Genomic DNA, 144,179 nt, shown 5'->3' on the forward strand with positions numbered 1-144,179 from the left:
AAAGTAAATAAATAAATTGTGGGCTTTCTGTATAGAAGTGAACACTTAGTACCTGGAACCCAGCACCTGTGGGTGTTTGTGAGAGTGCACTTGTGTATATGAAATTTATCCAGAAGAAAAATGCTCAATAGTGGTTGTGAAGAACTAAAGGGCCTCCGCACCAAGCGGAGGCTTGAGATGTTCTTCGGAGATGGAGCGGTTCGGACCTAAACCTGGCAAAAAATAAGTAAACAAGTCTCATTCACACCTTCCCACCCTAGTGTCCCACTCACCACACACAGACAAAAAAAGGACGACGCCATACACACATTTCTACATAACACTCACATCCAACAATGCCAGTGGGGGGGCACCACAATCCAACGATCCGACTTCTCGTTCCTGACCCCCCATCCCGCACCCGGACCAGACGCCCCCTGGCCCAGACCAGAACCCCCCCCCCCCCCAAACACCATATAAGCCCACTTCCTCCCCCTCCTTACCCTAACCACCCCTCCCCCCCACCCATTTTGGGTAGAGCAGAGCCGTCAGCCCTAGTCCCAGCAAGCCACCCGGGCCCCACAGCAACCCTCCGCCAAGACCCCGGTGGCCCGCTCCTCCTCCAGGCCCCAGTGCGGGAAAGACCCCGATCCTCCCTACGCCCACTCAGATGCTGTGTTGTTGCATGTTGTTCTCAAGTGTGTTTAAAACTGGGAGCACCGAAGAGGGTGCCCGGCACAGTCCATCCCCCTCCAGAAGGTAGCTGGTGCCAGCGCACCCCTTCCAAGCAACTGCCCAGAACCCTCAATGTCTAAATGCGAGAGGGGGTGGAGGGAGCCATCAGAGGCGAGGCTAACACAACATAAGCCCCCCCCAGATGTCTTCACCTCACCCCCTGTACAATGGCCTACATGTATGTGTGTTGTGAAAATGTTTTGAGTGAAAGTGTCGAAAATGCATAATAAAATTGGGGTGAGGGACATCATCAGAAAGTGGCAACCTCCGGTAACGCCCCCCTCCCCAAGATCCTACAGGTGTGGCAGAGTGATGGAGCAGGCAGAGGGAGGAGTCCGGGGATGGGGAGAAAAGGACTGGGGAGCCTACTGCAGTCCCAGGGAGCCAGCTCCCCTACTGACTCCAATAGGCACCCCGCTCCCCGAAAGCCCACCCGGAGAAGGGGGCCCCGCTAGCGGCACCACCATAGCCACCAGGGATAGGCGGTAGGGCCCGTGAGCCAACCACCCACCAGGACAAATGCCTGCACCCCCCCCCCAACCCACCCACCAAACCTCCTGGCTTTCCTGAAAAAAAATTAAATAAATAAATAAATGAAATAGAATAAAAGGGGGGACCCTGGCTAGCCAGCCCGCACAAGCCATCCAGAACCCCTCCCCCCGGGCGAAACCCTCACCGGGAGACGGCATGGACCAGGACCGAGACAGGGGGGCCAGACACGGAGCCCTCCGAAACGTCCGTCCCCCCCCCCCACACACACACACCTGTAGATGTAATCCCTCCCCAACACTAACATTCAAACAACTCACCATACATACAACTATAGACATCCAGGCTGGGTTAGTCCACACTCCCCCTCACTCCCCTCCCCCCACTAGCAGAGTGCCAACCCAAAAAAGTGGGAGAGCATCTGCCATGAGATGTAAATGTCCATGCCCCCCTACCAGCTCAACAGGCCCCGAGGCCCCCCAGTAGACCAGAGGCCCCATGCAGGGACAGAAGTCATATCTGTTTAAGAAGCTTCTAGAATGATCTGTTCACTCCTTTGCATAGACAATGTGAGAGGAGAACCCCCGCCCCACAGCTGCAGAACATTTAATTATTAATTGATCATAGCTGCAGCTCGCTAGAAAATGCCCATGTCGCACTGTGCGCACAGCAGCAGCGAGGGAGAGCTTTTTTTTTGTCAGCTCCATTGCGTACGATGATTGCAAAACTAACACAGCTGGGAGAGAGACATGCTGGAGGGAGAGGCCATGCAGAGTTCATCCATAAATTTCACCGAAAGCGATAACTTGTGTTATGGAAATATATAATCATTTTTGTGGTAATCATGTATTTTTTCTCAAAGCAGTTAAAGTTAGCTAAATTCTAATCACTAAACTGTGGCTTGGATCTGACATGGGATGGGGGTTTGCAGACTCACTCAAAGCAATAAATTCATTCAAGCTCTTGTAGATACCAGGTACCAAGTGTCACCGGTGGTTTTATGGGGGACCTTTCAAAATTGTATATGGTTTGAAAGCTTTTTTTATTCTTCTTAACGTTTTTCCTGGTATAATCTTAAAACCACCCGGACTATTAATCAAAAGTTAGTTCCTGAAGTTGACACGAGAGTATGGATCTGCCTTGCCTGTGAGTAGATAAGTGCCTGGAGACTGAGTGTGTTCGTTGGACTTCACCCTTCCCTGGAAACTCCTAGAGGGACCGGTCAGGTTATCAAAAGAGATGCCCCTGGGCAGTTTCGGGCAGCCAATCGCTTCAGGTTACAATACGAGGTGTATGATAACGTTGTGTTTGTCTCCCTTTGGAATTAATGTTGCAATAAACACATGTATATTTTAAGTGTTTTGTCTCTGATAATTGTTTTCTTCCTTTGCTTCCAAATCACCGAGCCGGGAGAGATGGGCTATAGTGAATGAAACAGGAAGAACTAGAGCCATTATCATTTCTGGAGAAATAAAAAAAATAGGAGACGTTGAAATGGTGTGGAATAATGTTTTATTCATAAAGTAATGTCATTGAATTATATTTGTGATTACAACCGAGGTAAGGTATGTAGTCTTTGTAGCTGAACTTGTGAACTATAATTATGTGTGGTGTTTGAGAATGCTTAGGGAAGGGAGCATCATTCTCCTTTAAAATGATTGCTTTGTACTGTAGGAGATCTGCGTTCAAAAACAACCTCTTGTCAGGCAACAGATAAGAGCCAAGGATAATGGGAATGTAGGGTGCATCTGGAAGTTATCTGCAGCTGACGTAATATGTTTAGGCATAAAAGCAGACAGCACAACCCCCAGTAAAGGCAGAAGCAACCCTGAAGGCAGGGACGTGCAGAGACGGTTGGAGGGGCAGGTGCTCAAAGTTGAAAGAGGGCACATGGGGCACAGATTTAAAACATGATACAGAAACATACCTTGCTATACAACCGGTTGAAATGTACCAACCCATACTATAAAGAATGTAACATGGAATCAAGGGCGTAGGTTTGATTTGAACTTTAACCCTAGGGACACTATTGACCCAAAGCTTCATTGGTCCAACGCAATATGCATGCTCCTATTTCTTTATGCTTGACTTGAGCGTCAGGGCGCGTTTCTTCTGTCTAAAGAGAAAAGCAGTATTTCTTGCTACATTTATACAAATTTTATAAGCACGATACACACTAGATGCTTTTTGTTAATCTGGTAGCCTAGTGGTTAGAGCATTGAGCTTGGGTCCCAGAGGTTCTGAGTTCAACTCCCACAGACTACCAATCTGGGTCCCTGAGCAAGACCCTTAACCCCCAATTGCTCCCCAGGCGCCGCACAGTGGCAGCCCACTGGGTAAAGATGCAGAAGTGAATTTCTCCATTGTGAGATCAATAAAGTTCAATTATTATTATAAATTATAAAGCAGCGCCCGATCTGATGAACGTTGAATTGGGACCGTTTTTCCACTTTGAAAAAGTTTGCATTTGAACTTACCAGCAACAGTGACAGATGGTAAAAACGTGCCAATTAAACCAAATATATTGAAAATATGTCTGTTGTCTAAATATATCCTCTATTTTCTTTAGAAGATATAGAAATGTGCAGAGATAAACCCCACCCTTATTTTTTATCTAAGATACTCTGTCTGCATCATAAAACACAGCAAAATTGTACATTCAAGGGACTGCAAATAAATTTCTTGTATTTACTTTGTACTGGAAGTAGAAGTGTCACTGACACTGACAGCATTTCAAATATTAAATTCAAACTTCAACAAAAGTACAACTGGGCTGTAGTTACTCTCTGTAGCCAATTTCATGTACTTTATCTTAGCATTCCAAACACATTTCTTACATCATACATCTGAAGTGTAGAGCAGTGTAGAGTGTAGAACAGCTTCTCCTTACCTACATCCTCTCAGACAACTAATTATTTCCCTAACAATAGTGAGTTGTCAATGTTTAAATGTGCAGTAAACCTTTATACATAAGGAGCATGGAGGACCCAATACTGTACTTTGAGTAAGATTGGTGACACCAAAACTGAATTGTTTCATGAGTTGTTGTCCATTTCATCATTCAAATGAGAACATATTAATATACTATTGGTATATACTAGTATGACTATTAAAGAACAGCAGATAACACTTTAAGATATGTGAAGGCCTATATTAAATAAATTTTACGACCACATCAACAGATTAAATAATTTTTACTTTTTTGGTGTACCAAATTACCCTCATATTGATGTAATATTTTATGGGCTAAGCCCCTGGTGATGAAAATGTCTAGCTCCACCCCTGGTTTGCACTAATTTACTAATGGACAGTGTGAAAACCTTTGTACAATAAAAACAATGTAAATGGTATTCCTTGGTTGTATTTGTCGCAATTCTAATTCTAAAAGTAGAAATAGTGAAATAAATAGCACTAATATTATGTGGAATCCTAATTAGCTATTATAAATAAGCAAAAGTCTAAACAAAATATAGCAATTGTTTATGCGGCATCTAGTGTTGTTGTGCTGTATATCATGTAAAACAGGGGTGTCAAACTAATGTCTATATGGGGCCACTTTGGCATCATGAAGTCATTAAAGGGGCCGGTTGCATGTGTAGAGACGATACTTTTCATGTCATAATTTCATTCCAGTTCACATAGTACTATACAAAATGCACAGTAACATAAAAGTAGCACCCTTAGGCCCAGTTTATACAGTTTATCTGCAAACAAAAGGTTGATATTGGGGTGATTTACACTTACAGGAGGCACAGTTTTAGCCACTTTTTACACTTTAAAAATATATATATGCCTTTTTTTCTGGCTCTCGAGGGCCGGATAATTTACCTTGAGGGGCCGGATTTGGCCCGCGGGCCTTGAGTTTGACACCTGTGATGTAAAAGAAATAACACCTGCTATTTATACCTGAACTGCATCAAAGGGTCAACAAAAAATTAAAGCAATAATAGCAACGAAATATTGGTAAAAGGGAAACCCTTACCTTTTCTTCTTCAGGCAGCTGTGGCTAAGAATCTGAATTTTTAATATCCTACAGTTATTGTTTTTCCATCTTTCTAGCAGTATTCAGAACTCCTGCCTGGCACAGAATATTTAGTTTTATAAAACAGATTAGGTTTCTATTGATAAATGTGTTATACTTCAGAATAGGGCTTGGAATCCGCGTTGCATTGTGGGACGTGGCGGCCATGTTGATGGCAACGCAACGTTAAAATACCTCTGACATAACGTTGTTGAACGAAGAGACGTAGAAGTAGAGTTGAGAACGAATAGATAGAAAAAAGATGTTAAAATCCCGAAAAGGATCTGAAATTTACCGGGACACACTAAATAGAGAAGCCAGGGACCGGTATGTTGACAAAATCAGCATTATTATGGAGCGCCGACGACGACTTGTTGCCACTGTTTTGCATATCAGACGTCTTCGGCTACCTTGTTTGTGGTGTGAGCGCCTATACTTCAGAACAGTTCCAAAGCTACAAGTCCTTGGAGTCTCATGTGGAGTTTACGAATGGATGAGCTCAGGAGCTGCAGATCATAAAGCCAGCAAACAGTGGGAACACAGTAATTCGCACAAAGGTAAGCTGTGCTCAGATGGGCTCTGGCACCTGCTAACCATTAGTGCTAACAACCACTCACGCATGTAATGTACTTTTAACTAGCTGCTATGTGTTTCAAAGGTGTAGTTAGTAACGTTAACTGCCAACCCTCCCTAAACCCTCCTGGTTTCTCACGTATTTGAGCCTTTTCCCGCTGCCGTTTTAGTATTTATTTGCATGTATGTGGTGTCGCGGTTGAAGGAAAGAAACAATGTAGGCTATAAAATAAAACCGTGCATCTTTAACTTACCAGAATGAAAATGCAGGGAACACACTCTCATTGACATCGGGATACTGTGGAAAGTTATGTCCGGTCGTCTTAAAGCCGCGATCCAAGTGAGCCGACGAAGTTATCTCTGACACTTGTTCTCCGTGGTTGCGCCTCCAGGCAGGAAAGCGGTGGAAAGTTAACCCATTTTTTATGTTTTTCCCATGGCGATCATGTGTTGCGCTGTTACAGCCCACAATACAGCAACGGTTTACCATGGTTGAAATCAAGTTAAGGTGAAATTAATCAAATTAAAACACGGCTGAGAGAGGGAGTACAGTACGCGGTAGTCATGGGCAGTAGTCTGAGTAGCGGTGGCGGAGGCATTCAACATGGCGGCCACGGAAAGTAATACGTTATGACGCCCAAGCCCTATTAGATGCTATTTTGAGATGCTAACGTTGGTTACTTACATTTCTCAAGTTCCACAAATCAAAACAGTCTCTCCTGCTTCTTTAAAGAACTGCACTCAGCGGCTTTCACTTATTTTAGTGGAGATAATATTTAGTTTCTTAACTGGGACAAGTTTCGTAGTCTAGTATTAATTGTGGTAAGCGGTATGAATCGAAACTGAAACCTCCGCTCCAAGCAATAACGCACACGCACGCACTAGAAAACAGCCAATCAGAAAGAGGGGAGGCGGGATTTAAAGCAGTATAACCAATGACAGTGGAGTTAAACAGGACAGAGCACAGTCACGTGTGCTGCAGATTTAAAGTAGCCGCGAGGCAGCGGAGCTGCGAGCTGCTAGAGGAAAAGTGAGGGCACGTTATGTGGATCATGTAACCGGCCACGGTTACTGTGGCACGGTAGATCTAAATTATTATTGCTTTTGGACTTTGTTTGTGTGTGTGTGCATGTCCAAACACGCACACATAAAAAAAAAAAAAACTGACAAAAGGGCACTTTGGGCATCAAGGGGCAAAGGGGCAGGTGCTCAAGCCCCCACCGCCCCCCCTCTGCACGTCCCTGCCTGAAGGGTCATTGGGAAAAGGGAAGTGGTAAATATCAAATGGCTCATGAGGAACAGAAGCTAAATTGTCCCCTTGTGTGGACTACTGAAGCTGAAGAATCCTTCACTTCTGGCCTCTTCCGTTGAATTGGTGTTATCTCGACTACACTCTGCCATATTATCTTGATGTTTCTTCAACAGACACCAGAGTACATACCGTTGTTTCAGGAAAAAAGGGGGAGACAGCAATATCCTTATGTACGTAGGTGTTTTTAGAACCAGGACCTCCAACAGGTGGAGGTAATGTTAGGATTGAAGCATACATTTGGTACAGTTTACCATCCTCAGTCCCAAGGGAAACTGGAGCAAATAAATTAAATGTTAAAAACAAAATTGGCAAAAGTCTTTGCACAGACAAAAATTAATTAGTTGGATGTTTTCTGATGTCTATCAGGCGCTATGTTAACTAGACCACATGTTTTACCCCACACAACCTCCAGACAGTCAAAGCAGCAGGCGGCTCGGCTGGTCACTAAGGCAAAAACTCAGGCGTGGGAAGATTTCAGAGAGGCCATTGAAAAAGACTTCCGTACAGCTTGGAGGCAATTCTGATCCACAATCTGGCGTCTCGGGAGGGGGAAGTAGTGCAGTACCAACACTGTTTATTGCATAGACATCGGGGGCAGTTCCCCTGGATTGGCAGACTGGGGTGGTGGTCCCCCTATTCAAAAAGGGAGACCGAAGGGTGGGTTCCAATTACAGAAGAATCACACTCTCAAGCCTCCCTGGTAAGGTCTATTTCGGGGTTCTGGAAAGGAGGGTCCGGCGGATATTCGAATCTCGGCTTCAGGAAGAGCAGTGTGGTTTTCGTCCTGGCCGTGGAACACTGGATCAGCTCTATACCCTCAACATGATCCTGGAGGGGGCGTGGGAGTTTGCCAACCAATCTAGATGCGTTTTGTGGATCTGGAAAAGGCATTCTATTGTGTCCCTCGGGGGGTGCTCTGGGGGGGGGGGGGGGGGGGGGGTACTCTGGGAGTATGGCGTACAGGGCCCTCTAATAAGGGCTGTTAGGTCTCTGTATGACCGGTATCAGAGCTTGGTCCACATTGCCAGCAGTCAATCGGACTCGTTTCCAGTGAGAGCTGGACTCCGCCAAGGTTGCTCTTTATCACCGATTCTGTTCATAACGTTAATGGACAGAATTTCTAGGCGTAGCCAAGGGGTTAAGAGGATCCGTTTTGGTGGCCTTAGAATCGTGTTTCTGCTATTCGCGGATGACGTGGCTGTACTAGGCCAGCTCCTCCAGGGCCATGATGTACAGTTCTCAGTGGAGCAGCTCGCAGCAGAGTGTGAAGCAGCCGGGATGAAGATCAGTGCCTCCAAATCCGAGACCATGGTCTTGAGCTGGAAAAGGGTAGAGTTCATTCTCCGGGTTGGGGAGGATGTACTGCCTCTAGTGGAGGAGTTTAAGTATCTTGTTTACGAATGAGGGGAGGATGGAGCGGGAGATTGACATGCGGATTGGTGTTGCGTCTGCTGTGAAGCGGGCGCTGTAGTGGTCCGTTGTGGTGAAGATTTACCAGTTCAATTTACCGGTCAATCTACGTTCCTACCCTCATCTATGGTCATGAGCTTAGGATCATGACCATAGATGATCCTAAGCTTTCATTCCTAAGCTTTTCGTTCTGCTCACCGAAAGAACGAGATCCCCGATACAAGCGGCTGAAATTAGTTTTCTCCATAGTGTGTCTGGGCTCTCCCTTAGAGATAGAGTGAGGAGCTCAGTCACCCGGGGAGGACTCAGAGTAGAGCCGTTGCTCCTCCATGTCGAGAGGAGCCAGTTGAGGTGGCTCAGGCATCTGGTTAGGATGCCTCCTGGACGCCTCCCTGGTGAGGTGTTCCGGGCATGTTCTACCCGGAAGGAGACCAGGACATGCTGGAGGGACTATGTTTCTAGGCTGGCCTGGGAACGCCTTGGGATTACCCCGAAGGAGCTGGCCCAATGGCTGGGGAAAAGGAAGTCTGGGCCTCCCTACTGAAGCTGCTACCCCTGCAACCCAACTCCGGATAAGGGGAAGAGGATGGATGGATGGAACCTCCAGACGGGTTGACCCATTCAAGGACCATTGACTAAGTTGCCAGGACTGACACATTTAGACACACAAAACTTAACACACAAAACATGTTTTGTTAAGCTGCAGACTGTGGTGGAGGCTTTTCCAAAGGTGGTCAGAGAAAAGGCACCAGGAGCAGACGACAGGAATGGTCATCAAAAGGAAGTGGTCGGAGCCAAGGTTTATAGGGCCCTACCAGGTGGTGGAAAGGACCTCACATGCGGTGAGGTTGAAGGGAAAAGGTGACACGTGGTTTCATTGGAGTCAGTGTGCGGTTGCACCTGAACCCTAGCTGTCTCTGAAAGATGTCCAGGAGGACCTGAAGGGCCAGTCACATCAGCAATCAGGACCAGATTCCGGGGCAGAATAATCCCCCCCTGACCAGGCACTCAGGTAGTCCACCCTGTGCGCTGAAGGTTTGTTTTTCTTCCTTTCTTCTTGTTATTTTTACACAGAACCAGAACACAGGGGCATAATAATCTCCTCTGGTTTCTCTATTGACTCACAGGCACTCTACCCTGTGAGTTGAAGTGGACAACTGCCAGCTTTTGTGGGAGCAACAAGTGGGCTGTATAAGCCACCATGTTTAATCCACCAGCTGGTAGAAGGACGATATAAGGGCATTCTTTAAATAATCTTATATTCACCTTTGAAGCATCTTAGTTTATTTTTTACTTAAGAATTATCTTATGTTAAATTCTCTCATTTAATGCAGAGTTTAAGTTACAAGTTTCTCCTCTAAGGGGTTTTGAAATAGTTATGTCAGGATGTCGGTTGTGTAACACTGTGGTCTTTCATTTGTTTAGCATTTATTCTGGCTCTCTTCAAATTACTGGTAACAGGTCACACCCATTTGTAAGGGACATCATTCTTTTTCTGGTTTAAGTCTTACAGCCCCATGGTTTATGTTTATTGAACTGATAATCACATTGTTGATCATACCTTTAGAGGAAAATCCTTCAGGTTTGGGACCTGAGTGAATCCCTCCTCAGGTAAGGAGGTTAAAAGTCTCCCAGGCACTGCAAAGGTGCTGCTGACAACAGATCACTGGTACAAGGTGTGAAACATGGAGGCCAAATTATTTGGAAATTGGAAACCAACTGTTGAGTCTGGACTGTTGACAGTAATTGTTGTTACGTTGTTTTTGTGTGATGTAGGGCGAAGATGATCAGGTGTAAGGTTGATCTCTTAAGAGATCAAAGGGGGGAAAGTGGAATCATGTTTTAGAGAATATAGGGTGCTTCTGGAAGTTGTCTGCAGCTGACGTACGGTGTTTAGGCATAAAAACAGAGGTTTGATGGTAAGGAGATCAGATCGCACTGGTGGGGATTTCCGCAGTATTGCTGTGTCGATCTCCAAAGCTATATTTGTATTAGGTTCCCAATATTAAATGTTTGGTTGAATTGCATTCACTCACTCTGTTTGCCTTTGTTCACTCTCAACGAACGCGGGGACGATCACCGGCATCAAGGGGTGATTTTTTTAACAGTACTGCACTTTAAACTTCTCGTCATTTATGAATTTCAATTCATAAATGACGAGAAGTTTAAATATATGTCTGTGTCTGAACATATTTAAACATTAAAGCTGCACAACCTGATTCATTGAAACTGACAAAAACAATTCAATAGTAAGCAAACCACAGCTGTCTCACAAAGAGTAATAGAGCGTACCCTGCCTTGTAAAGACAAAAAAGTTATTTTAACTGAAATTTAAAAAGTAAGCAAGCTGTGAATTGCTAAGGGATGGGTGAAGAGCGCAGGGTTGAGGACACACCCGTGTGGTGCTCCAGTGTGATGACCTGGTAGTAAGGAAGTCACTGATCCTATAACAGAGTGGTGGAGATGATCCCAAGTTGTGGAGCTTCATGTGGAAAAGACTACTTTCTCTGCTCTGCCTTCCGTAACCCCGTCGGTCGTGGCAGATGGACGTTCACATTGAGCATGGTTCTGCTGGAGGTTTCTTCCTGTTAAAAGGGGAGTTTTCCTCTTCACTGTCAGGACATGCAAGAGCCATTGATGCAGTCTGACACGATGCGACAATTCTTGCTTCCTTTTTGTGTCTGTATCCTGTAAGGACTAATACCTTAGTGGTTAGCAATCAACCTGCAATCACACTATGAATATAACCTGAATATCTTAAGACTAAATACTCAATTGTTATTACTGTAAGTCAATTGAATTTCTGAGCAGATATAATAAATGAACAACTTGAAATAACTGGAGGTGTAAACAGTTCAGTAAAAACATTTTTTATTTGTGCACAGTTCCTGCTGGAAGCAACACAAACAGCACATTTTCCTTTCCTTTCTCCACTCTACATAACAGAACAGTTAAAACATTTCTATGGGGAAATAACCCGGAACTACTCCATGACAAAATGGAAATCTGGACCCTAAGCATGAAATGAGAAACAATGAAATGAAACTACAGATTTCAGAGCCCCGTTCAGCTGGAGTCTGTTGTTACAGCCGCACTTGAGGATTCTGCGCTTTGCAGAAATTTCTGAAAAAGAACAAAGATGTTGAAATTAGAGATAAAGATTGCCAGTCTCTGTTATAACTTATAATTCAAAATGCCAGACTTTATCATTATGGGCATTTGAAGACAACAACAACCTTTTTAACCCGAACCTGCTTGAACAGTGGTCAGGTCTCATTATCTGCAAGATTCACAATCAAAAGACACAATGCTAAATTTGGTTTTAGCCATTTAAATTTAGATGAACTCCTATTTAAAATACAGACCTCCTGGATTTTGTCAATTATGTAATAGAATATCCAAGACCTAATGGGGAATCTTTAAAGCACAATCTGTGATTTTGGTATCTCCACTCCAGTTCATAAAGAGTGCTACAAATAAAACTTTTATTACTTTGGTATTTTAGAGTCAGTTCAAGAGACGTGGGTCCAATTCAATCTGGATTTAAAGTTGTCTAGAGACCAAAAAGATACTGAAATGGTCCTGTTTGATGTGTGAATCAGTGTACAATAAGAAAGTGAGTTAAAATTAAAATCTTATTCTTAAGGGAATGGAAAGAGGAAAACTTATGGAAACATTTTCTTTAATCACACTTAATCAGCCCCAGGCACCCCAGGAGACTTCTCGACACTGTGCAGAAACCCTGTATTAAGTCTGCTCAATGTCCCCAGAACCAGAAATGGGAAAGCAGCATTCAGTTCCACTTTTCTGAAAGAAACTCCCAGAAGACTGTAAACATGCTGAAACCATGAGTTCCTTTAAAGCCATACAAAGTAATTTTTGAGTGGTGCTCCTCCTGCAGGGAGACCGGCTGTGAGCCCAGTATAAGGCAGTGCGGCCGAGTCTATTTTTCCCTCGTTCATTAAGGAGAGGGAGAGAAATGTGTGTGTGCAGGTGGATAGTGGCTGGAGTCTGCTGTCCGCAACGCAGCAGGTCTATTAAACTAAGTTTCTTAGTTTGTTGCCCAAAGAAGAGAATTCACCATTAAAAATAAGCCCAGTAAACTGTAACCTGTGACTCACAAAATTTACAAGGGATAAAAAAAAACAACAAAAAAAACAAGCCAAACATCGCTTATAATAAACAGACTTGGTAACACTGTTGTTGATGCAAATGGCCTTACATTGGGCTGCTATATGGCTTTAAATTAGGTTAAAAACCCATTTGTTTAGAGTTGCCTTTAAAGTCTAACTCTTGGACTGAAAAAAAAAATCCTGAAAACCGTTGAATAACTTCCAGAACAAGGTAAACTTTGAATATTCATGTATCAAAAGTGTTCAAATTAAGTTTAAATATGGAATATTGCGCATTTTTTACACCGATTATGGTATTCCGCGTTTGAGTGCTGCCTCCATTTACGATCGGCCATTTCCGACGTGTGACGTCAGTTCAAGAACACCGAGAATGCGCGAAGCGAACTTGCATAGACACACACATTGTTTACATTGTACAACCGGTACGGCGAACAAGGATATATATGGATGTTTTCCAGTATCTTCTTTCACACACTAAATCTGCTGATCCACGTCTACTTTGAGCAAGCGCTTTAAAAAAAAAAAAAAAAAAAAAAAAAAAAAAAAAAAAAAAAAATCGCCGAACTAAGTCCACAATAAAATGCCTTCTACGTGCGCAGTTGGTGGCTGTAGTGTCACTTATGGGCCGAGTGCAGACCGCGGTGAAGTTGGTTTGCTATTGGTAATTCAAGCTCCGGGGAGTCAGCGGGATCTAGCTCACGGTTGATCCGGTTGAAGGACTCCGATTTTTCGGCCAGCGTCTCTCAGCTGCTCCCTTCTCCCATACGCGGTGGGACCGTCAACAAATCTGACTTGATTTTTGTTTCTCAAGAGTGCTCCGCTGACTCCGCGGAGCTTGAATGTCCAATATCAAACCAACTTCACCGCGGTATAGTGCAGGTCAGAAAGTAGCGCTACATACTTGGCCGAAGGATCAAAAGGTCCGAAGGAAATGGGATAAATTTGTAAAACAAACGCGAAAGGACTGGATTGCCGGCAGTGACAAAAGTGTTTTATGCAATTCACACTTCACGAGCGAGGATTTTGAGGGGTACTTACAATGGAGCATGGGCTCTATGTCTTGGGCAGCGTTAGATATAGTCTCCTCTGGTTCACCTTGTTCAAACTCCGTTTCTTCGTATATATACATTCGATATCGGAGTCGCCAATGCTTGAGATGGAGTTTGTAGATGTATCAGACATTTTTTTATAAATTTTTTGTACGTAGAGTAAGAGTTATTAATTAAATTTAATAAATCGGTAGCAAAAGTCGTAGCGTTAGCAGCCGGATGCACGGTACTAGTTCTGTTTGTGATGTCACATTCCGGAGCAGCCTGATTGAGAAATGTTCGGCCTCTTTCGCTTATACAGCAAGTTTTATCAAAATTACTTCCAAACAGCGCACATAATTCACATATAATATACATTTCTTTACTCTGGTGACTATTTGAATGCATCTGCGTTAAAATACATTCAGTCCAAGAGTTAGACTTTAAATGTTAATGTTTACTTTTCTGTCCAACTTGTCTTATAAATTAACCTGCTGCTTAAAACTGAAATGTTCTCTTTGCTATAAGAGTGCTGTAAAATTAAACTTGCCTTGCCTGTATTTAAATATAAATCTATATAAAAAGATTTTTAATGGAAATTCCATTTTAAACTTTTACTTAATGCAATGAGAAAAAATGTCTAGAAAAACTTTTCACAGAACCTTCTTATTCCCTAATATATCCAACACATTTAGGCAGAGCTAAGCAGTCAGGTTTGTTTTATATAGGAGTCATATTTGTACATCTTTAGGACATTAACATGACTGATGAATTACCAGATGTCCCAAGATGTTACCATGGGGATGGAAACCGAGCAGTCTGGCCTTCAATGCTGTGTGTTTGTAACTAACTGATCACCTTCTGGGTGTTACCACCTTCACTGATCCAGCACTAACTGGACACAAGAGCTTTTAGCTCACCCGCAGGTTCTCATAGTGCTTCAGAGTCTTGCAGTGGCTGATCTCTGCAACCTTGGCTCCAGTGAAGAATCGACTGCACACCTTACAGAAAAAGCCCGTCTTTGGAACCAAATACTCCATACCTATAGAAAGACAAGGTTGGAGTGTAAATGCTCTGCTTCACTCTCCACAGAAGGAGCAGTGACGTGATGGAGGTATCTCACCAACAGCTTTACTCGGGTCATAAGGAGGCAGGGGCTTCTTCACACAATCCTCTCCAGTGCTGTCTTCTGCTTTTACGGGCTTTTCTGGGAGACACACAAATGGCTTCAAAATGTGGAACAAAGATGGATGATGAAAGAACTGCAGCAAGACGCACATCTGTGTTTTATATACTTGCAGAGGATCTCACATTGACTTCCATTCATTTTCAACCCTTTCAAGGAGTTAACCCTGAACCTCACCCCCTTACACACCTAACTGACACCTTAGACCTAAACCAGGGGTTAAAGCAAAAACAATCATTTTGACTGACATTTTTTTCAAGTCAGCCCATATATTCTCGGGGCCGTGGACGTCATGCCACATTACGTACCACACTTGCTTATTGTGCAAAGTCAACTTCAACTAAATCTGGCAGGTTCAAAATATCCATTGACAATTCCTGTATCTCTTCCTGTATCTCTTCATATTCATATGCACTTTCAAAACATGGATCTGGTAAGCTGGTCTCTTAATGCTGTTAGAAAAATTTAAATGTAATCATTTTATTTCTATCAAGTTACAGGTATTTGGTTTGTTTTAAGAGTTTGCTTTCAGGAAGGTTCTGTTGTATTTGACCTTAGACAGGAATAACAAATAATTCTCTCAGATAAGGAATGCCTTGCTCCCTTCTTTGCTTTCCACCCCCATGTTGTAAATTCCTGAAGCCTCCTGACCCTTTTTCAACCCTCATGTTGTAACCTCCTGACCCAACCCCCTGACCATTTTCTCCTGATGTGTGAAAATAAAAGCAAGAGGACAGAAATGACCCAGCGCAGATGATCTCAAACTGTCAGGGAGTGAAATTCTCCGTTTGGGTATCCTCTGTCCTTTTCTATAGAAATGTTTAAAACTTGTGTTGTGTGGTTTTCATTCTAGGATAAAAGGGGTTATCTTTAATAACCCTATCAAATGCTATTGATAAAAAATTTTCGATGGGTAGGCAATGAAAGGGGGACCCGTCTGGTCCTGATTTGACTCAATTTGTGGGATACACCCTATATTCTTGGATGGAAAACGGTGTGTCTTTCGACTTTGTCATTCCTGAACGTTTGAAATGTTTGCATGTTTGGATTCAGGATACTTGGATTTCTACTTATTGGATCTGGTGGATTTTTGATGTATCAACAAATACAGTGGATTTCAGTAGCCATTTGGCCTTGATCAGGCTGACGGCTGCATATGACACGCTCACTAAGGGGGTGAACCGACAGTTCTTGAAGGTGGAGGAGCGACGCCGAAAAGCTGGATGTGCTGGTACGCAGACTGGCTTCGGTGGTTGGACTCAAGGGGAGTTGAGGATAAAATCTGGATGTGAAGTGCAGAAAAGCCCAACAATTCGGAAAATTGGATTTCACCATTTGGAGCCAGCAAAAGACTTAAAGCTGACAGGAAAGTCAGTGCAGCTTGTCTCATAACAAATAACTTATTTGGATTATGCCTTCCCCATCTAATCACTCCTGGTTTGTTATGTCGACAGAGCTCAGAACTCTCCCTGCTCCCTCCTTTCCCGCTGACACCTGCGGATGCTTTCTGAACTGTTGATAACATCAAGGACAATGGCCTCTGGAGAGCGTTCACGGAAATATAAACACTTTCACCCAAACAGACACACATAATTGATGCTCATATAAACTGATGAACGTACACGGGACTAGTCTCAAATGTTTACCTTCTGCTATATGTGTCTCGTCTTATTTGTGCTTTTTGTGCAAGAGGTTTTTGATACCTCAAACTGCATCCTGTTATAGGATAAAATACGAGTTGTTTTTTTCCCCCTCTCACCTTACTTTTTATTGTGGCTTCTATTTTTCCACAGAGTAATGGCAGCGCCCTGTGGGAACCATGTAAGGCGGTTGTCCTTGGCAGCAAGGCCTCAGTAAATTGTCTCCCCCTGTAAATGTTTGTGATGTTTGTTTGCTTGTTATGGCGGTTGTACTGAAACAGCAATTTTCCTCTGGGGTTATCAACGTATATCTGATTCTGATCTCTGCCACCTTTCAGCTTCACAGCCTTGGTGTCATCCTGGACAGCCTCTCCATCCTCTCCTTCACTTTCCACATCCAGGACATCACCTGGATAACTTTAATTTCTGTAGCACCAAGTTCTTCCTCCACACTTTTGCCAAACTGGTCCACAGTCCATTCACCTCTCGACTTTACAGTTTGAGCTCCCTTCCCTCCATGTCTCCTAGAAAACCCTCCATAAACTCCAACTAGTACAAAGACAGCAGATTCATCATTACATCATCTATACCTGTACATTAACTCCACTGGCTCCCTGTCACATTCAATATAAATCAATCCTATGAACATACAAGGCCAAGCACAACCTGTCCTTTAGTAAATTTCTGACATATCTATCCATGTGAATGCAAGTTCAAATTATTTGCCATGTTATTTATCTTTTTATTATTTCATTTAGTACCATATTTATCCATAGAGTGATCTTCAGGGCCTTATAAATACAATGGTATATTACAATAAAAGAGGGACCACACTACTGAAATACTGAAGACAACAGGGAAGTGATTTAAAACCAACTAAAACTGGGACTTTGTGGTTCCACACATGGTCGGCCATGAATACAGGCGCCTCTGTTCTGTAGCCGTTTCACATAGGGTGAGCAGGTCTCAGATGACCAAGTGTGGGACAATAGGATGCGGAGATGTGTCCCCCCCGCCTCTCGCCTATTTACTGCTGGAGAGTCACCAAGCCCCCCAAACACCCTGTGTTTAGTTGGCCGCGTTTCCCCATCAGATACCTTTAAGTAACACCTGCACAGATGTTAAACTTTAAAAATAAAAAAAAATAAAAAAGTGTAGTAACATTATTCAAAGTTTATCAGAAAAAACTTAACATGCTTTTAAAGACGGAGACTTTTTAATTGGAAAAATGTTCTTAAACTTTTGTGTAAAGTTAGAAATTGTTGACGTTAATCCTGGCTGCAGTAACTTGTCTGTCTTACAGATTACTGTTTGTCACCGCATGTTATTATGGGCAAATTTATTTTTGGCCTGTCCGCTTCAGAATACACAGAATGAAGGCAGACAAACAAACAATAAACAAGGGTTTCGTTTTTTTTTTCTCCATTGTAGCATTGAAAAGAGATAAATAAATAAATAAAAGGACGATTCAAAAGTTTGTATGAACTAGTTGCCTTTCATGAGTCACAGATAACAGATAATGAGGTAATAAGGTGCTTATTGTGCAATGGTTTGAGGCTTTATTTACAGCAATGTGCATTTAGATATTCTGAGATGATAGTTTACAAGTAGGCAGTAACATTAAGGTGATTGTAACATATGACAGGCTGGTAGCAGTGGGGGTGATTTTAAAGTGTTGGACTGCAGTCTCCCATCAGGAGGTGAATGCCCTCACAGTTCTTGGGAAGAAACTGTTTCTAAGCTTATTTGTTTTGGCTTTGTGTCTGGACCTTCTTTGGACTAGTTATATTTAGTCTAGATCCTGCAGACGGTATCCCACAATCCCCTGCGCTGTCCTCAACACCATAGACATAATATAAGAGCAGACGCGTCATTGGGCGGGTTCTGCCTATGCTGTGATGCGTCAGAGCATCCGCCATCTTAAATGTGGCAAATCTGCAGTTACTCAGTCACTTAAACAGTATCAGAGGGACTTTAATCTCTGAATATACTTTGTATTCAGCCAGAATACATTTCCATGCAGCACAGGAATGAGGCATCTTCTCTGATTCACGTTCACAATAACAGAACTCAACTTTTTTCTGCCACATACAATATGGCGGTGATGTTGACGTGCAAACCTGCGCCCTATGACGCGTCTACGTATATGATGTCTGTGCTCACCACCAGTGCTAGTTCTTCCTCTCCTGGACAGTGCAGATCCCATACCATACAGTTACATTGACACATACAACACTATGATAGCGCTGTAGAAGTCATTTAGCAGTTTAGTGGAAGGTCCAGACCTTTTCAGTTTCCCGAGGAAGAAGAGCGGTTGTTGGGCCTTCTTCACCAGGTGGGAGGTGTTCACAGTCCAGGAGAGGCCGGTTGTTTCTCTATAGCCCCATTTACACTACCCTTGTTAAACCGATCTGAGCCGAGACCAGTCCGAGCTTGGATCAGTTAACCAAGCCGAGACTTGTTCTGACAACCGTTTACACACCACCTATCTCGGTTCCTTGGTTGCTTTTCGCCTCCTAGTGACGATCTGCGGTACTGCTGAGCTCTGGGATTGAAGGCGGGACCAAGCAAGCACACTCAGGATGTTATGCTTGAGTATTATTGTGATATTTCGGTGTTTGAGGAGAGTCAGGGGAAGAAGGCAACCATTGGTGAATTTACTTGAGAGAGTCGGCTTTTGGGAAGTGGATGAGACAAACGAACGTCTACTCCGGGTTTACAGACGCCGGAAACAACGACAGACGCTGAGGTTCATCACCCTGCTAAGCAGAATCATCTCTGGAAATCGTGTGGCGCGGTAAGGAAGCTAGTACTATTATGAATGTCTGAAATTTGTCTGAATGGAGTGTGAATCGGGACGTGCAGCCAGACACGCCGGAAAAAACGCGCAGTCAGCTGACTGTAAGGGGATGACGCGGTCTGCTCATGCGCTCTTTCTTATCAGATAACCGGGACAGAAAAAAACAGGCCGAGACCCCACCTGGAACTGGTCAGCATTTAGCGCGGTCCGGTTATGTCTAGCTCGGTTCAGTTCAGTCTGCTTACCATTTACACTCCAGAGTTATCTCGGTTACCAGCCTGTGACGGTAGTTTTGCCACATCGTCACCCTGCATGACACGAGAGCTACTGATTTAACAGGAAACCATGAAACAAGCTACTAAACTGAGAGCCAGCTCCCCCCCACCCACCCGGTATATGGCAGATACATGTATTAGGTCGATTAACAAAAATCCCAACAAGGATTTTAAAACAGTGCTACAGTTGGACTTAGGATGTTTTTAATTAAAACATAAAACATGAACAGAAATTTAGTTTCACAACAAACGAATGGTTCCAACCACCATTTAACTTCTAAATGAGACCTTGTTTGTGCTTCATTTTATTACCTGGAGCTTCCTCCGTCTTCTCTACGTTCTGTGGGGGCTCCTCCACCGGCTCCTCTGTCGGAGTCTCACCGTGGGGAACAGGACCGCTCTTCCTCTCTTCACTCTCTGCAGTCACTGCGCCAGCGGGACTGTTTGACGTGGACTGAGCTGGGACTGCAGCAGCACAGGTGGAAGTGGGCTCCACGTCTGGGCTTGAAGCCAGGGCGGTGTCTGAGGAGCAACACCAGAGCTCAGGGAACCATAGGGTTGCATACTGACAGCGTTTAAAGGTGGGTTCTTTAGCTTCACCTGGCTTAGTGCTCACGTTATCCTTGGCTGGCTCCGGTGGTCCCCCTGTTTCAATCGGAGCCATCTGAATGTGTGAAGCTGCTGGAGGCAGTTCTGCAGCATTCGGGTCCTGATCAGACTCCGGACTGTTTAAAGGACGGGGTGTTGGGTTGCTCACATGTTCTGATTCTGAGACTTGCTCACCGGATTCTGCCTCCTGGGTCACTGTGGTCCCCACGGATGTGTCCTGGAGGTGGAGAGTTGTGTTATTAAGAGGAATCCGAGGCCTTGCACTTTTCCCAGAACCACTGTGGCTCATAATCTGAGTTCAGATTTTTTTTGTTTAAGCTAGTGAAAACAAAATTAAGTATCTGAAAACAATCTTCTTAGTAAAGGAATGAATCGAGGTTTCCAACAGAAACATCTAAAAGCTAAACGGCACCTTGTGATCCTCCTGCTGTTCAGCTGGAAAAGCCATGCTCTCTTTTTCTGAGGTTTCCATGGGAACGGCAGCATCAGGGAGGTCCGTCACATCTCCTAGCTCATCCACTGTGACAAAGTCGCTCATGTTGAACGGGAAGTCATCAGACTGGTCCTCCTCCAGCTGGTCCTGATGGGACACAGAGCAGAGAGGTGTTCAAAACGAGGAAGAGGCGTTTCTGCAGCAGCTGCTCTGCAACAGTTCTCACCTTTCTTCTTTCAGCTTCTCCTCTGTGCCGTTCATCCCTCCAGCTCTGCCTGTGTCCCTCTGGCCGGTAAGACGACTTGGACCTAGACGTCCTCTCATAGCAACCTCTCCTCCTCTCCCAATCCCTCCTTTCCTCCTCCCTCCTCTCTACGTCCTTCCTAGCTTTCTCGCCTCTCTCCCTCCCCTTCCTCTCCCTCTCCTTCCGCTCTCTTTCCTTCCTAGCCTCTTTCTTTGCCTCCCTCTCTTTCCTCTCCCTGTCCTGTTTTTTCGCCTCGTCTTTTTCTTCCGCGGTGTTCTCGGTGGAGTCTTTTGCGCCGACTGCAGGTTTTCCGTGATCTTCCTTCTCTTGTTTTACTTGAACCTGCTCTCCACTGGGGGGCGCTGCTGTCTTGTTGAGATTGTTAGCGGTTCTTGTTCTGCACTCCACCAGCAGAGCGTTGACCATAGCTTGAGTCATCTGTGCGAAAAACAAGCGCCAGAAGAGGACGTTAAACTTTATTAAAGGAAAAGTCCGGTCAAAATCAGAATTCAAACTGCTGAAAGTACTTTAAATGTAAAACTATTACATACTGTTCAATCAATGGTACATTTTTTTTAATTAAGAGTAATTTTCATTTAATTATGTTTATGTGGAGGCGTCCATCTTGGTCAAGAATAGTACTGTCACCTCCCAGTTTGTGACGTCACATCGCGGGACTGGCTGTTGAGCAAGTCCCAAGGCTCTATTTGTTGTGTGTCACTATGCGCTATTTTCCAAGATGGCGACGACCAGTGCTCTATACGAAGCAGAGAGTGATGGATTAATTAGCGACAGCGATGGGAGTCATCATCATCTGATAGCGATATGGATTTTTTAGAAGAGTTTCTTGACAGCAACAGGACTTTTGACGGAATCCAGCCATACCAGTTTGAGCCAAGGAGACCAAAAAGGGACGATGTGAGTTGAATCTGTCTGCTGCACCACAGCCGTCTCCTTATTTTTGTGTTATTCTTCTCAGTTTGTTCTTCTTGCCGATGAAATATCTCAGTGTCAATATCAATTAAAATTAGTGCTGTCAGTTTTAGCGCGTTATTGTTTGACCATAATGTCGCCTTTTTTAACGTGCGTTAACAGCATTATTGTTTTTCCCCCACCACGCCCTCCGGACTGTTTTTTTTTTCCCCTCGGCTTACGTTGTTCCAAAATTGCTAGAGACTTGCATAACAGATCTGTGCGAAGCCCACTTATTTTATGCGACTTTGGTCTTCTTTTTTCTAAAGTCACTTGTTAATTTCATGAGATGCGGGTTGCATTTTTGGGCTTGTTTGAGAAAGTGAAGTGGATTGTTTCGGCTCTAAACTAAGTGACACTGCCGCACTACAGACACCCATGGAAATATCCCTCTGCCTCATAACGCACTGAAGCTCATCCTGCCATAGGAGCAGAGTTGTAATAAGTAATGTTTTTTCCACTTTTACCTGATGTATTGGAACATCCAGCTGCCATGCACGTGGGCATTGTTGCTTCAACAATAGCTCTCGTGAATTTCAATGGAGAAGTCCTCTGGACATCTGAAACAATTGTTGTTGATCGCAGCTGTGTAGAACGGTTCCCATTGAATTAGCTTGTAAAGCGTGGAGAACTACCCTTGGCTCACCGCAATGTTACGTCACAGGATGTGATGTCAGGCGGCCATTATTGCCCATATTTGGGCAATAATGGCCGCCCCCAGTATCAGTGATCGCGACGATAATTTGTATTTATTTCTTTACTGAATAAAGTTAAATTCATTAAATCACCACGAACGTATTAGTTTTAGTTATAGCTAATGATTCACTGATTTTTCCTTGTTGACTGGACTTCTCCTTTAACATGGCAGAGCAGCTGCAGCTTAAGAGGTGTTACCTTGGGCAGCTCAGACATGGCCGTCTCTCCGGCAGCTGGTTTAGCACTGGAGCTGGAAGCTTCCGTCTCCTCAGCACTCCTTAATCCTGATGCACGGACGTCTTTGTTTACTTCAACGTTTTCAGCGTCATCTTTGTCAGGTTTAGAGTCTGACACGGTGGAAGACACAGAAACGCTGAGCTTCTCCTCCTGCACACTGTCATCTTTGCTCTTCTTTTCCAGATGCTCTTCCTCTGTTTGCTCTTCGGCATTTGTCTTTTCATCGCCGCTTTTCTCTGGCGGAACTTCACGTTGATCCTCGTCTTGTTTTAAAGGTTCTGCTGCCGCCTGGCTGTAATCTGCAGGTTTATCCTGTGGCAAACACAGAAAAAATGACATCAAGCAGGCATTTCATCCAGAGGGATTCTTCCAACTCTAACCAGTTACTGACCTCAGAGGTCTCGCTGTAGGCAGGAATGACTTTGTCCTGGGGGTGAGCTTTGGGGTCTGCTTTGCGGTAGAAGACCAGAGGATTGTTTTGGATGATGCACGGGAACGCCAGGAAGCGTTTGTATACAGACAAGGCCATGGCTGTGGTGGCCATCTCGCAAATGATCTAATCACAACAACAGAGCATGACATGCAGTCATCAATCCAAAATATGTTACAGAGCTGAATTTTAGAAATATAGAGTCCGAGCTGAGGACTGGGTGCTCTAGGCCTCAGCTGTCCTCACCATGTTGTTGACCACAAGAGACTTTATGACTGTCCCAAAGCGGCGCATCAGTTTCAGGACCTCAGTGGAGCCAGCAGGTGTGTCTGGAACATTTCTGATCACCACCAAACTGTTCCACCCAACCAGAGCTGGACTCTCCTGTGAGACGGACAGCAGGTTTAGAAAAAGCTGCTTTTCCAGTGGAATTACAAATTGAGCCAGCCAGACAGTCCCCAATGAGCCTCTATGAACCAATTATGGAACCACAGCCCAACGATACTCACCAAAGGGTCCAGTGATCCCATGAAAAGATTATAAAGGGCCACCTACACAGGAGAGCATTCCGTTAGTTTTGGTTTGTTGCTAGACACAAATATCTCCATGAAATGAACACTAAATTTAACAGAAAGGAACAGATCTACTACCGGTGTGCTGAGTCCAATCTGCTGTTTGACCAGGCTCATCTTCACCTGGGTGTCCTGAAACATGGCGGGCTTGAAGCTGTGGACCTTCACAATCTCCTCAGCAACATCCAGGTCAGGAAAAGACACAAGAGCCTGACACGCAGACACAGCAAGGTAAACATTCCTGTTTAAACAGTAGAGCGAGGAGAGGGAGTAAGGATCCCTTTCCCCTGCTAACATGGAGCATTCTGAACCGCTCAGGAAACATCAAAGCTTCACTTTATTCACGTTACTGATATCTTCATTATGAGCTCATTATGAGTGTGTACGTGCGCCATCCAGACAGCTTATAGTGAGCACACAAACAGTCAAAAGGATATGGCAGGGCAAGGAATTCAACCTGCAACCTTTGTACAACAGGAAAAGGCCAAGAGCCACGGCGTTAACATGCTGTGTAAAACTTAACTGACATCCAACCACTGAGCACTATATATTTACTGGATTGAGCATTGGCCGTATTTAATACATGTTGCTGTGAAGCCCCCAGCCGCCATATTGGTACTCCCCATTTGCCCCCAGTAACTAGGGAATATGTGCGCTACAGCATCGAATAACGAGGATTTTCTCATGTACAGGGGGGCTTAAAACTTTTACACATTACACACACACACACACACATATATATATATAAATAAATAAAACACATGTAAAATATTTCAGCACATAATTTCCTAGTAGTTGATAGTGTTAGTACATCCACTGACTGTAGAATTACCTGTGAAACGTTTTCACACAGCCAGAAAACTGCTTGTTGTTGCAACCAAATCCTATGGGATTCTGTGAGAGTGTTTTTCGGGCAAATCAGCAATCCAGTGAATAAATAGAGATCAGTGCATCCAACCAACAAAGCGAGCTATATGACCCAGACATAAACAGCTGATTGTCCCCACATCCATAAACCTAAGGACCACGAAGCGAGCAAAGTCAAAGTTAACAACCAGCTCAGAGAAGGTGAAGTGAACATCCACTGGGAGACAGTGACGTTTCCGTCACAATGACCTGCAGACTCCAAATCAAGGTCACAGCCTGGATTTCTCTAAATATCTGCCACAAACTGGCTGCTGGACAGGATTTATTAGCAGCGGTTTCACGTTCAACTCTGTCCACACTTTTAGACATGCCATTTCAGTGGGATGAGCAGGTAGCATCCAATTCTTGGCACATGCGCATCAGTTCTTAAGAGAAAATGAAACACAAATGCTGCATTCATTTCATGTCAGATTGAAGCATCAGACAAAACTACCTTTGTGCTTCAATTAAGAATGTCGTTTCTGAGATGTGTAAAGAAAATGTACAGGACGCTCATGATTTTAGAATCAAAACAAAAATTATTTAAAAGATGTTCTATGCTGTTGAGGAAACACATTCAAGAAGTTTTTCGGTGCATCTCTAGGAGTTAATAGACAGCAAAATATTAAGCAAAACAATATTAAAGACATAACTTTCATCTTTTAAGATGCAAAGGAGTGCAGTGTGGCAACCTTTCCGATGTGCATTGCCAGGATGATGTCGGTGGGCGTCCCAAAGGACTGAACAAACTGAATGATGTCACGCTCAGACCAGCCGCTGTCAGGAAGTCCTGAGATCAACACCTTCCACTGCTGCTGGGGACAGCATTAAGAGATAGCAGAGGTCAAACATGCTCAGTCATGTAAGTTTAGGATGTTTGCTTTATTATAGCTATTTCTACTCTGTTAAATTCCACATATATCAGCTCATATGTTAACAGGCTCCTGCTGCACGGTTACATTACAGCTCAAGATAACAACCATCACAGTCCACTGTAGTGGAACACTTTTACAGAAATGATCCCGATAAAGCAAATTAGAAGCACCAAACTGGGCTTCTGTCCAGTCTAGGCACAGTATTGGGGTAGTTCACCTGATCAGAAGTATTCTGGTCAGTTTCACCTCCTGCAGAAATGAGTCAAGAGGAAAAAGAGTCACAGATTGTTCTCAAACGCACAAACAAATAGAACCCAGAACTAATTGATCAAAGCAGTCTGCTCCGGCGAAAGAAGTGGCAAATGACCAAATTATTGTTGTGATGTTTATATGCGCATGTGACAGAGTGTTTGGGAACAACTGATCCGTGTAAACACTGACACCAGCTAACACCTTAACTCAAACTAAGCTTTAGAGCCATGGCTCTGGCCACAAGCTTCTCCATCACTACTGCTATTCCCTGATGGTCTTAGCTTCTTCTGTGCCAGGACTGGCTGCTCCACCTGGAGACCAGCCACACATGTCCCACCTGAGTTTTTCCCAGCTGACTCTTTGTCCTTTTCTGCATCAGCTTTGCTGTGAGGAGGAGAAACGGTTTAGTGAATGCTGCCTGTTCGGTTGGCAAAGTTAAACACAAACCATACCCAACCTGTTAGCATGAAGAAGCAGTCCATCTTCAGGCTTCTGTAAGGAGAAAATTCTAGTGTAAGTAAAAAAAAACAAAAAAAAACATTCAATGTGAAATTACAAACACTATTTTAGAACATTGTGACTGGGCTTGAGGCTTCGTGGACGTAGCTCAACCAAAAAACAGCTTTAAACTTAGAACGTATTTACCCAATCGCACTCACAATGCACACACACACACACACACAAAATCATGTGGGACAAAGACGTTTGGAGAGGAGGATGTAAGGATGTAGAAGCCAAAAAAAACTAAATATTCTTGTCCCTCAGGTAGTAAAGTAAAAGCAACAGTTAAACATTATTTCTCCTGCTAAGACTGCATTATGTCAGCGTTATTGCTTCTTTTGGTGCAACATGTTGACCTTGCCGACTGAAGCGGTGATTGCCTGGTCTCGTATACAGAGTTTTGAAGCAGAGGCCAGAGCCTTCGCATCCTCTGTCCTCATCATACACACAGACGCCTGCAACAAACCACAGTATTAGTCGCGATGCATCAGCCACACAAAGTTGGGCGTGTCTGTTGCTTTTCTTCTTACACTAAACCCGGCCTTTTGTCCTTGGTCCTTTTCACTCTCTCCCTCGGAGCACGGCAAAAGAATCACGTTATTGATCTTTCCAAAGGAACTAACCAGGTCAGTCACTTCCTGTTCGGTTGCATCAACTGGAATGCCGGTCAGATAAACCAGGCGATCTGCAAAAGATAGGCCCTGAGAGGGTGGAGCAGCCGCCTTCTTCTTCTTCTTGACTGGAAGACTTTTACAAGCCTAGAAATAAAAGGAAACCTGTCAGTCCTGTTTCAACCTTGCTAGCTAACTGATAGCTATAGTCCTGACGATTTCAGTAATCCAGGTACAAAATAGAGAAAAAGAGCCAAATTAGGTAAGTCCTCTAGACAGGTTCTCCTCTTTTGAAATGTTTCCTCTCATCTCCAAGAGATTTCTTCAGTCTGTAGAGTTGGAGGTAAACTCAGCCTCTTATGTTCCCCCTCCTATACAGGGAGGAGGAAGGAAAGAGAGCTTTAGCGTCCTCTTCTGGGACATCACAAAGCCATGGGTTCAGATGTGTTGATGACACTTGGGTTAAAATTTTATTTAAGGAAGTGCAACGTTTCACTGATCACATCTAACCCAACTGTCGTCAAGTGGATGTAGCGCCGCAGAGCTCCACACGGCTCCACACACCTATCTGGACTCGCTGCCATTGGGAGGGATTTTAATACCATATAAAATGGACGAGCCAATCAGAATCACCTGGTGGGATTTTCGTAGATGTGACATATCAGAGAAGCGACTGTTTGGATTCAGACAACAATGGCGGCTTGCTGTGAGGAAGCAAGCAGTGACTAGACGCCCCCCGAGTCCCAGTGTTGGATGCCCTGTCCCTGATTTCAGTGTATCATGATGGAGTAAAAACGTTTAACGCAGCAAGAGGTATTTACCCGGTCCTGACACTGTCCCGATGTAGTGGAAGAGCTGAGTAGAAGCACCTTTCCTGACCGTCAGCGTTGCAAAGCGGGCAAAACAGACACTCGCCACCTGCCCGCCCACCCAAATCAGAGACGTCCCTGGAGAAATCTGGTCACCCGGTAACAGTGATGCTGCCGCTTAGAAGGCTTAGTTTATCTTTAACTCTTCAGACTTCTCTTGGAGAAGAGACGTTTCAACAAAGGACATTGGATTGGTCCAGAGGACCAATCCAATGTCCCCCCCCCCCCCCCCGTTCTTTTTTTTGATAGCTAGTCATTTAAAAATGTTTTTTTTCTTAAAGTACAGAACATTTAGGTTTTAGTCATTTCTGTGCTAAGCTCTCTTTGCACATGTGAAGAAAAAAGCTTACCGTCTTTGTTGTTTTAACTGCAGGTTTTGGGGCAGCCTTGGTGCCTTTAGCGAGGCCCTTTGGGGGCCCATGTTTGGTTCCATGTCCCGCTGCAGAGGAAGAAGGATTCCGGCTGGTGTCAGCAGTGTCTTTGGTGACAGCATCACCAGGACGCTTCACACCACGGTGAGAGTAACCACCTGTACAAAGCAGCAAAAAACAGGAGGGGGCTATATGATTAAATGCAACACTGCTAAGCTTTAATGGTGAAATTTAAACGTGAGGAGGGAAAATAGCAAAGTATAGATTTAAACCAACCTGCTAATTTCCCAAGTGAAAAGAATAAAAAAATTAAATTCCACAAAAGATAAAAAAAAGACCCCAGATATTCACAAGTCAACCTTCCCAAGTCAAGTCTTTTGATTGCATCTGCAAGCTCCAACTGATCCCTAAGATCCCCCACTTGGATCCATCTGTTCTTCACTGTTCAGCCCACTCGTGGCTTTTATGTCATCCCAAAGATCCATGTTTGTGAAGTTCCAAGAAATGATATTATATTATAACAAAATCTAACATCTGAAAATGAAAACTAAATGTTGGTATAGGCTAGTGTAAGTGGCTTTTGTTTTCACGCATAAGTACATTTTATAATAATCCGGATTGTAATACGTATGCTTTGAACATTACCTAATGTTAGCAGTGATGCTGTTAACATCACTTTCCCACTCACAAACTGCACCCATCCTGTCCCCACTGACTACAGACATTGCGCCTTGAGCAAGTGGCTCAAACTGATAACACTCAACCTGCGATGACAAGACGAGGGGGATGAAAAATCTTCCACCTCGAAGGCCCGATCCATGGCGAAACTACCACACTGGTCATCATGTTTCAACAGATAACTTTCCCTTGTCCTGACCACAGCCCCCACTACACAGCTCTGCCCCACACTGAGCCCTGTGACCCTTGGAACCAGCCGCTTTGGTGGCATTCTTCGAAGTTATGCCTTTACACTAGGGTAAGTTACACGTTCAACTATATACAAGAACTGCCTTCTTTGAATTTCCAGCGTGTAATCTGAAATTTCAAAGTTGACACAAATGTATAACTTAAAATATTCTGAAGCCAAAATGACTCAAAAAGCATTTCTATGGTGTTACATGCACCAACGCAACAAGAGAAAGCTTATTCTGAAGAATGAATGATGAAACATACAGGCTGGAGCATGACAAAAGTAAACTGTAGAGACTAACCTGATGCCCCTCCCTGGGCTGCCACCTTATGGTGATGGAGGGGTTTGAGTGTCCCAATGATCCTAGGAGCTATGCTGTCAGGGGCTTTAAGCCCCTAGTAGGGTCACCCAAGGCAGACAGGTCCTAGGTGAGGGACCAGACAAAGAGCAGCCCAAACCCCCCCCCTTATGATGAGTAACATTAATGGATCTCGTGTTCCCTTGCCCGGATGCGGGTCACCGGGGCCCCACTCTGGAGCCAGGTCTGGAGGTGGGGCACGTTGGCGAGCGTCTGGTGGCCATGCTTTTACCCATGGCCACCAGACTGACACGCAGACACAGCAAGGTCTGCGTCTTTGCCGAAGACAAAGACATTCGGCCCGAAGAGGCGACATGGGTCCCACTTCCGATGAGCCCAACACCTGTCGGAGGCCAAAGGGGTCGAGTGCATTGTGCAACAGGTGGCAGTAGAGGGCGGGGAACTTGGCGTTCCGATCCTCTGCTGCAGAAGCTGGCTCTTGGGACGTGGAATGTCACCTCTCTGGTGGAGAAGGAGCCTGAGCTTGTGCGCGAGGTTCCGACTAGAAATAGTCGGACTCACCTCGACGCACCGCTCTGGCTGTGGAACCAGTCTCCTTGAGAGTGGCTGGACATTCTTCCACTCTGGAGTTGCCCCTGGTGAGAGGCGCCGAGCTGGGGTGGGCATACTTGTTGCCCCTCATCTCAGTGCCTGCACGTTGGGGTTTTTCCCGGTGAACGAGAGGGTGGCCTCCCTCCGCATTCGTGTGGGGGGACTCCCCCCGCATTCGTGTGGGGGGACTCCCCCCACATTCGTGTGGGGGGACTGTTTGCGCTTATGCACCAAACGGCAGTTCAGATTACCCACCCTTTTTGGAGTCCTTAGAAGGGGTACTGGAGAGTGCCCCTCTTGGGGACTCCCTCGTTTTGCTGGGGGGCTCCAACACTCACGTGGGCAATGACAGTGGGACCTGGAGGGGCGTGGTTGGGAGGAATGGCCCACCTGATCTGAACTTGAGCAGTGTTCTGTTGTTGGACTTCTGTGCTCGTCATGGATTGTCCATCACAAACACCACGTTCAAGCATAAATGTGTCCACATGTGCTCTTGGCACCAGGACACCCTAGGCCGCAGTTCAATCATCGACTTTGTTGTCGTTTCATCTGATCTGTGGCCGCATGTCTTGGACACTCGGGTGAAGAGAGAGGCGGAGCTCTCCACTGACCACTACCTGGTGGTGAGTTGGCTCCAATGGTGGGGGAGGAAGCCGGTCAGACCTGGCAGGCCCAAACGTATTGTGAGGGTTTGCTGGGAACGTCTGGAAGAGTCCTCTGTGAGACTGGGCTGAACTTGTCCTGGGGGAGGCGGGGGACATCGAGTCTGAATGGACCATGTTCCGTGCCTCTATTGTTGAGGCGGCTAGTCGGAGCTGTGGCCGCAAGGTTGTCGGTGCATGTCGCGGCGGCAACCCTCAAACACGCTGGTGGACACCAGCGGTGAGGGAAGCCGTCAAACTAAAGAAGGAGTCCTATCTGGCTTTATTGGCCTGTGGGACTCCGGAAGCAGCTGATGTGTACCGGCAGTACAAGCGGCAGGTGGCTCCGCTGGTCGCTGAGACAAAAGCTCGGGTGTGGGAAGAGTTCGGAGAGGCCATGGAGAAAGACTTCCGTACGGCTTTGAAGCGATTCTGGTCCACTATCCGGCGTCTCAGGAGGGGGAAGCAGTGCAGTACCAACACAGTTTATAGTGGGGGTGGTGTGCTGCTGACCTCGACTCGGGACGTCGTGCGTCGGTGGGCAGAATACTTCGAAGACCTCCTTAATCCCACCAACACGTCTTCCATTGCGGAAGCAGAACTTGAGGAATCTAGGTCGGGTTCTCCCATCTCTGGTGCTGAGGTTGCCGAGGTTGTTAAAAAGCTCCTCGGTGGAAAGGCTCCGGGGGTGGATGAGATTCGCCCTTAAGGCTCTGGATGTTGTGGAGCTGTGTTGGTTAACGCGGCTCTGCAACATTGCGTGGACATTAGGGGCAGTTACCCTGGATTGGCAGGCTGGGGTGGTGGTCCCCCTATTTAAAAAGGGGGACCAGAGGGTGTGTTCTAACTATAGAGGAATCACACTCTTAAGACTCCATGGTAAGGTCTATTCAGGGGTTGTGGAAAGGAGGGTCCGTCGGATAGTCGAATCTCGGATTCAGGAAGAGCAGTGTGGTTTTCGTCCTGGCCGTGGAACACTGGACCAGCTCTACACCCTCAGCAGGACTCTGGAGGGGGCATGGGAGTTTGCCCAACCAGTATACATCTGGAGAAGGCATTCCACCGTGTCCCCAGAGGGATCCTGTGGGGGGGTACTCCGGGAGTATGGAGCAACGGACCCTTTAATAAGGGCTGTCAGGTCTCTGTACGACCGGTGTCACAGTCTGGTCCGCATTGCCGGCAGTAAGTCTGACTCGTTTCCGGTGAGAGTTGGACTCAGCCAAGGCTGCCCTTTGTCACCGATTCTGTTCATAACTTTTATGGACAGAATTTCTAGGCGCAGCCAAGGTGTTGAGGGGATCTGTTTTGGTGGGCTTAGAATTGCGTCTCTGCTATTTGCGGATGACGTGGTCCTATTGGCTTCATCAGGGTGTGATCTACAGCTCTCACTAGAGCGGTTCGCAGCCGAGTGCGAAGCGGCCGGGATGAAAATCAGTGCCTCCAAATCCGAGACCATGGTCTTGAACCGGAAATGGTTAGAGTGGCTTCTCTGGGTTGGGGAGGATGTGCTGACCCTAGTGGAGGAGTTAAAGTATCTTGGGGTCTTGTTCACGAATGAGGGGAAGATGGAGCGGGAGATCGACAGGCGGATTTGTGCGGCGTCTGCTGTGAAGCGGGCGCTGTACCGATCTGTTGTGGTGAAGAGAGAGCTGAGGCTAAAGGCGAAGCTCTCGATTTACCGGTCGATCTACGTTCCTACCCTCATCTATGGTCACGAACTCTGGGTCGTGACCGAAAGAACGAGATCCCGAATACAAGCGGCTGAAATTAGTTTTCTCCGTAGTGTGTCTGGGCTCTCCCTTAAGCCGGGCGTACACTGTACGAGTTTTTCAGTCGTGGTACTTATATACATCTCAAACTGTGCGACGGAACCGCGGGGTTTAAAAAGTTCACCGCTCACGATCTGTGCGGCGCGACGCTCGGACAAGACCAGACTGCTCACACTGTACGTCGTGTCCCCTCTGGGACCGCTCGCTGTGGTGGCAGAGGCAGGCGAGCGACGGTAGGTGACAGGGACCCAGAGCAGGGGTTCGAGCCCAGCTCTGGCGAGGCCCGCAGGAGGCACCGGGCGTCGGGGGAACGGAGGGGAGAGAGAGAAGAGACGAGACGCATCGGCGGCCGCGCGGCACGGCAGGTCGCCTGGCCCGCAACCACCCCCCCCCCCCCCAGCAAGCGGAGGAGTGCCGAAACAGGCGGCCAGCGCGTTTTTTCGCGGACCGCGGAGGAGTGCCGAAACGCGCGGACCGCGGAGGAGTGCCGAAACAGGCGGCCAGCGCGTTGCGCGGACCTGACGGCTCGCCCTCCCCAACACCGGCCGGAGGTTGCTTCAGGGACGCCCGCTTCCCTCCCTCCGCTGGCGGGGACAGAGAGGAGGGGAGGGCGCCCCCTCGTAGCTCTGCTTGAACAGCAGGATGCGCTCACGAAAACCTCACGACAGCCGACTGAATTTCAAACATGTTTGATTTTCACGATCGTCCGATTCCTGATCGGGAGGTAGTCGTGAGAAGCCAGTCCCCCCTCCTCCCCCCCTCTACGATCAAGCTGAAATTCGGCCCGATTCAAAAAATGCTCGCACGACTGAAGAATCGGCCCGAAAAGGGGAAAAACTCGTACTGTGTACGCCCGGCTTTAGAGATAGGGTGAGGAGCTCAGTCATCCGGGGAGGACTCAGAGTAGAGCCGCTGCTCCTTAATGTCGAGAGGAGCCAGTTGAGGTGGCTCAGGCATCTGGTTAGGATGTCTCCTGGACGCCTCCCTGGTGAGGTGTTCCGGGCACGTCCCACCGGGAGGAGGCCCGGGGGAAGACCCAGGACACGCTGGAGGGACTATGTCTCCCAGCTGGCCTGGGAACGCCTTGGGATTCCCCCGGGGGAGCTGGCCCAAGTAGCCGGGGAGAGGACGTCTGAGCCTCCCTACTGAAGCTGCTACCCCCGCAACCCAACCCCGGATAAGCGGAAGAAAATGGACGGACTAACCTGATGATTCCCTGTTTCTCTCTTCAGGCCAAGATTCTCTGGAAGGTAACGGTGCCCGGTGGTGGTGATGTTCAAACCGATGATTGCGCTCTTAGAAAAAAAGACAGTTGAGATAAGCAGCACACAAACAGCAGTAAACATAAATTCAGTGTCACTAAGATGAGCATCTTATCTTAGTGATATAGCATACAATAAAAGGTAATATAACGTAATGCATAGCATTGCAGATCGCTATAGTCACTTACACACATCAGTTTACATCTTAATAAATTAATGTTTCACCTTCAGGTTTTTAAATCACATGTTGCATACCCAGTTAGTAATCATGTGCTACACTGACCTGTATGGTAGCTGGGCCGTGAATGCCGGTGGGGAGAGTAAGCCCTCCCATGTGGCTGGTGGATGTAGGGCTCTCTTCGATATTTGTCTTGAGAACTTGGACAAGAAACGGCGGCTCGAGATAAGGACTCTACTGAACAGCCATCTTTAGGATCCCACAGAGCACGGTTGCCATATCGTCCACTACGACTGGAAAAACACCACCAGAAACTTCAGAATTAACCTGTTTTTAAAGAACTTGCTGCAAACTTAAAAGCACCAAGGCCATTCTTATTGTGGATCAGATACAGAACATAAAAAAACGAATCACAGATATTTGAATAATTATAACTTGACTAAACTTTCTGTGAGACTATTTAGAATTTTTTTATTTTTATTTATTTTCTACATAAAGGTTCAAGACTGACAGTCATTGCAAAAAAACAGGAATACACCTCGACTTCAACTGTACGCTTTTATGGTTACCTATTCAAAGGGGAAGTCCGGTCAACAAGGAAAAATCAGGGGACCATTAGCTATAACTAAAACTAATACGTTTGTGGTTATTTAATGAACTTATCTTTAATCAATAAGAAAATAAAAACATAAATTGTCATCTGGATCACTGTGTATGGGGGCGGCCATTACTGCCCATATTTGGGCAGTAAGGGCCGTCTGACATCACATCCTGCGACGTGGAAAAGCGGAGCGGCGACAGCATTTCTCCGCTCTTTCCAACCAAAGTCAATAGGAGCCGTTCTTCAGAGCTGCGATCATCAACAATTATTTCGGATTTCCAGAGGACTTCACCACTGACATTCGCAAGAGCTATTGTTACAGCAACAATGCCCACGTGCATGGCCATTGGATGTTCCAACACAACTGGTAAAAGTGGAAAAAACATTGCTTATTTCAACTTTCTGATTCATGAGCCACCGGGCTCGTCGCTGGATTGCCAACTTGAAGAGAGCGGATTTGCCATCTAACTTCTGGCGAGAGAGAAAACACGTCAGCAACCATTTCGAAGAAGAATGTTTTGAACATGACATGAGAGCGAGGATTTTCGGTAAGTTATTTTTAAATTTTGAATTTGCGGGGATGGTTACCGACCAGAGGGGCGGAGGGATACCACATGTGATGTGGTATCCCTCCGCATTCTCACAAAACTCCGCCACAGCATGTGCTGGAATGCTTTTATATTTTAATATTTATACAACAATGACCAACTGCCCTATTTACTAGGGGGCAAATATAACTCAAGTCACTCCAGCGCGATCTGTCCTCCGCTGCAGCGCCGGCAAAGCCGTGCTGCGGCGGAACTCGCGCGCGCACACACACACACGCGAGTATATATATATGCTGTAGGACCCGACTTAGTTTGCACTGGAAATAGGTACGGTTGGATTCCGTCAAAAGTCCGGTTTCTGTCAAGAAACTCTTCTAAAAAATCCATACCGCTATCAGATGATGATAGCTCCACGGAACTCCCATCACTGTCACTAAGTACTTCATCACTCTGTACTTCGTACAGAGCACCAGTCGTCACCATGTTGGAAAATAGTGTGTCGTGACAAACAACAGAGCGTTGGGACTTGCACTCGTATTGCTATAATCCTGCTAAACTGAGGATCCAGCTACAATATCATAATTATACTTATTATAATAGTTGTGTGTGGAACGAAATAAGAGCAGGCTGCATGAGCGATGGCTCACTCATATTTTTCATGCAAGAACATGATTCATCTTAAAAGATTTCAAGTACTTCATATTGTGGACACAATGATTTGGTGTGCATTACAATGATTAGCATTAAGCTACAATCGAGCTCAACGCAGCAGCCAGACAGCGCCTTGTGAATTTAATAAATATTGTAAAACAAAATGGGTACGATCAGACAAACTTTAGATTTTCAGCCAGTTTCTTTAATGAGTCACTGATGTCACTCAAGAAGCTGTTGGTTTTCTGTCGTTTACTACAAATATCCCTCGAGGTGTCTCTGTGACCATGCGACAGCTCTGTTGCCATGGTTATTTGGACGCGTAGCGGGTGACTTCTAGGTATTTTTACTAATTTGCATTTGTAATTATGGGCAAGGACAGGACGGCCCTTTGTACAAATGCAGGTGGGTTCAACCCCACGCAATATGGTATTTATCAAGGCACGGTATGCGGGGACCTGTCTACGCACGTTTCCTTTAACTGAATTTAATTCTGCAACGCCAGTTTCAGGATTTTTCCCTACCGCCAACGTTTAGTATGAGAGCTGTGCACTTTTGAGAAGTTTTCTTCCTACCAGGCTGCCTTTTTCATCACTGTTCAGAAGTAGGGTGGATCAGAGCGGAACAGAGCCGGAATGTGATGTGAACAGATTGCTGCTCACTGATTGGCCATGGGTGATGAGAAACGAGAAGGTTTTGCAATGAACGACCACCATGAATGGGGTGGGTAAAACCGAAGTATAGTTTTAATGTTTACAAACCATGAACAAGGCTGGAGGAAACAAAAGGGACACTTGAGATTTCTATATGCAGATTTAGCAAGGCTTTTTCCCATTGTACATATACTGAAAGGTATTAAGTTGTATCTCTATAATGTGCGGCTCAAAACGTTCACGGCCGCTGATCGGACCACTGTGTGCAGGAGTGGGAAGGCAGAGCACAGGCAGCTCCTCTGTTGATCAAATCCAAGGAACACTTTACTGAATCAGTATAGCGCGAATATCAAAATATCCCATCTATAAAAATAATCTCACTGCAGTTCAAAGTCTACGGTTTTGCACTTTAAAGTTCTTATCGTCGTTCTCACCATGGCTGAGGCATAAACTTTATCATAAAGCCCTACATTTTTATTCTGAGGCAAATCAGGCAGTCTTGTCTCCCATTGAAGGAGAAGTCCGGTCACCAAGGAAAAATCAGTGGATCGTTAGCTATACCTAAAACTAATAAGTTTGTGGTGATTTAATGAATTTAGCGTTAACCAATAAGAAAATAAAAGCATAAATTGTCTCAATCACTGTGTTTGGGGGCGGCCATTATTGCTCATATTTGGGCAAAATGGCCGCCTGACATCACATCCTGTGATGTAATGTTGCGGTAAGGCACTGCGCTCTACAAGCTAATTCAATAGCCTGTAGAGCTGTTGTACACGGCTGCGATCAGCAACAATTATTTTGGATTTCCAGAGGACTTCACCATTGAAATTCGCGAGAGCTATTGTTGAAGCAACAATTCCCTACGTGCTTGGCAGCTGGATGTTCCAATACATCGGGTAAAAGTGGAAAAAAAAAATTTGTTTTTTCACCTTTCCAATTCATGATCCACCACGGGCTCTTTTGTTGGATTGCCAACTTGCCATTGAACTTCTGGCCAGAGAGAAACCAACATAGCCAACATTTTTTTTTTTTTTTTTTTTTTTTCGGGATTTTTTGCGGCTCTAGTGGCTCGCTTTTTACGAAAGTAGGCTGACAGGAAGGGGGGTAGAAGAGGGGGAGAGACATTCGGCAAAGGACCGCGGGTCGGATTCAAACCCGGGTCGACCGCGTCGAGTACTAAGGCCTCTGTATATGGGTCGCGCTACCCGCTGCGCCACATGCGCGCCCTGTAGCCAACATTTTGAAGAAGAATGTATTCAAGATGAAATGAGAGGGAGGATTTTCGGTAGGTTTTTCTTTTTTATAATGTAGAATTTGCCAGAACATTTGTTTACCCGACCAGAGGGGCGGAGTGATACGACACACTTAGAAAGAATGCTCACTGCTGTGAAGCCCACTTATTTTATGCGACTTTGGTCTTCTTTTTTCTAAAGTCGCTTGTTAATTTCACGAGTTGCGGGTTGAAGTTTTTTTTTGGGGCATTGGGATTTGCTCTACAGCCGATCCTGCGATAAAACCTCACAAACTGGGAGGTGGCAGTACTGTTCTTTACCAAGATGGCTGCCCCCAAAAAAGCATATCCAAATGGAAATTACTCTTAATTAAAAAAGCTTATCATTTATTGAACCGTATGTAATAATTTTATATTTAAAGTACTTTCAGCAGCTTGAATTCTGAGTTTGATCGGACTTCTCCTTTAAAACCAATTTTTTTAATATATATATATATATATATATATATATATATATATATATATATATATATATATATATATATATATATATATATAATGATTTAGTTACGTTTATATTCTTTATGTTTCTAGCAGATTTCTGTAAAGTGTTAATGTCACTCAGTAATGCTTAATAGCAACAGAGTACACAACACCGACGACTGGAAGTGGTGCTAAAGCCCCCCCCCCCCCCCGGGGGGCTTAAGTGACAAGAGTGACCCCAACAAGCACCATGTGCTGTGGATGTTTAACTGACCTTGGGTGATTTGGTTTCCAGTCAGGGTACCTTTGAACAAAAACAGGATCTGTTAAGGATGCTGTCAAATTGATGTGAATGACAGCAGATTGAGAAGGAATAAACAATACAATGCTATAAGCTCTAAAACTACTTAATCAACCACTGTTAAAAGTGATGTAATGTTTGCTCCTACAGTGTGCTGATACTGAAGATGGTACCAAAGCTTTGGCAGCATAATTAAATGTCCTCACTTGTTGCGCAGGTCTCTGCAGGCGACTGTGTGATCAACAGTGTTAATATGGGCAACCCAGTCCTGGAGTCAAAAACAAGGGAGATAAGAACATGATCGTCACAGACGGCCCACAGAGTCGCATGCAAACAAATGTTAAATCAACTTTCCAGAACCTGGCATAAATCAGCACAACTGTCAGGTTCTAATAGATCATATCCAGATAGACAACCATCATGGTTTTGCTTGAGTCACATGTCCAATATTGTCTCTACTTTCTGTAGTAATGTATAACATTCAGTCTACCTTCCATGTCCAACTGATCACCAAGAAGAAAAATAAATATTTGTATGCAACATTACTTGCCTATAACTGACAACGACCACCCAAATCCAATGTTTTGTATTTCCTTTTCTCTTTCCAAGCAGCTAAGCCAAACAAAGGTCAGTGTGGTCAGGGTAAACATATATACTACTCACAAAAAGTTAGGGATGTTCAAATTTCTCATCAAATATCAAAATGCACCTAAAATGCACTCCAGCTTTACAGTTGAACTTAATTCAATGGTCATTCGAAGGACATATCCACCAGCTCAGTGTTATTGTGTAACAATTACAAAGAGATAAACCACACAAAAAAAAAATCACAACAATCCTGATCCTTAAATTAGCAACTGAACCCTCTGGTTGAGTTACCATTTGTAGGTAAATAGTCTTGCTCTTCATGCTGTAGACAATTCATCAACAGTACCAGGGCTTAGGGAGGTTTTAACACTCGGCTCCAAGCACATTTAAGGAAGGTGAGAGGTACTTGAGTGTCCCACCAGACCTTTCCAGATCACCTACATCAGCATATGATGCCTCAACCCTCTGCATTTTCTCCAGATCTGTATCCCAGAGAAAACATGTGGGATCATCAACTGGTCATGTAGAAGATATAACCCAGCACCTCGGTGTAATTGTCAGACAGTGACTGATACTCAAGGACACATTTGGCCATTTTATGTTCCAGTTTACTCACAGATGTTGGTAACATTTGTTTCAATACACAATCTAACAGAAATTACCATTACATAAATCTAAATGAAAGTTTTATTTCCATGACATAACATTACAGTAACATGGACCTTTGTACAATTTGCATAAACCTTGCCCAAAAAGTTCAATAATCCTAACTTTTTGTGAGTAGTGTATGTTACAGGATAGTGCTGGCAAACATTTAGCCAACATAGGCTGCTCTACACTCTATGGCCAATGTTCATGATGTAGCGTTATAAATCAGGAACCAAACCAAAACATATTCCGTAAGTTTAAAAAGCTTAGTTAAGGACCGTTTACACTACACTTTTTTAACCGAGCCGAGACCAGTCCGAGCTCTGTAACCGAGATAACTTTTGTGTGTAAACGGTCAGCAGACTGAACCGGACCGCGCTAAACATAACCGGACCGCGCTAACTGCGGACCAGTTCCCTAGTAGGTCTCGGACTGTTTTTTTTTTTTATCCCAGTTACCTGGTAACGAAGAGCGCATGAGCAGACCGCGTCATCCCCTTACAGACAGCTGACTGTCCGCGGGTTTTCTGGCGTGTCTGGCTGCACGTCCCGATTCACACTCCATTCAGACAAATTTCTGACATTCATAATAATACTAGCTTCCTTACCGTGCCACACGGTTTCCAGAGATGATTCTGCTTAGCAGCGTGATGAACCTCAGTGTCTGTTGTTGTTTCCTGCGTCTGTAAATCCTTATTAAATGTTTGTTTGTCTTATCCACGTCCCAAAAGTCGCCTCTATGTTTAACCATAACATCCTGAATGTTACGGGTGCCGCCATTTTGATTTGCTCGGTACCGCCTTCAATTCCAGAGAGCAGCAGTACCGCAGATCGCCACTAGGCGAGGAGCAACCAAGGAACCGAGATAACCGAGATAACTCTTGTGTGTAAACGCCCGTCTTATCTCGGTTAACTGATCCAAGCTCGGACTGGTCTCGGCATGGCTCGGTTTTTAGGTGTAGTGTAAACGGGCCTTTAGTTTCAGAGCTGGGGTTGTGTTGAGCATTAATGGGCAGCCATTTAATCTGTAACAGACAACCGTCACTGGGACCTCCTGTTTGGTAATCAGGACAAATATAAGCTGCTCAGAGAAAGACCTGTTCACTCTTTTTATCCGTCAAAAAAATAAATAAATTGAAACAATCCCATATTGCACTTTTTCTTTTACATATTACGAATTTTGGATTGTGCAATTTCTTTCAACCAAATACCATTCATCTCGCTGCATTAAAGGATGAAACATAAAGAATGACACTTGGTGTTTAAAATTGGAACAACACACAAAACAGATTCCTCCCAGCCTTAAATGTAATTGCCATCTAATTTAGGAAAATAAAAAATTAAAACTCTGCAACAGACCGGTGAGATTGAGCCAATTTAGCTACCTCAAATTCGTCTACTAACCTAATAAATAAAACAATTCTATGAAATCAGGAAGAATTTTCCATGTCTATAAAAATCATGAAATGCAAATATATTAATACCTTGCTGTAATTCATTAAAAAGACAACCAAACAAGATTAAAATAATCATACGTGCAAAAAAAAATTGTTCTAAAGTCACACAAAGCTATGCAGTTATACACTACCTGACTGTAACAATGCACACAGTTAATCAATGAAAATCCCTCAGTGGTCACTGAAATAACTTGAAACTGACAGAAGTGATAATAAATAAAAATTTGCTGAAAATTAACCAATGAAAATCAGACATTGCCTTGGAATTGTGGCTCAAGAGAATCATTAAAACTAAAAAACTAAAAAGAAAACTAATGAGACATACCTGGAGAAATTAATGGTACCTTAATATTTTGTTGTTTGAGCGCTTGAGCCAATCACTGCCCTCAAACATTTCTGTTACTGTCAATGAGACCTCTGTACCTGTCAGCAGGTATTCTGGCCCAGTCCTTGTGAACAAACTGCTCCAGTTGTCTCGGATTTGAAGGGTTCTTTCTCCATATGATGCATTTCAGCTCCATCTATAGATGTTCAACAGATCTAAATCAGGGCTCATATGCCATTATTGGGTGGTTCTACCTGTGTGTTTTGAATCATTAGGCGGTTGAGAGTAACCTGACTCTAGCCATATGGATTTCGCTCCGCCTAGCTCCACTCACGTCCACCTGGGACCTCTCCCATAGAGAGTGATTTCTCCAACCAATTTTATTGTCTAGCCAATCAGGACGCAGGGCTGGAGTTTCATAGATGTGACGTAGTGGAGAAGCGACCGTAACGTGAGACTGTTTTGATTCAGATAGCAGTGGTGGCTCGCATCGAGGAAGCAAGCGTTAACATTGATGCTGCTATTTCTTCCGTGTTGTCCAATCTACCTAATATTGTTTCATTAAAAGAACATCAGAGAATGGCTCTGAAGGCTTTTGTAGGTGGAAACGATGTTTTCGCCCTTCTCCCGACCGGATTTGGCAAGCTTTGTTTTCCGGTACGCGACCGCGGCGGAGCGGTTAGCGTGAACCATATTAGGAGGCCTTTAGTCCACGACGCGGTCGGCCCGGGATCGACTCCGACCCGTGGCACTGTCTTCCCCCCACTTCCTGTCAACTCACTGTCAATAAAACGCATGCCACTAGAGCCACAAACACATAAAAAAAAAAGGTTTTGTTTTTTCCTGCCTCGCTCTCACAGCGTCACGGGTTAGCTTCGGTGTGAGTGGTTGAAATAGCACGTCGATAAAGATGACAGACAAGTGGCTTATTCAATCATATGCAAGGATTTTTGATAAGGCCCAGCCTTCAAAAAAGGCAATTCCTATGGAGAGGTCCCAGATGGATGTGATTAGAGCTAGGCGGAGCGAAATCCATATGGCTAGAGTCAGGTTAGGTTGAGAGACCCATGACCTACGACCGAGACCAAGTGTTCTGACATTAGCCAGCACAAAGAATGTCTCGATAGTCTTGCCATTTCATTGAAGCCTTCAAAGATCTGAGACACCCAGCGCCAGATGCAGCAAAGCAGGACCAGAACTTAACCGAGCGTCCTCCATGTTTTACAGTAGGGACAGAGTTCTTATTTAGGTGTGCTATTTTTGTATCCGTGAACATGGAGCTAATTAATCTTGCCCAAAAGCTCCAGTTCTATCTCATTTGTCTAAAGGAAATCCTCCCAGAAGCTTTGTGGCTTTACAGGATGCATTGTAGAAAATTCCAGCCCTGCTTTTAATGATTTGCTTTCAACAATTGTGTCTCCCATGAAGTCCACTTTGGCTAAAACAGTGACGGGTTGTGTGATCTGACACTGATGTACCTCGACCTTGGAGGTCACCTTGAAAAAAAACCTTGAGTTTTTTCTGGGCTCTGTGGTTACCTTTCTCTTTAACTTATCCGTTTTCCTGCAGCCACGTACAGTGAGGTCGGCTACAGTCATGTGGACCTTAAACTTCTGAATATGTGCAGCTGCTGTAGTCACAGGACCATGAAGGTGCTTGGAGACGCTTTTATAGCCTTTACCTTTAACATGCTTGTCTATAAAATTCCTTCCAGTCTGAGACAACGCTCTCCTTCGTTTCCTGTGATCAATGTTCAGTGTGGTCCACACCATTGTCACCCAACAGCTCAGTGACGACTATTAACCCTTTACATAGACAGACTGACTGGCTACAAGCTTGAAGATGTCTCTAATGCTAGTTAGAGGACACACCTCAGTTTAACAGGTCCCTGGGGTCAAAAAATGTCAATCTTTTCTAGGGGTACCATCATTTTTGTCCAGGTCTGTTTCATTGTTTTTTTTTTTTTTTTAATGATTCTGTTGAACCACAATTGAAAGCCAATGTCTGATTTTCATTGGTTAATTTTCAGTACAATATTATTTTTGTCAGTTTGAAGTTATTTCAGTGACCACTGTGGGATTTTCTTTGATTAATAGAGGGGTGCCAATAATTTTGTCCATGTCTCTATTATCTGAACACAAGGAATAATTTTTTTTTTTTCGTTTTTTAACTAACATCTGTCCAAGCCACTCTTACATGATCAGTTAGTAATTATAATGACTACTGTAATAATGACTACTGACTAATAATAACTAAATAAAATAACATTTCTTTTTCTTTGGTAAATAAAATTTACCAAAGAAAGCACGTATTTCTAAAATGCAGTGCCCTTAAAATAACACAAATAAAACACTAGTTTAATTTACAAGAACTGAATAACCAGCTTAAAAATAGTAACAAGTAGAAAACAGAAACACACCAGACTGTCAAACCTTGTAATATGTAGCTTTTTTACCTTGGCCTTACCTTTTCTGTACACATTAGGTCAACAGATACTTTTCATGCTCTAAAAACATTCATCACTGGGTGTCTGAGGAGAACATCAGGCAGCTACATCATATCCGTCATACTGACCAGGCTAGGCAAACTTGATTTGTTTCATTCATAACAGAAACCAGTCAAGGCAGCCCTGGGACAACAGAGCACATTTCACAGTAGAAAGGACTAGTTCTCTGCCTCGTTTTGTCTGACGGACATGAGAGACTGTATCCTTACTTTAGTTCTTAAATAAAAGGCAATTAGATGAGTTCACTTGTTTCTTGAAGATGTTTCACCTCTCAACCAAAATATTTCTTCAGTATTTCAGATGTTGGGAATAGCCGGCTTATAAACTGCAGTAAGGACAACCTCAGAAATGGTGCTGTTAAGGTCATTTAATGAGTGGTTAAGGTCACTAACTGGCCCTTCAAGGTCATATGTGTCCTCATTTGCATTGTTTATGGGACATTTTGACTTAATGAGTCAAACTCTTCGCTAATGAGATGTTTTGGTCACGTCGCTCAAGGTGTGAATAGCTGTTATTTAATCCCCAATCTAGCTATATATTAAATAAGAAAAACTATTGAGAAACATTACAAATCAGATCTTGCCAAATGTCTTCTGAAGAAGTTGTAAAAAAAACATAAATGAAATAAAACATCTTTAAAATAATTTTCTGGGCATTAGTGTGACAACATGTTAACACTCACCTTTTCCTGGTCACACTGAATGTGACACAGGGAGCAGGTATGGGGATACACCTTTGGAGACATCGCAGCGAAATCACTTATCATGGTAGGGGTGGGTAACTTCTTGCTACTGCCATGTTGTCTCGAAGCAGAGAGAGAACGCCTTGAGGAAGAATCACTCCTGGTTTCAGATGACGACCGTGGTCTAGATTCCACTTGCCGATAGTCTCTATCTAAATTACGAGATTTAGGCAACGGAGCAAACTGTCTTGCTGGTGATCGGCTATTCTTGCGTTTCTCACAGCTTGTCCTGCGGTAGTCCCTGTCTCCGTGTTTGCTCGCCTCCTTGTGCTCCAAGTGCACTTGACGTCTTTCTGTTTTGTCCACCTTTGATACTGAGGACGCTGTAGTCGAGAACACTTTAACAGTGCTTCCACTAGAAAGCGGCTCCCTTTTGAATGTCTCTCTGGTACCACTTTCTTCTGTTCCACGACTGGCATGGCCATAGTCAATGACTTTCCCTGCTGTCTGTGTAACAGTAAGAAGGCTGGGTACTTCCGGTGAGTGTGAAGATCGAGGAGCTACGTTGTGAGAATATGAAGAGGAGGAAGTTCCAGCTGTCTTCTTGCCTGACTTGTTGAGTTGAATGTCACGGAGTATGAACGGTAGAGTATCTGGGGTTAACTGATCATCTGGATAATGACTCAGCACCTCCAAGTCATCATTTGAAAGTCCAAAGCTAGCCAAGATGCTTCCCGCACTCTCTGGTGTGTACAAACCCTGACCTTCCACCCTACTGCCGTCGCCAAGCGACTGTCGAGTTTGAGGAGATGGTGAGTCATTTATGGGACGATTCCAGTTTGGTATTCTGGCAACCTCTTGGCTTCTCTGAGGCTGCTGCTGCTGGGTTTGTGCAAAGAGTTTAGCTGGAGGTTGGTAGCTCGACCAGTCCACTCCTTGCTGGTGTCCAGGCTGATTCTCAGCAGAAAGCAATCCTGGGTTGGAACCATAGCTTCCATGTTGACCAATCCCTGTAACAGAGCCTTGGTTCTGATGTTGGTTCGGCTGATTCCTGTGATCAATCTGCCGGTGATCCATATCCCTGCTGCCCCTGATAGCCAGGGCTGACTCCAGCTCATCAGGGAGTTGATTGGGACGAGGAAATTGGAACCCCATTACTTGCATGTTATGGTGATTTGGATGCTGACTTGCAGCCGGCTGATGATGAGGCCTAGGTGCGTTTGGAAAAGGCTGAGAGCCCTGCTGCTGGCGATACATTGCAGCAGACTGCCTTAGCTGTGTGGTAGCAGAAACCCGTCTGCTTGTGGTGACTTCTAGCCCCAACGTTGACGCCTGCTGCCGAGTGAAAAGACTCAGCAGGGCAAGGTGAGGAGGTAACACCGCTGTGAGGTCGCACTGACAGCCAGAAAGGAGGGACGCCAACACAGCAATGTGCCGGAGAGCAATCTGTGTTTGAGTCTCTATCTGTGCAAGTCGTAGAGCAGCAATCGCAGGTCCAAAAATGAAATGGCTCCCTCTGGTGGGGCGGGTAATGGAGAGTGCAGCACTGTGCTCCGAGCACAAGGTGGGAGCAAGGAGTAAAGCGTTACTGTCTTTGTGCACAGCGAGGCTGAGGTGGAAAGCAGAAATATACTATTATAATTATTCAGATAAAGAACAGCCATCATGCAAAGTCTTCTTTTATCCCCATTAAAACCTTTTAAAAGTTTAAAATGTTGCTTTCAGTGTCGCTATCAAAAACAATGATGGTCCTCCTACTCTCGTTTAGTGACATATAGCATCAAACACTAAAGTTCTGAGAACCCCCTGGCCATATGTGCACATTAATGAGCTAATCCATGACTTGCCTCAAATGTTTGGTTTTACTAATGATTCCAAAACTTCTAATGCTCAGATTATAAGACAATAGGTAAAAACAGACAAAGCAACAATAGTGAATTCATACAAAACTAGATAGAAAATAATGATTAGCTAACCAAACATAGCTGCTAGAAATATATACATTTTAGGACCAAGAGAACAAATTTTACTCCACTCATAAAACCAATGAGCTAAAATAATGCAGCAGTACTAAGTAGCAAAACCAAAACTGTTTTATATGTGGGTTTGCTTGGTATTAACACAGAAGCAACAGAAAGCTGTCAGTCCACTGAAAGCTTTAGATTGAAGAGTGCGCTCAGACTTAATGATAGCCAGCTTTTCTAAAACTACCGCTAAACAACAGTGGGTCCCATACACAGACTCCACTTGGACGGCACGCCCAAGTAAACTGAGACCCGCCCTGGAATATAACCACTGATCTCTATTTATTCACTGGATTGCTGATTTGCCCGAAAAACTGAAGTCTCTGGCCGCCATCTTGCTACTCCCTACTCTCACAGAATCCCACAGGATTTGGTTGCAACAACAAGCAGTTTTCTGGCTGTGTGAAAACGTTTCACAGGTAATTCTACAGTCAGTGGATGTACTAACACTATATATATATATATATATATATATATATATATATATATATATATATATATATATATATATATATATATATATATATATATATATATATATATATATATATATATACACACACATATATACACATACATACATACACACATATAGATATATAGACACACATATATACACATACATACATACACACATATAGATATATAGACACACATATATATATATACATATATATGACTGTCTCAGAAAATTAGAATATTGTGATAAAGTTCTTTATTTTCTGTAATGCAATTAAAAAACATGAAATGTCATACATTCTGGATTCATTACAAATCAACTGAAATATCGCAAGCCTTTTATTGTTTTAATATTGCTGATTATGGCTTACAGCTTAACAAACCCAAATATCCTATCTCAAAATATTAGAATATCGTGAAAAAGTATACTAGTAGGCTATTCAACTAATCACTTGAATCGTCTAATTAACTCGAAACACCTGCAAGGGTTTCCTGAGCCTTGAAAAACACTCAGCTTGGTTCAGTAAACTATTTTATTTTTTTATGTTGGCGAGACGCTACAAGGAATAATTTTTTTTTTCGTTTTTTAACTAACATCTGTCCAAGCCACTCTTACATGATCAGTTAGTAATGACTTATAATGACTACTGTAATAATGACTACTGACTAATAATAACTAAATAAAATAACATTTCTTTTTCTTTGGTAAATAAAATTTACCAAAGAAAGCACGTATTTCTAAAATGCAGTGCCCTTAAATTAACACAAATAAAACACGTTTTTCGCGGCTTGGCGAGGCGGTGGCGGTAGCATCTCGCCAACATAAAATAAAAAAATAAAAAATAATAATAATAATAAAACTGGCGAGGCGGCGACCGCCTCGCCAAGATAGCGCTGCGGGAAGCTTGATGTTCATACCTTCACTGTGTTAGTCATTGTTTGTACTGCTGTTTTTTCAACTTTTCGTTGCATTCGCCTGTCTGCTAAGCTCAAAACAACTGCGCCTGGCTTGACGGAGAATCCAGAACAGCTGAGCATCTTTACGACAGTGCACTTTTACTTTCGCCCTCTGGGGGGAGCCTCGCTGGAAAATCAACCCCGGTTGCATAGTATACCTTTAACAGCATTGTGAAGAAGAGCCGCTTCCAGAATTTGGAGGAGCTTCAAAGACAGTGGACTGAAGCTGGAGTCCAGGTATCAAAAGCCACTGTTCACAGACGTGTCCGGGAAATGGGCTACAATAGCCGTATTCCCATGGTCAAGCCACTTCTGAACTCAAAAGTTTTAAAACAGTTTTAAAGTTTTAAAAAAATTTTAAAAGTTTTAAGCCCCCCTGAACATAAAAAAATCCTCGTTATTTGAAGCTGTAGTGCATATATTCCCTAGTTACTGGAGGAAAATAGGGAGTACCAATATGGCGGCTGGTGGCTTCACAGCGACGTGTATCATTATATACGGCCAATGCACACTCCAGTGAATAAATAGAGATCAGTGAATAGAACCCCCCCCCCCCCCCCAAAAAAACAACAAAATAAATAAATAAATAAAACACACACAGCAATCAGCAACAGCAGTCTACTACATGCACCTACAGCCAGAGTGTAAAGCTGAAGTTTCGGAGCTATGTAAACTTTTTCCCATGTTGTATGACTGACTATTCTATAAGGTATCGATAGTAGTGGTGTTTCGATTGATCGGCCACCAATAATTATCGGCCGACTTCCATCAAAAATATGTGCTCGGTGAATGCCGATCAAAGGCCTTTGTTACCGATCACAAATCCCAATCCCCTTTCCCTCCTGCTTTGCAGCCTTCAGAGGACTTGTGTGCAGCATCCCCTCGTTTCCACACTGTGCAAGAACGAGGCAGCAAAAACCGGCATGTCTGCCGTGTGGAACTTTTACACTGACTGTGAGAGCGACATTAAGCTTGCGACCTGCAACATTTGTAGAGAAAAAAATAACTCACGGGGGAAGCATGTCGAAATTCTTCAACACAACAACCTTAATACGGCATTTGAAGAACAAGCACTTAGTGAAGCAAGATTAGTTTGTGACGCTAACTGCAGAGAATGAGAGCGACACAGTCGGAGCCCTGGTGCGTGCTACTGGGACGTAAATACTTTACAGATGTAGCCCTGCCTGCCCTGTCGTTTATTTTAATTTAATTTGTTTTTGAATGTTCTTATTTACTTGACATTATTTGACTTGCAAAATGCTGACATTTTAATTTCTGGATTGTTTGGCTTGTTAAGAGCCCTAATGTTTTCAGTCTGTTAAAAGATTGCATTTATTATCCCTGCAAAAAATGTACCGCCAATCTAAGCGATTGGTACCGGTAGTCGGCAGTGATCGGTATTGTAATCAGCAGCATAAAAACTGATCGGAGCATCCCTAAATCGATAGAGTAGCTAGTTGCTAGGGCCCATAATTTCCGCAATGCTAAGAACACGGACAGCTGTGCATAATTTACAGTAAACAGTTAAACCCCAAATCTAGCAAACCAACAGCACGCCGCAGGGTGCTCAACGTGCGCACACACCGTCAAATGGAAATACGAGTGTCAGCAAAGAACTGATCACTTTTGAGAACAAACAAATGTGCCTAACTAAAGTCTCCCTCCGTCATACGACACCCTGCTGGGCGGGAAGACATCTTCTCATATCCAACTGTTTCATATGTGATTCAGAGCGGATGCACCGAACTGCTCCCAGAAGGCGAGGACGCGCCGCAGCCTCTCCTTGCCGCGCATTGACAGATGTGGAGGATGCTCAAAGTGCCGACTACCTTAAACATGCTAACTATGCCCCCCACCCCCTGCTTCGAGCCACTGGCAGAAAGTTTGGGAAATGCATTGCTTTGTCACAAAAAATGTAGGTGATTGGTTCGCCCCACCATGAAGGAAAAAACTTATTTGATTGATTGCACACCTTCGTGGGAAGCTTTGTGCTGAGATTTTGAGATTTGGGCTGTTTTTACCTTGTGTTTGGGTTAGAAACAGTCAGATCTGGCAACACAGTTTAGTGCTTCAATGAATGGACACAGAGTCAAGAATCAAGTCAGGAATAAATATAAACAGATGCTTTGATTAATATGTGCGCGTATGTCAGGCTGAGCACTGACTGAAGTAAACAGTCATTCTAGGAGAGGTAACAACAGCTGCTAGGGAGAAGGGAACAAAGCAGCACCCCCTTATGCCTTCAAGCAACCCACATTTCTTTGGTTTGGCTGGCGGTTCTGGTTCTGTTCCTCGTGGCCCCTAGCTGCTGTAGTTAACCCTCCCAGCATGAATGTTTACTCCAGTGTTGATATTTCCAACAGAAATGAATAGTGCTGCTTCCTGCACACCCTCATTTGCTTAGTTCCCACTTATTGTATTTAGAAAGAAGTCTGACTATCCATGGATTGGGGGGTAGCCCACATTACCCAACTACATATACACACAAGTATCTACCTAATCTGTGTTCCCAGCAGGAATGAGATTCACAACCATGCTTGTACAACACTAGTGTGAATCGGTGGAGCAACACAAATCTAGATGAATTCATTTTATATTGCTGCATTGGTCAAATCTGACCTGTTCCGATGCAAATGACAGCACTGAAAGAAGCCTGGAGCTCCAGTAGTTCGTCTGCCGTGCCTGATGTGGAGCTTCAGCATGTTCTAGGTAGTGTTATCTCAAAAGGGACTCTAGGTCCAAAGTTTGCCATCATGGGCCAGAGTCCTACATGATTTACATGCGTTGGTGGTTCCACACACCTCAACCAAATAAATGGGAACTGACAGCGCATCTGCAGAACTTCGTAACATACTGTGAAGACAATGCAACCGTTTGACTGGCCTTTGCTGGAGCGGCGACACGTAAGACACATTCAGGACACCGGGCCTGGAAGGGATGGCCACCCCGGCTGTAAACGGCGTGGAACGAGGGTCTGACCAGCGTAAAACATCTGTATAGCTCTGTTGTGGCCAAAGATTTTATTCCCTAATTTTTACATTTCTTTATGCTGCTTTTCAAATGATCACCATAACAACAAGGCTACGGTATTGTTCGGACTGGTATCAAATGTTCACTGCTCCATGTGATCACCATGCAAGTAATCTGATAACATTTCTATTTCATAAGCAGAGCAACCCTTCAGTAAACAATGAAAATATTACTTTTGTTTACAATCAATAAACTTCAAGATTTTGTAAGCACATTTGCTGCAAGGCAGGTTTGCATTCTTAAGATTTTAGGTCAGTAAATAAATATTTTCTTATTTGACTGCAGACCACAATTCCTTTGACACCCTATAAAAACAACATATCCAAACTAATTCTGTTGTCTTGTATCAACGTTCACCCAATCAGACGAAAGCATGTATCCTGAAAGAAGTAGGTCACCGGATGCTGGTCAAGTCCACATTGCACCTGCTACAAAGCAGAGATATCAACATCTGGTTTTCTGACATCAATATTCTACAGTCCAGGGAGCGACACACACACTTTTGAAAGAAATAAAAGAATTGAGGGTAATCAAAAATAAATATTTCAACAGACATAATCTGCTCAGTCTCTGCAAACGGTTCATTTTACCGTTCAGGACCTTTGTCTACTTACAGCATGCCGTTTCACACTCAGTGTGGGGTGGGGGAAACGAAACTGTAAGACTGACTATTGTCTGATTCTCTATCAGAGCACAACTCAATACAATCCTCCAGCTAAAACAGCAGACACGAACCAGAACTTTACCTTTCGCAGAGTTTTCACCCTGTGTTAACGGGTTCATTACCTTCAGATTTGTTGGAAGAAAGTTAATGAATCAACAACTCATCCAACTGCCCACCAGTTAACCACAAACATTTACAGACCACAACGTCAGCCTTGGACAAACCGATTTCCTAGAATCCCTGCAGGTAATCCTTGCTCACAGCTGGACAGCAGTAAGGTGCTGCTGCCCAGCTGTGAGCAGCGCCTCACTGCACACAAGTAGGACCCTGAGGAAGATGGCCCAGGGCTCTCGGCTCGCTGGCAGAACAAAACATGCTGCAGACCACAGTAAATAATCAGGAAACTCAGAGCACACATGCGGTCAAGATAAAGCGGTCATTAAAGTGCAGCAGTGAGCAGCGGCCCTCATAGACCCACATTTAACCCCGTGACGTTAAATCCACCCAGACATCAAACAGTTTGTGAAAGCACTGACTTCTTAAAGCGAAGGATCCGAATCGCGAGTGGGAGAATCTCAACACAGTGCCTCCCTCTGTGGGTGTCTGGCATGTTCCGAGAGCCATTCCCAGCAACAGTCCGGGGCTTGTTTAGTATCACCGTTCTTATTAGTGTTGGGCCTTTGTTCGGTCCTTAGCATTTCATCAGCGCGAATATTTTAAATGACAGAGTCGATACGTTATTCAAAATGTATTTCGTGTGCTGAGTTTAGGAGTCAACTTCCATACAAATACCACTGCATAGCAGATATGGCGTACAGACTCAAAGCTCGCGAGAACAAGGGCTAGCTTATCGAGAGCGGTCTGAGACGTGCCAATCGCTACAGACTTTGGTAAAACTTTGGTAAAACAGCCAAATACACATTATCCTCTCATCAAACTGAACGCAACAATGCATCTTTAACATATAGCATAAAACTGGACAAGAAAAAGATCATTTGCTGAAAGAGTTAGCGGTATTGGGCCCACCTGGTAGCCCACACATCCCACCACCCATTTTGTGCGGCTCCAGCACCGAGCTGGCTAATGTTAGCAACATACTGCACTGCGATTTAATGGACTATTGTGCCATGAGTTTGTGATCTAGATATTGAATAAATACCTTCCACAATACGTTGCCTTGGATCTGGTTAATACCCGAAGATCTTGGCTGTTTTTAAGCCTTTAGCCACTAGCAAAAAGCTTCTGTGTTTCGTCATAAACGCCCACCAAGCTCTCCTCTTCTCTGTTTTTAATGGCGAATCGCAAACAACATTTTCACGTGCATATCGCCACCTACTGTACCGGAGTGTCTAATTTCAGGATTAATACTTTTGGTTACATTCTCAATAATAATAATAATAATAATAATAATAATAATAATAATAATAATAATAATAATAATACCACTATTACTACTACTACTAATAATAATAACAAACAAATCTATGAATTAATTAAATAAACAATGAACCAAATAATATGGATTAAGCCTGTATATTTAAGAAATACAATTAACGCTTAGTAACCTTCCTTTAGTTTTACATACATTTTTTCATTAATATCTAATATTCCTTCCAAGTTCCCAACTCATTCATCCTACCACGCAAAATACTCCTCTCATAATCATATTTACTACACTACTACAAATAATATGTTCTACATCCTCTGAAACACCACAGACCTCACATTCATTAGATGCCCCAATCTTAACCTTGAAAAGATTACTTCCTGTATTCTGCACTTTCCTTTAAAGACTTTCACCTTAATTCATTTCTATGCTCTGTAATAATGTATTCCTTTAGTATCCGTGTCCCATTTCTTCTGCCATATGTCCCTCACTACTGTTCTTATCAGTAATTTGGCTTCCCCCTTTCCACACAGAACATTCATTATTGCATATTTTCTTTATTTTAATACTCTTTTTGCAATCTAATCTGCTTTTTTCATTTCCCTCTACACCAACATAAGTAGGAACCCAACAGAATTTCAGATCAATTCCAGCTCTTTGTATTCTTAAAAGTAATGTAAATATTTCCATCAAAAAATTACTTATTTCTATTTCTTTTGAAATCAAACTGTTTAATGCTGCTGTAGAGTCTGAGCAAATGACTGCCCTATCAGGTTTTACCTCTGCTATCCACTGTAACCCTAAAATGATAGCAGTTATTTCAGCTGTAAATACAGACAATTAATCATCAATTCTTTTACAAATACCTACATTAAACTTAGGCATAAACACACCTGAACCCAGATGTCCATTCCCTGGATCATTTGGACCATCAGTAAATAATGTCAGATACTTGCAGTAATTTTTCTTCACAAATTATAGGACCATACATGCAGTATTATCTACACTTCTTTCACTCCATTCTCTCTTATTTTCTACAAGCTGGAGGTAAACACTTGGCACACAGTGTTTGGTCCATAGTCTAAGGTATTTAAACCATATTTTATTGCTTCTGTATTAATATTCCATCCAAATCCTTTATGTTTACTTTGTTGGGAATATTACCAACATGCACATAAAACCTCTGTTGCAGGTTGTTCCTGTCCAGATCCCTTTAATTTCATCCAATATGTCAATGACAGTTTTAAATGTCTTAATTCTAATGGCAATTCATCAGCTTTCACCAGTAATGCATTAGTAGGAGTTGTTTTAAATGCACCTATACTGAGTCTAAACACTCTAAATTGAACTATTTCTAATTTTTCCAGAGTATTCTTGGCTGCTCATCCATACACCATACATCCAAAATCAACACATGATCTTACCAAAGCCCTTTAAATATCTAATGAGTATTAATTAATTGATTTTTTTCACAATCAAAGTGCCTTCATTTAGTTCCTTCAGACAGGGTTTATTTTCTGAGTGGCTCTGAACTACTGTTGTTGGCAATGCCTTCGCTACTTGTATATTCCCATTTTCACTTGTTCTTTTGACCTCCTGTGCTACTTCAGCTCTAGCAGCCTCATTGTTCTTCACACTTTTGACTGCCTCAGCATATGATACCTGATTTGTTATTTTATATTTCTGCATCTCATTGGCTTGGATTTGTACAGGACATCCTCCAAAAGCAGCACAATGACCATCTCCACAGTTACATTTTACTTTTGTATCTTGACCACATTTTCCATAGTCATGTTCCCCTCTACATCTTGCACATCTTTTTCTTCCATTGCAATTATTTGCTGTGTGACCCATTCTGTGACACTTGAAAGATCTCATTGGTGCTGGGATGAACTATCTGACCTCATAGCAAAGATAACATATTTTAACTCTGTTGGACATAAAATTCTCAAACTCAAGAAGAACTGACAGGCTGTCTGTTTTAAACAACTTTCTTTGTGCTTGTAATCTTGTTGCTTTGACCACCTTTCCACTTTTCACTTCATGCATTATCTCATCCATCTTCATTGTCAATGGTACATTAGATATAACCCCTCTACACTTGGCTGCATATCCTGGAGTGTGAGCACTGATCCTTTCTCCATTTAATGTTTGAGCCCTGAGAAATGCATCTCTTTGCAGTTGATCTTTAGCAAAGATCACCAATGTTTGTTACTCAGATATTTGGCAAACTTAATCTTACCCATTTGACTCTCAATAGCTTTTGTTAGTATTAATGGATGGAAATACTCTCTGTCTTCTTTAAAAGTTATCAGTTCCATTCAGTCTGATAATCCCCCTTCCTCATTGCAATCTTCACTTTTTTTGTCACGTCAATCTCCTGACCACCATGCATTGAGCGCCCAGATCTATAGCTCCTATCTTTCCTTTACTTACATCCTGCCACAACATATCATCTTCACTATCTCATTCCGTATTAACACCCATGGTAATTATAGTCATGGTACAGTTGTTGCTTATTCCACCAACCACCAAACCTTTTTGCAGTATCGCCACGTTGTGTTTTTCCCAACCAGATTGTACTTCCCGCTCCACCGAGCTCTCTTCCGTCTGAACGTTTCAAAATAAAACTGGAAAAAAGTCTTTCTTCTTCATTATAGGGTATTTCTCAAACAAGTCCAATTAGCTCCACCCCCCGAAAATCAACTCCAGTTCCCCAGACGGTTGGACAAGCAAATTACAAACTGGGAAATGGCAACATTTGCAACACCAATAATTTTGGAAGATGAGGATGTCCCAGGAGCTTCATTTTAACATGCTTAAATCAAGAAGCACAGCGTTGAACAAATGAGACATTGGTTGAAATGTCGAGGACTCTATTGAGAGTCACTCCGGCAGACACCGAAGCAGCAGTGTTTCGTTGTTACCGTTATATTTGCTGATGCAACATTCAGGACAGAGCTGTCTGCTTCACCACTCTACATAGCTTGTCCGACCACAAGATGACCATGACGCTGGCCCACTGCCTGTTCTAAATTTAGTAATTTGATGTAATTTGAGGAATGCACCATTAGAATGTTATGGTGGTTTGCCAAAAAAAAAAAAACCCACTAGAGGTTTGCATTACTGCTGTAGGTACCAGATTGGCTGGGGTGGTCAGATCAACTCGGGGCCTTGCGGAAGAAGGGGCAAGATGGCGAAGAGAGCGGATGCATAGTTTTGAGCTCTGGGTAGTACTCCTTGAATAACAGTAGAACAGTTATGAAGTCTTAAATTTACACATCAAAAAAAGGAATCTCTTCGTGAACTAACAATAATAATAACGTAAAGCCTCCTGTGAAAACGGGAAAGAAAACTACAAGCAATAGGAAAACATTGACAGCAATGGCTAACAACAAAGCTAACACCAAAACCAACAAGGCTCTGCTAACTCATGACTACTGCATGGACACAGATACCAGAGGGACGAAAAATACCCTTACATCACCATGCAAAACCGCTGTACCACACAAGAAGATGAAAGGAGACGATGAGGTCAGTTCCAATGCATCCAACGGCAAGTTTTTAGAAGCAGTTGAAACTCTACAGAAAATGATGCTGAACTTTGGAGAAGAAATGAAACAGAACACGCTCTCCTTTGCAAATATTGCCAAAGCAGTGGAGTTAAGTAATGCTGAAATTCAAGATTGTAAGAAAAAAAACGAAAAGATGGAAAGTGAAATTGCTCAACTTAAAACCACGAACGCCGAGCTGACAAAGAAGGTCCAAGATTTTGAAAGAAAAGCGGCAGAATCAGAGCGCTATAAAAGAAGATGGAATCTGCGCATCAAAGGCTTAAAAGAGCAAAAGGACAAAGATACAAGACAGAAAGTCGCACACCTCATCAGACAGATTATGCCGCAATGGAAAGAAAAGATGGACTTTATCCTGGACACCCTACACCGTCTTGGCCCAAACATCCGTTTCGCTGAAGACCGAGAAGCACGGCTGGCCCTGTGGCCCAAGGTAGAGCAAGCACGGAAAGCTGGAATAAAGGCGGTATTTAAAGGTCCATATGCCTTTATCAACGGTCACGAGTTACTCCTTAGAGACACAATAGTTATACACGACATTTCTAACTTCAAATAATCTTATCAGTTTAGAAGTTATGTTACCTACAGTTCAATTTGTTCTCAGGTAAAACCCATTTAAATACTGTTCAACGTTATTTTATTTATTTTTCTACTTTTTTGTTATTGTATTAATTCCTTATGTTTAAATTGAAAAGTGAACTTTCACTAATTTCTGTTAATGCAAGGGGCCTAAGATATTTGACTAAAAGGAAAAGTTTCTTTTTATTTTGTAAAGGGAAAAATGCTAATATAATATTCTTACAAGAAACTCACTCAAAACAGTATGATGGCAACTTTGGACTAAACAATGGGGAGATGAATCTTATTTTTGTCATGGTTCTTCAAGGTCAGCAGGGGTCGCTATTCTTCTAAAAAACTTCCAAGGTCAGGTAATCTCAAGTAAAATGGATGAAACTAGTCACTGGTTATTCCTCAATGTCTGTCTGGATAATCTAACTCTTATTTTGTTAAATATATATGGTTATAATAATCCAAACCAGAACAAATTATTGCTAGAAGAAATAACCCTAAACTTAGACCACCTAAATTCACTTTACTCAACAAACAATGTTGTAATTGGTGGTGATCTCAATCTCGTTCAAGATTAATATTATGATAACTGGCCTTCTAAACATAACTCAAGTTATCCAAACAAAATATTTAACAATTTTTGCAATGAACAAAATTTAGTAGACGTGTGGCGTCATCTTAACCCTAATTGCATAAAATTTATTCATGGTTTAGTTCAAATAGCAGATCAAGACTTGATTACTGGCTTATAACAAATTAATTATTAATCAACGACATCAACTCAGACATTTCTGCTGCACCGTTAACTGACCATAGTCTTATTTCCTTACAAATGAAACCTCAAAATTGGAAACCAGGCGCAAATAAATATTGGAAATTTTGCTACAGTGTTCTAAAAACTGACACCTACTGTCAAAAAATCAAAGAATTAATCCAGAATATAAAGCATTCTGAAGAATTAAATGGCCCTGTTCAAAAATGGGAATTCCTAAAGTACAAGATCAGGCATTCTCATTCAGTAAACAAATTAAAAAAGAACTCCAAAGAAAATAACTTGTACAACAACTAAATATACAGGGGTTGGACAATGAAACTGAAACACCTCTCATTTTAGTGTGGGAGGTTTCATGGCTAAATTGGACCAGCCTGATGGCCAATCTTCATTAATTGCACAATGAACCAATAAGAGCAGAGTGTGAAGGTCCAATTAGCAGGGTAAGAGCACAGTTTTGCTCAAAATATTGCAATGCACACAACTTTATGGGTGACATACCAGAGTTCAAAAGAGGACAAATTGTTGGTGCACGTCTTGCTGGCGCATTTGTGACCAAGACAGCAAGTCTTTGTGATGTATCAAGAGCCACGGTATCCAGGGTAATGTCAGCATACCACCAAGAAGGACGAACCGGCCGCATCAAACAGGATTAACTGTGGACGCAAGAGGAAGCTGTCTGAAAGGGATGTTCGGGTGCTAACCCGGATTGTATCCAAAAAACATAAAACCACGGCCCCCCAAATCATGGCAGAATTAAATGTGCACCTCAACTCTCCTGTTTCCACCAAAACTGTCCGTCGGGAGCTCTACAGGGTCAATATCCACGGCCGGGCTGCTATAGCCAAACCTTTGGTCACTCGTGCCAATGCCAAACGTCGGTTTCAATGGTGCAAGGAGCACAAATCTTGGGCTGTGGACAATTTAAAACATGTATTGTTCTCTGATGAGTCCACCTTTACTATTTTCCCCACATGCGGGAGAGTTACGGTGTGGAGAAGCCCCAAAGAAGTGTACCACCCAGACTGTTGCATGCCCAGAGTGAAGCATGGGGGTGGATCAGTGATGGTTTGGGCTGCCATATCATGGCATTCCCTTGGCCCCATACCTGTGCTAGATGGGCGCGTCACTGCCAAGGACTACCGATCCATTCCGGAGGACCATGTGCATCCAATGGTTCAAACTTGTATCCTGAAGGAGGTGCCGTGTATCAGGATGACAATGCACCAATACACACAGCAAGACTGGTGAAAGATTGATTTGATGAACATGAAAGGGAAGTTGAACATCTCCCATGGCCTGCACAGTCACCAGATCTAAATATTATTGAGCCACTTTGGGGTGTTTTGGAGGAGCGAGTCAGGAAACATTTTCCTCCACCAGCATCATGTCGTGACCTGGCCACCATCCTGCAAGAAGAATGACCACTGTGCAGAACTTGTATTTGTCATTCCCAAGACGAATTGACGCTGTATTGGCCGCAAAAGGAGGCCCCATATCATACTAATAAATTATTGTGGTCTAAAACCTGCTGTTTCAGTTTCATTGTCCAACCCCTGTATATTGCAATAAACCCAACCCATCAATTGAAGACAAACAAAAAATACGAATCCTCCAACCTAAACTGGATGAAATGTATATTCAAAGGGCCAAAGGGGCCTTTATTAGATCAAGAGCGAAATGGATCGAGGAAGGAGAAAAAACACAGCCTACTTTTGTAATTTGGAAAAAAGAAGACAACAACAAAATTCTATCCAATCCTTAATAATAAACAATGCTGAAACCAACAATGAAAAATTAATATCAACAGAGATCTTTAAATTTTATAGCAATTTATATACCTCCAAATTCTCAGAATTAAAATCTCACACCTTTCTTAATCAAATTGAAACATTTATCCCTAAAATAGATGATAACTACAAAAAAATCTGCGACAACATTATTACAATAGAAGAACTTGATAAGGCCGTTAATCATTTATCATTAAACAAAGCACCAGGTCCGGATGGACTAACTGGGAACTTTTATAAACACTTTTGGGAAGACATCAAAATATTACTGCATCAAGTTTTTACAGATATCTTTAAAAGTCATACTATACCTACCACAATGAAACAAGGAATTATTATATGTATCCCAAAACCAGACAAGGACCTCAGAAATTCAGATTATAAATTATTAACATACATATTTACCATGCGTCTACAATCCGGAATCTCAAACATAATTGCAGAATCTCAATCTGGCTTCCTAAAGGGAAGATCAATTCACAACAATATTAGACTGGTAAAAGACCTAATTAAATATAGCGACATGATCCAACACGATGGCTTTATTCTTTTTCTTGACTTTAGGTTTTGGGGCAAACTTTGTCAACTTAATCAGAGGTCTATATCAAGGCATTAATAGTTGTGTAATACTTCCTAAAGGCACCACAGCTAGATTTAACATTAATGTTGGAATTCCTCAAGGGTGTCCCATTTCGTCATGTTTAACTTAGTTGCAGAAATGTTAACAATCTATCTTAAAAACTGTGCAGACACTAAGAAATTAGACGTTTTCGGTACAAAATTAATCATTAACCAGTTAGCAGATGACACCACCGTTTTCTTAAAAGATCACAAATCAAGTTCCAATTGTAATTGATAAAATTAAACTTTTTTCTGAAGCTTCAGGACTAACGCTAAATATTAAAAAATTTGAATTTATAGCTATCCATGACACCCTTCTAAAAGAAATATCCAACATTCCAATTAAATCTGAAATTAAATACTTAGGAACTATTGTAACCAAAAATCAAAACTCAACCTTAACTATTGAAAACAAAATTAAAGAAAGTAAATCCAAACTTAACTCATGGCTCCAACGAGACCTCTCTATTTTAGGACGAATGTACTTATTAAAAATGGAATGTTTGTCAAGGTTAATTTATTCAACTTATAGTACTGCCATCCCAAATAGCATAACCAAAACTATTAACCAAATGAACACGAACTTTATTTGGAGAAACAGGCCACACTACTTACAAAAAAGTCATATGGTCAAAGAAATTAAAGATGGCGGTCTGAAAGTAATTGACTTTGAATGTCTTAACGGAACCCTTAAGATTAATTGGTTGAAATTGTGGATTAAAAATTCTTATTTATTCTGATATTGTGTTCCTAATTATATATTTAACAAAATAGGTGGTCTAAAACTTGTACTCCTAGCTGATTTCAATATACATAAATTACCCATTAAACTATCAGAGTTCCATCAACAAGTATTACTATACTGGAAAATGAAATATGTTCATAACTACTCACCACATTCCTCTATCATGTGGAATAATAGATTTATTCTACATCGCAATAAATCATTATTCTATAAAGATTGGATGGAGAAGAATATTTGGTCTATTATACACTTAATGAACACTAATGGTTACACACTAAATTACAAACAAATCTGTACAAAATATCAGTTCTTCCCTCCAAAAGCTGAATTTACAAGATTACTTAACGCCTTGCCAAAACAATTTATTAATCAGATTCAAAATATAATAATATATCATCCAATTACCCCACAACTACCCAATTTATCTATTAATGGAATATCAATCACTGACCAAACATTTAATAACCACACAATTAGAAACTGTCCAAATGAAACTTTATTCCCTGGGAAAATAAATAAAAATAACATTCTTTGCAAATTTGAATAAAAATCAATTGAAATACTGAGAACCTTTTATTTAAAACTTCCCATACAACCAAAAGCTAAAGAAACTCACTTTAAAATTAAAATGCAATTTACCCCTCAAAAGAACTACTAAGAATTTGTTTTAATATTGATGACAATAAATGCTCATTCTGTGAAAGTGAACAATAGACCATGTCTTCTATAAATGCAGTCAGACTAAAACATTTGAGAATTGCTTAGAAAGATGGATCAAATAAAAATTGCACTTCCTCACTCTATCTCTAGAGATATGGTAGTTTTTGGAATACTATTGACAGACAAAACAATAGAACTCTGTTGTAACCTAATTTTATGTTCAGCAAAATTCTTTATTCATAAACAGAGAGTCTTGAGATCATCCCCAATCTTTAATATTTTTTCTATCTGAATTCAAGTTATATTTGACATCTCTTAAATGTATCGAATCTTACAAATACCCAACTAAAATACTGATGGAATTGCCCACTGATGTACAACAATCCTAACATATGAATCCCCTTGTTGTTCTGGTAATTATTGTTTCATTATCATTATTCACTCATTCTTTATTTTCCTCATCAATGTTACTTTGTATTTCCATTTTGAAATCTGCCTTTACTATGCCTTCCATAGAATTGTACTATTGCCTTACTTGTTTGTACTTACTTTGTTTAAATAAAGTTCATTAAAAAAAAAAAAACTCGGGGCCCTGCGCCTTCTGATGACATCAATATACATGATTGGTTTAACGTTTGCACAACTACGCAAAACATTGTGATTGGTCTGGACAACTTACTAAAGTAATTATAGCAGGGTGTACATAGACATTATATACGTAGACACATCTTTGGGCGGGTTCTGCCTATGCTGCGATGCGTCAGAGCGTCCGCCATGTTAAATGTGGCAAATCTGCAGTTACTCAGTCACTTAAACAGTATCTGAGGGACTTTAATCTCTGAATATATTTTGTATTCGTAGTATTTTTGTTTTTGTAATATTACAAGTTTATTTTTGTATCCCTTTAGCTTCATTCTGAATTTATTCTCCTAAAGAATAAAAATATTTAAAATAATCTAACCTGGCCCTATTACTCCAGGAGTGAAATAATTCTGCAAACTGTGACTATTCTGGAAATGTTCCCTCTTAATTCTCATAATATGACATTTTTCTCATAACATTACCACTTTTATGTTTTTTTTTTTTTTTTTAACTTTATAGTCCTAGGTCTTTTTTCTCATATTAGTCATTTTACCTCTTTAATACTCCCCCAAAAGTCTGTTCCTAAAGATTCACATATGACACGGTTTTATGAAATAATGAAGACCACAATGTTTAGATTTAACAAATTGATCCTTATAGTTATAACACATACATACATATATATATATATATATATATATATATATATATATATATATATATATATATATATATATATATATATATATATATATATATACATCCTTGGGCACGAACCTGCGCCCAACGACACGCCTACGTATATGATGTATATGACCTACACCGCCACCAGCTGGCATAGAGTGTGGGCTGGAATACCGCCCAAAAAACAAAACAATAGAGAAAACCTAATTTTATTGAATAAATGAGTCTGATTAAGTTGATTTATCAAAGCTCGCCTACTATTAGATATTTAACTTCTCAGTAATAATTCAACTGGATCCAACCTTGTTTTCATTTTTAGAAAGACTGTTAGCCTAAATGAACTCTTTCATCACTGTATTTCTGGCTGCACAACAGAATATGTTCTATAGTTCTTCTCCACAATAATCATATTTACCTGCATCATGTTTCCCTGTTAGAAATAAGGTGGTGTTTAGTCCAAATCTGAGACGTGATCCTACTCTCTCTTCCCTTCTGTTCCTTCCACTCCCTACTTTCACTCCAAACTGAGGAATAATGTATGCTACTCCAATCTGATCCACTATATTCTTTGATGCATCTGTATATATATTAAGATACCCATCATATTTATTTGTGTATATGTCTGTATCCAAATTCAAAATATTTTTATTTCCTGCTCTCTTTTCTAATAATTCCAGATCTATTGTTAGTTAGTTACTGGCAGTTACTGTAAGGAACCATATTAATGGGTATATTAATGATATTAACATTATTGATCTGGATTTTTGCACTTTTCTAATTTATGTTCCAAAAAATGGTTGGATGGTTAATAATTTAAAGCTTACAGATCCCCTCTTATGGTTAATGGTGGTTCTCCCATTTCTACCAATAAGGATGCTGTAGGTGTTGTTTTAAATGCTACAGTAATAATTCTCAGTGCCTAGTATTAAATATTATTTATTTCTTCTGGAGATGTTTTTGAAGCAGAATTATGTACAATACTCCCATAATGTCGGATATCCAGTGTATCTGGTCTTCAGTGATTTCCTGTCTGCTCCCCAGTCTCTTCCAGTTAAACACCGCAAAATGTTCAGTATCTTTTTACATTTATGAACAACATGTGCTGTCCATATTATTCTTTTATCAAACCAAACCAGATGCCTAGAAACTTAAATTGTTTACTTGTTCAAGTTTGTGACCATATAACTTGAGTTCAGTATGATTGTTTTTCCTTTTTCTTGTAATAATACAATTTTGGTTTTATCTACTGACTGTTTAAATCCCCATTTATTTAACCACCTTTCAACAGTTATAATTGCCTTCTGTAACTTTTTAACAATAAATTCATAGGTTTTCCCTCTTTTGCACAAAGCCCTATCATCAGCATATAGTGAACATCCAATCCCACTCTAAAATGTCTTTCTTCTTCTTTGGTGTTTTATGGAGGATTTGTTGTGTTACTGTCTAATTGAGGCCGAATCCTACATTTTAAATTCAGTTGAATAGCTCAGTTGAAAAAATATTCAAAAACTCTTCACCCAGCCTCCTCTTCTCCACAGCTCAGGACAGGCTAGCTGATATCTTTGCCAGGGTCAGGAGAATACAATCCCTGTTTTGCGTTCTCTGTCTGAAATTCTCAGACATAGTTTCCTCTTTTTGCTTCCCTCGGCCGTGACAAACTTAGACTTGAGGGTGAGAAAAATAGAAGCACTTTAGATTAGCTCTCGTGTTTAAGGGGAGCTCAGACTGCCTTAAAGCAGCGCTCAAGGTCACATGGATCCAGCACTCTCAGGTTACATAAGCGAGTTTTTGAGATGGGTCGATACACGGCAAGTGTTGCATATTGACCTAAAATCATTTAAAATATCTCAAATTAATCTAATACTTGGGTCAAAATGTATGCAGTGCAAAATGTCTTTTTGCAACTGCTACTTTTAATTTGTATTATTATATGGAAAAGAATAGAATACTTATGTCCATTTGTTATTTTGGATTTTTATCCGTCCAGTTAGACAAATGCCATCTTTTAAAACTACAGTTTGCCTGTGGAATATGCAACAGCTGGACTTTATGGGGACAAAAGCATTGGGGCTGTCTGGCACAACTACTTTTAGCATCATGGACAGTAAAACAAATTCTCACAAGCTTCAGATGCCAAATTTATGATAATCTGCTTAAAATAGGTTATTCCAACAGTAAAAGCCTCATTGTCTCTAAGCCTGTGTTAACACTGTCTAACTATGTCTTAATGAGTTATTAAACATTTATCATACGATATCTCTAAAGGGCCAAGGCCATGGGCTTGTACAAAATTATTAGGTTTAGGATATTGGCCTCTGAGGTTGTCTTCCCATCTATCTTCTCTTAAATATCTAACCATTCCTTATTGAAGTGAACTGAAGAGAATGTTTTTAAAAGGTTAAGAACCTTGTAGTCTATTTTGATCTTACTGACACCTGTTTCAGGAAATACACAAAACCAGATTGGCTGAGCAGGTCCTCCAACCCAATTAATTATTGAAACTTGTTATTAAAACATTATCAATCCATTTTAAATTGTAAAGAGTAAAAATTCCTATTTTAGATTTGACTTAAAATAGGCTGTTATATAACCACATGAAAAAAGAAGAATTGCTCCGTCTGCAGAATCTGTAAAACTGAGACACAGATGACCCAGTGATGACATTGAAGCTACATTATACTAAATCCATCCATCCATCCATCCATCCATCCATCCATCCATCCATCCATCCATCCATCCATCCATCCATCCATCCATCCATCCATTCCTTCCATTCATTTTCTGGGGTCGCGAGGGGGCTGGTGCCTATCTCCAGCTGTTAATGGGCGAGAGGCGGGGTCGCCAGTCTATCACAGAGCATTATACTAAATCGAGGAGGACTAATCTTAGTTATATAAAATAAAAGAAAACTTAAAATATTAACAAGTGAATATAAAATAAAAGAAATCTTACATGCATATTTTATTTAAACACACTAGCATTAATGGCTTTAAAGTGAGCAAACCAGACACAATAAGTTTGTCAGAAGGTAATGGCACCCTGTTTCATTGGGCTTACAAGAATCAGGACTGAATCAAAGTTCAGTCCTGATCAGGATCAAAGACTGAATCAGGTTTTACCAGGTTTCATAATACAAACGTCTTATGCTGGTATTATAAAATGTACCGTACAAATGTTTAATATGTAAAAGCTGTTTCTGAAAAACTTACAAGGATATATCCATCTGATCTTATTTAGTTAAATGATCATCAGTGTGTTCTCTATAAAAGCAGAATTATTTCCCGTTCGCTAGTTGGAAGCATGTAGGTGTTAGTAAATAACTAAATGTGAGTAGTAACTAGATACATTTACTCAGTGATATTAAGTAATTACTTGGATGACTACTTCTTTACTTCTACTTGAGTAAAACTAAAACAAAGCCAAGGAGAAAAGACATCAGCTCAGTGAAATAGTTGCAGTTTAAATCAATCTGGGAAGGTGTGGTGAGGCCAAGAGCCACATCTCTGATTCTATAGAACTGGTAAGGTTTATGAAACTTCAGTTAGAAGTTCTTGCAGAGAAGTGTCCCAAGAAAAGTGAAATAACTTTGGGCTGTGCTCACAACAAATGATAGAAGTAAGCCTGCTGGAAATGTTGGAATTCCGTTACAAAACAGATTTGCTCTGCTCCAACATGACACCCAGGAGGATCATGACAACAATCAAAGGTATGTCAACAATCTGAGAAAAACAGGCCACAGGGCCAAGAACTCTAATATTGTACAATGAATCTGTAACTGGATTTTTTTCAAGAGTACAGATGAAGAAGAAGAAATATTTATTTGCCATTGCAATTGTACATTCCAATCAAATTTGCCTTCAGAATTTAACCCATCCTTTAGAGAGCAGTGGGCAGCTATCTTGCCTTGGGGAGCAATCTGGGGTTAAGGGTTCCACAATGGCAGTCTGCAGGGATTGAACCGGGTACTTACGACCAAGCACACTGCCCTAACCACTAATCCACTAGTCCCCATGATAATAATTTATTGTCTTTCATTTCCAATAAAATTTGTTCTCTGCATTTAACCCATTCCACAGTCTGTGGGAGTTGAACCCAGAACCTCCGGGACACAAGCACAATGCTCTCACCACTAGGCCACAACTCCAGTAAAAAAACCTCACGGTAAATGGCCTCTACAGCACTTTAATCAGATGACCTCAAAGCACTTTGCAGTCAGTAATTCACCCATGGACTCTTTGACCACCGCCAGCAGGCAATGCAGTTGAAGTGTCTTGCCCAAGGACACAACTACTAAGACAGTTGGATTGGGGAATCGGACCAGCAACCCACCAATTGCAGGACAAACTCCCAAACTCCCTAGGGGAGTGGTGGCCTAGTGGTTAGAGCAGTGCACTTGTGCTCTGAAAAGGTAACAAGTACCTGGTTCAATCCCCACAGCCTGCACTCTGGGTCCCTGAGTAAGACCCTTAGCCCCCAATTGCTCCCCAGGCGCTGCACAGTGGCAGCCCACTGCTCCCCAAGGGGATGGGTTAAGATGCAGAAGTGAATTTCTCCATTGTGAGATCAATAAAGTTCAACTAACTAACTCCTGCGCCACTGTTGTCCCAATGGTAATGGCAGAAAAAAACATGCAAACAAACAGCTGTAACCTCTGTAGACAACTTTAACATATTTTGGGAGAGGAAACATCTATTCAACGGAGAGGGTTTCTCTCTAAATAGGTCAGGTGCAAAACACCTGATTTAAAAAAATTTTGTTCTGTGAACCATGCCCCATTAGCTTTGTCCAAAACAAGGCTCAGCAAGTACAAAAACAAATTATAAGCCCAGTACAGCCCAAACAAGCCAAGATAAAGATAGCCAGAAAGATGACACAGAAAGAGACTACATCAGAATTACAGGAGGATTCACCCCAGATCTCAACAGGACAAAAATAGAACTCCCTTTAACTCCCACAGAGAGCCCAAAAGCTCCATCCCCACGGAGACCGGTCCAGACCGCACCCACCTTCCCTTTTTCTACACAAAGTCCAGATGGACCCTTCCTGGATTTCACACACAACATGGAAGAGTTTTTTAAGATTGGCCTACATTTAACATCCTCTCCACATAGCCATTCTGATAACCCTAGCTCTGTGACTAAACCAGCATCTTCCAAAGGCCACCCCTATCCTCATCCTCTACGTATCACGGAACATGCCTGTGCTCCGAACTTTCAGATGACCTCTCTGTGATACACACTGGGCCCTAGCAGCAGTTTTATCACACCTGATAGTTTTGAGCATTAGTTTCGGCCTTTTGTCGCAGATTATGGAATATCTGTGATGATATGGGGCAAAACAAACGAATAACAAACAGGAATAAACAATCATACTTAAAAGTTATAAATTGTCAGATGCAACCTGCCACAGAGACAATATCAACCACCAAGTCATATAAACTGGTTTTATTAAACATTAGCTCTCTGTCAGGAAAATCACTTAATCAATGACTTAATTACCGACAATAATCTTGAAGTTATGTTTTTAACAGAAACATGGTTACAGGAATATAATGAAGCACCTAGTCAATGCCTCCAAACTACAATTTTCTTTATAAGAGCAGACAGCAAAGCAAAGGTGGAGGAGTGGCAACATTGTTTTGTGACTCACTAAAGTGAAAAAAAGGTGTTTTTGGGAAAATTCAACTCTTTTGAATATTTGCCTCTCCAGGTAAAGAGCCCGGTATTCATGTTCTTGAATGTTTTTTGATGATTTTAGTGACCTCTTATCTGTGATGTGTTGATTATGACTGTTCAATTATTGTGAGGGACTTCAACTTTCACTTTGACAACTCTGAAGACAGAGGTGCAAAAGATCTGTGTGACACACTCAGAAACTTTGGTTTATCTAAACATGTTAAACAGTCAATGCACAAACAGGGACATATTTTAGACTTAATCATCACCAAGGGTCTAAACATTTCCAAGGTCAATGTAACTGATGTTGCATCACTCTTCTGTTACCCTTGAAGGCATAATTTCCAATGACTCATTTAGCCAAAGGGACTGTCATGGTTGAGTTTTGGTTTGGCTTCATTTTTCTGTTATTTTCATTTTTTTCATCTCATGTGGGTTTGGTTTGACTTTATTTATTGTTAGTTAGGCGCCGGCCTATGCATTGAAAATGCATGGCGGAGGCCTTATGTTATGCACCTAATAAGGGTTTCTTTATTATTATTGTTTTTTAATCTTCCGTCACCGTTAATATAGCCCGAACCGTAGGCTGTACCCCCACAAACTATATATCAAAACGTGCGTCTCGACGCCGCAAAGTGTGCTATTTGTACTTGAAAAAGTAAAGTTACCGTGGTGACAAAATTAACCAAAAACCACTTCTCAAAACCACTTCCTAGACACAGTTGACCTCACAAAAGTGCAGAGCTCAGCATGGCACTTTTTTTCGGTACAGTGGTTTAGGTGTTGGGCTGGTGCACCAAAGGTCGCAGGTTCGCAACCCGCTGGGGGGTACCCAATATTTATTTATTTTTTTACAAGTAACAAATAAATAATTTGAAAAACTGATATAAATGAATGAATGATGAAAAAATTGCAACAGCAAGAACTACCCCCTGGCCAATACAGCACCACTCACCTGTGGGAAATGGCACTACACACCATTTTTGTCAAATGTTGAGTTCTGGGCCCAGATTTGGTGAGGCTTAGTTGCTAAAGGAGGCCGATCTGACACATGGCCTTTGGTGAGCTTTGGTGACATTAAGTACTGGCACCCTTTTTGAGGAACTTCCCAGTACAGGATTTGGACCAAACTAACCCAGATTTGGTGAGGCTTAGTTGCTAATGGAGGCCGATCTGACACATGGCCTTTGGTGAGCTTTGGTGACATTAAGTATTGGCACCCTTTTTGAGGAACTTCCCAGTACAGGATTTGGACCAAACTAACAGAGTACAATCACCCGGTGATACTGGACACAACCATGTTAGCAGCTAACGCTTAGCATGTTGCTAACCGGAAGTAGCTCTAGGAAGGTCTCACCAACTTCTGCTTCACAGAGTTTGTACTTCCTTTAGTAGTTTGTAATGCCTTTAACATTTTTATTCACATAGTTAATTTTTTCATGCTACATTGAAGTATTTAATCATGTTTTAATAACACCAATTTTCCATGCTGCTTGGATGCAGACCTTCTCTTGTCGGCTGTTTTTTTTGGTGAGGCTTAGTTGCTAAAGGAGGCCGATCTGACACATGGCCTTTGGTGAGCTTTGGTGACATTAAGTATTGGCACCCTTTTTGAGGAACTTCCCAGTACAGGATTTGGACCAAACTAACAGAGTACAATCCATAGACATAATATAAGAGTAGACGCGTCATTGGGCGGGTTCTGCCTATGCTGCGATGCGTCAGAGCGTCCGCCATCTTAAATGTGGCAAATCTGCAGTTACTCAGTCACTTAAACAGTATCAGAGGGACTTTAATCTCTGAATATACTTTGTATTCGTAGTATTTTTTTTGTAATATTACAAGTTTATTTTCGTATCCCTTTAGCTTCATTCTCCTAAATTTATTCTCCTAAAGAATAAAAATATTTAAAATAATCTAACCTGGCCCTATTACTCCAGGAGTGAAATAATTCTGCAAACTGTGATTATTCTGGAAATGTTCCCCCTTAATTCTCATAATATGATGTTTTTATCATAACATTATCACTTTTGTGTTTGTTTGTTTATTTTTACTTTCTTGACCTAGGACTTTTTTTTCCTCATATTATTATTTTTACCTCTTTAATACTCACCCAAAAAGTCTGTTCCTAAAGGTTCACATGTGACACGGTTTTATGAAATAATGAAGACCACAATGTTTAGATTTAACAAATTGATCATATTCATAACACATTCACACACACGCACACACACACACACACACACACATATATATATATATATATATATATATATATATATATATATATATGTGTGTGTGTGTGTGTGTGTGTGTGTGTGTGTGTGTATATTTATTGCAGCACAGGAATGAGGCATCTTCTCTGATCCACGTTCACAATAACAGAACTCAACTTTTTTCTGCCACATACAATATGGCGGTGACGTTGACGTGCGAACCTGCGCCCTATGACGCGTCTACGTATATATGTCTATGGTACAATCACCCGGTGATACTGGACACAACCATGTTAGCGGCTAACGCTTAGCATGTTGCTAACCGGAAGTAGCTCTAGGAAGGTCTCACCAACTTCTGCTTCACAGAGTTTGTACTTCCTTTAGTAGTTTGTAATGCCTTTAAAATTTTTATTCACATATTTCATTTTTTCTTGCTACACTGAAGTATTTAATCATGTTTTAATAACACCAATTTTCCATGCTGCTTGGATGCAGACCTTCTCCTGTCGGCTGGTTTTGACAAAGACAAATCCTATTCACACTCAGAAGATTTGATTTAACATCCCCAAGTGATAAAAGCCTACGACCAAGGAACTCGGAAGCTTTGCCTTTGACGGTTACGCGCACCACCAGGCGGGCGCCTTCTTCAACTTCTTCAGAAGTTGAACGTTTCTAGTTTTCATTGTCATCAGTTATTTTCTGTCATCTTCACTTCACCTCCTCAGTAGTCAGTCACACTGACTACTGAGGAGGTGAAGAGTTTCAATTGAAGAGTCTAAGTGTTTCTAAAGTGGAATTACTTCTGATGAATTGTAAAAAAAAAACACCTGGTGTAGACTACCATGATCATACGTTGCTTAAACCAATAGTTGCTATTATTGCTCCTATTATTGCTCATATAATTAATTTGTGTTTCATGCACAATATATGTTTGCAAGAATGGAAAATATGTAAAGTAGTGCCAATACCTAAAAATAAGAAAATGCCCTTTTCTGGATCAAACAGTAGACCAATAAGTTTATTACCAATACTTGGTAAAATAATGGAAAGAATTGTTTATGAACAGATTCAATCTTATTTTAAGAATAATGATTTGATTACAACGTTTCAGCATGCATATAGAGAAAAACACTCAACAGCCACTGCCCTGACTCAGATGGTTGATGACTGGTTCAAGGATATGGAGGAGAGAAAAATAATAGGTGTTGTAATGCTTGAGTTCACTGCAGCATTTGATATCATTGACCACAAATTACTGTTAAAAAAACTGGAGTATTATGGCTTTTCACAAACTGCATTATTATGGATGAAAAGTTATTTGTCGGATAGAAGACAACTAGTTTATTTTAATGGCAGTTTTTCAAATGTAAGGGCTGTGGAACACGGTGTGCCTCAAGGAAGTTGTCTTGGGCCGCTCCTGTACACAATCTTTACAAATGATCTTCCATCTGTTTTAGAAAACGCAAGCATCTCAATGTTTGCAGATGAATTCACCATATATTTAGCAGAAACTGATATTAGTGAGTTAAATACAAAACTACAAAGAGAGCTACAGTTAGTGGTGGACTGGATAAGGAGTAACAAATTGGTTCTCAATGTATCTAAAACTACCTGTTTAGTGGTTGGAACTCCTTTTTCTTTACTTTCCAAACCGAAACTTGAACTCACCATAGAGCAAATTTCTGTGGATCAAAAACAAGAGACTAAACTGTTGGGAGGGATAATTGATAATAGATTGTGTTGGGATAGACATGTTCAGAACTTGTTAACTAAAATGGGTAATAGTTTATCGGTCATTAAAAGGTGTTCAAAATACGTTACACCGCAGGTTGTTACACAAGTACTTGATGCTTTGTTTTTTTCACATCTTGATTATTGCTCAGTGGTTTGGTCAAATACTTCATCAATTAATATAAAAAAACTACAAATAATTCAGAATAAAGCTGCACGTGTTGCCCTTTCATGTGGGTTTAGATCAAATGTGGACAAAATGCATGATAGTCTTTTATGGTTAAAAGTTAAAAACAGATTGGTGTATTCAGTAATGGTATTTCTATATAATGTTATAACAAATAAAACGCCTTTCATTTTATATACAAAACTATCCTTTAGTACTGATACACATTATTATCCAACAAGACATGCAGTAGGAGGTAGTTTTATTTTACCTAGAGTTAAAACAAAATCAATTCAACGTTCAGTTAGGTACAGGGCAATGTGTGAATGGAATTCACTCCCAAAGACTATCATACAACAAAACACTCTCTATGGTTTCAAAACTTCACTTAAAAAATATTACCTTCAAAGAAATTTGGATAGTTAATGTTAATTTTATTAAGGAGATATTGTGTAGGGTTCTTGTTAGCTAGTTGATATAGATCTATCTGGAGTAGCAAAATTCTATGTTAATTATGTTTATTTATTTATGTTAGTTTTTAATGATAAAAGGCGTTAAATGTAAATATGTATTACATTTTGTGTAAATGTTTTGTATGTATAGTGTGTAATGTGATGTAACACATTGTATTGTCACGTGGAAGACTAAAGGACCCCAGGAAGAATAGCTTTTAGCTGATGCTGAAGCTAATGGGGATCCGAATAAAACAAACAAACAAACAAACAAACAAACAAACAAACCTGTTAACAATTTACCAGTCAATTAGCCAGACCCTTGTTCCACCTGTTAAGTGCTCTATTTAAACCTCCCTCTGCTTTCAATTCAGCACTAGGCGGTCTTCTGCTATCCACCACTCCATGCCAGTCCCTCTGTAAGTCTTTGTATTCTGCTGTTCGTTCCTGGAGAAGCTCTGCTCTTTGTCCAGGTGTCTTCTGTGAATTGCTAACCTGACAAGCTGCTCTGGAGAAGCTCTGCTCTGTGCCCTGGTGTCTCCTGAGAACTGCTAACCGGTCAAGCTGCTCTGGTGAAGCTCTGCTCTGTGCCCTGGTGTCTCCTGAGAACTGCTAACCGGTCAAGCTGCTCTGGTGAAGCTCTGCTCTGTGTCCTGGTGTCTCCTGAGAACTGCTAACCTGACTAGCCGCCCAGAAGAAGTTCTGCTCCTGGTGTTGCTATGAGGCCTGCTAGCCGAGCAGCACTTAGTGAGTGTGGACTCTCTTTCTCCGGGCCGTCAGCTCCTGCCATCACCTATATCCCTGACCTTCTGCAGTCCTGAACCTCCAGTCTTCATCACTCACCACCCAGCATACTTCCTTCAATAAAAACTCAAACTTTTAGTCCCATGTGTGCGTCCTGAGTTCATCGATAAACAAAACCTGACAGGGACATCATAAGAAAACACATCTTTAAGGACAATGCCATGGAAACCTTTATCCAAGCTTACTCTGCTACTTCAACCTTGTGCTGCAACTCAGTAGATGAACTAGTCGATAATTTTCAGTCTAAAGTCTCACACATCATTGACTTCATTGCTCCAGTTAAAGTGAAAGTTTCTTACGGGAAGAAAAAATCTCCTTGGAGAAGTGCTCCAGCAGTTAGAAGTGAAAAAAGGGAGTGTCAAAAAGCTGGACACAGGGGGAGAAAGACTAGACTCCAGGTTCACTTGGACATCTATATAGAGAGACTTTACAGATATAACTTAAAACTGAAAAATGCAAGGGAATCTCTCTTCTCTGAGATTATCAACAAAACCATCAATACTCTCGCTATATTTGCCACGGTCAACAGGTTAACAAATCCCTCTGAGGCTTCTGAACTACATTCCACCAAGGCCTTCAATGAATTTGCTTCTTTACTGAGAAAATCCTAAGGATCAGTCTGTACATCCATATCAAGTCCAGAACCAAAGCTGTCTCCAACTATAACTTATCTTGACAAAATGTCCTAATTCAACCAAGATTAGAGGAAATTGTTCACCAGCTAAGTTCTTCCTCCTGCCATTTTCCAGTCAGGTTTCCGTGCTCACCACAGTACAGAGACCGCCCTTGTCAAGGTGGTTAATGACATCCATATAAATGCAGACTTATTGGACCTTAGTACAGCATTCAATATTGTTGATCACCCGATTCTATTAGAGCGCCTGGAAAACTGGATTAGCCTTTCTGGTACAGCACTCAACTGGTTTAAATCCTACTTAAAGGACAGGGACTTTTTTGTGTCAGAAGAAGAACATTTCCAGGATTAAAGTACTAATAACTCAGCAAAATCCGACAAAACTAATCTAAGCATTTATTTTTAGTCAAATTGATTACTGCAATGGTGTTTTTACAGGTCTGCCTAAAAAGTTGATGAGTCAACTGCAGCTAATCCAGAACGCTGCTGCCTGCGTCCTCACTAAGACTAAGAAAGTAGAGCACATCAACCCAGTTCTCCTTACACTGGCTCCCCGTATCTCAGAGAATAGACTTTAAAATACTTATGTATATCTGTATATCTGGAGCGTGTAACGAAAATAATTTCTCTCTGGGATTATTAAAGTATTTCTGATTCTGATTCTGATGTTAGTCTATAAATCAATCAATGGCTTAGCTCCTAAATACATCACAGTTATCAGTGTATCAACCCTCCAGACCACTATGGTCTTCTGATTCCAGCCTACTGTGTATACCTAGAACCAGAACCAAACACGGAGAAGCAGCATTTAGTTCCTATGCTCCACTGATCTGGAACAAACTTCCAGGAAACTGTAAAAGTGCTGATAGCCTAAGTTGTTTTAAATCAAGATTAAAAACTTTCTTTGACTGTTCTAGTTAAACTGTTTTACTGAAACAGCATTAGTTTAAGTTTGTATTCCAGCTGTTTTTAATATTTGCTTTTAGTTTACATTTTCTCATGTTTTATTTTGTTTACAGTTTTTTAATAATTCTGCTTTTATTCTGTTTGTATTGTCCTATATTTTAATCATGTAAATAACTTTGCATTCTCTTTGTACTGAAATGTGCTATACAAATAAATTTGACTTGCCTTCAGACAGATGAGTATAAAGTAGTAATGTTTGACCATAATGCAAAAGTGTTATGAAAAACCAAACACAATGTATCAACACAAGGACGTCATAGCAACTTTAAGCATGGTGATGGAGAGATCACAATTTGAGGTTGTTTTGCAGCAATATGGGCATGTTGTAGTTTTTTAGTGAACCATAAACTGCTGAGTACCCACATGTTCTGAAATAAAATGTGGGGCCATCTGCTAAAAAACTGAAACTTTGGCCAACCTGGGTCAAGCAACGGGATGATAATCTCAGAAAAAGCAGCATATCTACAACACAATGGCTCAAGTTGCTGGAATGGCCTAATTAAGTTCAAACATCGGACAAATGAAATGCAGTGGTATGATTCTAAAGAGGCCTTTGCAAAAAGAAAACATTGCAAAACACATCAACTGGGGGGGGCAGAGCTTTCCCCCGCTCTGCAACCAAACTCTCCTCCCGGACATCTGCAATACTGACACTTTTTCCCACATCACTTTTTACAGTGTCATTGAGTGCTCTGAAAGGCGCTTTCAGCTAAAATTATGTATTATAATTTTTTTAATATTATCATCATCATAATCATCATTATTGAAGTCAGACAGGAACAATTTTAGAACCTGATAAGTACAAGGTCCCTTTTATAATGTCCTGAAACACAAAAAAGTAGAAATGCCTTCTTATTATCAATGTGGCTATGGTATAACAATGAATGTAAAATACTACCACCTTCATTGACAGATAAAAAGGTTTCTATTAACGAGGAGGAACCTGAGAAAACCACCTAATGTGACTAAAAAAGCAATGTGGTTCTGCTAACCATCAGACCATTCTTTGCATGATCTTGTCAATAAGCCCAATGTGGGTAGAATGTATTCAATAGCCATTTTAACCCAGTTGATGTCATACGTTCTGATAAACTTGATAAGTGATTGTTCAGGTGCTGCACACTGTTCTGAAAAATGGATGTGTATATTTTACTATATAATGTAACGACCACTATCATTGACTCCACAAGCAAATTAATACATAAAAAGTAAAACTTAAAGCAGAAAAAAAACATTGGTGCTACTTTTTCCAGCAGCAAAATGGTGATAATCTGATGACTAACTTCCTGTTGTCCTGCTCTCCAGGTACTTTATCCTACTTGGAGAAGAGCAGTTTGTTTTTTGATTAGTGATGGTTTTCGGTACCTCCATCTCAGCCAACTCAACAGTCATGCTGACACAGTGAAGATGACTGTCTCCACATGCAGCTTTTGAGGTTGGCTGCGTTTTCTGACCTTCAAAGAATTCCTTATGGCAAACAGTCAGATCTTTCTGCATGTAATGTCAGGCGCCTGCTATGATTTGTGTCTTATGACATCTAATAACTCCACTGCAGGACACTCCTCAGTGGCTGCTCATCATAAAGATGTCTGTGATTTGTGGCGGGAGCGTCTTGGGGAGCACTCTACAGGACATGATATACCACCCCCATTCCTCTGGAGTCGATGAACATTTGACTGGAGGCATTATCCAGCAGTCGCCAAAGGCTGTGGTCATGCCACATGGCTTGGGGCTGCCAAAAAAGCCATTTTGAAAAAGTTGAGAGCAGCTGCTGGAATATCAAGTCCTTATGCCAGGAGTACCAAGAGTCAAAGAGGCTGTTTTGATCCTTTTGTCCATTATTTGTACCACAGGCCACAAGGGGGCTGTTGCCCATCTCCAGTGGTTTTTGGGTGAGAGGGTACACCCATCACCAGTCAAGAGCTGTTTTAATTGTATTTATCCATTTATTTATACATTTTTAGGGATTTTTAGTAGATGCCAGTTAAAATATTTATTAGTATCTAAAAAATACACAGCAACATAGAGCACTCTAATTTGGCCATTTACTGTCTTGTAAAAACATCCAAGAAAAATCTAATAGACTAGAGAAGAAAACTGTCCAATCTACAATAGATCTGCCTGCAATGCCTACATGCCAACAGACACAACAAGTATCTGTTGCTCTCCAGCAACAGAGGAAAAAGCATCTCCGGGATCAAATGGGCTGCAAAAAAGAGAAATAAAAAACACTTAGAGGTTAAGCTCAGGATCTTTGATGGAGCGATGCACAATATTTATCCAAATTTGCTTCAAGCCAAATGTTACGACATAATCAAGCACCCCTTTTGTCTACATGTTCCATGGGGACAAAAGCTGGACTAGTGCCAACTGTATAAAAACATTTGGAAGTTATCATCATAGCAATTTATGGGTGATAGCATGTTGTGGGATTTGGATTTTCATGTTTCTCCTGATGGAGAAAACATCAAGTTAGAAAAATTAATTATACATTAATTTAGTTAATTTCTGCCTTCAGTTAATTGTGGTCATAGTTTTCCAGTTAGAACTCGCCAATAGAGTTATTTAATTAAGTCCAAAATTAGACTCAGGAAGACTCAGATTTAAAATCACCGTCATTCAACTAAAGATAAATAAAAACAAACATCAATTTAGAATTTAAAAAAGAGCATGTCGAAAATCATTTATACTTCTTTCAATAATCAATGGAAAAATCCTTACTGGCATCGCTGCCTTCAGTTTATTCTTAGAACTGCTGAGCAGCTTTTTGCAGCTTCCTCCGGTATTTTGACTTTTTATTTTAGGTGATGAGCCCTTAGCATTTAAAGATTGGAAGGCCTCCTTGCCATGATCCTAATTTCCAAAGATTTTATTTAAGTTGGAACTTTGGCAGGGCCACTCCAGAATGGTAATATCGTTTCATTTCAGAGGGGAGTGTTGGCCTAGTGGTTAGAGCAGTGCGCTTGCGTTCTGAGAAGGTTGCAAGTACCTGGTTCGATCCCAACTGCCTGCACTCAGGGTCCCTGAGCAAGACCCCTAACCCCTGATTGCTCCCCGGGTGCCCCACTGTGGCAGCCCACTGCTCCCCAAAGGAGATGGGTTAAAAGCAGAGGTGAATTTCTCCATTGTAAGATCAATAAAGTTCAATTATTATTATTAAACAATATGTTTCTTCTGAATAATAAAAGATGACTTTAATCATAAATCTGATAGGGTTGACAATAACTGTAGATGTGAATTCATTCTTAGACTCATGTGGCTATGGAACTGGGCAAAAAAGCTTTCTTGTCTGTGAATCTGTGAAGAGATCACACACACAAATGCACATTGCATCTTCAAGAAAAATAAAGGTGGCAGGGTGAAGAAGGACTGTGAGAGTAGATCATGTCAGGACCTGGAGCCAGGGAAGGGTGATAGATCACACATCGTGCTTCCCACATGTCTGTCTATAATTAGGTGGACTTGTTGCACTTGGTCACATGTATCATTTAAAACTGTAATTTCATCAAGTCTTCATGATGTCAAAGCAAACAACATACGCACACAAAGCTACACAAAATCAGCATCTGACTGGATTTAGACATATGGGAAATATACAGCTATGGGAAAGTCATGTCAGAAGGGGTGATGTAAATACAGAGACCGACTGCTTTGCCTTCCCTTCCTTCTCAAACACACACATATCAGTTACGGGGGTGTTCCCACTCACAGGCAGTGGACGTACACATGTCAACATGACTTCAATGAACATGCAGCAGCAACAGCTAACTGACCAACAGAGGTGGGTCAGTTAGAGTACCAAAATAATATACTCAATTCAAAGTACAGTTACTTAAATACAAGTATAGTTATAAGTATACAATGTTACTCAAAAAAGTAAAAAGTACTTCATTCAAATTTTACTTTAGGTGAAAGTTACTTAGTTACCTTTTTATGAGCAGAAGAAAGTCCCTCTCATGCATTTGACAAAGGAAAAGAATATTGGTAAAAGGAAGATATATTGGTATCAAACTGTTTTTCATTAAAGCAGGCATCTCAGAATCCTTCGCTGTCACACCAAAGTCTGCATTTTCACTACATATATAAAGCTTCTCTGTGGTTTCCTGTTTTTGCAGAACCTGGCAGTTCTGATCTTCATCACATCCTTTGTCCAAAATATTCACTATCCCTCATGTCTTGCAGTTTAAACAACTCACTCCGAACTAACCGCCTGATTCTCTGTTTTCAGCTTTGGGCAGTACGAAACACAAGTACCAGATAAAACTGATATTATTTACATTAATTGTTAAAATATTATTTTGCATGTTTACATGATCATAGTCTCGAACATAAACAAGATATTGTCCACTTGTTGACACCTACATGCAGTAATCATATGACCCAGCCGATGGATCAGTGCTGATGCTTCTGGTGTTTGTTCTTATTTTTACTCAATAACAAATGTGATTTCAAATGTAATTGAGTGAAATACTGAAATGAAATGATACTCAAATACAACTAAAAATTCCGCTTTTGTAAACTAGATAAAAAAAGTACAAAGTACTGTTGAGAAACAATAAACATCTTAGTTGTTACATTCATCAGGCAGTTGTATGGAGAATAATAAAACAAACTCCCCAGGCCTCAGGTATGTGTCTCCCCTTGGGGGTCATTTGGCTCGACCCTTTACAGAGTAGAACGGCCTCTTTGTTTTAAGAACACATAGGCAGGCAAGGCAGATGATAGATAGCCCACAGACCCCCTCCCTCCCGAACTAAGCAGAAGAGGGAGGCATTCCTATGAAAGATGTGTACAGAGTAGGAAAAGTCAGACAGAAATCTTTAACATCGCCATGAGCTAGGATGTCAGCTTGTACTGAATACAACGAAATGGTAATGTAAACTCTGTCTCCATTTGGAATTCCTAATTAACTAAATATGCATATTTTAAATGTTTTGGCTCTGATCAATTGTTTTTCCTCTACTGCCAAATCTTAAGCCGGGGTAAAATGGGCCTTCAGTTTATAACCAGGAGCAGGCCAGTATTAAATTTAACAGTTCACAAAAAACTGTGCTGAATTACAGTTACACGAGTAAATGTAACTACTGGTACTTTTCAACCCTGCTGACTAAGCACCTTTAAAGTAATCTGCTGCCATTTGATTTTAGCTGTAACAATACAACAATCATGTCCACAAACCAGAGATAGACTCAGCTTTGTATGCACACTTAGTCTCAATGCAAAATATTTGATTGCTGCCTTGCCAACAGGTTCTGATTACTGCTGCACTCTCAAATGTCATCAAAATGCATTGACAGCGAATGCCAGCAAAAGTAACTCCATCTCACTATGCTGAGATTAAAAAGTGGAATTAGGATAACAGCTTGCTTGGGTGACAAAGGCTTTAAACATCTGTTGACAGTCACTATTGAGCTATGTGTCGTGCGTTATGGTGACAAGCACAAACTTATGGGATAAAGCTGTCTGTGTTCAATGAACTAAACAAAAACCTGTTTCACAATGATCGGTTTTTGAACTGCTTAATGTTGTTCAGGAGAAACAAACTGGTGAGTGGTGCGTGGAATTGAGCTGCTATATGTTCTGACTATTTGGATGAATCTACATGTAAATGCACCACCCACACCGAAAAAAGCTAAACTAAAGCCATTTTAATAAGAAAATCACCAGTCAAGCCAGTCATTCAGTTTTTGTTTTCTTGTAACATATTTAGTTTTTATACAAACAACAAAATTCATCTCAGTAAACTGTGTGTGAACAAATTTCATTGGAAATTAAAGACAGTAAAGATGATTATTATTATTATCATGGAGACTGGTGGCCTAGTGGTTAGAGCAGTGTGCTTGCACTCTGAGAAGGTCACAAGTACTTGGTTTGATCCCTGCAGACTGCCACTATGGGTCTCTGAGCAAGACCTCCAGATTGCTCCATGGGTGCCACTCAGTGTAAGCAGCCTGAGGGATGGGTTCAACGCAGAGATAAAATTTCCACTCTGTGGGACTAAAAGGGAAATCTTTAAAAGGCTGGTTTAAATCTTATCTGTCAGACAGATTCCAATTTGTTCATGTTAATAATAAATCTTCCTCAAACTCTAGGGTCACCTGTGGAGTACCACAGGGTTCAGTCCTTGGACCAATTCTCTTTACTATATATATGCTTCCGATTGGCAAAATTATCAGACAGCATGGGATTAATTTCCACTGTTATGCTGATGATACTCAGCTATATTTATCCATAAATCCTGATGAATCCAATCAATTACTTCGACTGCAGTCATGTCTTGATGACATCAAAAGCTGGATGACTTTAAATTTCCTGCATCTAAATTCTGACAAGACCGAAGTTTTAATCTTTGGGCCAGAGTCCTCAAAAAATAAACTTCTTAACCAATCACTTAATCTGGGTGGCATTAACCTGGCCTCTGGTAATAAAGTAAAAAATCTTGGTGTTATTTTTGACCAAGACATGTCATTTAAATCCCATATTAAACAGGTTTCCAGAGTTTCCTTTTTTCACCTCCGGAATATCGCCAAAATTAGAAACATTCTGTCCAGGAGTGATGCTGAAAAACTGGTCCATGCATTTGTTACTTCAAGGCTGGACTATTGTAATTCTTTACTATCAGGAAGTCCACAAAATGCAGTTCAAAGCCTTCAGCTGATCCAAAATGCTGCAGCAAGAGTTCTGATGAAAATCAACAAGAGGGATCATATTTCTCCAATTTTAGCTTCCCTTCATTGGCTTCCTGTTAAATCAAGAATAGAATTTAAAATTCTTCTTCTAACGTATAAAGCCCTTAATAATCAAGCTCCATCATATATCAGAGCTCTGATTACCCCGTATGTTCCTAACAGAGCACTTCGCTCTCAGACTGCAGGTCTGCTGGTGGTTCCTAGAGTCTCTAAAAGTAGAATGGGAGGCAGATCCTTTAGCTATCAGGCTCCTCTCCTGTGGAACCAACTCCCAGTTTTGGTCCGTGAGGCAGACACCCTGTCTACTTTTAAGACTAGGCTTAAAACTTTTCTTTTTGACAAAAATTATAACTAGTGACTCATGTTACTCTCAGCTACCTTTATAGTTTTACTGCTATAGGCTTAGGTTACTGGAGTATATCAGGATCTAATTTTCTCACTATATTGAGTTCTACTGTTCTTCAATTATGCATTATGTGTTGTCATTTCTGCTTTAACTTTCTGTTCTCTCTCTTTTCTCTTCATAGTAGGTACACCTGGTCTGGCGTTCTGTTAACTTTGACATCATCCAGAGAAGACGACTCACCTGCTACTACCATCTAATGTAGAACAGATTACTAGATCAATGTGTGCTTCTGTGCTTTTTTGTTTCTCTTGTTGTGTCTCTGTTCTGTCTTCTGTAACCCCAGTCGGTCGAGGCAGATGACCGTTCATACTGAGCCCGGTTCTGCCGGAGGTTTTTTTTCCCGTTAATGGGTGGTTTTTCTTCCCACTGTCGCTTCATGCTTGCTCAGTATGAGGGATTGCAGCAAAGCCATGTACAATGCAGATGACTCTTCCTGTGGCTCTACGGTTCCCCAGGAGTGAATGCTGCTTGTCGGGACTTTGATGCAATCAACTGGTTTCCTTATATAGGAAATTTTTGACCAATCTGTATAATCTGACCCAATCTGTATAATATGATTGAACTTGACTTTGTAAAGTGCCTTGAGATGACATGTTTCATGATTTGGCGCTATATAAATAAAATTGAATTGAATTGAATTGAAAAGGCCCAACTGGTACAATTTAGTAGAATACAGTATTAACCCAACTAATGTACATCCTATTTGATGGATATGCACCCAAAAAATGTGAAGTGCAGCTGTGAAGTAGACTACAGACGTGCAGACAGGGTGTCCATCTTCAGTCCTCATAAACCAGTGCCTGTATTCACAAAGATTCCCAGAGTCCTCTAAAAATTGGAGTCTTAGGCTCCATCCGAACACCCTTAATAATACCTTCTAGTTCCTGTTCCGTAACCTTTCATGGGGTCAACAGTAAGAACTCTATCCTTCGGACTGCTGTGTCAATTTGTGACAGCCTTTAACTCTGTCATCATTACGTGACGGAAACGCACTTGGATGGCCTACATCCTTCCGAAAATGAATTACAAAGTGTGTGCTCTCTTCTCTCCATAAAGTTTCACTGATTTCTGTGAGGGGACTGTGGTTTTACATCATGTCACGCAAAGGATTGTGGGATACCTTAATTGAATTGAATAAAATTTTATTTACAATGTGCCAATTGGCAACACATGTCAACTCAAGGCACTTTACAAAGTCAAATTCAATCAAATCATACAGATTGTTCAAAAGGCTTCCTATCTAAGAAAACCCAGCAGATTGCATCGAGTCTTGACAAGCAGCATTCACTCCTCATAAAAGAGTGTTAAGATTTATGCTCTGATTATCTTTTTATTCCACAAATTTGTAAGGGGAAGTGATGTATGGGTCGGTTTTGTCACGTGTTATGGCTAATAAAAGCAGAGTGCAGGTGGGTCGGGGTGTGCTGCCCCTCCTCTCTCAGAGCACAAACGCAATTAGTGTATGAAGTCCTCTTTTCTTTTACTGAAAGATATCTTCTGTGAATAACGGGTCTAGCTGCTGTGTAGCCACTTCTGCTAACAAAGAGCGTGGAGCCACAGGGACAGTCGTCTGCATTGTCCATGGCTTTGCAGCAATCCCTCATACTGAGCAAGCATGATGCGACAGTGGAAAGAAAAACTCCCCTTTAACAGAGAGGAAAACCTCCAGCAGAACCAGGCTCAGTGTGAACAGTCATTTACCTCACGACTGGGGGTTAGAGAAGACAGAACAGAGACACAATAAGAGAGACAAAAAAAGCACAGAAGCACACATTGATCCAGGAATCCTATGTTATAACATTCTATTCTTGATTTAACAGGAAGCCAGTGATATGATCTCTGTTCTGCCACCAAGCCATAAGGAAAAATTGGGACTGAGTTCAAACACAGGGTGCCCAGCTATAAAGCCAGGCTACACCTCACTTACCGTATTTTCTGAACTATAAGTCGCTCCAGAGTACAAGTCGCACCAGCCATTAAATGCATAATAAAGAAGGAAAAAACATATATAAGTCGCACTGGAGTATAAGTCCCATTTTTGGGGGAAGTTTATTTGATAATATACAACATCAAGAACAGACATGTCATCTTGAAAGGCAATTTTAAATTAAAATAGAACGGAGGCAACAACAGGCTGAATAATTGTACCAGTGTTTCCCACAGCGCTATCTTGGCGAGGCGGCCGCTTTGCCAAACTCACGCTACCGCCTCACCAACATTTCAAAAAAACAAAACAAAAAAAAAAAAAAAAACCTAAGTCGATATGCTTGCATGTTTATTTGCCGGCCGTCCGTGCAAAGCTTGTCTTCTACACCCCCCCCTCCCCCTCGTCCGCGCAAAGCATGTCTTCTTCCCCCCGCTCCGCGCAAAGCTTGGCTTCTGTTTGGTGTGAAAATAACAGGTGTAAGGATATACCGGTAAAAATGTGTAATAATTTCACACATAAGTCGCACCCCCGGCCAAACTATGAAAAAAACTGCAACTTATAGTCCGGAAAATACGGTATCTTTCTTCTTGCCTGCTGACTTTCAAGGAGAGGATCTGCACTGGGGAGACCAGCCATCCATGCGGGCCGCATGGGACTCGAAGACTCACAAGCATCTGTGGGGTCGACCAAGCTGAATAAAATGTACTTTCTGTGAACCTCAGTCCCGTTGCGCCTGCCTGGAGCGACAAAAGGGGGGAAAACTCTCGTCGGAGCGGAGGATCTGACTGGGTTCGGAGAACTGCCGGCTGGATCGAAGCTAAGTCTGCAGTCTTTACGGTTATAGCAAACGTTATCTCCACAAGAGTTTTATACATTGATGGGATATTGATGTTTGTGCTATCCAGTCCGCTTATTATGACTAAAATAAAGCCAAATCTTTTTAAGAATTAGGTCGTAATGTCCAATAGCCTAATGCTATTAGCTTCTGGATAACTTCCGCTCTTCCCAGATACGCAACTACGGTGCGTTTTAAACATAAGGTCTGTTTTGTTTTGCTCCACCATCGTTTGATAGTGCTATGAGCGTTATTACCGTATTAATATGGAAAATTAATGTTAATTTAATGGTGTTTTTGAATAACTTTAGGATTTAACCAATTTTAGCGACCATTCGCTACAGCAACCCCTAGCCTCCCAGAGGTATTATCACATTAATAAAACCGATCGTTCTAAAGGTTTACTAATGTTTACTGAGAAAATCATTCTGTAAAATTTTATTTTATCAAATGCTAACTCAGGATTTGCATTGTGAATGGCAACAAAAATATACCAAATGTTGTTCTGAATTAGTTAAGCTAATTTAACCTCAATTCACATTCTTTAAGATGAACTTTGGTTCTTTAACTCAGATCTGCAGTGAACCAGGATTCACTAAATTATTTTGATGATGATGATCAACCATTTTATTTTGTATTTTGTGTCTTTTGTATGTACAAAGTTCCTTAGCTTCTTTTTATCTTCATTTTGCTTAGTAGTCTTAGTTAAGTTTCACTAGCCTCGTAGAGAGGATTTGTTGATTAAAATATTGTGTAAATTCAGATAAACAGCATTACATAGTGATGTTCTTTGGATGTTAATTTTATTTCTGTTAATAAATTCTTGAACTTAAAGAGAAGTTGTCACTCATTTATTCTATATGTGTGCAGAGTTTGCTGTTAAAAGAACGCCAGTGCTGTTAAATAACTTTAAACAGTGTGAAATAGCACAATATCTCTCTTGTTAATTTTCATCAGAACACTTGCTGCAGTATTTCGGACCAGCTGAAGTCTTTGAACTACATTTTGTAGACTTTCTGATAGTAAAGAATTACAATAGTAACAAATTCATGGACTAGTTTTTCAGCGTCACTCCTGGACAGAATATTTCAAATTTCTGCAATATTCCGGAGGTGAAAAAAAAAACCCACTAGAAACCTGTTTAATATGGGATTTAAATTACATGTCTTGGTCAACAATAACACCAAGATTTTTTACTTTATTACCAGAGGCCAATTTGATGGCATCCAGATTTGGTAATTGATTAAGAAATTTTTTTTTGAGGTCTGTCTTGTCTTTCTGTCTTAAAGTCATCCAGGTTTTGATGTCATCAAAACATGCCTGTAGTCGAAGTAATTGATTGGATTCATCAGGATTTATGGATAAATATAGCGTCATCAGCATAACAGTTGAAATTAATCAAATGCTGTCTGATAATTTTACCAATCAGAATCATACATATAGTAAAGAGAATTGGCCCAAGGACTGAACCCTGTGGTACTCCACAAGTGACCCTAGAGTTAGAAGAAGAATCATCATTGACAAACTGGGATCAGATAAGTCAGATAAGATTTAAACCAGCCTAATACTTTTCCTGTAATCCCTACAGTATGTTTAAGTCTTTCTAGGAGACTATTGTGATCAACTGTATCAAACGCAGCATTGAGATCAAGCAGGACAAGTACAGACACAAGTCCATTATCTGAGGCCATGAGAATATCATTAGTGACCTTCACCAGAGCTGTTTCAGTGCTATGTTGAGTTTTGAAGCCTGACCGAAACTCTTCAGACAGGTCATTACTTTGTAAATGTTTACATACCTAATTATCAACTACGTTATCAAGAATTTTAGATAAGAAAAGATTAGATACAGGTCTGTAATTTGTTGAGGCATCTTGATCAAGAGAGGGTTTCTTAAGTAAAGGTTTAATAACAGCTACTTTAAAAGCCTGTGGTACATATACATTTACTAGAATAGATTAATCAGGTCTAAAATAGGGACATTAATCAAAAGGAATACTTCCTGAAATAGCTTGAATGGGATTGGGTCTAACATACAAGTTGAAGGTTTAGATAAAGCTAAAATTTTAGATAATTCAGAAAGCTGTACTGCGTCTAAACAGTTCAAACAGGTCACCGATCAGTTTTTAAAGATTCTTCCAACGTTGTCTTACTGAGGATGAGGTAATCATGTTTGGGAGGATGCCAATTATTTTATTTTAATAGAATCAATTTTATTTATGAAGAATACAACAAAGTCTTGAATGCTGAGAGCTAAGGGAATGGATGGATCAACAGTGCTATGATTTTGGGTAAGTTTGGCAACTGTACTGACGAGAAATCTAGGATTATTTTTATTCTCCTCAATTAATGATGAAAAACATGCTGCTCTAATTCTGCGAAGGGTCTTTTTATAAAACAATAGACTGTTTTTCTAGATTAGGTAGGATTCTTCTAGATGTGTAGAGCTCCATTTTCTCTCCAATTTCCTAACATTGTGCTTCAAAAAAGATAGCTCTAAATTAAACCAGGGAGCCAGCTTCCTGTGAATAATTATGGTCTTTTTCAAGGGGGCTACGTTGTCTAATGCAACACGCAACGAAGGAGTGACACCATCAATGAAACCATCAATTTGTAAATGGAAAGAAATAACATTGCTGCCATCTGCTGGGTATTTCTGTTATACTGAGGAAATTAAAAGAAGGACAGACTCCTTAAAGTTTGATACAGCATTATCTGATAAAGATCTACTATAATGAAATCTTTTGGGGGTGAAGAACTCAGTTAAATTGAATTGGAAGCTTATTAAAAATGGTCAGATAGGACAGGATTGTCAGGAAGTACTGTTAATTATTCACAATCAATGCCATATGTAAGCACAAGGTCCAAAGTATGAAGGTAAAAATGCGTCGGTTAATGCAGACTTATAGCAAATCCAATTGAATCTAGGATAGTATTAAAGGCTACCACATTCAGTGTCAACATGAATGTTAAAATCCCCCACTATAATAACCTTGTCAGTGTTTAACACTAAATCAGATAAGAAGCCTGAGAACTGATCTAAAAACTGAGAATAAAGGCCTGGTGGACGATACAAAGTTTTATACAAGGTTTTATTGCTTTGCAGTTTGGATAAGGGCAACTAAGGGTTAAATGTTCAAAAGAATTGTAGTTATTACCCTCCAGACTTGAAAACTGGCTCAGAGCCTATCTGCTTAACTGCATTTCTCACCTATATAAAGCCACTAATTAAACTAGTCTGCCATTACATTTTTATTTTGGTACATGTACTTCTGTGTTCTTTTCTGTCTTTGCTCTGTCTTCTCAAACCCCAGTTGGTCATGGCAGATGGCCATTCATATTGGGTCTGGTTCTGCTGGAGGCTTTGCTTTCCTGTTAATGGGGAGTTTTCGTCTCCACTGTTGCTACATGCATACTCAGTATGAGGGATTGTTGCTAAGTCAACGACACAATGCCAGCGACTCTCCACTGTGGCTTCATGTGCATTTAGGAGGAGTGAATGCTGCAAGTCAAAGACTCCACGTAATCTGCTGGGTTTCCTTAGATGGAAAACTTTTGAACCAACCTGTCTTGATGATTTTAATATCATGGATTTTGTAAAGTGCCTTGAGATGACATGTTGTGAACTGGCGCTGTATGAATAAATGGAATTAAATTGAATCACTGCAAATCAAATTTACCTGAAATTTGGAGTGAGAAAAAGCAGTGGACAAGTTGTCCACTTTTAGAAAGTAACTTTACAACTGCTTGAAGGACAAAAAGAACAAAGGTTTTAAAAAGGAAAAGATTAAAGACATTTTTCTATAGTAAAATTCAGTGTTATCTTTAAAACCTTACTCATGCGTTGTTTTCATGCCCGTTGTTCTAGTTTTAAAAACATTGTCAAATGTAACTTTCCAGTTATCTGTTGTCATGAAACATATGACACATATTTTTATATCTGATTACAAAGCATAATGTTCTCTAGTACAAAATACTGTGTGACCTCATCATCACCACATTGTGAAATCTTATGATAAAAAGATGAGGACAGTTTTAATGTCACGTCCTGACACTATCTGATCTAGAACAGATTTGAAACAACTGATTATTCTATTACTCACCGATGAGTTGCTCTCTTAAGATTAGTGCTTGTTCCAAGAGCCAGCTTCTTTTTCTGCATCTTCCGCATCTCTAGATCACCCTGAAAACCTGAATCATAATCCTTTAAAGAAAGACTGATTATGTTTCACAGCACAGTCTAGAGGGTCGAGCGCAGATAAAACAGAGACAAACAATTGAAAACATAAAGATTTCAGAAACCTGCCTTTATCACATGTAAGGTCAAAGAAAAACACTTGACTGGGGAAGTTTGCTCAATGAGTGCGCCTCTATGCACAGCCAGTCCAGTGTGAAATGATGTGACCTTGCTGGCTCTGTTTTCTCCCCTCTCCCTCCCTTCTCTGGCATTTCACATATTCTCACTTTTACCCTTTCTGCTTTAATGACAGGACTTTTTATGACCCTCTAAAGTGAGAGAAATGAATACCAAAGAAGTGTTCTACCTCATGTGAAACTGAAATCTGATTAGTTGTGATATATTTAAAAAGTGATATACATATATTGTTGTTTTATGCTTTCAGGCTTTTCAACAAACTACAGTTATATTTATTCAAAACTTCAAATTTCAGTTTACCTTTAGAATCATCTCTTTTAGCCAATCAGGAAACATCTTGGGATATCCCCTTTTTGTACTGGGTGGTGGGAAACGAGTCACAGGTTCAGGGTCTCCATTACAGCACACCGCTGATTCAGGGGGCAAATGGTGAGTCTAAACGGAGGCACATGATAGGGAAGATGGCTTGGAATGATGTAAGGTGATAGAGCGACACGTGAGAGGACGGGTTAGCGGGTTAAGGGGGATGTGTTCATCTCTGGATTAGAAGCGAGTCGGGGTGTTGGTGGAGGGGCTAATGTAATTAGGAGGAGCAGTGCTTGAATGATAGATGGCAACACTAACATTTAACAACAGTGCCTCCAGAACTGTAATGGACCAAACCGTTACCTTTTCCACATCTTATAGGAAACCGCAACAGACTTGCACTTATAGTTTCTACCAAATAAACCAGCCTTTCTGCAAGTCCAGATTCAGCTTCGGATCCTTAACAATTGGAAAGTTAATCTGGACCCAGTCTGGGGTGGAGAGAACATGGTTGAAATAAGACATATAAAACTGAAGAAAATCCCAGAATTTGGTCATTTTTTCATTAGATCTAACAAATTTGGTGTATTAAAATAAATGCGTCATATATAGTAAGTTAATATTTTCCACTGGTATTCACAGTGAAAGAACAGCAAAATAAGATGTTTCATTCTCTCAGTCAAGGAAAGATGCTACTGTTCTTTTTCAAGGTACCTAGATATCTGAGTATTTAATTAATTATGCTAAATTTGGGTTATTTTTCCAGTGAACCATTAAAATTGTATGTATAGTATAACCCATCTAGACAGACAGCGGGACTTTTCACACTAGGTTGCTATGCTGTAACTGTATCTGGGTGTACATTTTACATCATTTGTTTTGACAGGCCACCATGACAGTATGTGAATTCCTGGTTTGCCTGTTAGTAACCTTGTGCCTGAGGAAAGGTCAGGACTATAGTCTGTTGCAACCCCTGGGCCAACAAATGTCACAGCAGAAATCAGCCAAGACCTAATCATGGCCTCAAACTGTAAACCAAGAAACGCCACTGCTGAAACGTCACTGCTTACAGCGTCATAACAGCTCACTGGTAAGCACATTTGGTATTGTGTGAGGTAAAGTGTTAATTTGAGAATTTAAGAACCAGTGTCTGGTTTCAACACTGGCATGTCCAACATATGTTCACCATTTCATGTCTTCTGATATTAGCAACCTCTAGGATTAACATCATGCCTTAAAATATTTGGTCAAGATTTTCTAACTCTAATAAAGATGGGAAAGACTGACTGATTTGACTGCTTTTTACTCTTTCAGTAGCTATTTGTAAGGTAATGACTGGAGTATTTCAGTGTGGAACAGTTCTGTTATTGAGATGAAAAGCATGGGGAGATCCATCCATCCATTTTCTAACACGCCTATCCCTTGTGGGGTCGCAAGAGGTGCTGGTGTCTATCTCCAACTGTCAATGGGCACCCTGGACAGGTCGCCAGTCTATCGCAGGCATGGGGAAATAACATCCCCTAAATAAAGACAGGACACAGACGGGAACATGTGAAGGAACTCCACAAACTGCTCAGATGCCATTAATTCCTTGCCGTTTTTTTCTTCTTTTTTAAGAATAAATAATATACCATGACAAAAAGTAAAGCACCAAGTTAAGTGCTCCAAAGGAATGAAGCAATCTGGTTTTAGTTTGGTCCGTATGAAGACCAATAACTAATATGTAAAATATTTTAATTTACGAGGAGCTGGCACATCTTGAACATTGCTAAAGGATGCCATCATGAGTGAAGCTATAGTGTCAGCTGTTGAAGCATGAAACCTTCAGTCAGTGAGTGAAGGCCATGCCTCCTGGATGCATTAGCCAGCTTATGCAACAACCAACCAAGTTGTTTAAGGAGGTATTCCCTCTGATCAGTGGTCCTATTTTAGACATGATTAATCTATCCTTGGTAAATGGATATGTACCACAGGCTTTTAAAGTAGCTGTTATTAAACCTTTACTTAAGAAACCATCTCTTGATCAAGATGAGTTAGTAAATTACAGACCTATAATTAATCTTCTTTTCTTATCTAAAATTCTTGAGAAAGTAGTTGCTAATCAACTATGTGAACATTTACAAAGTAATAACCTACTTGAGGAGTTTCAGTCAGGCTTTAGAGCTCATCATAGCACTGAAACAGCTCTGGTGAAGGTCACCAATGATATTCTCATGGCCTCAGATAATGGACTTGTGTCTATACTTGTCCTGTTAGATCTCAGTGCTGCATTTGATACAGTTGATCACAATATTCTCCTACAAAGACTTGAGCATACTGTAGGGATTAAGGGAAAAGCATTAGGCTGGTTTAAATCTTATCTGTCGGACAGATTCCAGTTTGTTCATGTTAATAATAAATCTTCCTCAAACTCTAGGGTCACTTGTGGAGTACCACAGGGTTCAGTCCTTGGACCAATTCTATTTACTATATATATGCTTCCAATTGGCAAAATTATCAGACAGCATGGGATTAATTTCCACTGTTATGCTGATGACACTCAGCTAAATTTATCCATAAATCCTGATGAATCCAATCAGTTACTTCGACTCCAGTCATGTCTTGATGACATCAAAAGCTGGATGACTTTAAATTTCCTGCATTTAAATTCTGACAAGACAGAAGTTGTAATCTTTGGGCCAGAGTCTTCAAAAAATAAAGTTCTTAACCAATCACTTAATCTGGATGGCATTAACTTGGCCTCTGGTAATAAAGTAAAAAATCTTGGTGTTATTTTCGACCAAGACATGTCATTTAAATCCCATATTAAACAGGTTTCCAGAGTTTCCTTTTTTCACCTCCGGAATATCGCCAAAATTAGAAACATTCTGTCCAGGGGTGATGCTGAAAAACTAGTCCATGCATTTGTTACTTCAAGGCTGGACTATTGTAATTCTTTACTATCAGGAAGTCCACAAAATGCAGTTCGAAGTCTTCAGCTGATCCAAAATGCTGCGGCAAGAGTTCTGATGAAAATCAACAAGAGGGATCATATTTCTCCAATTTTAGCTTCCCTTTACTGGCTTCCTGTTAAATCAAGTATAGAATTTAAAATTCTCCTTCTAACGTATAAAGCCCTTAATAATCAAGCTCCATCATATATCAGAGCTCTGATTACCCCGTATGTTCCTAACAGAGCACTTCGCTCTCAGACTGCAGGTCTGCTGGTGGTTCCTAGAGTCTCTAAAAGTAGAATGGGAGGCAGATCCTTTAGTTATCAGGCTCCTCTCCTGTGGAACCAACTCCCAGTTTTGGTCCGTGAGGCAGACACCCGATCTATTTTTAAGACTAATTTTAAAACTTTCCTTTTAGACAAAGCTTATAGTTAGAGTGGCTCATGTTACCCTGAGCTATCTCTATAGTTGTGCTGTGATAGGCCTAGGCTGCTGGAGGACATTCAGGGTCTTATTTTCTCACTCTACTGATTTCTACTGTTCTTCAGTCTACTGTTCTCCAGTTTTGCATTGTATTACATTGAAATCACTGTCGTCACTTCAGCTTTTAACTTTTTGCTCTCTCTTTTTCTTCATAGAAGGTACACCTGGTCTGGCGTTCTGTTAACTGTGAAATCATCCAGAGAAGACGGCTCATCCGCTACTACCATCTAATGTAGAACAGATTACTAGATCAATGTGTGCTTCTGTGCTTTTTTGTCTCTCTTGTTGTGTCTCTGCTCTGGTCGGTCGAGGCAGATGACCGTTCATACTGAGCCCGGTTCTGCCGGAGGTTTTCCTTCCCGTTAATGGGGAGTTTTTCTTCCCACTGTCGCTTCATGCTTGCTCAGTATGAGGGATTGCTGCAAAGCCATGTACAATGCAGACGACTCTCCCTGTGGCTCTACGGTTCCCCAGTAGTGAATGCTGCTTGTCGGGACTTTGATGCAATCAACTGGTTTCCTTATATAGGACATTTTTGACCAATCTGTATAACCTGACCCAATCTGTATAATATGATTGAACTTGATTTTGTAAAGTGCCTTGAGATGACATGTTTCATGATTTGGCGCTATATAAATAAAATTGAATTGAATTATACTCTGGGTGTGATGGAGGTTGAGTGAACATAGTGTGCATTTCAATGGCATAGAAGCCCAGGAATGTTACGGGATTCTATCAGAGTTGTGCAGGGTGCCTGTGGCTCTGGGAGCCAGTGAACCATTCTAACTGAGACATGGTCTTTTCCACCAATGTGGCCCATTACAGTTTCCCACATGTGATTTTGAACAGCGATTGTGAATGTGACAGATTATCCATGTATTCTTTTTATTATAGGATGCTGTTTCCTATTACAGCGTTTAATCCCAAAATCAACTTTTTTTGCAGATAAACTGTAGAAACCAGACCTAATGGTGCTACTTTAATGTTACTGAGCATTTTTTTTTTACATTTTCATGTGAACTTGTTTAGCGCTGCAATATTTGTCTTACTGTCTTAGTTCTGCCATCTTAGGGTTGAACAGTTGCTACTGCAGTTTAATTTTTTCTATTGGGTCAAACGGTTCTTTAGTTACCATAGCCCTGTTAGGATGATGAAAATTCCTCCATCCCACCAAAGACATTTCCGTGGCAAAACAACCAGATGTCGCCCTGGTCACTCCGCGTATCAACAGGTCACTTTCCCTCGTGCTGACCGCTGTTGTGAAAACGAGCCCTGTTTAGAACTCCCACCACTCATCGGTGTCTCTTGGAACCACCCACTTTGGTGGCATTTTTCACAATATGTCTGGGGGTGGGGTTATTTTAGAATTGAGAAAGTGTTACAGGATGAGAAATGTCAAAAAAAATGCCCTGCAGCTGCTCTAAATCCAAATATAGAAAACACTTAACCACAGTTTTCACAGCAATGGCTGTCACAGGCCAACTCCTTGGTGCCTCTTCTAATTTAGACCTAAACAGAGACGTGCAAAATTGACTGAACACAATTTTCAGGTTATTTAACGTCATAGGCCAAGGCCAACATTCTCTTCGGTAAGTTAATCACACGTTGTTGACAAAAGATTAGTTAAAAGAAATACAAACAGTTCCAACAGAAACTTGGAAATAAAGACTTTTATTTCTCCCAGTTTACCAAACAGAAGCAAAGGAGAAGCAGAACTAAATCCTAACAGCTCTCAACAAATAATATATTCTCAACCAAGAAATGTTATTTTAGACATCTGACACAACATGAAGAGCTTAATCTGCAACAGCGGCCAACAGGAAGTACTTTCAAGTCTAGTTGTTGTTCCATTCATAAGAGACATGACTGTGTGATGGCTACAGCAGACAAGCTGCAGAGTTTGTGGAAAATGTTTCACATTTTAACCCATTTTTACACCGCAGTAAAATGCAATGAGCAACGACAGTAACTACACTGAAATCAGTAAAAGAAAAGTACAGTTTGTTCCAGAATGAACACATCGCACGATGCTACTCTGCTCGGTTACAAGACGTGTCAGTAAAAGTGAATCAAAATGTCTTCTGAGTTCAGAGGACAGGATGCAAGTAGTTTACCCTGAATCAGAACAAATGCTTTCATAAGGAATGGTTCTGAAACAGTGTCACACTCAAGGGTGTGCAAAAGTGATTCCCCGTTTCTACATAACCCTGTATGGGTATGTAAAGTTTTAGATTGGAGAGGATTTTCAAAGGTTACAGGATTTTAAATGATCATCACATACCATTACAAAAAAAATTAATTATCTCAAAGGGGCTGCTCTGGGTTCCTTGTGAAATGTTCAATATGATAAAAACCTTGGCTTATAATATTTAATGTTCCTAAAAAGAACCACAATACTAACCTCCAAGAATTTCCCCACACATTTTTTGCCATTGTCATTCTGCAGTTGTCTCCAGATGCACCTGCTCACGTCAGACAGAACAAACAAGACTTAATGGAGTGAAGGAATAGGCAGCTGACATTGCCTCTGGCTCAGCAAGTACAAATCCAGATTACTGACTTGGGAAGCAGTTTTGTTTACACAACTGAGGAGGGTGCCAATGTGGTTTAAGGGGCGGTAGCCCAATTCAGCCGTTTAACATTTCACACCGTTAGAGTTTTAGTCATGTGGTGCCCATTTCAGAACTAATTGTTTAACTCTACTATACAATATGTACCAGCAAGAGGAAACTGGTTTGCAATGGAAACAGTGTCATCTTCAGCAAATCATTTAGAATTAAATTATATGTGAACCTTTTACCTTTTTATTTCACTCCAGACTTAGCTAGAGCTAAAATAATGGACAAAGGTTTAAGAACAGCTAAAACAGACATTTTCCTTCTGGCTATTAATAGACCAAAACGGTCAAATTGACCTGCAACATAAAGTCAGTCCAAAGCTGCTGGATGGCTCTCTAGCTGTTCAGTCACAGTGGGTGGTGTCATCTTCACAGTCTGCAAGGGATCAAATCAAGAAATTGGGCCCACATACCATGAGCAAAAAGGAGAGGGGGGCAGTAGGTAAAGAAAGAAAAAGGATCTGCCAACTTAAAACACGTCCATACCGCCACCACATATAGAGAAAAAACGACAATATTACATATACAGGTGGCAGGATGCAGACATCACCATTAGCTCTTCTAAATGAATGGCTGTTTATTTTAAACATCCATCAGGAATATACAGCCTACCAGTCACTGAACTGACATATGTCACCGGGCTGTTGTCTCACAGGAAATGATATATTCCTTTAATAAGAATAAACAAAAATCCCCCAATAAACTTGATGCAGTTGGCCAACTGTGAGGTTAGTGAGGTGGAGAGGGAGGAAGAGGGGGAGGAGGTGGAGGGGGAGGAAGGGTGAAGTCAACATATGGGACAGAGTTTGGAGGCCAGAAAGGAGGGGAGAATGATGGATTGAAAAAAGCCGGGGGTGGGAGGGGAGGAGGAGGGTAGAGAGGGAAGCTTGGTGGGGAGAAAGGGTGACGAGGAGGAGGATGAGAAGGAGACGGGAGATAATGGGAGTGAGGAGGGCGGTATGAGGGATGAGTCTCTGTGTGTCCAGGCGGGCAGTATGAGTGAAAGTGTTGGGGAGGAGCATTTCTTGGGTGCTGGCGCTGGACTCGGGGCCCAGCATGTCTGGATTGGAAGCCCCGCCGATCGTGGCCCTGGTGCTGACCAGATTTATCTGAAATAGTAAAAAAGGTTTTTGGTTTGTTCACGTTTAGTGCTTTTTAATACAGCCAAGTTATTTCTGTTTTACCCATTTTAGTTTTTCATCTATATTCTTTTGATTTATCCAAATATATACATACGTACAGTATACTAGTAAAATGAAGTGTTGATAATCTATCTGTGAATCAATAAATTAACCAGTTAATGATTTAATGCCCTTAATGTGAAGGTTGTTTTCTTTAGTGGCATGTTTCCCCTAATGTGTGCAGCCCTTAGGAAAGTGCTGTATTAGCTCTGTCCAATTAGCATTTTGTCTAAGGTCACTGCTGATGCCTTTCCAACTTAGCCTTACGTTAACACACACCTGTATGCGGCAGAACAACAAACACCCAAAGCTTCTGGCTTTACAGAGGTGCTCAGTCCTGGCTGCCACATTCTCTCTTAGTTGTTTTTCCACACAGAGCTTCTTCATTTGACTGCACTTTCAGTTAAATGAATGACACCAAAATACACTGTGTAGTTTTCAATAACCACATTTTAAGTACCTGCAAGAATATATATATATAAAGTGGAATTACCAATGTTGCCATTTTCCTTCTTCTTGGTCCTTATTTTTCTTTTCGCTTCCTGCTCCTTCTCATCATCACTGTAATCTAAAGCCTGGAGGAACCAGGAAGGAAGGAAGGAAACAAACAAACAAACAAAGAGATAATGAAGGCTTTGTAAACCTGTGTAGCACATCCTTACAGTATGAAGACAGTTTTATCAGTTTATTAATTCAATTGGTAAACTGTGGATCGGGAGGTTAGTGCCCTTGCAATTGGTAAGTTGTAGGTTTGATTCCAGCTTTATCCTGTCACATATCAATGTGCCCATGGGCAAGGCATTTAACTCCAAGTTACCCACCGATCTGGGTATCTTTGCATGAATGTGAGTGCAGTTGTGTAAATGTGGATATCTATAAAAGAGCTTTGGGTGGTCAGTATGACTAGACAATTGCTATAAAAATGCAGTCCATTTAGCTCTCTATCTAAGGAACCCCATCAGACTATATCGACTAGCATCCTTCATTTCTCTTGAACGCGCAAGCAGGACATCAAACTCAGCATGCATGTAGCGACAGCGGAAGGCACGACAATACCTTCCTCACACGACACAGAATAAAACTCCAGATAGAAAACTGTTGAGTGCATGTCATTAAGGTCTACAAAAAAGAAACCTGTGTTGGCCTCCCCCAACAGCAGTCTAAATGATCCTAACACCGCAAACAGGAGGTCTCTTATGAGCCTTCCAACTGCTAACCTTTAGCGTAGGGATTTGTTGCAAATATTCAGAGAAAGATTACGTTTTAATTTGAACCACAACAGCAGTTTCCCCTGTTATTATCCAAGGGAGGCATTTAATGTTATTAAATGTATTAGCATATCTATATAATGGCGAGTAGAGTGGTGTGGGGGAGATGACATTGATGGAAAAGGGCCAATTGGACTATAGTCCATAGCCTAACCCTTGGCCCAGGAACAAAGTGGGGCCCTCACTTTACAAGTAAAATGCACAAAAAAAATGTTCTCACCCAGCTAACACACACACACACACACACACACACACACACACACACACACACACACACACACACACACACACACACACACACACACACACACACACTTGACCAGGCTTTGACTTCCCACAGACTAGAATCTTTGGCACACACAACTGTGGCTGGGTTAACAGTTGTTCTTCCTTGAAGCTCTAGACAACTTTAAATGGACAACTGGTTCAGAGCTAGGCCAAGAGCATCTGTGTTTTTGTTTCTCTGAGCTTTGTGGTTGGTCACAGCTCAATCATGAAGAACCAGGTTCTGCTGAAGTTTCTTTCTGTTTTAAGGAGTCTTTTCTATCCACTGTCACCACATGCTTGCTCAGAAAGAAGGAACAAAACAAAGCCTACAACTCGATTTAATCTTCCTTTGATAGAAAACATTCTAACAGTTTGTGTTATGAACTAAACCAGAGTGCTGCGCATTAGAACAATTCAATTATATTATTACTTTATTTAAGAAGGAAAGACAGATTTAAAATCTCATTTACAAAGGTGACATCATCAAAATCTAAAGAAGAAGAATAGGTTCAATAACACAACACATATGGAATTAAGCATTCCACATGTGTTGCTATGATCTTCTGTTGGGCATTTACGTGACCTGTGGTTATTTCCCTCAAATTTTATTTGATATAAATAAAATATTGTGCTTCCTGGCTCAGGATTGGTTAGTGCCCGGTGGTCTGAAGCACACATTTAAACATGGTTTATAAAACTAGCATTGGTCTAACTTCTTAATACGATAAAACACATTTTCTGTTGTGCAGACACACCCTCCAAACATCCAGAATGGAAGAAGAGCACCAAAACTGATCCTAACATTAACGATGATTACCTCTTCTGGTGGCTCGTCATCATTCTTCCAGGATGCATCAGATCCTTTTAAACTGTGGAAAACAACATCATAATATTTTACATAACAGGACTTCTACAAAGGTAATTATTTGTTCAACTTTAAGGCAATCGGTGCCGAACAGTACTTGGATGTGTGTCCTTACAGTTTGAGCTGTTGAGTGAGGATGTAATCAGTGTACTCCTTGAGTGCTGGAGCACAGTAAACAGTCGATCCCTCTGTCAGGCCTTTGCTAATGATTTGGTCTGCAGAGTTAAAACGCAGAACGTACAAAGGACTGCACACGGGGCCGAACACCTCAAACACCTAAAACACATCAGAAGCATAATATCAATGAAAGCAACAAGGATGGCGTCTAGTCCATATGGAGCTTCCTGCTGGTGTCCTTACCTTCCCCACAGCCACCCTGTCACACCTGAACAGGATGCTGTCCTCATTCAGAGGAGGAGTGTCTTTCAGGGACTGTATGATAACTGACAAGACACACAGAGGTCAACGAAGGAGCAGAAGAACTTTGATGCTTCATCCACACACGTCTACTCACCAAGCTGCTGTACGATACTGGAGACTGTTCCCACGGGCTGCAACTCTGAGTCCTCAGGTAAGCTCACAGAGACGTCCTCAACAGCTGGAAGCTCCTGCAAACAGACAGGACATTTTAGCAAACAATCTCATACAGCTACAAATAGACTGCCTTATATTATGAGCAATGTCCCAATAAAGTTGGTATGAAAAATATTAACATAAGAAGAAGAAGAAAAATAAAAACACATGTGAAAAGCATGTTTTCCTCCAAAACAGTATTGGTGTGATAAAGTATGTGCTCACTGTACCCTTTAAAATTACAATAGGAAAAATCAGCCAAACGCAAGGCAGTAACTCAATGCAATTAAGCATCCAAATGTGGTGAAGATGAAGCAAGCATCAGAATGGGGAAGAAAGGGCTGCTGATACGAGACAGGCTGGTCTGAGCATCTAGGAAAACGCTGATCGGGCTGGATTTTTCCACATCTCCCAGGTTTACAAAGAAAGATTGGAAAAAAGAAAATATTCAGTTTGCTTTGGTTGTGTGGACTAAAATGTCTTTTTGATGCCGTGGGGAGAGAATGGGATGTCTGGTTGGAGATGACAGAAAGGTAACAGCAGCTCTAATCAGCATGGGTTACAACCAAGGCATGCAGAATGCCAACTCTGAATCTGAAACACTTCCAGCCTTCAGTAAGGGAAACTACAATAGTGCTGCACAATATTAGAACATTTGGCGATGAGAATATTGCAATAGTAATACTGCTTGCTATAAATGCACAATTCTTTTCACCCCTATTTTTCCCATTTCTGTTCCTATCACTCTCTCTGATCCTTAGCGTCTTGGAAACTATGATCTGTGTAATGTGTGGGCATCTGCTGCCAAAGACTCCAACCAGCAGGCCCATTGGTTCCACAGCATGCAAAGTGGGAACTTATCCCACTTTCATTAGCCCACATTTATTGCTTTAGAATACAACAGCAGTGGACCACACTATGTGCCACTCCTGTCAGGTAGGAAGATGAAACAGAGACTTTGATCTGGACAGGAACACAAAGAAAAGCTGCATGGTCAAATGGGTCGATTGCAGCTGGTAAGTTCAGAACTTGGTTTAAAGAAAATAAACATATGGATCAGTTCTTCCTTGAGTCACTGGTCCAGAACGCTGGCAATGGTGTGGATGGCATTTTCTTGGTCAGGGTTTCTGCAGGTATCACCAACTCAAATTTAAGACTTTTTAAGATCATTAAGAATAAAGTTTAAGACATACATAATGACATACAGAAATGTCCAGAAGAATTCTGTTGGTTTTCAGTTCCTCCTCCTCCTCTCACTCAGCTTACCCTCCACTCCATCTGCAATCAGTCACACCTGTTGGACATTAATTAGTCAGACTCACTCCACCTGCCAGCCTCCCTACATAAATCTTCTCTTCCCTGCCGGTTTGTCATCAGTCTCCACTCACTTCACGTCTGTCAGCCTGGTTTGCCCCTGGCTGGTGATCGCGACGTCTGCGTCACCCCTCCTATAAGTAGCCTTGCGCTACGACGCTACGTCATTCGAAATAAGTACCTCTTCTCGCTTCGCCCCAGCAAGAAGGGTTGTCTGGTGAGACATCTCACTCATGCTACTCTGAGAACCGGGGTTACGCCAGTAACCTATAGTTCTCATTCATAGCATTCGTTTTGATGTCTCACTATGGGATATGGAGACTCCCGTATTGCCAGACTTCTTATCTCTAGCGACCCCCAGTACTCGGATGTGCCTGCCCCAGTAATGCCTCAGAGTCCAAAACAGCTGAGGCCACACTAGGAACTGAGACATCCAGTTTATAGAACCGAGCAAAAGCAAGCGGTGAAGACCAACTCGCTGCTGCACATATGTCCTGAATGGGCACTCCCCTAAAGAGGGCCCAGGACGTCGCCAAGCCCCTAGTGGAGTGGGCCCGTAGACCACCCGGGGCCTGGAGACTCTGGCTTGTATAACACAGCGCAATTGCCCCCACAATCCAGTGGGAGAGCCGTTGCTTAGAGATTGGCTTGCCCTTAAAAGAGCTGATCACTCCTTCGGAAACCGTTAGTCCTGTCCACGTAGGCCCGCAGGGCCCGGACGGGACAAAGCTTGTTCAGCCGCTGTTCCTCTGAAGAGGAAAAAGGAGGAGGAGAGAAGGCTGTAAGAATAATGGGAGAAAACGAGCCCACCACTTTAGGTACAAAGGATGGGTTGGGCTGCAGTGAGACCTTAGCATCTCCTGGACCGAAGATGGGGCAGGAGGGGTTCACCGACAGAGCATGGAGGTCACCTACACGTTTAGTAGATACCAATGCTAACAGCAGAACTGTCTTGAGGGATAGATGCTTGAGATCAGCCTCCTCCAAAGGCTCAAATGGAGGATTCGCGAGGCCATCCAGTACCCTTGTCAGGTCCCATGGAGGTGCCAGGGATCTGGTCACCGGCAGAAGCCTACGCACTCCCTTCATAAAACGGCCCACCAAGGGGTATTGGCTGCCCTCAAAGCCCACGTGGCATGCCGAAATAGCTGCCAGATAAACCTTAAAGGGTTTCCCTCCTCGTCCGGTCAACAAGGAAAAATCAGGGGACCATTAGCTATAACTAAAATTAATACGTTTGTGGTTATTTAATGAACATATCTTTAATTAATAAGAAAATAAAAACATAAATTGTCGTCTGGATCACTGTGTATGGAGGCGGCCATTACTGCCCATATTTGGGCAGTAAGGGCCGTCTGACATCACATCCTGCGACGTGGAAAAGCGAAGCGGAGACAGCATTTCTCCGCTCTTTCTAAGCAAAGTCAATAGGAGCCGTTCTACACAGCTGCGATCATCAACAATTTTTTCAGATTTCCAGAGGACTTCACCACTGACATTCGCAAGAGCTATTGTTAAAGCAACCATGCTCACATGCATGGCCATTGGATGTTCCAACACAACTGGTAAAAGTAGAAAAAAACATTGCTTTTTTCAACTTTCTGATTCATGAGCCACCGGGCTCGTTGCTGGATTGCCAACTTGAAGAGAGCGGATTTGCCATCTAACTTCTGGCCAGAGAGAAAACACGTCATATGCAGTGACTATTTCGAAGAAGAATGTTTTGAACATGACATGAGAGCGAGGATTTTCGGTAAGTTATGTTTTAATTTAGAATTTTTAATTTAGAATTTGCGGGGATGATTACCGACCAGAGGGGCGGAGGGATACCACATGGTATCCCTCCACCCCTCTGGTCGGTAAGCATCTGGTCGGTAAGCATCTTCCACTATTGCTGGGTGCAGAGTCCAATCCCCGTATAATGGGGCACCTCTGGACAGCATATCCGCCCCGCAGTTCAGAACCCCCGGTACATGGGTAGCTCTGAGTGAAAGGAGATGCTTGCTGCTCCATAAAATCAGCTTGTGAGCTAGTGCATGCAACCGAAGGGAACGCAATCCCCCCTGACGGTTGATGTAAGCCACTGTTGTCGTGTTGTCGGTTCTCACAAGGACGTGACAACCGCTGATGAGCGGGAGGAAGCGCTTCAGCGAGAGAAACACCGCTAAGAGCTCCAGATAATTTATGTGGAACTGTCGGAGGTTCTGGCTCCATAGGCCTCTTACACACCGACCTTCGGCACACCCTGCTCTAAAAAAGTTGGACGGCGCCAGGGGCCCTGATGCACTCCGAGGTGACAACCACCCATCGCGCCCCGTGACGTGCGGGATGAAGCCTGAGTGCAGCTACCCAGCGCTGAAATCCTCTCATATGCAGACGGAAGCTATCAAACCTAGCAGTCGCAGACACAATCTGAAAGGGACTGCCCTGAGCAGACAGAATGAGGCGAGGCAGGACCTTAGCCTGAGCACTCTGTCTGAGGACAGACGAGCGGTGAGCGAGACCAAATTCAGCTCCAGACCCAGAAAGATGATATTCTGTGTCAGGGTTAAAACACTCTTTTCGTGGTTCAGCACAAAACCCAGATCGAGCAGGTGTCGAACGAGTATCTGTGTGTACGTCACCGCCTCCCTCTGTGACCGAGCCAGAAGGAGCCAGTCATCCAGATATGTGGCCAATCTGATACCCTGCCTCCTTAGCGGAGCAATCGCCGCTTCAGTACAGCGCACAAACACTCTCGGGCTCAGGGAGAGCCCGAACGGTAGCACTGTGTATTCGTAACAGATGCCCCAAAAAGCGAATCTCAGATATTTCCTGTGTGGTGGGTACACAGAAATATGGAAATATGCGTCCTTTAGGTCGATCGAGGTGAACCAGTCGCCTCGACGCACCAGACGCACCAGGGATGCGTGTGAGCATCCTGAATTTGTATTTACGGAGATAACAGAGCTCTCAAGTCCAGGATAGGGCGAATTCCTTTCCCTCCTCGTTTCGGGATCAGAAAATACCTGGAGTAGAAGCCGCTGTGTTTCTGCTCCGCGGGGACAGGACTGATGGCTCCTTTCCTCGGCAGTGCAGAGATTTCCTCCTGCAGCGCGCAAGCAGATTCTCCCCATGCCTGAGTGGGAACTATGCCCGAAAAGCGAGGGGGAATCCTGGCAAACTGAAGCCGGTATCCCCGTGTCACGGTCCGCTGAACCCAGGCTGACGTCGTGAGGGAAGCCCATCTGTCTCTTTGGGCGGAGAGTGACGTCATTACTGGGTCTCCCTCCAGCCTCAAAGGTGGACTTACAGCGCCCCCTAGCGGCAGGGCAGGGACGTCACGAGTGGACGGTACTGCGCCTGCGCAGGGAGACGACTGCATCACGGAACCGGTCCCACCCTGCTGACTGCGGGGATGAGGTGTATCCCGCAGGAGCAGTGGTGTGATCGGACCGTTTATTTGCATTATTAGGGTTCCAAGCCCGCAGCGCAGGCGAACGGCTATGCCGTTCGTCTGCTCTGTGAGCAGAGAACCCTATTGTTTTTCTCGTGTTCTTAAATTATTTATTATTATTACGGGTAATTATTATTCTCCGCTAAAACGCGTTGGGCGGCCCATGCGGATTTGTAACGAACCTATTGAATCAGGTATCCAAGTACAGAATGTGCACCGCTACTCAAACCCAGAAATTCAGACCCCTCAACAACTAGGGGGCGCTATAACGAAGGACAATGCGTTTTGGCCTATAACCACCAAACTACTGGTCCCACACTCAAAAACTTCACATCACTTTGTTTATTGGATGATTCTGCAAAATAAAGGGAATTGGCACACCCTTCGTTTCCCAGCTAGTTTTCGCGCTACATGGCTACAAAGCTTAAACCTTTCTAGTTAAACTCCTCCTACATATTTTGTGCAATCCGCGCAAAACTCCATATATAACCATGTAATGGACAAATAAAAAAAGTTAACGCGGCGGATTTTTGAATTTTGACTTTTTCGAAAAGTAACGCTAAAATAAGTGATTGTTAGCTAGCTAGCTCGAAATGTAATTGCTGATTATTCTAAAACTATAACAGATTTTGACATGTCCTTCATAACACATAGTCCAAATAAGATTTTGCACATGTGACCCGCGTTTGAGGATCGTCTATCACTAGGGGGCGCTGTGATGTCAAGAAATCTACTACGCAAGAATGGCTTATCGGATTTTTACAAAACCTTTTTCATCCCCTTCCAGTAATAGCCCTTAACTAAAGTCTTAAATATGGTAATGATTGAAACAAGTGGGCGGGGCCTATTTCCAAAAGTGTGGAAAAAAAACTGGAAAACTTCAAAAATTCACCAAAAATCACTTGTGTGGTGTAACAAGCTCGGCTTTTCAGGATGTATTCCTTGAATAAGGTGTAACAATTCTCTCACTGCATGTATTCCAGTGTTTGAAAGTGCCACACTCTGTTTTTTTCAAAGTTTGTAAAATGGAGAAATCAATGTATTTTCCACAAATATTGGTCAATCCCAATAAAAATGGCCTCTATCTGTAAAGCACAGCCAGAATAACCATGTCTTTCAGTTTGGTAAAAATCCAGGCGATTTTGACCAATTTACAAGATTTTAAAAATTAATGATACAAGATTATAAAGTTTAATTTTTTTTTTCTCTGAATCCATTTTTTAATGACCATCAAAAAAATCGTGTGGTTAGATAAAACACTCTTGGACATTCATGAATATTTTCAGAATTTTAGAGCAAACCGTTGAATTTTAACAAATTTATGAAGTTTGTGATCAATTTACAGCTCTCATCATCGAGAGCTCTGCCATCCAGAACTGTGAACAGGGCGGCCATTATGCCCATATTTGGGCACATCACCGGAAGTGACGTCACATCCTGTGTATTTTCTAAGCGGAGCAGAGACTTGAAATGGGAGGATAGCTTTTAGAGCTTTGAGAAGAACACATAATTTAAAAAATTTAATTGAATATAAAAAAGATCAAGCAGAAGCAAGGAAAGTTATTTAGAAGGCAAAGAAGACAAAATGGAGAGATTTTTGTGATTCAATAGGCAGAACAAATTCTATAGCTGAGGTATGAGGAATGATTAAGAAAATGAAGGGAAATACATCAGAGAGAACATATCCAGTTCTAAAACATGAAGAAGGAACAGCATTAACAAATGAATAAAAAGTAGAAGTAATGGCAAGAACATTTGCAAAGATCCATAGTTCAGATATGGATCAGACTTATTTGAAAAGTAACGTTATAATATAATATGGATAGATAGATAGATAGACTTAGAGAGAATTAGAAAACTTTATTTGTCATTTTGTATGCACAGAGTGCGTACAGAACGAAATTCTGTTGCACACAGCTTGTAAATTGCAGTAAAATAAATTACAGTATAAGGTGCAGCAGTGATTTGAAGTAAACAATTGAAATGCAAACAAATCAGGAGAAGTCACAGTGTACAGGTGTGTATTTTTAAAAAAACATTTGTATATGCAGAATTGATTGTGCAGAGGGCAATTTGTGCAAGAATACAGCTTGTAAATTACAGTCAATTTAAATTACAGTATAAGGTGCAGCAGTGATTTAAAAGTAAACAATTGAAGTGTAAACAATGCATGAGAAAGTCACAGTGTACAGGTAAGGATTTTTAAAACCATTTGTATGTACTGAATTGATTGTGCAAAGGGCATTTGTGCGAGAATGCATTTAGAAACTGAGAGTTCGACAGCATTTGTAATGCTAGTTGGAGATGCAATGATGCAAAATGAGCAAATATGCAAATGTTGTGCAAAGTTTATGGGTTATAGTTATAGATAGCAGTGACATGCATTCAGGGGAGGCAATCATGGAAAGAAAGAAAATATAGAATAATGATAATATATATTGTGATTCACTCAGTCATTTGTAATAATAATTGTTTTTTTAATCTAATTTCCTTATTTATGATATTCTCTTTAAAATCGAAGACTTTTGGCTATTTTAAACGTAAATCCTTGGTGGTGCTTGATAGTGAAGCGCCACCAAGCCAGCGATCTTGGTCTCCCCAGGGATTGCGCAATCCCATGTTAACTGCGCTGACTTCCATTCCGTGAATGCATCTTCCTGTCTCTAGATCATAAATTCAATTGTTCAAACACTGATTAACTGATTTTCCACAATTTAATATATGTGGATTACGAATTCTGTTTTGGTCATTAAACTATGTATTTTCGTGTGCTGCTGGGCGATCATAAAAGCCAAAGAGCTGGTTGTATGTGAGGCCGGCAGTTCCTTGGCCTCTAGGCAGGGGGCGCTCAAGGGGCACCGCTCTTATCCCAAAATAGTAGAGTCAAAGCAAGTTATGGATGTGTTATTAGCGAGTTTTGCTAAACAACTAAAGCACTAAAAAGACTCTAAACATACAGCTGGAACAGGACTGATGAAGGAAGGCTTTCCTCCCTGGCAGTGAGCTCCACTGAGACTGAGAAACTTTTAAAACTGAAGAAGATAAAAAGAACTTTTACCGGAAAGTGACCGATATTTTTGTTCAGAAAGAGTGCAGCTGGACTTCATTTCTAAGTAGAAGTAAGACAGCAATAATTATTCATGTTTTGTTTTTGTAATGAAATGTGCGTAATGTAGGTTAGTTTTTGAATGTGTTACAAATGTAGAAATCCATCATAACTCAAACTGCTACCAATCAAATGACAAATAATTTAGTTTTATTTATTTTTTAAACAAATAATCAATATTTTTTCCATGTCTCTTGGTTAATTGATTTGGCTCAACCAGTCCCCTTCAGCACTTTGCAATGAGTCTACTCTGTAGAGTGTATATATTTGTAAATCTGACTGATGACGTCAGTGCTTCACCAGCTATGAACCCTACCGCACGTCACTGATAGATAGATATATCTATCAACATCTGCATACCTTGATTCAAATGAAACGATTTTAGTCTTATTTAACACTACAAGCTACAAGGATAAGAAGAGAATATCTTGGTTGAACTTAGAATAAAAAGGTATAAGTTACGGGAAACATGTAATTCATATATTATGAGTTGTCATGAAAAGGAGTAATAGCATTAATGGTTTAAAGGGTCACTGTAAATGAAGAACATTCATTATATATATATATATATATATATATATATATATATATATATATATATATATATATATATATATATATATATATATATATGGGGAACAGTTCATGGTGGGGTTTGAGGGTCTCTGTTCAATTCAATTCAATTCAATTTTATTTATATAGCGCCAAATCATGAAACATGTCATCTCAAGGCACTTTACAAAGTCAAGTTCAATCATATTATTTGTTGATGCTATGGGCTGGGGACATGCAGCGCTGATGCTATGGGCTGGGGACATGCAGCGCTGGGATGAAATGTCCTTAATGGAGGAAAGAGGAGCCCCTATGATCCCTTCTGCTGTCCCCACCACTCTCATTTTCCACCAGTCGGAGGTGCTGCTGCCTCCAAACCACACAGAGAGACAGCTGGTTAGAATGCTCTCTATGGTACTTCTGTAGAAGGTTGTGAGAATGTGCGGGGACAGGTGGGCTCTCCTCATCCTCTGCAGGAAGTACAAGCGCTTATGTGCCCTCTTTACCAGTGTTGTGGTGTTCACAGACCAGGTGAGGTTGACCGTGATGTGCACCCCCAGGAACTAACCAGCTAACCACCTCCACAGCTGAGCTGTTGATGAGTTTATGTCATCTGCGAACTTCATGATGTGATTGGGTGTGAACCTGGGGGTGCAGTCGTGTGTCATTAGAGTAAACAGCAAGGGGCTCCGGATGCAGCCCTGAGGGGAGCCTGTGCTGAGGGTGATGACATCAGAGGTGGTCTGTCAGACCCGGACCGACGGTGCTCAGGAGGTGAGGAAGTGGTGAAGGGGTGTGCTGAAGCCCAGATGTTCCAGTTTTTCCACCAGATGCTGTGGGATTGAATGCTGAAGTCCAGGAACATGATCAAAGGGGGCGGTGCGTGGGCTTGGAACCCGTTAATAACTGCTTGCAGTTCTAGTTTTTTATTTATTTTTTTCATCTGCGCCCTCGACCATAGGTCTGGATGCCACAGGAGAACAAGGTTTATTCTCGAACATGTGTACGTGCTTGCGCAACTCGCAGGGACAGGAACAGCCGCCGCATCTCTCGCGCTTCCTCGTCCTCTGGCTGGGGAAACCGCTCGCAGCCGAGGTCTCGAGGGACACACATTCGTTGGCGGGTCGTGTAGAACCGGTGAACGGGGAACGTCCAGTTCTAGCACCCTTGAGAGGGCCGCGACGTCGGGCCGTCCTCTTCTTCCTCCTGACCTAGTGCCTGGAGGCTTACGACGGCTGGCCCGCAGGGGGAGTTACCGGAGGCTTTGACAGTTTCCCTGACCAGCCCTGTCTGCCTCCTTGGACGGAAGGGACACGTGGAGCGGGCTGGGGGTTCGGCCGTCTGGGGATCTTGAAGGGAGGGGCCCGGGGCGTCGCCTGGGCGTAGGACTGCCCTGCTGTCGCCTGAGGGGAAGGTTCCGTCTTCCTTGGCAGGCAGAAACGGAGCGCTTCGTCCTCCTTCTTTCGGGCCTCGCACCGCTGTTGCATGGAAGCCAGCGCGGACCCAAAGATGCCTTCCGGCACGATTGGCATATCCAAGATCTCCTCCTTCTCTCGGTCCGACAGGTTGGTCAGGTTGAGCCACCTGGCTCTCTCCTGCAACACCATCATCCCCATGGATTTTCCCGTGGCTTGGACTGCGCAGCGCTGTACGCGGAGGCAGAGGTCCCATCATCCCACACGTCAGGGTCCACACACACACACAGTTCCGCTTGGTATGCGGAAAGCATGGAGGACACGTTCAGCGCTCTCACCGCGACCGCCGCTGCCTTATACCCCTTGTCCGTCAGGGCGGACTGGAAGCGGTCTGCATTGGACGGCAACGTGGGGCTCTTGGAGGACGTCGGCAGCCGTGGATGCAGGTGTGCTGCTACCAGCGGCTCCATTGGGGGCATACGCTGGATGCCCAGCTTTTCCATGCCCTCAAAGTCCAGGGAAGAGGCTCCTTGAATCTGCGTTTTCCCGCTGAACGGTCGGTCTTTCCATGAGACCGCTACTTCGTCCAGAAGCTCCGGGAAAACGGGGAGAAGTTGTCTGGTCACCCTAGTGGCCTGAGGCATCTGGAGGTCTCCGCGACGACTTCAGGCCATGGGATGTTGAGTCTGGATGCAGCGCGTTTGCACACTGACTGCATGTTCAGGTTCATGGCGGGAGAGGCTGCCGCACTCTCCCCGCCCTCCCGGTTAACCGACGTCACGCACGGCTTTGCAGCATGCGGGCTCGGGATGAAGAATCCGTTGTCATCGTCGTCCTCCTCTGAAATGAGGAGCTCCGAGATGGCGTCATCTTCATCCTCGTAGTCCAGCACCAAGACGTCTTCCGCGGGCGAGAGCGACGTGGCCAAATCTGCCGCGGCGGCAGATTGGTCCGTTGGTGAAATCTTCTTCGAGCCTGTCGTCGTCGTTGGGCGGCGGCCCACACGAAGACAGACACGGGTCTTTGCCGGAGAGGCTAGCTTGGCGCGCTAGCTGTCTCCGGAGGCTCTTCATCGTGAAGCGGGAACAGTCTGCACATGAGCCTGGGGCTTCCACCGCCAGGCGGGCATGTTCCAGCCCAAGACATTGTGAGCACACCTGGTGTGGGTCCTTGCTCGAAATTTTGTTTCCGCAGCCACAAATGCGAGCCTCCGCGCTGCCGCCTCCACTGGTGTGAGGAGAAGCAGGATTCATTTCGGTAGCTGGTGTGCTAGCCGAAGTGAAAATCTGAGCTGACTGGTGTTACAGATCAAAACGGAAATTAGCTGGCGTGCTAATATTGGCGAACCGTGCTCCAGACTATGGTGAAGGCCAGAGCGGTAGCAGCTAGCGCCCGTTGTCAAGGGGGTTAGCTTAAGTACCCCGACCGTGGACCGTTAAGCTAGACTGCTCGAGATGTTCCTCGAAGCGAGAAGAGGTTTTTGAATGACGTAGCGTCGTAGCGCAAGGCTACTTATAGGAGGGGTGATGCAGACGTCGCGATCACCAGCCAATCAGGATTGGCGTAATGAGATATATGCTTCTGAGGAATACGCGGCAGGGGGCGTATCCCATAGTGAGACATCGAAACGAATGCTATGAATGAGAACTCTCTCCAGTCAGTTAGTTCCTGCTCACATCTACACCCCTGTTCCAGTCCGGTCCTGCCTCTCTGGTTTAATCATTCACTGCTCATCTTCCTTTCAATTAACTCTCAGTAAAATGCCCTGTGTGTTTGGTGTCCATTCTGGGTTCATCATAGAGGAACCATGACAGCTACATTTATTTGAATTGATTAAAAGAAGAAAAAACTGCTCTCTCACCCACCCCTCATACTCCTGAGCAGGGTGGGTGACTCTTTCTCCAGCTCAGGTCCTCTACCATTGGCCTGGGAGCTTAAGGGTTCTTCTTAGGATCTTAGCTGTTCCTAAGATTGCGCTCTTCTGGACTCAGATGTCTGACGTTTCTCCAGGTATCTGTTGGAGCCACTTCTCCAGAGTTGGGTTACTGCCCCGAGTGCTCCAATGACCACGGGCACAATTGTGGGTTTCACCTGCCAGGCTCTTTCTTGTTCATCCCTGAGCCCTTGGTATTCCTCCAGTTTCTTGTGCTCTTTCTTCCTGATGTTTTCATCACATGGAATGGAGCCATATCGATCACAACGGCTGTCCTCTGCTGCTCATCAATGAACACAATGTTCGATTGGTTGGCCATTACTATTTTGCCTGTTTATATGTCGAAGTACCAGCCAGTTGGTTATGGCGTTCCTTGTATTCCTTCCCTGCTAGCATCTTATACCCTGCTGTGAGATGCTGGGTAAAAAGGATTAAATAGGAAATGTTTGCATATATTATATTGTGCATTTGTATTACCATACCTGTCATGCTGTGCTGAAATATGGGGAAATGCATACAAAACTAATATCGACCCGATAGTTAAACTTCAGAAAAGAGCCATAAGAATAATTATTAATGCTGGATATTAAGAATCAACTAATGAATTATTTGTTTTTTCTTTACTTTTAAATTCTTGGATATTGTAATATTCACAAATTCTAGAAGTGCTTTTTCAAGTAGTACATAAATGTCTTCCTATTTGTATTCAAAATCCATTTAAATTAAAAAAAGGACAATATAATTTAAGAGGATTACTTATTTTTTAAATATGTAAAGTAAGGACTAATATAAAAAACAGATGTGTTTTAGTTTCTGGTGTTAAGTTATAGAATGGCCTTAATGAAGATGTCAAAATATGTACTTCATGTTCATTAAATAATTATTTTTTTAGTAATAATATTATAGGTTATTCCTTTTTTAATGGGATAGGTAGACAAGCTGTGTGCTTCAGCCTATTCCTGACTGAATTTATTGACTGAATTTTCTGTCTGTGGTGATCTTGTTAATTTTTCAGAGTTGTACTAATGTATTTGAAATAAAGCATTCATTCATTCATTCAACTCATAACTTTCAGTCTAAAGACTCAGACATCATTGAGTGCATTGCTCCAATTAAAATGAAGGTTGTTTCTGGGAAGAAAAAAAATCTCTGGAGAAATGCTCCATTAGTTAGAAGCGAGAAAAAAAAAAAAAAGGTCAAAAAGCTGAACACAGGTGGAGAAAGACTAGATTCCAGGTTCACTATGACATCTATAAAGAGAGACTTTACAGATATAACTTAAAATTGAAGTATGCTAGAGAATCTTTCTTCTTAGAGATTATCAACAAAAACAATAAACTTATGCCTTATTTGCCTCGCCAGGTTAACAAATCCTCCTGTGTCTGTTACTTCTGAACTCCACTCCACCAGGGCCTGTAATGAATTTGCTAACTTGTTTACTGAGAAAATCCTACAGATTAGAGGATCAGTCTGTACATCCATATCAACTCCAGAACCAAAGCTGTATCCAACTAGAACTTATCTTGACAAAATGTCTCAAATTAGCCAAATAAACTACAAAAGCTTAGAGGAAATCATTCAGCAGCTAAGTTCCTACGCCTGCTGCCTTGATGTTCTACCCACAGCTTTCTTTAAGAAAGTTTTGCCTGTCATGGCGTCTGATTTGACTCAGATAATAAACATGTCCTGTCAGGTGTTTTCCCCCCAGTTCCTAAAAACATGCACGAGTCAAACAAAAAGAACAATTTAGACAAACTATTACTGCAGAACCACAGGCCCATCTCAAACCTCCCCTTTATCAGTAAGATTATTGAAAAAGCTGTATTTCAACATTTATACACCTTCTTAGCAATGACCAGCCGCTTTGACGTTTTCCAGTCTGGCTTCCGTCCTCACCACAGTACAGAGACAGCCCTTATCAAGGTGTTTAATGACATCCATATAAATACAGACTGTGGAAGAACCACAGTGCTGGTTCTACTGGACCTCAGTGCAGCATTCAATACTGTCGATCACTCCATTCTGTTAGAGCGCCTGGAGAATTGGGTCGGCCTTTCTGGTACAGTTCTCAACTGGTTTAAATCCTAAGGACCCTAAGGACAGGGACTTTTGTGTCAGTAGGTAACTTTACATCAAAGACGACAAAAATCACATGTGGGGTTCCCCAAGGTACCATCCTGGGTCCCCTCCTCTTCAATAATTACATGCTCCCTCTAGCTCAGATCATAAAGAAATAACATCAGCTACCATTATGGATGAGAATCGTTAAGGATTTATCAATACTACTACTCTTAATGATACTACTTATCGATTCAGTATTTTATCTGTACCATTATTGATACTTTTTTAATCAAACAAAAGGGTAAAAAATGTTTTTTAAAAATAAATCATGTTTCAAATCATAACTGACTGGTTTATTTTTTAAACATTTGGAACAAAAGCAGACACAATAGGGCCCAGGGCCGTTTTCATACCAGGTTTCAGTACCCACCCCTAGCGTTTATATTATATTTAAGACCTTTTAAAAAATATTTAAGACTTGAACATGATAATACAATGAATTTAAGACTTTTTAAAGACCTTAAATTTTGATTTCTCTCCTGATGCCTACTTCCAGCAGGACAATGCCCCATATTACAAAGATCAGATCACCTGACATTGGTTTAGTGAACATGAATAGCTCTGCTCAACCGGCTATTTCTGTGCGTCCTGGGCAATCACAACAGACCAGCAGAACAACAACGCTTCACACCTGGCATCAGAATCCTTTCTGAGGGGTACCATCATCTAGATATTTTAACCCCTAAACATCAGCGCAGCCACACAGCTCGCTAGGACAACATTTAGTGTACACACATGGGGCTGCAGAGAAGTGACGGCATTACACGTGTAGATGTTAATGATAAATGGACTGAACTTATATAGCGCTTTTTAGCTCATACTTACCACTCAAAGGGCTGTACACTAGAGCCACATTCACCCAATCACTCTCACTAACGCGCACATATTCATACACAGATTAGTAATAAATAAAAAGAATAATGCAGTGACCAAAGCAAGTTCAGTCGGCTCCAAAAGAGAAAAGAAATAAAAACTACTTACAAAAAATCTCCAGACTGTTAAACAGAGCAAAGAAAGCTTAATACTATGTTTTCACATATCTAAGCTTCATTATGAATGTTTACATTATTCTGCATAGGGAAATATTTCCACATAAAACCAAAAACTACCAGGGTTAAAACTACACTTTTAGGAGCTGACCTTTTTTGTTATCGTTTTTTTTTTTTTTCTTTTTTGTAATGATGTGACGCTTAAAGCTTGTAAAATCAGGGGAACTATTAATTTTTACCTGGGGATTTTGTTTATTGTGGAACAATTTTGTTTTTGAGTCAAAAGCAAAAAACATGTAAGCATAAAAGACTACTGATATTTAGAAAAGCTGCTAAAATGAGCTGATCTGTGTAACTGCACTTGGGAAATAGTAAAAAAAAAGAAAAGAAATGATTGACAAAGCTTTCAGCTGAATGTAGCACCTTGATATGTTTGCTGATGAAGAAAGTTTCAGCTTGTGAAAGAACATATTTTTACCAGAGGTGCTCCGGTGAAGAAAACCTTCATCTCCAGAGAGCTTTGCATTTGTTCTAGATGAGTTGACAGCAGTGCTGTTTTGATAATATTACTTTTTGCTTGGGTTTTTTACCAGTTTCAACTTTGCTGTAGGAAACCCGATCCTGTCAGTGGGTGACCCTTCAAAGCGTGCTAGGATGGCATGCTGACAGATGCCAAAACTAATGAAGAGAAAAGAGTCCCTGGCTACTTTCAAAGGTGTCCTGAAAAAAAAAGATCCTAAGTGCATCCGGAGTGCTTTTACACATGTCCAGACCATAGACATAAAATAAGAGTAGACCCCGCATTGACTGTCGCTGCGCAGGAATTACGGTCGCCATCTTGGGGCGGTCGACCTACTACCCTAACCTGCTGATTCAAGCTGAACAAACTAATGATGCCTCAGCACTGTGCGGCTCATTTTTGTTTAAATCAAGGGAGTATCTACGTCAGGGCTCCAGGAATAACTTTTCACAAGTAAGATGAAAAGATATAGTTTATATTTGTGATTAGAATGTGATTACTCTAATATTACGTATAGAGATACAGGTCTGGACGTCCAAGTTTTTGTGACTTAGTCTCTCCAAAACTGCATCTGCTCTGTGAAGGCATCAGAGAATAAACAGCATATATATATATATATATATATATATATATAAATAAATAAATAAATAAATAAATAAATAAATAAATAAATAAATAGATAGATAGATAGATAGATAGATAGATAGATAGATAGATAGATAGATAGATAGATAGATAGATAGATAGATAGATAGATCGATCATGAGAAAATCCTCGTTATCCGATGCTGTAGCACACATATTCCCCATTTACTGGGGGAAAATAGGGAGTACTAATATGGCGGCTGGTGTCTTCAACGCGACTCGTTCTAACAGCAGGCTATTAGCAATCCAGTGTATAATCGAGATCAGTGGTTAAGGCATTTAGCATTTCTGCAATATAGCCAAGATAACAGGTGAGTTTCCAACTAAGACATCTGCTGGAAATGTGTTCATTTTACACCAAGCACCATCAAACAAAGAAAATATCTCCTTTAATAAAAGTGTTCTGATTTGTCTGATGCTGTCTTTAATTCCTGCTGAAAGCAAAGTTGTTCGGCATATCACTTTGTTTTTATCAGGTACTATGTTATACACTGGAGTAAATATTAATGATCAAATACAAATCCTCTAAATTTCATCAGAACAAAAACACACACTGACCTCAAGTAGGACTTCATCTCTAGCTTTTATAGGAGCTGATTGGTTGACACCTTCATCAAAATCCTCAAACACTGGGGCAGGAGCAAAAGAGGAGGATGAGGAGGAAGTGGAGGATGAAGAGGAGGAACTGTCACTGGGAAAATAAAAAGGCAAGTATTACAGTTTTCTTTAATTCCAGTCTATATGTAAAATGTCTTGTGTCAAATACAAAAAAACAATGGTGCAAATGATCAGTGGGTATTGTGTATGATGATTTGGGTCCATGTACATGTGTAAACACCTGTCTGAATCCTCTGAATCCTCATCCACACACTCAAATTTCACCAGGAGTGATGCTGCTGATGAAGCTGTTCGAACAGCTCCCATTTCCTCTTCCAGTGTTTGTGTGGCATCATGCGTTACCATGGTGACCTCCATTTCTTTCCCCTCTTTTGATGCCAGATTGTGACTGTTCATCTCTGGTAAAGTGCTGCTGGTCTCTGTATGGGAACGCTTGCCTAGTTCCTCACTCTGAAAGTCCTCCTCCTTACACACAGAACCCAACGGCAGCCCATGCGTTCCCCCTGCCTCTGTTTGTAAGTTATCATTTCTGGTCACAGGAAGATTTTCCAGCCGAGTTGTCATGGTGACCTCCATCCCTTCGTCCTTTATCAGCGATAGCGAATTCTGGTCATCATCATCTGGGAAGTTTCCATCCATCTGAGCGTTACGTCAGACTGTAGGGCAGAATTAGACATGAAGCGGCTGCTAAACCTCTTACTAGTTGTTAAAGGATAAAATGTAAAATTTATTCAAATAAGCACCAAGTCTGAATCGTTTAACCAAACCTTTTGAACGTCTAATCAGAGCGTCTAATACAAGTTACAGAGCAACACTTCCCTGGCGCTATCTGCTCATTTAAGAACAAAACGAGAAAATAAATACCGAAAATACAATTCCAACGTGTTACTGTCGGCCATCAGCATCCAAACTTAGCTCCGGTAGCTAACAGGCTAACCGTTCAGTTTTAGACTCACGTGGATTCATTAAAGCAGCACGAGCCCAGAAAGCTCCCGTTAACGTAATAAACGCAGAGATACCACCGTAACGCCGGCTCTGTCTACAGCAATACCTTTCCGTCTAACAGCTGTGTGATGAGAGGAGAGGTTAAATCCACGCTGAGCGCACGCACACAGCGGTGTAGAACCAACCGTACAACTACTTCCTGTTCTCACTTTCAAAATAAAACAAATAAGAAGAAAAGCTACAGCCTGAATATGCGCTCATTGCTACAAAACGCTCAATGAAAACACGCAATGGGAATCAAGCCTGCCTGGAAACCCAGATGTGAACAAGTTCAGGGGTTTCCATAAAACTTTGTGTGGAATCCATACTAAAAGTGTAAGTACGGCAAGACAAAGAAATTGCCGTACACCAATAAATATTCAAAGCCCTTAATAATCAAGCTCCATCATATATCAGAGCTCTGATTATCCCGTATGTTCATAACAGAGCACTTCGCTCTCAGACTGCATGTCTACTGGTGGTTCGTAGAGTCTCTAAAAGTAGAATGGGAGGCAGATCTGTTAGCTATCAGGCTCCTCTCCTGTGGAACCAACTCCCAGTTTTGGTTTGTGAGGCAGACACCCTGTCTACTTTTAAGACTAGGCTTAAAACTTTCCTTTTTGACAAAGCTAGAGTGGCTCATGTTACCCTGAGCTATCCCTGTAGTTATGCTACTATAGGCTTAGGCTAATGGAGGACATCAGGGCCTAATTTATCACTCTGCTGAGTTCTCCTACTGTTCTCCAATTTGTATTGCTTGTTATTATTTCATCTTGTCTCATTCTTTTGTACTGTGGACCTATGAAAAAACGCTGGCCCCACCTTGGCCTCCCCTAAAAATTTGGTGTAGAACGACCACTAATGATTGCTGTTTTCAACGTCAGATGAAAGCCGGCCCGTGCTCCTGTTGAAATTCTTCTGAGACTGTGCGCTCACAGGAGGAATGAGAGGTTCTCCTGCAACTCACTACTTTACCATCAGTGTCGGCAATTTCCCCCATCTCCAAAATGAGCGTATGCCTGGGTCAGAGCTGCCGTGAGGACCGCACGTTTTCCTGTCATATTGTTTTGTTATACATCCCAGGTTTTGAATGTAAAATGGCTCCAGGCCACATTTTGTGCGTACACAAGCTTTATAAATGAGACCCCTGGACATTTTTAATAAAAAGAAATCACTCCTTATTTTAGGCAAATTTGTACTGTTTGTACCTGGAGAGAACCCACATGCACAGGGAGAACATGGAAACTCCATGTTTCTCCAGGAATTTCTTGCTGCAAGGTAATAGTACTACGAATTGTGCCACTGAGCAGCCCCTCCAATACAATCAATAAAATTCCAAATGATTAAAATAGGAAAAGACATGGACATAAAACTGACATAAATCAACATATAATCAACATAAAACCAACCAACCAACAGCCTAAAAGCCAGAGAGAAAGGATGTATTTTTAAAAGAGATTTTAAATTGGCAAGGAAGGATGTCCTATTAATTACTATGCTAATTAATTATAAAGTATAATTAAGTAGACTTAATTAATTCGACTTAATACAAATAACCTTAAATATTTTTGATATGTATTTATCTGAGTTCCACAGTTAGTCCAAGTCTTATTTTGAAAGTAGCTTGTGGTTTCCTCCACGTGGTGAGGCCTATTTATGTGAACTTGCAGGAAGTATAAGCACCTGTACAGAAAGGCAGAGCACATGGGATCAGTAGGTAGCCAGAAATTGGTCTTTAGCCCAGCCTAATAAAAAATGGGTGGGACAAATAATTATAATTGAAAGTAAGTTTATTTGTAAGTTCTCTATGGAGAAAATACAGGCCGAGGGGAATGAGAATGGACATTCTCTGATCAATTGAACATCTTTGAATTGATAGGAGAGAAAAAATCAGGACTAGCTATAAGATAATGTGGAGACACAAACACAGCAAATCTGGGTAATTTCAATAAACGGTGGCTGCCTGTCAAGGTCATTATTTATGTGTATGAAAGTAGTGTTTCTCAAAAATGCCCATTACATCATTATTCCAGATACCCAGGACACATAAAATTGTTCTTTTTTTAAATCAAACACGATATTAGATTAATTAGTTAAGAAAAGGGGGAAATACAGTTAGTTTGCAAGCAGATGGTCTAAAAAATGGGTCTACAGCATGCAGACAACACAATCTTTTTTTCTGACTTTAAGAAAGCATCAGAGTTGACTATAAAGGCTCAATCTGAATAATCAGATTCACATCCAGGCAACAAAACACCTGATTATCATTAATCTAGAGGTTGTATCAATGTTCAATGGCTCGCCCGCTGTTCTATGAAGGTTATTTTGTTCCAAAAGTATTTGTGCCTTGTGCGCATGAATTTGAAGTTGTAGAGAGGGTTCCATTCCAAGTTTTGTATTTGTAGAATAAAAAAAAAATCACAAGTACACTTTTTTTTACATCTGTTCAAATTTTAAGTGCAAGTACACAAATTCTGTTCCGTGAGTTGCACATCAGAAATGTCTTCCATTCAGTTTTGCTACAGTTGATCTAAAACAAATGGTGCAAAACAAAGTCAAACACATGTATTAATATCTTCAACAAATAATGTTTTATATATTTTTTTCCTTATCACAAATACAAATCAATGAATATCACTGCACAAATCTGCTGCTGTGAGTCACAAATTCAACTTTACAAGTTACGTCTTCATTTTCACTTTTGACACAAATGTCTCACCGGTAAAATGATCTGTGACTTGTGGGTAGTACCCTCGATCAGACAGCAGGGGGCGTTGCCTGCTCGGTCAGGCTGTACCAACCGGAAGTACAACAACTAACAAGTAAGCGGCTGACAGGTAGAGAAAAAAGAAGGATGTATAGAGCCAGTGGAGTTCTTTTCTAGATAAAAAATAACGTAGCAAGACATAATTTCACATGTAGGGTATTCACTACTGAAGCAGGACTAAACTTCTTTGAGCAGATAAAAAACATGAACAATTATGCAAAAACGATGTGCAAAAGCAACACGAGAAATTATCCCATGTTTATCCTGTTACACCTGTTCTAATTTAAAAATGATTTACTGTTAACAGCAGTGTTTAAGTCTGTGAATCTAAAATAACATATAGAAGTATGCAAGACAGGATATTTGGTTTTCATAAATTCCTGCTCATGAATCTCAGGAAAACTAAACTTGTCATGATCATCTGGATCAGGTTCCTCTGTAAAGTCAGACCGTTTTGATGTTTTTGGGGTTCTGCATCAAACAAATAGAACACGTGAAAACAGCATAAAAAATAAGTATTTTTTTAACAGCTAAATTAAGGGTGAGTCCTAGTTCTGTATCACACTCCCCAATATTGTTAAATTTGATTGATTGTACTTTGTTTCCTTTTTTTTATCCTTTTTAATCCTAGTCTGTTAATTTTCCGAGTAGGTAACACAAAGACTGACAAAAAGACAGACAGATACAAGGGATGCAAGTTATCAATACATTATTAATAAAGTTCATTGATCTTATCGCTTGACTAACAATTAATTGATAAGCGGCCATTTTCTAAAATGCCTTAGTTTTCTTAGGTATCAAGAGGGTCTTTCCATAGACATCATATACGTAGACGCACGTCAACGTCACCGCCATATTGTATGTGGCTGAAAAAATTTGAGTTCTGTTATTGTGAACGTGAATCAGAAAAGATGCGTCATTCCTGTGCTGCATGGAAATGTATTCTGGCTGATTTCACTACTTGTATCTGCCTTCTACATATATATAGAAGGCAGATACAAGATATATATATATATATATATATATATATATATATATATATATATATATATATATATATTTGTGTATGTGTTATGAATATAAGGACCGATTTGTTAAATCTAAACATTGTGGTCTTCATTATTTCATAAAACCGTGTCACATGTGAACCTTTTTTGGGGGAGTATTAAAGAGGTAAAATTAATAATATGATTAAAAAAAAGTCCTAGGTCAGTAAAGTAATAAAAAAAACAAACACAAAAGTGATAATGTTATGAGAAAAACGTCATATTATGAGAATTAAGAGGGAACATTTCCAGAATAGTCACAGTTTGCAGAATTATTTCACTCCTGGAGTAACAGGGCCAGGTTAGATTATTTTAAATAATTTTATTCTTTAGGAGAATACATTCAGAATGAAGCTAAAGGGATACGAAAATAAACTTGCAATATTACAAAAACAAAAATACTACGAATACAAAGTATATTCAGAGATTAAAGTCCCTCTGATACTGTTTAAGTGACTGAGTAACTGCAGATTTGCCCCATTTAAGATGGCGGACGCTCTGACGCATCGCACCATAGGCAGAACCCGTCCAATGTCGCGTCTACGTACATGGCCGTTTCTCAATATGCGTTCTTGAGCGTTCTCGTGTGCTCGTGTACTCGTGACACGTCATCAGCCTCAGCCCGAGCACTGTTCCAATGCTGAGAACGCCAAATCGAGAACGTGCCGAATTCCCCGGATGTTGTTCTCGCCCGCCCTCTTTATCGAGCATGCATCAGAGCAGACTTGTGCGTTCTTCAGACTGACCGCTTGCCCAGAATGCACCGCGGCCGCAGCTTGATTTGAGACAGCGCAAACAGAGCTCACAGCGGTAAGTTAAAAAATTCCCTTTTCTGCTGCTGTTGTTCAAAAGTATGTTTTAAGATCGTTTGAGGCGAGAATATTATACTTTTTTTTTTACTTCTCTATGTGGCCTGTTTACAGAGTTGGTGCGTAATTAAAAAAAAGTAGTGTGCATAATACCGCTGGTTATGATTTATTTGTTTTGTGTTTATCTGACTGACGTGTGTTGCTTTATTAACTCAATACTTGCTGGAATAAATGCTGCTCCCTAGGACGGCTGCAGCATATAAAATAAATAAATAAATACATTCTATAAATGTTTTTCCTATCTAAGTGAGTTTCTTCTGAGTCAGGACACGAATAATTGAGAGGAGAAAGAGGGAAAGAAAATAATAGTAATATTAGTATATGAAAAAACAGACATTTATTTTATACAAATGTTTTATCTTTGGAACAGAATGAAGGTGTAATATATTCAACAAATTATTAACAGTTACTAACATGGTTTAAAACAACAAAATAACTCATTGAGATCTTATACAAACAGACAATGCCTATAAACTTACAATTAAAAATAGTTGGAATGGAAATTAATTTACGCATTATTTTATGTATTTTTCCAGGTGGTTAAAAATGAAATGAAGCAGCATGTGAACATGACTAGAACTGATCTACATTAGGTCAGGTGTAGTCATGTTCACTTAAACATGCAGCCAGCTGGAGCAGCATTCTGTCTTCAGCCGCTGGATGGTCATCCTCCTCTGGGTCCACCTCCTCATCCTCCACGTCCAGCTGGTCCCCTGCCTCTATACTAATATTGTGGAGGATGCAGCAGAGGGCGATTACTTTTGGGGCAAACGTCAGGCAGACCTCCAACGCCCTGAAGAAGATGAAACGCCATCGTGTCTTCAGATCACCAAAGACACGCTCAGTGATGTTTATCAGCCTTGTCGTGGTGCCTGTTGTAGCGTGCCTCCACTTGACCTGTACCAAATATAAAATTAACTTGTAATTTAGGTAATATGCTGATCTGTCTTAATCTTCTATCCAATTGATATAATCTATGTATCAATTGTGTGTCAGCAGCTGAAGGAGGAGGACGATGGTGGCCCTGTTCAGCCTGAAGGCTGGTTTCAGGTCCCCTTCATTAAAAAATATTTGGAGGATCGGCACAGAGGTGTTTATCCTCACATATTTTGTTTCTGTTTCTTCCTGTAAATAAAAAATGCCAAATGTTAATTGTTTTTTGTCACGTTTTCTATGCATAAAACTATACCTGTTTAACACGCAGATTATTATAGTTCTCAAGAAAGAAAAGATAAAATGTATAGTGTTGTAAAACTAGTCAAGTATAGTAAATGTAACAAATGGCTTCCCTTCTCTGGTATTTTTACCATTTCACTGAAAAAATGGGCTGAACTAACTGCACATAATTTATAGATTAATCACTGTAAAGGTGGACAGACATAAAAATGTTTTTTTTTTCCTTCCTTAATGATCAATGCTGTGAAGGTCAGGAGGTGCAATAAAGTAGCTTAACCCTACTGTTATTAATGTTAAAACTGGGTCTTCATTTTTATTAATATAGGAAAAATAGTCACAATTTCAACCTGATCACGTTTTTAATATCATCATCAATGGGGATTTTTTTTAAAGATAAAAGTAGGAAATAGGCTGTCAATCCTAAAATGCCTACCAGTTGGCAATAGATGGGTGAGCAAAGCCTGCCTTCTGAGCCTCCTCTGCCGCATCAATCTTCTCCTTGCTCGGATTTGCCTCCTCAGCTGCATCACCTCCTCTTCAGCCTGCTGGTAAAGCTGACCAACGACCGAAGCAACAGCAATATTGCTCGTATGGCTCATTTTGCTTCTACAAAGTGCTGATTTTTAAAGAAGAATCAATCGCCTCTATAACTAGAACAATTACAACTCCCCACAAAGAAATTCCCGCTATTGCTGGTTTTATACCCACAGTTCTGTAATTATTTTAGATATTTTTTATACTTTGAAATTAATTTAAATAAAAAACGTTTTCAATAAGATATGATGGTGTAGTGTATAAATAGTTTTGAACGTTAAAGGAATGCTCAAGCGCTGTGGGTGTGATGACATCACGAGTATACTTCTGTTCCAATGCACAATACGTGCTGCGTGCTCGCGTTCTCGTCAAGTCCGATCTTCCTGTGTTCTTACCGAGAACAGACTTGACGAGAACGCGAGTACGGACTCGCGTTCTCGTGAATTGAGAAACGGCGCATGTCTATGGATAAGCACTCCAGTAGCTCAGTGGTCTTTCCATAACATGAAGGGCTTTAGAAAGATCGGCAGCTCCCTCTGCTGGATGGAAGCCATTATACAACACTGAAAGAAGGTCTAAGCAATCGTTCAGTTAATCGAATGGAACAAATTAATTGAGAACTAATCTTAAGAATATTTTGTTTATCCCCAGGGAAAATCAACAATAAAATGTAAACTAAAATTAACGGATAAAGGTGTACTCAGACAGAGTAGGCTTTCGTCAAATCAGCAAGGAAATCCAAAATACACACTGCAGAACAGAATGGCGAGAAGAACGAGCACATTGTCATCCCATATGTTGCTGGAGTCTCAGGAGGATTTTTCTCTAAACACAAGATCACAGTACATTTCAAACCCAACAGGACCCTCAGATAGAGGCTGGTCCATCCTAAGGACAAAACCCCCAAACCTAAGATGAGCGGAGTGGTGTATGCGGTTCAGTGTAATGAGGAATGTTCTAATCTTTATATTGGAGAAACCAAATGATCTCTTCACAGACGCATGCCTCAACTCAGGAGAGCTACTTCCTCCGGACAAGACTCAGCCGTCCACCTTCACCTCAAGGATAAAGGACTCTTGAGAACCAAAATGTTCACATTTTGGAAAGACAAGGCAGATGGTTTGAGAGAGGGGTAAAGTGCTTTACTGAAGGAGCTATGACGCCCTATTTGTTCCTACATTTCTCAACACACACAGATGCAAACAAGTGTACTCAGAACTCTGACATCTGCAACAGTCATCAATTAAGTGGATAATGAATATATGGCATATACAAACATGACACATGACTGAATAGTTTAGTATGTGAACTGTTACAATTGATTCACTGTATGCTGTTTCTCCAGATGTATCTGTATATGTGGAAATTATTAATCAAGTCAACCTTTGTTCAAACTTCTCTGTTGCTCCAAACAGGCGAAGCGGATATTTTTGCAGAAGTGGTAGTCTTGGTCCATCTTGACTTCTCCAAAGATCCACAGTAGCAGTGGCATTCTCAGTAGCAGTGGAACGGTGGCCGCATGGTTGATCCCCTTCATCCAGATTAATATCAAAATATCATCCTTCTCCATCCATGGAAATATCGGCATTACAAAATTATGAATCTTTGCATTACACTTTACTTTCAATGAGTGCTTTGGACAAAATTAAGAGCTGGTACTCCCCTTAATGTTATACAAAAATGGAACAGAAACATGAGTAATATTTTTATATAGATCTAACAATAGATCAATGATGTCACTGTACAGAAATGACAAAGAACAGAAGAACAAAGGCAGTTTTAAATCAAATCCACATGAGCCAAATTCAGTATCATGAAGCTACTTTTAACTTCAAGCCTCATGGTGTTAATATGGACATTAAAATAACATACAAAAAATACAAAAACAAAACAGTCCTTAAAAACATAATGAACAGATAAGTTTTAGACTTAAGATTTCGATAAGCTCATTACAGTTATAGTTTCCTTCTGTAACAAAATTGTCTGTATTGGTCCTGGCCTCAACAAACCCATGTCATTTTAGCAGTATTATCTTACTATTAATCTAAAAGTATGTTACTATTGTCAAAAACTTAATATACTGACCAGCCATACACAGGGTCTCTGCTTGCACATTTAAATATTTAATCATATTTAATATCAAATTGTCCCTCAGGTAACATAAGCTATATATAGAAAGTGTGAAATTTAAAAAGTCATCAGGCCTGAACTTGTGTAGTCGACTAGAGGAGAAAAAAAACAAGCTGTCTCCACATCTATTACAGAGCAGGGACAGATATGAACCCGAGATAGCAAAAGGTTAAAAGATAAAGCCAAAAGAAGCAGAAAACATGAGCCATATTGTGAGAACATATCACTTCATCAGGTTTATAGGTGACCCGCATGCGCAGATAACAGAAGGAGACGTCACACAGCAGTGCACTACAGAAGTAATAGTGAATGTAAGTTTTGTTTAAAAACGCTCAAAAATAACCCAGGATCAAGAGATGTGATGAGTATGAATTTACTGCCCCTTTCCAAAAAAACTCTAAGTAATTTACGGTGTTGGTCAAAATTAAGCTTATCATTAATTGGTAAAAAAAAATTAGTCAAGATATTTACAAAACCACAGATTAATTATACAACAAGCAAGCTGCCTCTTGACCACCCCCTATTCCCTTCTGTCTAGGTTTAATAAGGTCATAAGTAGCTTCCTGTGGAAGGGTAGGAAGCTTGCTTTTAATGAAAAGAAACTATGCATCAGTACAAGAGGGTGCCTAAGAATAGACTGATATCACCATGCCTTCAGTCTCAATCAGCTATTTAAGTCAAATATGCCAGAGGCCTGTGCTCCTGCCTGGGTAGCAATAGAGAAAGAGTTTATAGAACCCTTTCCAATGCAGGCCTTCCTCACTCAGACTGGAGGTGATGTACCTTACAGAAACTCTGTGTTGGAATTTTCTAGAGAAAGTTGGAGATGGGCCCATCAGACGTGCCGTTTGAACTATTACCACACTATGGGATCATCAATATGGTATAATAAGTCAGTGAAAATTAACAAAAGAAAAATAAATCAGTCATATGGGTGCCGTAAGTAGGGGTTGGCAAACCCGAATTCAGCCACACACAGAGTTTCGTCTTAGGAGGTTTATCGAAAGAGATTGGTTGTGGAAGACGAGACCAGAGAACTGTACCAGACAGGAGCTGGTGGTCGGAGATGAGCAGATAGCTGAAGGGTGCAGCTCTGAGCAGAGCAGCACCGGGCGGAGGAACCCAGGGAACCACCAGGGCAGACAGACCATTCGTTTGGGACTGCGTGGAGTCCGGTAGCCCAGCAGGAAGGAGACATGAGCACTTGGCAGGTCACGATAAGCGAGGCTGAGTGAGACAGGGTGAGAACAGGAAAACGTTCCGGCTGGGATGAGTTGACTGAGGGGGGTTTATGTAGGCTGGTGGACAGGTGGATCGAATCAACTTAATTAGGAGGAGCAGGTGGAGGTGATCAAGGGTGGAGTGATGACTGGAGGTAACTGGGCTGGATGAGTCGTGGAAAAGTCGGTAAATGTCCAAAGTAGAACAGGCAAAAACTGAACCCTGACATTGGGAAAATTAGGTGAAGGCAGGGGTAAAGTTGCTGAAAGATCTATTTGATGAGAAACACTTGGTCTCTTTTGAGCAGTGCATATCTAAATAGAGTATCCCAAGCAAAGAGTTTTTGAAGTTCCTTGAAATAAGGAGCTGTATCAAAACAGTAGATAGAAAGATCAAATTTACACCTGTTTTTTGTATTCAAGAGCTATGGCAATCAGGCTGGAAAATTAAAGAGGGACATCCCGATTATATGATATGTGTAGAAAACATCAACTCCCAAACTACGAAGGGGTTAAGCTAGCATGGGAAAAAAAAGATCTTGGGGCACCTATTGACTCAGAGCTCTGGGAGGAAATAATTAGGTTCTGGTACACTCTAGCCAGAAACATACAGACGTTGCTTATTTCATTTAGAATACTGAATAGGAACTACTGGACCCTTGAAAAAATTTCTAAGTTAGGACTTAGGGATAATGATAAGTGCTGGAGATGTGAGAAGGAAAGGGCCACATTGGTACATACGTTCTATGAATGTGAGATAGTGCACAACCTTTGGGCGGCTGATATCCAGTGTATCAATAAGGTACTGAAGGTAGAGTTCAGGGAGGGACTGGGTTTATGTATTCTGGGTATTTTGCCAATGAAATCTGGGCTATCCACACAAATGCACATATGGGTGAAACTAGCTCTTGCAATAGGAAACAGGGTAGTCTTGAGACACTGGAAGTCAAAAGAAAAGGAATCGAGACTTAATGAATGGGAACACGAATTAACCAAGATAGCTTCTTTTGAACAGCTAATTTACAAGATTAATAATAGTTTAAATCTCTTCTCGAAGGTATGGGAACCTTATTTAGGAATGATTAGAAAGTGATGGTCATAATGGCTAATGCCTGTACATTCCCCCATGTATCTCATATATGTGTGGGATCAAGGAATATAAATGTCATGTAACATTATTTGGTGATGAAAATAACTGTCAAGAATGTGCACTTTATTATTTGTCTTTAAGTTTCTTTTATTTAATTTGCTTGGGTTTGTTCTATTTTTTTCTCTCAATGTGAACTTAAACTTATTTGTAATGCTTATGTTTATACACTGGTTCTGTATTTGAAAAGTCGATAAAGAAGCTAAATTAAAAAAAGAAGAAAATGAAAAAAAAAACCCTCAAAGGAAAAAAAGGTAGATACAGGCATCTCTCCTTGTTATTGTTAAGAAGTTGTTGAGCGATTGGAGCAGACAATATTAAGACCATAGCAAGACTACATAAGGTAAGAAAAAAGCAGCACTGCTATAAACAATGGTCTTTATGGAGTGCTAATTTCCACTGCTGTGTGTGGATGTGTAGTTGGAATCAGGAGAGCGACGTGACCATTCAGACTGCGGACACTTTAAAAAAAATACATACATATCCGAATTAGTATCACATACGGAAGTGGCACAGATCTGATTTTTTTATGGTGAACAGATTGGAATTGGGCCATTCACACTGCCATGAAAAACACAAAATGGGTCACATTTGGGCCAAAATATTGGATTTGGGTTGTATTTCCCTGCAAGGTCAAGGTAGCCTTAGATTCTGTTCTCCCTTGGCTCCTGCCAGTTCAGTGCCCCTCTTTTCCGCAGCTGATTGTTCACTCAGTTCACCTGGCCTAATTAACTGGGTCGGCGTTTCTGGTTCAGCACTCGACTGATTTAAATCCAACTTAAAAGACAGGGACTTTTTTTCTGTGTGTGTGTCAGTAGGTAACTTTACATCAGAGATGACAAAAATCACGTGTGGGGTCCATCCTGGGTCCCCTCCTTTTCAATATCTACATGCTCCCTCTTGCTCAGTTCATAAAAAAACAACATCAGTTACCATAACTATGCAGACGACACACAGCTCTACATCACCATGTCCCCAGGTAACTATGAACCCATTCAAGCCGTGGGTAAAAGCTTAGAAGAAATCAATGCATGGATGTGCCAACATTTTCTTCAATTGAATAGAAACAAAACTGAAGTAATAATTTTTGGACTAATATAGGAGAGATCAAAAGTTATCACACAAGCTTCAGCTGCTTCAGCTAGGAACCACTGATCAGGCCCGAAATCTGGGAGTAGTGATGGACTCAGACCTGAACCTCCAAAAGCATCTAAAGACAATTACAAGGTTATCCTTCTATCACCTGAAGAACATTTCCAGGATTAAAGGACTAATGTCTCTGCAGGATCTGGAAAAACTAATCCATGCGTTTATCTTTAATAGAACTGATCACTGCAACAATGTTTTCATATGTCTGCCTAAAAAGAGGATCAGACAGCTGTAGGTGATGCAGAACGCTGCTGCCCGTGTCCTCACTAAGACTAAGAAAGTAGAGCACATCACCCCAGCTCTAAAGTCCTTACACTGGCTCCCTGTATCTCAGAGAATAGACTTTAAAATACTTATGTTAGTCTATAAATCCCTGAATGGCTTAGCACCTAAATACATCACAGACTTGTTATCAGTGTATCAACCATCCAGACCACTTCAGGTCTTCTGGCTCCAGCCTGCTCTGCATACCTAGAACCAGAACCAAACACGGAGAAGCAGCATTTAGTCCGTATGCTCCACTTATCTGGAACAAACTTCCAGAAAACTGTAAAAGGGCTGAAAGCCTGAGTTCTCTTAAATCAAGATCAAAAACACATTTGTTTAGGATTGCCTTCAACTGTTCAAGTTAATTTTTTTACTGAAACATCATTAGTTCAACTTTGAAGTCCAACTGTTTTTAATATTTGCTTTTAGTTTATTTTGTTTCTATAGTTTATTCCAACTTGCTTTTAGTCTGTTTTATTTTCCTATATTTTAATCATATAAAGCACTTTGCATTGTCTCTGTACTGAAATGTGCTATATAAACAAATTTGCCTTTCCTTGCCTAAATATCCACCCAGTGTTTCCCTCTGTCTCTTCTCATTTATATTCTGAATCTGCTCACTCTGTCACCCCCATTCACACATTCTCCTTCATCTGTGCATTCTCTGTTATGACACAAATAAAAGCCATTCTAGTCAATAGGGCATTTCCCACAGGCTTCTTGGCATTACGGCAATATGCATCAAGTCTATTTGTGATGGATGATTGAGCGAAATGTGTGTGTTTCTAAAAAGCAGATGAGCCAGACAGGAAGTCAGGTGCAGGAAGTGTAAAGTGGATCCGGTATGATGTAAAAATTAAGAGGGAGGAGGCACAGCTGTCAGGATGCATGCACCGATTCAGTTTGGATTGCTGCATGGCACACTTTGCAAGGAAAGGATGAAGCGCATGCGTAACATAGTCAGTGTGAAACCGGCTCCAGACTCATTGTCAGGTCGTTTGTCTTCATCCATGATCCTGCCCTGTTCTGGCTTCATTCGTGCTATTGTTGTGAAATCAGACGAGAAAGAAACAACAGTAGGATTCTATGGCTAAGGCAACAAGAAATGTGAAAAGCTGCATGCATCAAAGGGCTACCCCTCAGCAGGGCGCCACCACAGTGAATCCAGGCTCTCGCCCTCATTTTTTTTGTTTTGCCCACTGCGTGGAGAATTGCAGGGGAGACAAAGTCACTGGGGTCGGAATGGAGTTTGGAGACCCACGAACATATGCAGGCTGGGCCAGGCTAAGTAAAGTCAAGTAAAGAACATTGTGTTCTTCATTATTTCATAAAACCGTGTCACATGTGAACCTTTAGGAACAGACTTTTTGGGTGAGTATTAAAGAGGTAAAATTAATAATATGAGAAAAAAAGTCCTAGGTCAATAAAGTAAAAATAAACAAACAAACAAACACAAAAGTGATAATGTTATGATAAAAACATCATATTATGAGAATTAAGGGGGAACATTTCCAAAATAATCACAGTTTGCAGAATTATTTCACTCCTGGAGTAATAGGTCCAGGTTAGATTATTTTAAATATTTTTATTCTTTAGGAGAATAAATTCAGGAGAATGAAGCTAAAGGGTACGAAAATAAACTTGTAATAGTACAAAAAAATACTACGAATACAAAGTATATTCAGAGATTAAAGTCCCTCTGATACTGTTTAAGTGACTGAGTAACTGCAGATTTGCCACATTTAAGATGGCGGACGCTCTGACGCATCGCAGCATAGGCAGAACCCGCCCAATGACGCGTCTACTCTTATATTATGTCTATGGTCATAAACACCACCCATTAAGATCCTCAGCCACCCACTTCCTTCTATAGAACTTGTGTTTGAGATGGTGCACTTGGATCTCCGGTATAGAGTGCTGAGGTTGTGCACTAATATACTGAGACAATGCTTTCAGTAACTCTCATCAATGCCTTTCTTCCTTGAAGTGGGCAGTCTGCAGTATATAAAGTCAGTTTTTAAGTTTCTCTGTTTTATGGGGCCCTGCTTATGCACTACTTATTTTATTCTATAGTATTGATAGAACATTTGTCTTTGCACTTTACTACAAAAAAAAAAAGTCAGCATTGTCCAGAAGGTGGCTGAGGCAAGTGTAAATACAAACAGTAGATGGCAGCACGTTGCCTTTTCCTTCTTCCCAAGCTTTCTAAATAGTATCCATGTGAGCTTTTGAACCCTGAACTCTTCACCAAAAAATAATCAGCTTTATTCGATACCATGTAAATTCCGATAAAGCTTACTTTTTCTTTCTTTTTTTCAACACCACATACTGATGGATGTTTGGATGTGAAATGCACACATAAGTTCTTGAATGGCGGACAAGTCATCTTCAGCCAAGAAATTTATTAAAAACCTTTTTTGTTTTAGGACATTTCTGCTTCAGGACAGCCAAGCAGCTGTCAGGCTCTGTTTTGGTTTCTCACTTTTCTAAATATCTGTTCCTGACCTTCCTTTGGCTGAATATCAGTACTGCATCTGTTGTAAGATGTTCACAATACTTCAGATAGAACATTTCTGATTACAATCAGCTGTGTTTTTTTTTAACTGCATGTTTTAAATTAAAAAGTTCAAACCATTTAAGGTCTTCAGTAAAAAAAAGGAAGCTGCCCATAGTGTTTAAAGTATCTGTTTTCACCCACTAAGAAGTGTCAAATAACTGCTACATAAAATTCTGAATGGCTACCATTGTTACAGAGATATTCAGTTTACACCACTTAGGTGTGTAAGGTTCTAAAGAAACTCACACAACAAACACAACATGTCACAAAGACTGCAAAGCAGAAAAACCCTTGCAGCAGTAACATTCTGAGGTGGTTAAAATGACATATATGGGCCTTTCTAAAAGTTTACGTCATCTGTAAGAATAGCTGCTCTAGAAACTTCGCAGGAATCATAGTTGTGTTCCCCCAAGGAGTTGAGAAATATGCTATTGTTGTCTGTCTGTGTGACTCACCTCTCCAGAATGCCAGAATCGTGGTGGTGTCTCAATCCAAGGAAAGCTGAAAACTAACAAATTTCACTGATCTACTACATTTGTGTCCTTTGATAAAAACCAAGTCTCTACAGCAAAACTGACCAAACTCCAAAATATACTCAGATTTTCTCAAAGGATACAACTGAAAGGAGACATAGAAATCAGAAACACTCTTTGTGAAAATTCAGTGATAAAGTAAAAAAAAAAAACTTGTGGAAATAGACATACTTTACTGTCATTCAACTAAACATTCATAATGTACATCTGAGCGAAATTTCATTCCGAGGCTTAGAGTAAAAACAGAAGACACCAGAGAAACACTATAAATATACGTTTTTGTCATTTGTCTGGAATGTAGCCCCAAACAACAAAAAATACATTTTAAAAGAAAAGTTATGTGTAGGACCATAAATGCAACAATAAATGGACCATATGATGATGAAGATAGTGCAGTTATTCAGTACAATACAGTTCACCACGTCCATGTAAAGTGACTAATTTTGTGTGTATGGGAGGGGGATTATTATGAGTTTAGCAATCTTTTGACATCAGGAATGAAGCTGTTGTGGAATCTGGTTGTTCTGCATTTGAAGCTGCAGCAACTCTGGTCAGAGGGCTGCAGGGTGAGCAGTCCATGATGGGGGTGCAAGTGATCTTTTATGGTTGTCTCAGCCTTGGTCATGCAGCATCTGCGAGCAGTGTCATGGATGGAGGAATGCGCTGTCCTGATTATTCTCTCTGCTGTCCTCACCACTCTTTTTACACATTTTCAGTGTATGTCCAGTGCATTGCTGGCCCCAGACTGGAGCACTGTATTGTACAAGTGTCTAAACAAATCTTCCATGGACCGACTGCAAGTTGTACAGAATGCAGCTGCAAGGGTTTTGTCTAAACCAATGGGAGATCGCACATTACTCCTGGCTACCAATTAGTTTTAGAGTACATTTTAAAATTTTTACCATTACTTGCAGAACCTTGTATGGCCAAACACAATTTTTCATCCAAGATCTGTTGCATGCACACATTATCGGTCTCAAGATCTTTTAACTGTTGTCAGGACACGTTTTAAAACAAGAGGTGATTGTGCATTCTGTGTGGTTGCTCCAAGACTCTGGAACTCTCTCCATCTAGCCTTGAGAACCTTACATGCTGTGGAAACTTTGAGAAAACACTTGAGAACATCTTGCAACAACACAATGTTTGAGTGGGCAGAGGCAGGCTGGGGTCTTTTCACACACTTGTACTCTGACTACCATCTGGAGCGTGAGGCCTGGAGGAGGGAGCGGGCCATCTAGCCAGGGTCTGGGCTGGGGTTGAGTCTTGTATGTCAATCGGGGTTGGGAGTGGTATTTCTGCTATCCCCAAAATTGAGGTGTGGGGTCCTAGCGTAGAGGGTAGAATGCAGTCTCGGTGGCTCAGTGCAGCCTTCATGGCAGAGGTGTGCTGTGTGTGGGTAGCAAAACAAGCTGGTCTGGGCACCTCTGGGATTGTGCGGTGAATGGCTGGTCTAATGGCTGGCTCATTCGAATTGTGTTGATCTCTTCTCTGGATGGATCATTTTGGGGATTGTTGGGGCAGGATTGGGGCAGTGGGATGGAGTTTGGGTACGGATCGGGTTTGCCCAGGTTGCAGTGATGCTAAGCACTGGTCTCAGCTTGTGGCTTAGGCAGTCTGCTCTACCCCATCCTGGTGATCCCCATCACCAGGATGTGTGTGGTGAGTGCAAGTGTGTGTACAGCGTCTAAGTGTATTTGCATGTGTGGGCATCAGGGTGGGAAATCCTGAATGTGACTGTGTGCCTGTGATTATGTGCGTTGTCAAAATTCTATTATGAAGAAATTGCAAACAGCCATTAATAAGATACAAAACTGGTAAAACAAATGGGGATTGAAACTTTCAGTTGAAAAATCTAAAACTTTTCTTTATGCGGAAAGATAGTATGGTGTTGTGCAATTACACACTGTTTTAAAGTTATTTAATGTTTAATAAATAACTCTCTGTCTGTTAGGTATTGTCCGGTGAATATCAAGTTGAAGAATGTATTAGCAGAAATAAATGTAACATCCAGAGCACATCACTATAGAATGCTGTTTATCTGAATTAGCACTATATTTCAATCAACAAATCCTCTCTACCAGGCTAGTGAAACTTAACTAAAACTACTAAGCAAAATGAAGATTAAAAGAAGCTAAGGAACTGTTTACATACAGAAGACAAAATAAAAGTGGGTGATGATGATCATAATCATCAGAATTAGTCAGTGAATCCTGTATAAGTCCAGAATAAGTCAGTGAATCCTGTTCCACTACAGATCTGAGTTAATGTCAGGGTTCTCTGTTTTCGTGTTCTCTAACTCTGCTTCACAGGTAGCTGCAGTTGATCAGGTGGGCGTGGCCCACACCTGCGGCTCATTATGGAACCTTCATCTCTGGCTTAAAAGGAGTGCTCAGACGGTTGGAAGATGCCAGAGTGTTACCCAGTCGTGGTATGCCTAGGCCTCTGACCTGTCACCTGTGTGTCGTATCCGTGAGTTTTGGAAACTCAGTTTTTGAACTAACCTGTCTCCTGTCATCTCCAGTTTTTGTCGTGCTTTGGATTTACTCACCTGTGTTGGCTCCATGCTCTGAGGACCAGTCATCCAAATCCCTGCTGCTCAGATTTTGCTCTGGCACTTCCCATCATACTCCCTTGGTGGTACCAAGCCGGGCATGAGACCCCTTCCCTGAATTCACCTGGTTCGTCAAGTCACACTCCGGTTCTTCCAGCTGCTCCTCCTGCCTGCCGTCCGCATTGGTGCTGTTCGGGTTCCCTGCCTGCATTACATCTGCCAGCCCTCCTGTCACTCAGCCACAACCGTCCATCAGAGAGTTACGATCTCAGAGTTCCTTCGTCACTCCCTCCCCAGGTCTCCCCTTCCAAACGGTAAGCGGCGCCGCTTCTGGAAAGTTTTCCCTCTGGTTCGATCCTCCGTAAACATATCCTCTTTCTTCCCGCAGTCGTTCCATCTCTGACATTCAGACCTCGCCTGTTGCACACAGCGTGTGCTTCTCCCCTTTGTCGAGCCTTTAATAAACTTCTTAAACTGTTCTTGTTGCCGTGTGGGTCTGCATTTGGGCCAAACACTTAAAAACCATGACAGTTAAAGAACCAAAGTTCATCTTAAAGAACATGGAATGAGGTTAAATTAGCTTAACTAATTCAGAACAGCAATTGGTATGTGTTTCAACCAATTCACAATGCAAATCCCAAGTTAAACAAAACATTATTTGATAAAATAACATTTTAAAGAATGATGTTCTCAGTAAAAATCTGTAAACTTTTGAATGATTTTATTAATGTGATTATACCTCCGGAAGGCTAGGGGTCGCTGTAGTGACCTGGCGCTAAAATATGTCAAAAACACCATATAAACGCATTACGTAAACCTTCTAAATAAACCATTTAATTTCCTTGTTTATTTCTCTGCCAAATCTGTCGACGCCTCTGTGCCAGTTCGGTTCACTTTGGGTATCCACTTGGAAGCAGTTGAAACAGGGTAAAGGCTAGTAAGGCTAGTATGCACTCTGGTTGCAGCAGGCGATTTCAGCTCGGCTTGGGATACTGGGTCCTGTGTCGACTTTTGGTCGCTCCACGCTGTCTGGAATCAGCTTCCTGCAACAGCTGAGAAAAATAAACAAAGCTGGTTTTGGCATTGAGGAATTCTTTAATCCGGTTTCTGACTTAACTCTGATTCGGCTGGGATGAGAATTCCCCCTCTTGTAACTCCATTGAAGTGACGGAAAATGAGTTTCACAGAAAGCACATTTGTGAGTCTTTGAGCCCCATGTGAGGGCACATGGTTGGGTGGCCCCCAGGGGACCTTCTCCTTCAGAGTCCCAGGCAAGAAGCGTGAAGAGAGTGAGGTGGAGTCTGGCTCCATAGCAGGCACCCTGCTGAGAGAGGCTGTCTCTGTGTGGATGTGTGAAACTCCTTTGCTTACAACCCATTTTGATTTGTCCTCAGGTTACATGTTGTTCCCAATTCAATGTGATCTTTTGCCCATGGTCTGATGGCACAACAATGGTGATGATTAAATTATATAATTATATAATTAGAAAGGGTTAAAAATTCCTTGGTTAATGGTTTGATGAAAGAATTTCATAAATGTTTCATATTCAGAATATCATTGATAAGTGCAAGAGAGTTTTGAATGTCATGACATGTTTAGTTGGACATCAGTGTGGAGCAGACAGAACTGCTTTGAAGGCTATATATACAGGTTTAATCAGATCAGTAACTGATTATGGTAGTGTGGTGTATGGGTCAGCAGCAAGTACATGCCTTAAAAAGATAGAATTTATTCAAACACAAGCTTTAAGAATAATTACAGGAGCATATAAAACAACTTCTATTGCAACATTGTAAGTTGAAACTGGAGAAATGCCACTAGAAATCAGGAGAACACAATTGTTGTTAAATTACTGGGTTAGTTTAAAGCGTCATGGTCAAGATCATCCAACAAAAGAAACTTTGCAACCGTACTGGGAAAGGGAGAGGAGAGAAACAGGAAGTTTTGGATGGATAGTGCAACCAAAAAACAAAAAAACTTAAATTAGATCAAATTAATTGTAGTCCAACAGTACCAATGCCAGTGATACCTCCCTGGATTCTTCCTGAAACAACGGTAGATTTGACATGGTTGAAAAAGAAAAAAGAAGGTAATCTTAATCATAAACTGATACAGGCATACATCAATAGTTATCACAATTATATTCAAATATATACAGACGCATCCAAAAGTTTAGGTGATAGGCTAGACTTAGATTTAGACTTAGACTTAGACAACTTTATTTGTCATTCGGTATGCACAAAGTGCATACAGAACGAAATTTCGTTTCGTACAGCTTTTGTAAGTCGCAGTAGAAGTTAAATTACAGTTTTAGGTGCGACAGAGATTTAAAAGTAAACACTAGATTTTAAATATACAGTATACAAACAATTGAAATGTAACAAAAAAGAGACATTATTTATGTACGGATTGGATTGTGCAAGGGCATTTGTGCATGAATGCATTTGTTTGTGCAATTTTAAGACTAGGAGTCCAATGGCATTTTTAATGCTATATGAGCTGCAGTGATGCAAAAATGTGCAAAAAATGCAAATGTGTGAATATATGAGCTACAATGATGCTAAAATGTGCAAAAAATGCAAATGTTGTGCAGAGTTTGTGGGTTGTAGTTTGGCAGTTCAACGGCAGTTTAACAGTCTGATGGCAGCAGGGAAAAAGCTTTTGCAGAACCTGGTGGACCTGCAGCGGATGCTGCGGAACCTCTTACCAGAGGGCAGCAGGGAGAACAGTCCATGGTGGGGGTGTGAGGGGTCCCTGATGATGTTACGGGCTCGGGACACACAGCGCTGAGATGAAATGTCTTTTATGGAGGGAAGAGGAGCACCGATGATCTATTCTGCTGTCCTCACCACTCTCCTCACGTTCTTCCAGTCGGAGGCACTGCAGCCTCCACACCACACAGAGAGACAGCTGGTCAGAATGCTCTCTATGGTGCTTCTGTAGAATGTCGTGAGGATGGGCGGGGGCAGGCGGGCTCTCCTCATCCTCCGCAGAAAGTACAGTCGCTTCTGTGCCCTCTTCACCAGCGACATGGTGTTCACAGTCCAGGTGAGGTTGTCCGTGATGTGCACCCCCAGGAACTTGGTGCTGCTGACCACCTCCACAGCTGAGTTGTTGATGAGCAGTGGAGCGTGGTGAGGCCGGTTCTTCCTGAAGTCGACGATGATCTCCTTCGTCTTCTCCATGTTCAGGATCAGACTGTTGTCTCTGCACCAGTCGACCAGCTGCTCCACCTCCTCTCTGTAGTCCTGGTCGTTGTCGTCTCTGATCAGGCCCACCACCGTCGTGTCATCTGCAAACTTCATGATGTGATTGGTGGTGAACCTGGGGACGCAGCCCTGAGGGGAGCCCGTGCTGAGGGTGATGACATCAGAGGTGTTCTGTCCGACCGGGACTGACTGAGGTCTGTTGGTGAAGAGGTCTAGCAGCCAGTTGCGAAGGGGTGTGCTGAAGCCCAGATGTTCCAGTTTTCCCACCAGATGCTGTGGGATGATGGTGTTGAACGCTGAACTGAAGTTCAGGAACAGCATCCGCACGTGCGTGTTCTTCTCCTCCAGGTGTGCTAGGCTCAGGTGAAGAGCAGAGGAGATGGCGTCCTCAGTGGAGCGGTTCCGTCGGTAGGCAAACTGGAACGGGTCGAGTGTAGATGGGACACTGGAGACGATGTGTTCCTTTACCAGCCTTTCAAAGCACTTCATCATGATGGGAGTCAGTGCAACAGGCCGGTCGTTGAAACAGGTGACTTGAGGTTTCTTCGGCACCGGAATGATGGAGGCAGATTTGAAGCATGCTGGCACTGTGGCTTGGTCCAGCGAGGTGTTAAAAATGTCTGTGAGGACACCAGCCATCTGACCTGCACACTCCTTGAGCACCCGCCCAGGCATGTTGTCAGGACCTGGGGCCTTCCGTGGGTTGACTCTCCTTAGAGTCTTCCACACGTCGACGGTGTCAAGGCAGAGGACCTCCTCTTTCTGATGGGGAACAGCTTTCACTGCTGGAGTGCTATTTAGTGCCTCAAACCTCCCAAAGAAGTTATTTAGTCCATTGAGAAAGTCAGCATCAACCTCACCCACCGGAGGGGAGGGCGTGTTGTATTCAGTGATCGCCCGTATGCCTTTCCACATGCTCCTGGTGTTGCTGGCATCGTGAAAAAGCTCCTGGATTTTCTGATTGTGGTTCCGCTTCGCTAGCCTGATGGCACGGTTCAGGTTGGCTCTCGCTGTCCTCAGGGCCTCCTTGTCACCGGACTTGAAGGCTGAGTTCTGTGCTTTTAGCGCTTGACGGACCTCCACAGTAAATCCATGGTCGTTGGTTGGCTCGGGTGATGATGGTCTTGGTGGTGCTGACGTCCTCAATGCATTTGTTGATGTAGGCTGACACAGTCATGGCGTACTCATCAATGTTGATCTTGTCCTCATAAGTTGCAGCAGCTTTGAACATGTCCCAGTCAGAGCACTCAAAACAGTCCTGGAGCGCCTCCATTGCTCCCTCAGTCCACACCCTCACCTGCCTCGCTGTAGGTTTTGCTCTGATCAGCAAGGGCCTGTATGCAGGAATTAGCATCACAGAAAGGTGGTCTGAAGAGCCCAGGTGGGGGCTGGGGGGCTGCTCTGAATGCGCCTTTTATGTTTGTGTAAACTAAGTCTAGAGTGTTCTCCCCCCGAGTTGCAAAATCCACGTGTTGGTAGAAATGAGGGAGAACAGTTTTCATACTTGCCTGGTTAAAATCCCCAGCAATGATGAAAAACCCCTCTGTGTGTGGCGATTGCAGCTCAGAGATAGTCCGATAGAGAACACCCATAGCATCTTTTGTGTTTGCGCTGGGAGGCACGTAAACCGCTGTGATGATAACAACAGTGAACTCTCTAGGCAGATAAAAAGGTCTGCAGCTAATAATCATAAGCTCAATGTCTGGAAAGCAGAAACTTGTGACTAATCTAGCATTTTTACACCAGGTGTTATTGATGTAAACGCAGAGTCCGCTTCATCGGGTCTTACCGCAGAGCTCTGTTTGTCTGTCGGCGTGGAAAGTAGCAAGCCCCTCCAGGCTAACGGCGTTGTCCGGGATTGATGAGTTGAGCCATCTAGGTATTGCGTTTTATCTTCCAAAATTCAATGTCAAATTAAAAGAATAAATGATGAATTGTCAGTATATACTGGAGAAATGCTAGCAATATTGTTAGCTTTGCCACACATAAAGGAAGTGAGACCATTAAGAGCAATTATCTGTTTAGATTCAAGTTCATCGATAATCAGTACACAAAATATTTTTTTCTGAGAGATTAGACATTTTGATCGAAATACAGCAAGTTTTGTATGAAATTCAATGGATGGGTATTATTGTTAAATTTGAGTGGGTACCAGCAGAAATTGTAGATAAGAATGATAACTTAAGTAATCATTAATTTTAATCATAAATTAAAATTATCATTAAATAAAGACTGAAGGAAAGGTGGCAAAAGCAATGGGAAGAAGAGAGGAAAGAAAGATGGTTCTATGGGATTCAATAGAAAGTCAGAGAAACGGGAAAAGCAGAAAGGAACAGAAGACAGGAAACCATTATTTCAAGACTTAAATTTGGACGTATTGGAATAAATGACACACTGTTCAAAAATAGAAAGGAATATATCAGGTGGATGTGACTGTGGACAAGAAGAATCAGTAGAACATGTAGTGATGTGTTGCAAGAAGTATGAAGAAGAAAGAAGGAACATGGTGAACATTCAGCAGAAGAATTAAAAAAATTGTGTTATCAACATTTATTGAAATATCTAATAATAACAGGACTAATTAGAAGGATTTAGTATTTATAGATACACCAATCTTGCAGCAGAAGCCCAACAACAAGGATGGAACGTGAAGGTACACACGGTGGAAGCAGGCTGCAGGGGATTCATAACCAGCTCAACATCTAGGCTACTCAGAGAGATGGGGGTGCGAGGGAAAGCCCACAGGCAGGCAATCAAGGACTTTTCCAAGGCCGCTGATAACGGGAGCCAGTGGCTGTGGACCAAGAGGAAGGACCTGGCCTGGGGCTCGAGTGTCTAATGGTTGATGGGAGTGAACCTGGGAGGTGTCATGGTCCTATCAGCGAAACACCCAAGAAGGAGGGCGCCCACTTAAGAACCCAAAGGATGTCATCACCCACTTAATGGCCACAGTGTCTCATCGGTGCCTTAGGTATCTATTGGGATAACAACATCTCGCCCTAATCAACAGATCTATAAATATATATATATATATATATATATATATATATATATATATATATATATATATATATATATATGTCATGGTTTTCAGATGACGAGCCCACATGCAGATACGAACGGGAGGCAGTGCACAGTTTTAAGACTTTTATTAAAGGAAAACAGGCAGGTCTATGGACGGAACTACAGGTGACTCGGCTGGGTCAGAACGTCACGGCTGGAGAGTCTGTAAGAAAGAGCAAGTGAGTTCTTCTGAAATAAGAGCCAAGAAACTTGCTAGGAGTTGCGCTGCTTACCATTAGGCTGGGCGGACCTAACCGGGAAGAAGTAGCGTCATGAGAACTCTATGTGACTACTCAGATGGAGATAGGTGGCTAGTGGCTGAGGGCGGCAGATGTAGCTGGCGAGGAATCCGAGGCGACCTCATCGGCAGCGGTTGACAGATGGATTGACCAGAGTGAGCACAGAACCAACAGAACCCGGGAAAGGGGATCTCAGGCCTCGCTGGGTAATTTCCAGGAAGTATGAGGGGAGCGCCAGAGCAAAATCTGAGCAGACAGGTCTGCTGGTCTGTTTCTTCGGACGGGACGTCAAGACAGGTGAGTGCATCCAAGCACCAAAATCTGGAGCAACAGAGAGGTACAAAAAATTACTCAAAAAAGAAGAGTAACAAAAAAACTCACAAGCTGGTTTCCGAGAGTTGGGACAGAGGCCACGTCGTACCACGACTGGTTAAGGCTCCGGCGTCTTCCATCTGCCAGTGCTCTGCTTAAGAAGCCAGAGGAAGCCGCCTGCAACGAGCTGCAGGTGTGGACCACGCCTCCTCAGCCAACTAGACACACCTGAGGAGTAGAATTAGAGCAGCCAACACAGAGAACCCTGACACTACCCCCCCCCCCTCAACGGCCGCCTCCTGGCGGCCCAGACGAAGAAGTACTGGGCTGAGTAGACCAGAAATCCCGAATCAAATCCTGATTGGCGATGGTAGCTGCAGACACCCATGAGCGATCCCCAGAGCTGCGACCCTCCCAATCGACGAGGTATTGGTGACCCCTACCTCGTCCACGGGCATCCACAACCCTGATGACGCGAGGATTCTGACTGTCCTGGGAGGGTGGAGGGGGTCCGGAAGGAGGGTATGAATCATTGTCCAAAACGGGCTTAATCTGGGATACATGAAAAGTGGGATGAACACGAGAGTGAGGGGGAAGACGTAAGCGGACGGTGGTCGGGTTGATAACTGTCTCTACTTCATAGGGACCAGTAAACCGGGGAGCAAGCTTCTTGGCGGATGGGTTAGTCAATACATCTCTGGATGATAACCAAACCCTCTGACCGGGGCGATAATGGGGAGCTGGTCTGCGGTGCTGGTCAGCAAACCTCTTACTCCGCTCTGCGGTGCGAGTGAGTGCTGTAACCGTCTCTTTCCATATATTCTGGCAGCGAGCAATATAGTCGTTGACGGAGGTGAAGGGAATCCTGAGTTCGTCTGTGGGTAGGAGTGGAGGTTGATATCCTAAGGCAACCTCAAAAGGTGAACGTCCCGTGGCTGAGGTGATGTGAGAGTTCAGGGCATACTCTACCCAAGGCAAAAACTTGTTCCAGTCGGTAGGTGAAGATGACGTGAGGCAACGGAGAGTGGTCTCTAATTGTTGATTCATTCGTTCTGTTTGGCCGTTGGTTTGAGGATGGTATCCGGAGGTGAGCGTGTAACGGGCACCCAGAGCGGAGCAAAAGTGCCGCCAGACCTGAGAAATAAACTGGGGACCCCGGTCAGAGAGAATGTCAACAGGGATTCCATGGAGCTTGAAAACATGTTTAATGAGGAGTTGGGCAGTCTGGAGGGCGTTAGGTAGCTTACGGATGGGAATGAGATGACAAGACTTCGAAAAACGGTCAACAACAGTCAAAATCGTTGACATGCCTTGGGAAACAGGGAGTCCAGTAACGAAATCAATGGCAATGTGGGACCATGGACGTTTGGGGATAGGAAGAGGATTCAAC

At 41.7% G+C, this 144,179-nt stretch overlaps 2 protein-coding genes across 10 annotated transcripts; both read right to left on the reverse strand.

Moving 5' to 3' along the window:
- Window positions 1–11,373: 11,373 nt before the first annotated feature.
- On the reverse strand, window positions 11,374–89,891 carry LOC105918635 (zinc finger protein 638). 7 transcript variants are annotated; one of them, XM_036136703.1, is made up of 25 exons: window positions 44,503–46,111; window positions 38,504–38,565; window positions 38,271–38,300; window positions 33,935–34,122; window positions 33,595–33,684; window positions 28,139–28,317; window positions 26,839–27,066; window positions 26,665–26,763; window positions 26,265–26,299; window positions 26,145–26,191; window positions 25,773–25,804; window positions 25,373–25,492; window positions 23,853–23,984; window positions 23,712–23,753; window positions 23,449–23,586; window positions 23,164–23,328; window positions 22,734–23,084; window positions 20,850–21,305; window positions 20,603–20,770; window positions 20,365–20,407; window positions 20,182–20,274; window positions 19,894–20,103; window positions 14,804–14,887; window positions 14,601–14,722; window positions 11,374–11,642 (listed from the first exon to the last, which is right to left on the reverse strand). In XM_036136703.1, exons 1-25 carry the CDS (start codon window positions 45,757–45,759, stop codon window positions 11,586–11,588), a joined length of 4,428 nt encoding a protein of 1,475 aa, XP_035992596.1. In that variant the 5' UTR covers window positions 45,760–46,111; the 3' UTR covers window positions 11,374–11,585. The 7 variants fall into 7 exon arrangements, 6 of the variants coding, with proteins under 6 accessions (XP_035992596.1, XP_035992593.1, XP_035992597.1 ...); XM_036136700.1 differs by adding an exon at window positions 89,624–89,891 and having other exon boundaries at window positions 19,894–20,407; XM_036136704.1 differs by adding an exon at window positions 52,796–52,935 and having other exon boundaries at window positions 19,894–20,407.
- A 5,377-nt stretch (window positions 89,892–95,268) lies between these two features.
- On the reverse strand, window positions 95,269–118,177 carry naf1 (nuclear assembly factor 1 homolog (S. cerevisiae)). Of its 3 annotated transcripts, none has more exons than XM_012853762.3 (9): window positions 118,088–118,177; window positions 117,257–117,692; window positions 116,977–117,109; window positions 100,330–100,423; window positions 100,176–100,258; window positions 99,931–100,091; window positions 99,768–99,819; window positions 97,909–97,990; window positions 95,269–97,343 (listed from the first exon to the last, which is right to left on the reverse strand). In XM_012853762.3, exons 2-9 carry the CDS (start codon window positions 117,673–117,675, stop codon window positions 96,964–96,966), a joined length of 1,404 nt encoding a protein of 467 aa, XP_012709216.2. In that variant the 5' UTR covers window positions 117,676–117,692; window positions 118,088–118,177; the 3' UTR covers window positions 95,269–96,963. The 3 variants fall into 3 exon arrangements, with proteins under 3 accessions (XP_012709216.2, XP_021166928.2, XP_021166929.2); XM_021311253.2 differs by having other exon boundaries at window positions 117,993–118,090; XM_021311254.2 differs by lacking the exon at window positions 118,088–118,177 and adding an exon at window positions 117,901–118,022.
- Window positions 118,178–144,179: the final 26,002 nt, after the last annotated feature.

Source organism: Fundulus heteroclitus, chromosome 5 (assembly GCF_011125445.2).
Source record: "Fundulus heteroclitus isolate FHET01 chromosome 5, MU-UCD_Fhet_4.1, whole genome shotgun sequence".
In the NCBI taxonomy this organism is placed as follows: domain Eukaryota; kingdom Metazoa; phylum Chordata; class Actinopteri; order Cyprinodontiformes; family Fundulidae; genus Fundulus; species Fundulus heteroclitus.

Coding starts and splice junctions, on each gene's coding strand:
- LOC105918635 (XM_036136700.1), bottom strand. CDS start 89,691: ATGCGGAAGATGCAGAAAAAGAAGCTGGCTCTTGGAACAAGCACTAAT. Junction 27,067..28,138: donor CAGTTAAAACAACAAAGACG/GTAAGCTTTTTT, acceptor TTTTATTTCTAG/GCTTGTAAAAGTCTTCCAGT. Junction 25,493..25,772: donor ACCAGAATACTTCTGATCAG/GTGAACTACCCC, acceptor TGTCCCCAGCAG/CAGTGGAAGGTGTTGATCTC.
- naf1 (XM_012853762.3), bottom strand. CDS start 117,675: ATGGATGGAAACTTCCCAGATGATGATGACCAGAATTCGCTATCGCTG. Junction 100,092..100,175: donor ACAGGGTGGCTGTGGGGAAG/GTAAGGACACCA, acceptor GATGTGTTTTAG/GTGTTTGAGGTGTTCGGCCC. Junction 97,344..97,908: donor GAAGGAAAATGGCAACATTG/GTAATTCCACTT, acceptor TTACTATTTCAG/ATAAATCTGGTCAGCACCAG.